General features: G+C 47.6%; 1 protein-coding gene across 1 annotated transcript; it reads right to left on the bottom strand.

Moving 5' to 3' along the window:
- Positions 1-14,172: 14,172 nt before the first annotated feature.
- On the bottom strand, positions 14,173-79,573 carry LOC140384563 (uncharacterized). The gene is made up of 8 exons (XM_072466369.1): positions 79,473-79,573; positions 74,964-75,146; positions 73,882-74,012; positions 62,953-63,016; positions 46,403-46,556; positions 43,058-43,203; positions 31,367-31,477; positions 14,173-14,452 (listed from the first exon to the last, which is right to left on the bottom strand). The coding sequence occupies exons 2-8, from the start codon at positions 75,114-75,116 to the stop codon at positions 14,270-14,272; spliced, it is 942 nt and encodes a 313-aa protein (XP_072322470.1). The 5' UTR covers positions 75,117-75,146; positions 79,473-79,573; the 3' UTR covers positions 14,173-14,269.
- Positions 79,574-121,896: the final 42,323 nt, after the last annotated feature.

The following is a 121,896-nucleotide window of genomic DNA, read 5'->3' as shown; positions in this document are numbered from 1 at the left end:
TTTGGAGGGCCTCTTAACAAAGGGAAATCCCGGAGTGCAGGAACGCGTCCACCAGGTAAGTATGGTGGACAAAAACACCCTATCAGGATAGTCACCTGGAATGTCAGTGGGCTTAACAGCCCAGTAAAAACATCCACAGTCTTCGTCACCTGAAAAGTATGAAAGCCAACATAGTCTTCCTCCAAGAGACGCACCTGTGGGAGAAGAACCGACTGCGGGTAAGGAAGGGCTGGATGGGATGGCGGGATAGCCCATACTGTTGAATAAGAGGACGATGTTTACCACAACGAGATGGTCATGGTCCCAGGGGGATGGTATTTCATGGTCAACGGTGTCCTGGATGGGGCACTGGTAGTCCTGGTTAATGTGTATGCGCCCAACGGGCGACACAGAGTTTATAAAAAAGACCATGGCGGAAATCCCCGACATAGATACCCACTGACTGATCATGCGAGGGGGACTTTCTTTGCATACAGGTCCCTCGGACAGATGGGTCGATCCCCAAAACAGGGAAGACCTCCAACATGGCGAAAGAACTCGGCATATTCATGTAGGAGAGGGAGCAGTAGACCCATTCATAGAATTCATAGAATTTACAGTGCAGAGGGAGGCCGCCATTTGGCCCATCGAGTCTGCACCAGCCCTTGGAAAGAGAATCCCACTCAAGCACACACCTCCTCCACCCCATCCCCTTAACCCAGTCACCCCAATTAACCTTTTTTTTGACACTAAGGGCAATTTAGCATGGCCAATCCACCTAACCCGCACATCTTTGAACTGTGGGAGGAAACCGAAGCGCCCGGGGGAAACCAAGCACACACGGGGAGAATGTGCAGACTCCGCACAGACAGTGACCCAAGTCGGGAATCGAACCCGGGACCCTGGAGCTGTGAAGCAACTGTGCTAACCACTATGCTACCGTGCTATGCATGGTTCTCCTTCTTCTCCCAAGTACACAATATGTTGATACACGGTCAATTACACTCAAGACGAAGTGATTTCATAACTGAAGGCTTTAATCGACTAGAACTTGTTCCCCAGCAGTTTCGGTACAGAAAGTGAAGGCTGCTGGGATGGCACCGGTTCTTATACTCCGCCTGTCAGGGCGGAGCTACATATCAACAGCCAATGGTAAACTCCTAGGTTTAACCAATGGTCATCAGCCTCTTAGGTACCGCAATACCTGATAATACCACACGTGTATATTCGGATCAACTTCTTTGTAATGGAGAAATCGGGGCTTCGACGTTAGTAAGAGCAGAATATTCCACGATTATAATCTCCAACCACCCTGCATATTACACGGATTTGAGGTTGGAGACAGCCTGTGCCCACCGCCCATCATGGAGGTTGGACACAGCCCTTCTGGCCGATTAGGCTTTCTGCGAGTATATATCACAGGCCAGAGACGAGTATACGATTAACAATCAGAATGAGGAGGTCTCACCCTCCACGTCTGAGAGGCACTGAAGGCTGTGATCAGGGGTGAAATTATTGCCGACAAGGCTCACAGAGATAGGGAAGAGAGGGTGGCTAGGCAACAGCTAGTTGACTTCATACTAAAAGTAGACCAACGATATTCCGAGGCCCCGACCATAGAACTCCTGGCGGAGAGGAAAGAGCTACAAATGGACTTTGATCTGCTCTTCACGAGGAAAGCAGTGCACCAACTTCACCATACATGGGGGACCCTGTACGGGCATGGAGACAAAGTCAGCTCACCAGCTGAGAAAACACGCAGTCACAAGGGAAATATTTCAGATTAGAGACAACAAAGACAAACTCGTAGCGGAGCCGGAAAAGATCAATGACCTTGTTCAAGACCTTCTGCTGCTGTACCTTATACCTCTGAGCACCCGGCAGGGGACCTGGGGATAAGACAGTTCCTTGATGGACTGGAGATACCAGTTGTGGGGGAAGATAGAAAACAGGGGCTGGAAGCACCACTAGAACTGGGAGAAGTCATGGAGAATATTAACTCCATGCAGGCGGGGAAGGTGCTGGGACCAGACGGATTCCCAGTGGACTTCTACAAAAAATTTGCAACAACACTGGCCCCGCACCTGCGGGACATGTTCACAGACTCGCTGGCAAGGGGCACCCTGCTGCCTACACTAGCCCAAGCCTCAATCCCGCTGGTACGCAAGAAAGACAAAGACCCAACAGAATGCAGGTCTACCAGACCCATTTCGCTGCTAAACGGGGACACAAAAATACTGGCCAAGATCCTAGCCAGGATACTGGAGGACTCCATATCAGAGGTGGTAGCAGCGAACCAAACGGGTAGACAACTAACATCAAACATCAGGCACCTGCTGAACATGATAACAAACCCCATCCAGGGAGAGAACACCTGATGTGATCATCTCCCTGGATGTAGAAACAGGCCTTCGACAATGTCAAATGGAAGTACCTCATAGAGGTGGAGCGGATCGGCTTTGGGCAGGGTTCACCACCTGGGTGAAACTCCTGTTCCACGCTCCCACGGCGAGCATATGGATGCATACCTTCAGCTCTAAATACTTCCAGCTGCATAAAGGCACAAGGCAGCGATGCCCGCCCTAGTGAATGAGCCATTAGCGATCGTGCTCAAGGCAACGAAGAATTGAAAGGTATTCGGAGAGGAGACAAGAGTGCACAGAGTCTCGCTCTGTGCGGATGACCTGCTCCTCCACATCTCGGACCCACAAAGGGAATCATGCAGCACCTGTAAGAGTTTGGAGCCTTCTCGGGCTACAAACATGACCTGAGCAAAAGTGAGATCTTCCCGGTGAACCCGCAAGGAGCAGGGAACCTTAGGATTCCCCAAAAGCTGCTGCAGAGAACGAGAACCATGGGGGGCCGAGCACTCCCAACCCTGCAATATTACCACTGGGCTACAACTGCAGAAAGGGTAAAGAGTTGGGTAAAGGAGTCACAAGCCTGGCCCTGGCCACGGCTGCGCTCCCATCCCCACTGAACAAATACGCAACCAGCCCAATGGTGATAGCAACACTCCGGTCGTGGAACCCTTTGCGACAGCATTTTGGATTAACCGAAATGTCCGCTAAAGCCCCCATCTGCAACAAACACAGGTTCATGCCAACCATAATGGATGCCACCTTAAAAAGGTGGAGACAGGATTGGGGGGACATTTCCATTTAGAGACTTCTACACAGTCAACAGGGTGACAACACTTGAGGAACTAACAGAGAAGTTCCAGCTGATGGGGGGAAACAAGCTAAGATATATGCAGGTCAAAAACGTCATGCGTAGGAGAAACAAAATGTACCCATAATCGCTGTTAGAGGACTTACTGGACGCAGACATCCTAGGGAGGGGAAACTGCGGAGACCTGTATGGGTGACTAATAGGAAGGACAGGTACACCCCTGGATGAGACAAGGGAAATGTGGGAAGAAGACCTAGGTTTGAAATAGGGTGAGGAGTTTGGAGCGAAGAACTGCACAGGGTCAACTACACCTCCAGATGCGCAAGGCTAAGCCTAATGCAGCTGAAAGTGGTACACTTAACCAGAACTCGAATGAGCAGGTTCTTCCTGGAGGTGGAGGCAAATGCAAACGGTGCCAAGGAAGCCTAGCCAACCATGCCCAAAAGTTCTGCACTTGCCCCAGACTTGACTGGTTCTGGACAGCCTTCGTCGAGGCAATGTCCATGGTGGTGGGGATGAGGGTGGAGCTATGCCTGAGAGTGGCAGTCACGGGGTATCAGAACAGCCAGATCTCTTCACGGGTAGGAGGGCTGACGCCCTTGCCTCCCTAATCACCCGCTGGAGAATCCTGATCGGTTGGCGATCAGCAGCACCATCCAAAGCTGCAGACTGGCTAGCCGACCTATCGGAATTTCTCCAGATGGAGAAAGTTAAATTCGCCATCCGGGCTTCGGAAGAGGGTTTCCACAAAGTATGGGATCCATTAACCCAGTTGTTCCAAGATCTGTTTTTGCCAACAGCCAATAAGCCAGAGGAAGGTAGATGGAAGCCACGGTACAACAATGAACGCAAACAAAAGGGAGACGGAGGGGGGAATAAAGAGACATGGAGGCAGATAATGCCCAACAAACAACATAATACACAGCGTCCCGCCAACCAAACAGGAACAGGAATTAAGAACTGATGAGGAAAGAGGGCAGGCCAGAAGACCAGAGGGGGAGGAGCGTCAGGAAGAAAAGGAGGAGAGGGGGGCAGGGCCCCAGCTAGAGATGGGAAAGTTAAACAAGAAGCTGTAACCGTTGTAAATAACGAAAAACAACTGATGCAAATAATCTGCGGAGAAACTAGGACATCTTCTTCGCAGCCTTCAACATGTCATCGATGAAGATGAACATCTTGCCAAGGTCATCCCCACACCTCCACTACTTGCCTTCAAACAACCGCGCAATCTCAAACAAACCATTGTTTGCAGCAAACTACCCAGCTTTCAGAACAGCGACCACGACACCACACAACCCATGGCAATCTCTGCAAGATGTGCCAGATTATCGACATGGGTACCATCATTACACGTGAGAACACCACCCACCAGGTATGTGGTACATACTCTTGTGACTTGGCCAATGATTTCTACCTCATACGCTACAGGAAAAGATGTCCCGAAGCGTGGTACATTGGCGAGACCATGCAGACGCTGCGTCAACGGATGGACGGACATCGTGCGACAATCGCCAGGCAGGAATGTTCCCTTCCTGTTGGGGAACACTTCAGCAGTCAAGGGCATTCAGCCTCTGATCTTCGGGTAAGCGTTCTGCAAGGCATCTCTGATCTTCAAGACACGGGACGACGCAGTATCGCCGAGCAGAAACTTATAGCCAAGTTCCGCACACATGAGTACGGCCTCAACCGGGACCTTGGATTCATGTCGCATTACATTCACCCCCCACCATCTGGCTTGGGCTTGCAAAATCCAACCAACTGTCCTGGTTGAGACAATTCATACCTCTTTAACCTGTTATTATCCCTCTCTCTGGATCTGTAAAGACATAATTACCTGCAAAGGCTCACATTCAAAGTATCGGCTTGCATCTTTGACTTTGTCTATATATATGTTTCTGGAACCTACCTCTTCATTCACCTGATGAAGGAGCAGTGCTACGAAAGCTAGTGATTTGAAACAAATCTGTTGGACTTTAACCTGGTGTTGTCAGACTTCTTACGATGTAAATAATAAAGGCAAACCATGTATATATATTTTTGTTTTCGATGTGTGTTCATGCTTATCTTTGTTCTGTACAATCTGAAAAATCGTAAAGAAACATTTGAAAAAACATGTCTCTCTCGTGTAAACCAACAAAAATATTAGGATGCGCTTGACCTAAGGGATCCCATGGGTACACAATCTATTTGAGGGTAGATTGTGTCATTAAATCTGCGCTCAACTGCGCAGGTTGCTACGTTTATTAATTTAATGAATACAGATTCGGAAAATGGTGTGCCTATTGTTATGGACCAGGGTTTAGAGAACCCCAAAGTATATCATTGAGTTCACCTGACCCAAAACGTTTAATGAATTGTGGTATGGGGAGCACACGGCCCACTCTACAGCATGCAATTCTGGTCGCCGCATTACAGGAAGGAGGTGGAAGCATTGGAAAGGGTGCAGAGGAGATTTACCAGAATGTTGCCTGATATGGAGGGAAGATCTTATGAGGAAAGGTTGAAGGACTTGAGGCTGTTTTCGTTAGAGAGAAGAAGGTTAAGAGGTGACTTAATTGAGGCATACAAGATGATCAGAGGATTGGATAGGGTGGACAGTGAGAACCTTCTTCCTCAGATGGTGATGTCTAGCACGAGGGGATATAGTTTTAAATTGAGGGGCGATAGATATAAGACAGATATCAGAGGTAGGTTCTTTACTCAGAGAGTAGTAAGGGCGTGGAATGCCCTGCCTGCAACAGTAGTGGACTCGCCAACACAAAGGGCATTCAAGTGGTCATTGGATAGACATATGGACGATAAGGGAATAGTGTAGATGGGCTTTAGAGTGGTTTCACAGGTCGGTGCAACATCGAGGGCCAAAGGGCCTGTACTGCGCTGTAATGTTCGATGTTCTATGTTCTAAATTTGTTTTAAGCGAAACAATGTTTATTCTGTGAACTCAAGTTAACCTTTTTAAAACATACAGGGAACATTTTAGCAACATTAATTCAAATACAACCCCCAAAGAATACAACACTAAGTAATCCTTACTTTCCTTTTAACATCCATATGATTTTAAAAAAGCTTTTAACAGAAGCACATCAGGTTTAAATTCACTACTGAGAAAAGTTATAACTCTGAATTTACCAAATGATCAAGAGATAGCCTTTACATTGCAGAGAGAACAACATTACACATTATGTGGCTGACTGCAGCTCCAACACTGAAACAAAACCAAAAAAACACAGATACACCCAAGCTTTTCTCAAAGTGAAACTAAAAGCTGACAGACACCCCAGCTCCACCCACACTCTGACATCACTGCAGTAATAAACACCCATTTCTTAAAGGTACACCCACTACAGTTATTCTATAAAAAAACACCCATTTCTTAAAGCTACTCTCACATGACACCTCCCCCCAAGAAAAAAAAAAACCCCATCAACTTCAAGATGGTTTCATTTTTCACCTTTTCACTATCCTTTAAGAAATGCACACAGTAAATATACTTTTTCATTTCAAAAAACAACACACGCAAACAGGTATAATAATATAGTCCATTTTGTTCTTTTTCCTCCAACCTGCTTCTGTTCACCACAGTCGCGACAAAGCATCGGCTATCACGATTTTCCATCCTGCCACATGTATTATTTTTAAATGAAATGGCTGTAACAATAAACTCCAGTGAAACAGCCTTGCATTGTTATTACGGAATTGCTCCAAAAACATCAACGGATTATGATCAGTATATATAATGGTGTCAGACGGATTGCTGGTCACATAAATGTGAAAATGTTGCAAAGCCAGTACCAAACTCAAAGTCTCCTTCTCAATCGTTGAATACTTTGTCTGGTGAGAATTCAATTTCTTTGAAAAATAACCACAGGCCGCTCTAGCCCTTCGTCGTCGTCTTGTAGAAGCACCTCACCCACGCCCACATCACTCGCATTAACAGCCACTTTGAATGGTTTGGTATAATTTGGGATGACTAACACAGGAGCAGTGGTTAACATAGCCTTCAGGCCGTCAAATGCCTGTTGACACTCTGCTGTCCACTGAAATTTGTTACGCTTCTTGAGCAAGTCCGTCAGTGGAGCGACCACACTGCTAAAATTCGGTACAAATTTCCAGTAAAATCCATTCATATCAAGAAATCGCTTTATTTCCCGTCGTGTCGAGGGTATCGGAAACTCCCCAATAACTTTTGTTTTCACATCCCGTGGGACCATTCGACCCTGTCCGATTGTATGGCCAAGGAAAGTGACTTGGGCCTTTCCAAATTCATTTTTATCACCCGCCTCCTGAAGTCGATCGAATAACTCCATCAGATGTTTTAAATGTTCTTTCCATGTCTGGCTGAAAATTCCCAGATCGTCGATGTATACTGCATTGGGTAATCCTGAAACAACTTTGTTAGTTAACTGTTGAAATGTGGCTGGGGCGTTTTTCATGCCAAATGGCATAACTTTGAATTGGTATATACCATCTGGAGTCACAAAAGCTGAAATCTCCTTCACCCTTTCGGATAAAGGTACCTACCGGTAACCTTTAAGTAAATCCAGTTTGGAAATAAAAGCTGATTGTCCCACTTTCTCAATGCAATCCTCCAAACGTGGATAGGATATGAGTCCGTAACTGCATTAACCTTTCTATAGTCCACACACAACCGTTGGGTATCATCTGGTTTAGGTACCTTCATTAAGGGTGAGCTCCATTGGCTGCAACCCACTTCAATAATGCCATTTTTAAGCATACTCTCAATCTCTTTGTAATTTTAAAGGGTTAAGTCTATATGGATGTTGTTTGATTGGAACAGCATTTCCCACATCTACATCATGTATAGCCATTTTAGTACTTCCCAATTTATCTCTACAAACTTGCCCATGTGATGTCAATACCTCTTTCAGGTCAGTCCGTTTTTCCTCTAGCAGGTAACTCAACAATTTATCCCAATTTTTAAGAACATCCTCATTTTCCAATTTAATTTGAGGTATGTCAAATTCACAGTCATCTGGATTTGGTTTGTCACTTTGAGTTAGAATCATTAAAACCTCCTCTTTTTTCTCTCCTTCCCTTTCAAAGTGCCTTTTAAGCATTTTCACATGACACACTCGGTGAGTCTTCCTTCTATCTGGTGTTTATACCACATAATTCACCTCACTTTCTGATAAGGTCCACAAAACCTTGCTTTTAAAGGCTCACCTACCACTGGTTTAGCTCACTGGGCTAAATCGCTGGCTTTTAAAGCAGACCAAGGCAGGCCAGCAGCACGGTTCAATTCCCGGACCAGCCTCCCCGAACAGGCGCTGGAATGTGGCGACTAGGGGCTTTTCACAGTAACCTCATTGAAGCCTACTCGTGACAATAAGCGATTTTCATTTCATTTCATTATCTCCACTGGTAAAATTACGAACTTTGGATTTCTTGTCCGCTACCCGTTTCATCATATTTTGTGCAACTTTTAAATGTTGTCCAGCCAATTCGCCTGCTCTATTTAATCGTTCCCTAATATTTGACACGTAATCCAATAATGTAATTTCCGATTTCTCACTCACCAATCTTTCCTGAATCAATTTAAGTGGTCCTCTTACCTCATGACCAAAAATTAGTTCAAAAGGACTGAATTTGGTTGACTCATTAGGTGCATCCCAAATTGCAAACAGTACAAATGGAATTCCTTTATCCCAATCCTCTGGATAATTGTGACAATAAGCCCCCAACATTGTCTTTAATGTCTGATGCCACCTTTCTACCGCTCCCTGCGATTATGGATGGTACGCAGTTGATTTAAATTGTTTTATTCCCAAGCTATCCATAACTTCTTTGAATAACCTTGAGATAAAATTTGATCCTTGATCCGATTGTACTTCTGTGGGTAGTCCATATCTAGTAAAGAATTTAAGTAACTCCTCCACAATCTTTTTAGTTCTAATGTTACGTACTGGAATGGCCTCTGGAAACCTAATAGACACATCCATTGTAATCAAAAGATATTGATTCCCATTTTTCGTTTTAGGAAGCGGTCCTATGCAACCAATTAGGACCCTTGTAAAAGGTTCCTCAAATGCTGGAATGGGTATTAAGGGCACTGGTTTTATCACTGCTTGAGGTTCCCCTATCAATTGACATGTGTGAAATGATTGACAATTTAATTACATCTTTATGTAGTCCAGGCCAAAAAAAGCGTTTTTGGATTTTAGCTTGAGTTTTCCTTATTCCCAAATGACCTCCCACTGGTACCTCATGTGCAACTCGCAACACCTCCTTTCTATACCCTACCAGCAATACTACTTGATGAACTTCTGCCCACTTTTCATCTGCCTGCATATGTAAAGGTCTCCATTTTCTCATCAAGACATCACTTTTACGGTAATAACACTCTGGTATACACTCAGATTCCTCTTCCGTATATGCTTTCTGATACATCAGTTTTATTTCTATATCTTTTTGTTGTAACTCTGCCAATTTTCCTGAACTAAAAATATCCGCCGCATCCTCCATCTGTTCGTGTTCTTTTTCAACCATCTGATCAAAAATTGTTTCTGATAATTGCACTTCAACTCCATCTTCACTCTTTGATTTCTCCTCTTGCCTTAACCCGTGACTTTGCAACCTTGTTACGACACAATCCGGAAAAATCCCAGGATATTCGTCCTTCAACACTTCAGTTGTCTGATTTTCCACTGGCTTATCAACCACAGTAGACATCATTCCCACCTTCGATCCAGCTATATCATTACCCAAGATAAACTGTATTCCTGGACAAGATAGTTTCTCTATTACTCCTACTTCTCTATTATTCCTACCACCACTGCACCACTCTTCACTGGACTTTCCAACCTTACCTTATATAATGGAACACTACTCCTCTCACCCTGAATTCCACATATTACCACCTTTTCTGGCAATATTCTTCCCAAACTACATAACTCCTCATCTCTTACCATTAATGATTGACTAGCTCCTGTGTCTCTTAAAATTGTGACTTCCTTACCTGCTCCTCCTGATACACATGAGTAAACTTTACCCACACAAGTAAATTCTTTAAAGGCATCTGGCACCTTCTTATCAATCACCTCTTGAACAGGCTGTACAATCTTTTGCAGCTCATTTGCTTCACTTGGGCTTTCCTTTACCACTTTAACAAACTCCACTGTCTTATCCTGTTTTACCACATCAGCCTTCCCAGTGCTTTTCTTCAACCACCAACACTGTGACTTTACATGGCCTAATTTATTACAGTAAAAACATTTGAAACTTTTCATGTTTCTTCCACCCTCCTGGATTTCTTTTTTAGTCTGAGGTACACTCCCCTTATTATCTCCCATCAGATCACCTTTACCTTTACCACTTGAGTATTTCTCAGGTCCCCAGTTTCTATCCCTCACAGGCTGAAACTGATGTCGGAAACCAAGCTTTGATTTATGAACTAATTCATAATCATCTGCCATTTCTACTGCTAATCTCGCAGTTTTAACCTTTTGCTCTTCCACATGAGTTCTCACTACATCAGGAATTGAACTTTTAACTCCTCCAAAAGCATAATTTCTCAGAGCTTCATACGTTTGGTCTATTTTCAAAGCCTTTATCCACCTATCAAAATTATTCTGTTTGAGCCTTTCAGACTCCATGTATGTTTGACCAAATTCTTTCCTTAAATTTCTAAACCTTTGTCTGTAGGCTTCAAGCACTAGTTCATATGCACCTAAGATGGATTTTTTCACCTCCTCATACGTCCCAGATACCTCCTCTGGTGGTGATGCAAACACTTCACCAGCCCTACCTACCAGCTTTGTTTGAATCAGTAATACCCACATGTCCTGTGGCCATTTCATTTGTTTAGCCAACTTCTTAAATGAAATTAAAAAGGCTTCTACGTCCTTCTCATCTAACCTTGGCAATGCTTGGACATATTTAAATCGATCCACACCAAGCCTTCGACTATGATGCTCTTTCTCACTATGCTCATCCAATTGTACGTTTCCCTTTACGTCTACCAATTTTATCTGACTGTCATGTTTCATGGCCGTTTTCTGAAGTTCAAACTCTCTCTCTTTAGCTTTTTCCCTGATCTGTATCTCCCTTTCTCTTTCTTTTTGTTCTGCTAGGGCTATTCTTTCTTTTCTCCCTTCTTCTCTCTCCTTTTCTTTTTCCTCTCTCTCTCTTTCTTTTTCCTCTCTGTCTCTTTCGTATTCAAGCTGCTTTAATTCTCTCTCATGTTCCATTTGTTTAATTTGTAACTGAATTTTTTGCCATTTCCAATGAGTCAAACTGTATCTCAAGCAACTTTAAATACTTAGCCACCGCCATAATTACCTCACCTTTTTCAGGTAATGTTAATTGCAATGTTTTTGCCAAATCTAACAGTCTGCTTTTAGTCTCTGAACGTAAGGTACTGCGTGTGACCGTCTCCACCCCCAAAAACTTCAGAGCCTCTGAAAGAGCCATTGTCCACAACACACTCCCCACTTAAACTGGAATGCCACACATGAAAAGCGACCACAATATGTTCAACCTTCACTGTATTTAAGTTCACTAAGCCAATCCAATAGATAGACTTTTATCCCCCTTGAACCCTAATTTGTTATGGACCAGGGTTTAGAAAACCCCAAAGTGTATCATGGAGTTCACCTGACCCACAACCTTTAATAGATATGGGGAGCACACAGCCCACTCTACAGGTGTGGTGCAGCAGAAATGGAAAAGTATTATTTTTAAGCAAAACAATGTTTATTCTATGAACTCAAGTTAACCTTTTTAAAACATACAGTGAACATCTTAGCACCCATTAATTCAAATACAACCCCGAAAGAATACAACACTAAGTAATCCTTACTTTCCTTTTAACATCCATAAGACTTTAAAAAAACTTTTAACAGAAGCACATCAGGTTTACATTCACTACTGAGTACAGTTATAACTTTGAATTCACCAAATGATCAAGAGATAGTCTTTACATGGCAGAGAGAACAACATTACACATTGTGGCTGACTGCAGCTCCAACACTGAAACAAAACCAAAAAAATACAACCACACCAATGCTTTTCTCAAAGTGAAACTAAAATCTGACAGACAGCCCAGCTCCACCCACACTCTGACATCACTGCAGTGATAAACACCCATTTCTTAAAGGTACAGGGACGGTGTGAGGGCCTATGGGGAAAAGGGTTCCATTTGGAAGTGTGCGGGGTAATGCAGAGGTGGAACAGGGCAGCAAAGCTTCCGATTGCCAGGTCTCTTCGTTGGAATATTGGGAGGTGATGAGGTCGCCCCATGTTCAGCTGCCCTGGGGCATACGTTCGGCAGCTTGCCCATCAAGCCTAGGTCCATGCCCAGTTCTTCCTGGACACCATTCTCATCCTTCTCGTCAGATGAAGCCTGGCCTCTACCTACTCCTCTAACATGTCCTCTCGCTGCTACACGATGTTTTGCAGGACGCAACAGGCCAGCAAGATGTTCGGGACCCTCTTGGGGCTATATTGGAGCACCCCAACAGAGCGGCCTAGGTATTGAAAGCGTAACTTGAGAATGCCGATGCACCATTCGATGGGCGGCATGGTGGCACAGTGATTAGCATTGCTGCCTCACAGCTCGAGGGTCCCGAGTTCAATTCCAGCCTTGGGTGACGGTCTGTGTGGAGTTTGCACTTTCTCTCTGTGTCTACGTGGGTTTCCTCTGGGTGCTCCGTTTCCTCCCAAAGTTCAAAGATATGCAGGTTAGGTGGATTGGCCATGATAAATTTCCCCTTAGTATCCAAAGGTTAGGTGGAGTTATGGGGATAGGGTGGAGGCATGAGCTTAAGTGGGGTGCTCTTTCCAAGGGCTGGTGCAGACTCGATGGGCCGAATGGCCTCCTTCTGCATTGTAAATTCTGTGATTCTATGATGCCCCAGGTTGCTGTACGAACGTCGTTATAATGGTTCTCCCCCATTAATCTGGCGCCTCTGGACAGGCGTCATTAGCCATGCGCTCAGCAGGTAACCCTTGTCGCCCACTAGTCAACCCCTCACCCGAGGGAGTGCCTCAAAGATGCCAGGAACCTCAGTGTGCCACGATGTATGCATTGTGCATGCTGCCTGGATATCAGGCACATACACGAATGATGTGCAGCTGTTGATCACATTTGCTTCTGGTGACGTAGAGTGGAGATTTCAGCCCTACAAACCACACTTGCCACTGTACACTGATTAGAAATGTTAGCTCTAACAGGGAAGAGTCACCTAGTAACAGCTTACCATTGCTGCTATTAGCACTTATAACAGTTCCCTGATAAATATTCATGTACTGAGAAGCCTCAGAGTAATTTCCTAGCATGATGTCCTCACTTCAACTGCCAGCAGGATGCTAACATGTTGACCAGATGCAGCAAATATTGGCAATTTTCCAGTGTCTATTTTAGGTGTGGGATGTGGCTGAATTTGACAAATTTGGAATTCCATCAGCATTTGTAACTCAGCTGCTGATTGGGTAAAATCACCAAACCATTGGAGAAACCCCAATGAAAGTCACTTTGATCATAAAAGGCAGAGATGTTCTTCTTACTGAAAATGTTAACAGGCAAAACAGACACAGGTGTGATAAAGAGAGGAAGTCATCTCAAGGAAGGTTAACAGTCATGTTTGACTTGAGTCCTGTAAGGTACATTCTAAAACAACTGAGCATTTAGTTTTTACTTACACATCTTAAATATGTAGGAACTGCAGTTTGCTGTTTTTTGGTTTCAATGGTCATCGCTTCCCAATTTATTCCTTATTCTTTTCTCCCCATTTATTGCTCCAAACATTTCCTGCAGCCAAGCTGTCAGTCTTCCTGTAGGCCTCAGACAACAACCGCAAAGGTGCAGTGACAAATGTCCTTCCCTTGTGGCAATACCCTATTGGCCCTTCCATTGTACCCCCTCACAGAAACATGGCTGAAACTGGGAATGTAGTGAAATAAGAGACCAAACTATCACTGACATCACACATATGTCCCCCAAAATGTTCCACCACCAGCTTTCAGACATTGTAGTTTAAATAATCACATTGTAACTTCCAGAAATCTGTTTAAATGTTCTTTATTTTTGTGACTTCTCTATTTAATCATGAAGCCTCTCCTCATAATTGCCGCTATATTCATTCATTGGATCAGAATAATGTTACATTTTGTATGTGGCATCGAAACGTTCCATTAAGTACTGCAGAGATTCGGTGGGAGGGTACTTCTCAGACCCATCGCAGCACGTGACAATTACATTATCATCCGGATAAACAAAGAAAGCCAATGACTGTCTAGATTGGCACATCTTGTCATCTGATTGTGGCATAAGCACACGGTGTACCTGTAAAAAAACACAGTAATTTACCTACGTTAATGTTATTTACTACAAGGCAGACTCACCCAGTTGTACTCTGACTTCCGGCTGACAAATAGCAACTCAAGCGTGTTGAACCAGTCAAGAAAACCGTGCAGTGCTGATCCGAGGCATCAGTGGACACTCTTCGCGACTGCTTGGAGTCTGTGGACTGGTCCACATCCAAGGCCGCAGCAGCTAACCTGGACGAGTAGGCAAACACCGTCACAGACTTCATCAGTAAGTGTGTCGAGGACTATGTACCAAAGAAGACAATACGGATGTTCCTCAATCGGAAACCCTGGCTCAACCAAAAAGGTCCACTCCCTGCTAAAGTCCCAGACGGAGGCGTCCAAGTCTGATGATCCTGACCTATATAAGAAATCCAGGTACAACGTACGGAAAGCCATCAGGGATGCCAAAAGTCAATACTGGATCAAACTAGAGTCCCAGGCCGAAGACACAAACCCTAGACGTCTATGGCAGGGCTTACATGAGATCACAGGCTGCAAAGCAAGGCCAGGTGGAATCTCTGGGTCTGGAGCATCCCTCCCCAATGAACTGAACAAGTTCTATGCCCACTTTGAACAGTCAGCCAATACATCAGTGCCACCCACCCCAACAGCCTTGGACACACCCATACCCACTATTACAGCCTCGGACGCAAGAACTGCCATCTTGAAAGTAAACCCGCAGAAAGCGACAAGCCTGGGCGAGCACTCAGAGCCTGCGCTGACCAGCTGGCGAGTGTATTCGCAGATATCTTGAACACCTCACTTCTTCGCTCCGAGATCCCTACCTGCTTCAAGAAGACCACCGATATACCAGTACCAAAGAAGAACAAGGTAGCGTGCCTCAACGATTACCAACCGGTAGCCCTGACGTCTCTTATCATGAAATGCTTCAAGCGGCTAGTCATGAGATGGATCAACACCAGCCTTCCAGATGGTCATGATCCATTGCAGTTCACCTACCGTGGCAGCCGATCCACAGCAGATGCTATCTCTTTGGCCCTACAATCAACTCTCGAACATCTCGACAGCAAGGACACCTACGTCAGACTGCTGTTCATAGACTACAGTTCCGCCTTCAACACCATTATCCCAACAAGACTAATAACCAAACTCTGGAACCTTAGACTTGACCCCTCCCTGTGCAGCTGGATCCTTGGCTTCCTCACCAACAGACTGCAATCTGTCAGGATAGGTAACAACACCTCCCCCACAAACGTCTTCAACACCGGGGCCCCACAAGCATGTGTGCTCAGTCCATTACTGTACTCCCTATACACACACATGACTGTGTGGCAAGATTCAACTCCAATTCAATCTATAAGGTTGCAGATGATACGACTGTGGTGGACGCATCTCAAACAATGACGAATCAGACTACAGAAAGGAGATAGATCACTCGGTTGCATGGTGTACCAAAAACACCCTCTCTCTAAATGTTCGAAAGACCAAGGAACTACCTCAGAATGGCAGAGAGCATTGTCAGAGACCCCTCACACCCAGGCTTTGCCCTCTTCCAGACCCTTCCATCAGGCAGAAGTCTGAAGACCTGCACATTCAGAGATAGGAACAGCTTCTTCCCCACAGCTACTAGACTCCTCAACGACTCTCCCTTGGACTGATCGTTTCCCTGTAAGAACACTATTCACGATGCCCTATGCTGCTTTTGTTTGGCCCTTGTTCCGCACTGTAGCCAATCATTATTTATTGATGTACCATTGTCAATGTACTCTGTCGATTATTCTTTTGTCTACTATGTATGTTCCTTGGCCGCAGAAAATACTTTTCACTGTACTTCGGTATATGTGACAAAATCAATCAATCAATCGTAGTCTTATCAGCAACTCTAATAAAACCAGGAATGGAAGATTTCAACTACAAACCATCCAAGGGATGATGTCAGGATGCTGGCGTAGTTTTTAGTATGTTTATATTGCTGAATATTAGAAAGGTATAGACCCAAGGCAGTTGGAGCTCAGCGTCTGAGTGAAAGCACCTCCCACAGCTCTGCAAGAAGCAGAAACAGATGTAGGAAAATGGATTAATGGCCAGAAAACAGTACCAGACACTATGGAACAGGTAATTCGAGAAACCAAGGACTGCAAAGAAAAGTCCCAGGTAGATTGAAGTCAAAGTGGCAAAAAGCAACTACAATTTGAACAAGGTATTGTTAACAGAAGTTAAAGAATGGGCAGAGAGAGAGGCTCCAAGTTAAATACAGCTGAAAAGTGCAAGCTATGTTCTGTGTTATGGCCGTGGTAATGATAGACACAGAACATCTAGTTCTTTGAATAGCAAGATGATTTACTGACAAACACATGGAAAGATAACTAACAAATTATAATACAAATTAACTGTCCGTGTGGAGTTTGCACATTCTCCCCGTGTTTGCGTAGGTTTCGCCCCCACAACCCAAAGATGTGCACGATAGGTGGATTGAACATGCTAAATTGCCCCTTAATTGGAAAAAATGAATTGGGTACTCTAAATTTTTTTTTTTTTAAATGGTAATTAACAAATTAATTCAGTGAATTCTCCTGGTGCTACTTCTAGTGAGACTGCCCTCGACCAACTTACTACCAACTGGTGAATCTCTCCAGTCACATGATGGAGCTCTATCGCCACCTGCTGGTCGGAGGTCGTACCGCTAACTAGAAAACATTGATGTGCACATGCAGATCACGACAGTGCAGGCCTGGCGAAGTTGGCTAACGAGGAGCCAAATATCTGATTTAATCTTAAAATTTGAGGTAGCTTATGACAGAAGCAGGAGTGATATATTAGCATAGCTGGGTACCTGACAAATTGCGTGGAAGCTTCAATGCATGTGGCAATTCAAGGCAGAGGAATATAGAATGTCACCTAGTACTGCCAAAGCAGTAGATGAGCAAGTTTAAAGTTGAATGCAGCGGCCTCCCGGTATTCCAGCTCGGTAATACCACAGGGTGGAGCCTGAAGGGGACGGGGCCTTTGGTGACCCTATAGCAGAGTGTCTCTCTCTTAACATAGAACATAGAAAAATACAGCACAGAACAGGCCCTTCGGCCCATGATGTTGTGCCGAACCTTTGTCCTAGATTAATCATAGATTATCATTGAATTTACAGTGCAGAAGGAGGCCATTCGGCCCATTGAGTCTGCACCGGCTCTTGGAAAGAGCACCATACCCATAGTCAACACCTCCACCCAACACTAAAGGCAATTTTGGACACTAAGGGCAATTTATCATGGCCAATCCACCTAACCTGCACATCTTTGGACTGTGGGAGGAAACCGGAGCACCCGGAGGAAACCCACGCAGACACGGGGCGGATGTGCAGACTCCACACAGATAGTGACCCAAGCCGGAATCGAACCTGGGACCCTGGAGCTGTGAAGCAATTGTGCTATCCACAATGCTACCGTGCTGCCCTTAAGAACAAATAAATCTACGCTATATCATTTTACCGTAATCCATGTACCTATCCAATAGCGGCTTGAAGGTCCCTAATGTTTCCGACTCAACTACTTCCACAGGCAGGTCAATCCATGCCCCCACTACTCTCTGGGTAAAGAACCTACCTCTGACATCCCCCCTATATCTTCCACCATTCACCTTAAATTTATGTCCCCTTGTAATGGTTTGTTCCACCCTGGGAAAAAGTCTCTGACTGTCTACTCTATCTATTCCCCTGATCATCATATAAACCTCTATCAAGTCGCCCCCCCATCCTTCTCCGTTCTAATGAGAAAAGGCCTTGCACCCTCAACCTTTCCTCGTAAGACCTACTCTCCATTCCAGGCAACATCCTGGTAAATCTCCTTTGCACCTTTTCCAAAGCTTCCACATCCTTCCTAAAATGAGGCGAACAGAACTGTACACAGTACTCCAAATGTGGCCTTACCAACGTTTTGTACAGCTGCATCATTATCTCACGGCTCTTAAATTGAATCCCTCTGTTAATGAACGCTAGCACACCATAGGCCTTCTTCACAGCTCTACCCACTTGAGTGGCAACTTTCAAAGATGTATGAACATAGACCCCAAGATCTCTCTGCTCCTCCACATTGCCAAGAACTCTACCGTTAACCCTGTATTCCGCATTCATATTTGTCCTTCCAAAATTGGCAACCTCACACTTTTCAGGGTTAAACTCCATCTGCCACTTCTCAGCCCAGCTCTGCATCCTATCCATGTCTCTTTGCAGCCGACAACAGCCCTCCTCACTATCCACAACTCCACCAATCTTTGTATCATCTGCAAATTTACTGACCCACCCTTCAACTCCCTCATCCAAGTCATTAATGAAAATCACAAACAGCAGAGTACCCAGAACTGATCCCTGCGGTACGCCACTGGTACCTGGGATCCAGGCTGAATATTTGCCATCTACCACCACTCACTGACTTCTATCGCTTAGCCAGTTTGTTATCCAACTGGCCAAATTTCTCACTATCCCATGCCTCCTTACTTTCTGCAGGAGCCTACCATGGGGAACCTTATCAAATGCCTTACTAAAATCCATGTACACTCCATCCACTGCTTTACCTTCATCCACATGCTTGGGCACCTCCTCAAAGAATTCAATAAGACTTGTAAGGCAAGACCTACCCCTCACAAATCCGTACTGACTATCCCTAATCAAGCAGTGTCTTTCCAGATGCTCAGAAATCCTATCCTTCAGTACCCTTTCCATGACTTTGCCTACCACCGAAGTAAGACTAGCTGGCCTGTAATTCCCAGGGTTATCCCTATTCCCTTTTTTGAACAGGGGCACGACATTCGCCACTCTCCAATCCCCTGGTACCACCCCTGTTGACAGTGAGGACGAAAAGATCATGCCAACGGCTCTGCAATTTCATCTCTTGCTTCCCCTAGAATCTTTGGATATATCCCGTCAGGCCCGGGGGACTTGTCTATCCTCAAGTTTTTCAAAATGCCCAACACATCTTCCTTCCTAACAAGTATTTCCTCGAGCTTACCAGTCTGTTTCACACTGTCCTCTCCAACAATATGGCCCCTCTCATTTGTAAATACAGAAGAAAAGTACTCGTTCAAGACCTCTCCTATCTCTTCAGACTCCATACACAATCTCCCGCTACTGTCCTTGATCGGACCTACCCTCGCTCTAGTCATTCTCATATTTCTCACATATGTGTAAAAGGCCTTGGGGTTTTCCTTGATCCTACCCGCCAAAGATTGTTCATGCCCTCTCTTAGCTCTCCTAATCCCTTTCGTCAGTTCCCTCCTGGCTATCTTGTATCCCTCCAACGCCCTGTCTGAACCTTGTTTCCTCAGCCTTACATAAGTCTCCTTTTTCCTATTAACAACACATTCAACCTCTCTTGTCAACCATGGTTCCCTCACTCGACCATCTCTTCCCTGCCTGACAGGGACATACATATCAAGGACACATAGTACCTGTTCCTTGAACAAGTTCCACATTTCACTTGTGTCCTTCCCTGACAGCCGATGTTCCCAACTTATGCACTTCAATTCTTGTCTGACAACATCGTATTTCCCCTTCCCCCAATTGTAAACCTTGCCCTGTTGCACGCACTTATCCCTCCCCATTACTAAAGTGAAAGTCACAGAATTGTGGTCACTATCTCCAAAATGCTCCCCCACTAACAAATCTTTCACTTGCCCTGGTTTATTACCAAATACTAAATCCAATATTGCCCCTCCTCTGGACGGACAATCTACATACTGTGTTAGAAAAGCTTCCTGGACACACTGCACAAACACCACCCCATCCAAACTATTTGATCTAAAGAGTTTACACTCAATGTTTGGGAAGTTAAAGTCACCCATGACTACTACCCTGTGACTTCTGCACCTTTTCAAAATCTGTTTCCCAATCTGTTCCTCCACATCTCTGCTACTATTGGGGGGCCTATAGAAAACTCCTAACAAGGTGACTGCTCCTTTCCTATTTCTGACTTCAACCCATACTACCTCAGTCGGCTGATACTCCTCGAACTGCCTTTCTGCAGCTGTTATACTATCTCTAATTAACAATGCCACCCCCCACCTCTTTTACCACCCTCCCTAATCTTATTGAAACATCTATAACCAGGGACCTCCAACAACCATTTCTGCCCCTCTTCTATCCAGGTTTCCGTGATGGCCACCACATCGTAGTCCCAAGTACCGATCCATGCCTTAAGTTCACCCAACCTATTCCCGATGCTTCTTGCGTTGAAGTATACACACTTCAACCCATCTCCGTGCCTGCAAGTACTCTCCTTTGTCAGTGTTCCCTTCCCCACTGCCTCATTACACGCTTTGGCGTCCTGAATATCGGCTACCTTAGTTGCTGGACTACAAATCCGGTTCCCATTCCCCTGCCAAATTAGTTTAAACCCTCCCGAAGAATACTAGAAAACCTCCCTCCCAGGATATTGGTGCCCCTCTGGTTCAGATGCAACCCGTCCTGCTTGTACAGGTCCCACCTTCCCCAGAATGCGCTCCAATTATCCAAATACCTGAAGCCCTCCCTCCTACACCATTCCTGCAGCCACGTGTTCAGCTCTCTCCCTATTCCTAGCCTCGCTATCACGTGGCACCGGCAACAAACCAGAGATGACAACTCTGTCTGTCCTGGCTATTAACTTCCAGCCTAACTCCCTAAACTAATTTATTACCTCCACACCCCTTTTCCTACCTACGTCGTTGGTACCAATGTGCACCACGACTTCTGGCTGCTCCCCCTCCCCTTCAGGATCCTGAAGACACGATCCGAGACATCCCTGGCCCTGGCACCCAGGAGGCAACATACCTTCCGGGAGTCTCGCTCGCGACCACAGAATCTCCTACCTATTCCCCTAACCATTGAATCTCCTACAACTATTGCTTTTCTATTCTCCCCCTTTCCCTTCTGAGCCCCAGAGCCATACTCAGTGCCAGAGACCTGGCCTCTAGGGCCTTCCCCCGGTAGGTCATCCCCCCCAACAGCATCCAAAACAAGGGATCCCTGCACTGTCTGCCTGTTTTTTTTCCCCTGACTGTAACCCAGCTATTCTTGTCCTGTACCATGGGTATGGTTACCTCCCTGTAACTCTTCTCTCTCACCCCCTCTGCCTCCCGGATGATCCAAAGTTCATCCAGCTTCAGCTCCAGTTCCCTAACACGGTCTTTGAGGAGCTGGGGTTGGGTGCACTTCCCACAGGTATAGTCAGCGGGGACATAGGTGATATCCCTCACCACCCACATCCTACAGGAGGAGCATGCAACTGGCCTAGCCTCCATCCCCTCTTACCTTACAGAATATAGCTGCCCTGTGGACCAACTGGATCTCCGCCCTCCGACTCTGCTCCCAGTCAGCTGCACTCTCTGTAAACTCCTGGCTCTCTTCTCACTCTTGGCGGAAATGTAGGAACCAAAATGAAAGGAGCACCTTACTCCCTCCTCACCTAACTCCCTCAGTCACCAAACTCTCACTATAGCTCTCAAATGCACCAAATTCAGCACTTCTGGGGGAAGGAATGATGCCTCTGTCTGGGTGGGGATGGGGGGGGACAATAATACTCTGACTGTGGCTGTGTTGAGCACTCATGCCTGTATAGTTTGGGGGGACGGGGGTGTCCCGATTATTTAGTGGTGGGGGTGGGGGGGGGGGGGGGGGGAGTTTGCCTTTCTGTGGTGAAATGTTGGGGGTGCCCCTGTTTTCTGTGGGAGAGGTGGTCACAATGTCCTTGCTGGGGAGAGTGGGGCCCTGTCACTTTACTCTGAGACTGATCTCTGAAGAACCGGACCTGCCAGTGTGTTTAGGCCCTGCCTCGCTCCGAGCCAGTGAAAAACTCACCCCCCTCCAAAAAGAAGACCAAGTGTTGGTGGACTATGATTGGGATCGTGCCCATCCACCCAGTGGGAATTGCACCAAGCCTCCTGCTGGAGAAGCCACTTAGTTATTTTTTGGGGAGACTTCAACCCGATATATTTGATGACATGTGTTCTTATCATCAGCGCACCTTATCGCCAAACTTTTAATGTTTAATACATTTTTTTCTGATGTTAAAAGTTAATTGGAAGTTCTGTGACTCTGTTTTCTTAAAAAAAAGTAAAAATTACTGGGCGGGATTCCCCATTCCAGAGTGTAAGGGCGCGATCTTCCGGAATAATTTCCAGTGTGCTAGTGAGCGGGATTTGACGCGTGTTTCCCAGTGCTTGGCCGAGCGAGAGCGGCAACATTAATTGGTCCACTTAACGAGGCCTCACGGGCTTCTTGTCGCGAATGCCGGCTCGCCTGCGGATTCACCAGGATCGCGCTTGCCAGCCCCTCCCTGACAAGGTAGAGCTGCACTTACTCAGCCAATCCCAGCCAGCTTGCAACAATGGCGCTCAGGAGACCGGTCCCAAGATTCGAGGATGCAGACCTGGGAAGCTCCTGGATGCATTGGAGGCCTGCTCCCCTAAGGGTCCTGGAGTGTGAGCCACAAGACAGTCAGTGCTGCCTGGGTTGAGGTGGTGGCAGCAATCAGCTCGGGCAGTGTGACCAGGAGGTCTGGCCTCCAGTGTCGGAAGTTCAACGACCTACACTGGGCAGCACGGGCGAGTAGACACCAACGACCCACTCCCCCACCCCCCCCAAGAGAGCATACCCCAGGTGACCCCCAGCCCTCTCACCATCCCCCTCCCCTTCAGCACTCCCTCCAGCCATCCCTTCAACCCTCCCTCCCTCCCTCCACCCCAACCCTCCCTTCACACCCCTCCCCCTACATAACTGTGAACCATGTGTGTGGCTAATGATGTTCTGTGTCCCCTCAGGAAAAGCTCTCCCATAATCGGTGGGAGAGGGCCCAGACTGGTGGTGGGGTGCTGGACTGGAGGATCCAGACTTCCTTCGAGGAACAGGCCTTGGAGGTGACTGGTGTGGCCAAGGACATGGCAGTCACCCATGCGGAGACTGGCGGACACCGCAGAGGTGAGGAATCACCGGCTCCACCCAGAGGACTTGTCAAACGTGAGTTGTTATTGCCTTACTGACTGACGCATCCCTCCCACTGACCACATGTCCATTCTCCTGCAGGTCCTCCAACCGACGGCGCCAGCTCATCCCGGGCAGCCACCTCCCGTACCGGCCTCCCCGAACAGACGCCGGAATGTGGTGACTCAGGGCTTTTCACAGTAACTTCATTTGAAGCCTACTTGTGACAATAAATGATTTTCATTTCATTTCATCTCATGACTCCGAAGAGAACACCTCAGAAGAGAGCTCTGATAGGGCAGCATGGCGGCGCAGTGGGTTAGCCCTGCTGCCTCAGGACTCCGAGGTCCCAGGTTCGATCCCGGCTCTGGGTCACTGTCCGTGTGGAATTTGCAAATTCTCCCTGTGTCTGCGTGGGTTTCGCCCCCACAACCGAAAGATGTGCAGGCTAGGTGGACTGGCCACACTAAATTGCCCCTTAATTGGAAAAAATGAATTGGGTACTCTCAAAAAAAAAAGAGAGCTCCGAGGATGCAACTGTTATAGTCACGGCAATGCTGTCATCCCCACCCTCCACCAGCACATGGCGGGAAATGTTAGTGGTCAGGCTTCTGGGGCACAATCTGGTGAGCACCACACTGTTGCTGATGTACATCTGGTGGAGGCAGGAACCCCCAGGCGAGACAGCAGTTAAAGGTCTGCTGGATCCCAGAACCCAGCTGGGTCTCAGCCTGATGCTGAGCCTCTAGAACCAAGTTACCCGGGTCTGATAGGGACCAACCTGGACGTTCAGAGCGAGGTGTAAGCGTCACTCCAGCAGATCCATAGCCGATTGGAGGAATCCCAGAGGCAATGGGCGCAGGAGATGGCACCAGCAATGAGTGGTACTGAAGCCAACACTGCTAGGGTGACAACCGCAGTGGGGAGCCTGGTGCACAACATCGGCACCATGAGTTAAGGTGTCCAAGGCGTCGCACAGTCGGTGACGGCCATGGCGGAGGGTCTCGGCAGTATGTCTGCCTCACTGGGGGATGTCACCAAGTACCAAGTCGACCTTGATGGGGTTCTGTGGGACATGTCCTGCTCTCAGATGGGAATGGCCGAGACGCTGCGGAACTTGTTTCAGTTGCAGGTGGGCATGGCTGAGGCACAGCAGAGCACGGTCCGGTCAGTGGGGGATGTGTTCCAGTCACTGAGGTGCATTGCCAAGGAGTCAACACGATGGTGCGGATGGGGAACCACCAGGGCTCGCAGAGCCAGATGATGCAGGGGCACTCGGGGCTCGGACCAGCTGCCCCCCATCCCAAGATGAACCCTAGGGCACTATGGGCACTGACAGGGAGGAGGAGGTGCTGCGTGCCTGGGTGTTTGGATGTTGGCTGGTTAGTGTGTAGTGCTGCCTCCCACACCGTGTCCGGGCATCAACGCACGATCGGAATGATAGGCAATGACTCCCACATGCTACATGGCCCGCCTACCCACGGAATCCACTTGGCATGCGTCAAGTGCTCACTTAATCACGATTGCCAATTCCCTATTAGCAATAGCCTTCAGGCGCGCAGTCAGAGGCCTCAGCAGTTGGTGGGGGTTATGGGTGATTGGTGGGGCAGATAGGCAAGAATACGGTTTGCCTCCAGAATGGGGTTGGGATCCAGGGGTTGGCATGGTGGTGCAGCGAGTGATTGCCCCCCCTCCCCTCGAGGCCCAACCCTGTGGAGGGTGCCCCACCCCCTGCAAAGCACAGGGGCGGAAATCCCAGAGCCTCCGGTCTCTTTGCTGGCGAGCAAAAATGGCTACTCCCCTCCTCGGCTCCCTACGGAAGCCCTTCCGCCAGGTTCATGTTTTTCAAAAGGAGTACTAATCGGCGCCAGCATGACCACTTGCCAGGGACACCGGTGAATGACAGGAGGCCATTGGTTGATGGGTGGCTCTTGTTAATTGTATAGAAATGGGGCTTGAGTGGTGATAATTGGTTTCGCACCATGTTACGGTGAAATTCTGATTCTGCCTATGGGAGCGGGACGGTTGGATCACAAACTGTTTGGGACCTGGCGCCATTCCCGTTTTTGGCCTCTCCCGCTATTCATCGACCTCTTTATGCTTGAGCTCGAGTGTAATGAGGCTGAAAGATCACACCCTAGATCTATGGTTGAGCTAAAAAAGCAAAGAAATTCAACAAGTAGTAAATAACACAAGTCTTTGCGCTGCTCTACTTGTCTACCTTTCTCGCTCATCCCCCAGTTGTCTTTCTCTTATCATTATTTTTTAACATTGTACCTGATGCCTTGTGGCATATTGCAGCCTTATTCTGTTGACCCACTTTTCAATTGTACAAATTTGTAATATTTTCAATTTTAGGACCATTCTTTATGGTTCTATTAAAAATAATGGGCGGGATTCTCCATTTGCCGACACCGAAATTGCGAGACTTGATTTGCCGGAGAATAGGTTCAGACGGCAAAATTGCGGCGGGCGCCAATTTGACGCCAAATCACAATTTTCCATCACCTCAGCGGCATCAATGAGTACCGGAACACATAAAAGGTAAACATCATTTGTATATCATTAGTGTGCCCGACCCGGTATTCTCCGGGGCCTCCACGATTCTCCTCCTCCGATGGGCCAAGTTCACAATGGCGCGGTTCACTTGTGCTTTCAAAAATCATGAAACCGACATTGTGGCTGATGACGGAGAGAAAGGAGATAGGACACAGGAGTGACTGCCGGGCTGGACACTGGCCGGGCTGGCTGGGGTCGGGGGCCTGCCAGGTGTGGGGGGAGCGGGTGGGAGGGCTGTGGAACAGGCCGAGTTGCCTGGGTGACTCCCCCACGGGACTGGGGCGGTGCACAGGCACTGACCGCTATTACTGTGGCTATCTTGCCACACAACCCAATGACCGGCCACCTTGGCCCCGGTTCTGCAGAGTGACACCTGCCATATGGTGTCCCCAACCCTCCATGCACCCACCCCCCACCATACCCCCTCCACCCACCATACATGGGAAGCCCACCCAGGGCAATACGCACAGTAGCCCCAACGGAGGTCACGGTGCATATACCCCTGGGGAGTGCTGTGCCAGTCGTCAGAACCCCTGGCATCAGGGATGGGCGGTAGCCAACGATGGGGCCAGGGGTGCAGAGTCCGTAGTGCCAACCAGGCTACCATGTAACTCGTTGGACCTGGATGGTCATTAGGGTACGCACCATGACAACATGTTGACCTTTCACCCCGTGCAGATAATAGATATTGGAATTCAACCAGCAATCTTGCTGCTAGTCGCCGCAGCCCTGGGGAATGCCCTGAACGGTACGAGCTGGAGCTGCTCAGGAGGAGGAGGAAGCTGCAATAGCGGAGTGGGCAGCAGCAGAGCGTGCTGCAGAGGAACATGTGGCAGCCATCTTGGATGGAAAGCGAGCCGCCCAACAGGCCGTGGAGGTGGTGTCAAGGAGGCGCCACATGAGGCCTTGCATGTACCGGCACCACCTGTCATTCGACGACATGCCTGACCGGGCATGCCATCGAAGACACCAGCTGAGCAGAGAGACAGTGGGACATATCTGCCGGATGATGGCACTGCAGAGGTATGGGGCGAACATCTGCTCCCAGCAGCCATGGAGTGGACCATCTCCATATGGGATAGTGCCACATCACTCATTGACTGTGCCACCACCTTCTTGGCATGTGTCACATCAGCGAGTGACTGAGTCATCGCCCTCCGTGACTGGGCCACCTCCCTTTGCACCACGTCGGCCAGCGCCTGGGCAATGCTGCCGACGTTCCCAGCCATGGCTTGCTGTGACTGGGCCACGCTCAAGAGCGCCGCTGTGATGTCCAGGTGGCTCTGGCACATAGTTGTCTGTAAGATGGCAACCTTCGTCCAATGCCTGAATGCCCCAGGGCTTGGACATGTTGATCCATAGCCACGGCCGTCGCCCTCAATGCCTCCACAAGGCACACCACCTGTGCCAAGTTGGCCTGGGTGGCATGCATGACCGGCACCACCTCCTGTGCGTGGTTGGACTCCTCCAACTGTGCCTGCAGGTGTTGGATGCTCACCAACACCCCCTCTTGTAGTCCATGGTTGTCTGACTGCATCTGCACTGTGGCTAGGATTGGATGTTCCAGGAGCGCGGTACCCGCCTGGAGAGCAGCTGGTTCCTGGGGGCAGGCCTGCCTTCCGACAGTCCAGCTGCTCCTACCTCCACCTGCTGTACCGGACCGACTGTGTGGTGCACACCAGAGAGTGTCCCAGGAGCCTCCTCCCTAGTGTGCCCAACCGAGGTGATAGTCTGAGATGATGGAGGGTGTAGGAGAGGGCTGTGACGGAAAGTCAGTGTCACCCTCTGACCCGAACCTTGGGGTGTCCTAAGTGTTCGGGCCGCTCTCCCCATCGGTGCTCTGCTGTCTGGGGGGGCACCGGCTCTGGCATTGGTTGGGGACGGGGTCTCCGGATGGACCAGCCCCATCTCCGGCAGGTCCTGTAAGACACAAGACGACATGTATGGTTAGAGAGCGTGATGAGCGGGGTGGTGGTGGTGGTGGTGGTGGTGGTGGGGGGGGGGGGGCGGCACTGCACTCCTTCCACCCATCTTGTTGGCTGGGAAGGTGTGTGTGGGCGAGGACCGTTTACCTGCGGCTACAGTGTGTGAGCCTCATGAGTGCCAATCACGGACCCGGCAAATCCGGCACCTTTTTCCATGGAATTGATTGCGTTCCACATGGTGATGGTGCTAGCCTATTTAAAATAGCTGAATCGGTTAAGTTGTTGCACCGTTTTTTGTGTCAGAAAATGCCATACGTCCTCCACTGGGTCAACACTTGACTTCAAAATCAGAGAATACAACCCTTGAATCTCAGAAACGGAGAATTCCACCAAATATATTTTCTTAAATACTGACAAGTTCTTGGAAATTCTAGGCTATTTGAGTTGGTGACCGTTAGCATATATACAGTAAAGCGGAAACAACATCTGTAGTGTCCAAATAGCATGAGTCAAACATAAGGAGACATCCCAATACTGTATTATTAAACCTCTTCTAGCAGAAAACACTGGGAAGCATTTTAATTAAAATAAAATGTATGAAACAATTCCTCTCCCTTTGCTGCACTCTCACCTCTGCCATTTTCTCAGTCTTTTGCTGACAAGTGTCTCAAAGATCCAATAGTATTAAAATTGGTTGAATCAAGAACAAGCCAAATGTAAGTCTAACAAAGGAACCCCACCGACAACTTACAGCCAGTAGGCCCAGCAATAAGATTGGGACCTCTGCTGAGTTCATGATCTTTCTGAAGTGCAATCAGGTGAGTTGAGGCTGGGTTCTGCTTACTTGGCTAATGTATATTGTTTGTGAAGCTCTAGGTAAACCAGCTTACTGTGGGATAGATTTCAATTAACAGAACTATCTGGATGTAAAACTATCAATTCAGATAGGACCGGTCAACCAGTCCACAACCAAAAGAGAAAATGCTGGAAAATCGCAGCAGGTCTGGCAGTGTCTGTAGGGAGTGAAAGGAGTCAACATTGAGTCCAGATGGCCCTTTGTCAAAGCTCCACAACAAGTCCACAATGCTGCTTTGATGTTTGCGGGATAGTTGAATATTTATCCATATGAATGTAAAACAAACCTATGAAAATAATTATTTCATCTCTGTGCTGAGGGAAATGGAGCTCAGTGGGCTAGACAGCTGGTTTGTGATACAGAACAAGGCCAGCAGAACGGGTTCAATTCCCACACCAGCTTACCCAAACAGGCGTCAGAATGTGGCGACTAGGGGCTTTTCACAGTAACTTCATACTTGTGACAATAAAATGTTATTACTATTAAATGTAACAATGGGTGGCACGGTAGCACAGTGGTTAGCACTGTTGCTTCACCGCGCCAGGGTCCCAGGTTCGATTCCTGACTTGGGTCACTGTCTGTACGGAGTCTGCACGATCCCCCTGTGTCTGTATGGGTTTACTCCGGATACCTCCCACAAGTCCCGAAAGACGTGCTGCTAGGTGAATTAGACATTCTGAATTTCCCTTCAGTGTACCTGAACAGGCACCTGTGTGGCGACGAGGGGATTTTCACAATAACTTCATTGCAGTGTTAATGTAAGCCTACTTGAGACAATAATAAGAATGATTATAATATACAAATCTAACTAAAGAGAACTTATTGATTTGAGGGGAGACAATCCCTCACTTCTCCATGATGATTTTGATTGTTTTCACATTTTTAAGATGCCAATGCAGTGCCGGTTTGCCATATTAGAACCGAAATAAAAATGATTTGACATGCAAAAGAATTGCCAGAAACAATTAAAGTTCACCACAATGGTTAGAAATCTGGGGCGTCATTCTCCGCCGGCGGGAGTCTCCGTTTTGCCGGCGCCCGGGGGTTTCCCGACGGCGTGGGGGTGCCCCACAATGGGAAACCCCATTGACCGGCCGGTGTTACGGAGACTCCCGCCGGCCGGTCGGGGCAGAAATGTGGCGGGGCGGGTAGGAGAATTTCGCCCCTGTCCTTCATACTTTCTGTACTAAATGACGAATATTGATTGATAACAGCTATTGCCTTTTGGGTTTTTGAATTGCTATGATTTATTCAGCCTTGGAGAACGAAGGGATTGCATAACAGTGAGGATTTTCATTAATTCCAAGTCCCCCTGCTATAGTGACACTCCCAAGATGCTGTCGTAAAATAGAACATTTTTAAATTGACTGTAAATTTTCATACTGTATCATTTTGGTTTCACAAACAGGTTAAGGTTAAATAAAATTAAGAACTATATTGCTAACGATTCTTGCATATGTTTATCTGCAATGAAATTACATATCATATAAACAAATTCAGTAATTAATTTTAGCCTCACTGGGTATCGGGTTCTGATTTTTGGGGAATATAAGGTCCACACTCCTTCACAACATTTGGTGTAAAATATCAGTAAAAAGGGGAATTGCTGCTATTGTGATGTATTATTTTAAATATTTATGTACAAATATGTTGGTCGGGAATACCTGTCTATGGAAAACACACTTGCTTTGAACATGCATAAAGAGAGTTGAGAGTGAACGGTTTTGGAACAATCCAATTGCTGGACCTTTAGTTGAAGTAAAATAAATGTATTTCACATGTGGGAATGTTGGTGACTTAATATAAGTATAACTGTACATTATGCATACTATTCAATGTCTTTTGTTAGTATTATTCATTGGGGCCTGTGAAATAATTCACTATCTAATCTAAAAGTTAGTAGGCGGGATTCTCTGGTCTCCGACATTGAAATCACGTTCGGCGATCAGCCGGAAAATCCCTTCTGGCACCGAAATCGGGGGGGCAACGCCACCTTTGTGATGCTCCGCCCCCTCCAAAACAGCAGGCAGGGGGGACGTGGTCCAGGGGTGGCAAGCCTGGCCCAAGGGGAGCATTATTTGACAGGCCGGGTCCACGCGCGACTGGTGCCATGTTGCTCGGCTCGGCCGCTGCGCGCATGCGCGACCACGGACCCGGCAATTCTCCGGCTATATCCGCAGCTGGAGCCGGGGGCTCTACACTGCGTGCCTGCTAGCCCCCCATCAGGCGGAGGATCAGTGCAGTTTTTGCTCCGTTTTGGAGGGCGTAAAATGCCACTGTTCCGGCGTCAGTACATAGTCTCCCAAACGGAGAATGAAGCCCAGTGTGTTCACATTGTTCTTTGCCATATTTGTAAAACATCACTGAATGGATTAAGTTAAATCTGCACAGTTTAGATTATTGAATGATTTCACTGAAATAATAAATGATAAATTTTTGCACACATGTATTATTTAAAGCATTATAAATACAGTGTGGAACAATTTTAATCAACCATTTGGAAAAACTGTGAATTTTCATGCAAACATGTTAATCAATGCGTCATAAATTATCTGTGGAAGAATTTCAGTTCTCAAGATTTCATCTGCATCTGCCTGCATAACAGTAAAAAAGTGATTATTTTAATATCTTACTACTTCTTACCGTAGATATCAATCTGTCAGATGTCCACCTCTGCAGCAGGTCGCCTATGTTGAGAAGAACAGCATTTGGGATGTGGGGAGCAGCAACAAACTGACCAGATTTGTGCATAACCTGAAGTAAAGATGTTGTAAAAAGTGTTGAAATACCCCCAGGTGCCACATTTACCATCTCTTCACCCCATCCCACCCATTACATTTTTTCCTCCATTTTTATAACTTTGATGGAAGATACCAATTCACTGGCAGCTCTCTGGTAAATTGCCCAATGTGGCCACTTTTTGTGCGCTTAAACTTAAGCGGTAAGAATGTTGGCACGAGTTGACTAATTTTGTGCTAGTCTAATTCTTGACCGAACATGCACATACTTGTATTTTCCTGCAGAAGTCACTGGATATGATCACGGAATTATGCTGCAATTTTTAATCCATGCTTTCTAGCTTATCAGTTCTACACGCACCTTTGGTGAGGTGAGAGTGACTGCCCTTGATATCAAGGCAGCATTTGACCGAGTATGGTTTCAAGCCCTAGCTAAACTGGAGTCAATGGGAATCAGGGGGAAAACTCCCCGCTGGTTGGAGTTATACCTGGTACAAAGTAAGATGGTTGAAGGTCAATCATCTCAGCTCCAGGACATCATTGCAGGAGTTCTACAGGGTAGTGACCTAGGCCTAACCATCTTCAGCTGCTTCCTTCCATCATAATGTCAGAAGTGGGGATGTTTGTGGATCACCAATGAACAGTGACAGCCATGTGTACCATGGTACACAACCACTACCAGCTAGAAGTACAAGAGCAGCAGATACCTGGGAATCCCAACACCTGGTAGGTCCCCTCCAGGTCATTCACCACCCTGACTTGGAAATATATTGTTGTTCCTTCACTGTCGGTGGTGCAAAATCATGGAGCTCCCTCCCTAACTGCACAGTGGATGTACCAACACCTCAGGTACTGCAGTGGTTCAAGAAGGCAGCTCACTACCACCTTCTGAAGGGCAACTAGGGATGGGCAATGAATGCTGGCCTAACCAGCGACGCCCACATCCTGTAAATGAATAATAAAAACCTATCACCCTCAATTAGTTAACTCAGCATAGACTTGAATCTGAGATCTTGCTCGTCCCTTCCTGAAAAACAAAAAGGTAAAACATCTACTCACTGGGAAGCAGCAATTTTGCTGCTAGTATAAATGGGTGCGATTTACCAGCCTTTTCGCACGTGACTTGGTGACACGACAAGGCTGTTGAGTCTCACGAGAGGCCTCTGGCAAGATTCCCAATGCTCAAAACGTCTTGCGTAATTCAATGTCGCGATCAGGATTTCGCCCTCGCTGGGCGAGATACAGATTAGCATATTCAAATAAGTCATTAGGCTCATTTAAATATGTCTGTGCTGGTTTCCCCTAGTGCCCGGGACATAACGGCCTCTCATGGGAGACCACGCCAGGGAGCCACGAAGCACTGGTCCACCAAAACGTGGACCAGGTGCAACGGCACCTGGGGAGGTGTCCCAGGCTGTTGGAGACCCTCGGGTGTTCGGCCTCTGTGCAGGATGGTATCCTGGCACTCCCAGGCACCTTGGCATTGCAGCCTGATGCTGCCATCCGGCACCATGGCAGTGCTACCATGGCACCACAGGGTGCCTGTGTGGCACTGTCAGTCTGGCAACTGAGCATTGCCAGAGTGCCAGGGTGGCAATGCCCAGTTTCCCGAGTGCAAGGTTTTCCATGTAACGGCTTTGGTGCAGAGGTGCTTTGCCTTTAAGAGGTGGGTGAGAGGGGGCTCGAGGCCACTGTAAGAGGTAGGTTGGGTGCAGTGTGGGGTCCAGAGGCTGAGGGGGGGGGGGGGGGGTCGGAAAATCCAGGCTGCCTTTAAATTGGTGCCCGATCCACGAGTACGCTTCCTGCACTGGTGAGCAGAGCTTGTCAGTACAGGAAATAATGCAGTGCGGCCTCGGCGGGGTGTTCCCCATCGAGGCCAAAATAAATGACAAGATGTTGTTGCATAGCCTGGTCTTTGCTGCGCCGATAAACATCCCACTCAACACGCCCTAAACAGGACTCTGGGCTGGATACTCCCGCTCCGCCTGCCACAAGAACGCCACTGGTGAGCCGCGTACAATGGACAACTCATTGACATTGGGCGGATTTTCCGGTTGCCAGGCGGACACGGCCAGAGAATCCCGCCCCGTGTTTTTGTCCAGTTGAATCTGCCCTACATGATACATCAAGGAACTGTCATGATATTCAAACACACAACACAACACACACATCATGATAGACAGACCAACAGACCAATTAGCACACATAACACGACAGCCACTCATAGACAAGACAAGAAACACGACACCTCCTGGCCAGTCCATCTGGAGACTGGACAAGGCCAGGACCTCATTAAGAAGACACTCACACAGTCACCACGTGCTGAGTACCAAGTCAGATGTGTAAATAACTAGTTGGAATAAAACTGCGTTGTACCAATCGCAACCGTGTTGGTTCATCTGTACCTCAGAGCACCCAACACCACAGGAACCACAAGATTTTGAGTCTTAGAACAAAGTACAATACAGCACAGGAACAGGCCCTTCAGCCCTCCAAGCATGTACCGGTCATGATACCAACTTTGGCCAAAACCCTCAGCACTTCCTTTTGTCGTATCCCTCTTACCCATCCTATCCATGTATTTGTCAAGATGACTTTTGAACGTCGTTAATGTGTCTCCTTCTACAACCTCCCCTGGCAACGCGTTCCAGGTACTCACCACCCTCTGCGTAAAAAACCTGCCTCACACATCTCCTCTAAACTTTGCCCCATGGATCTAAAACCTATGCCCCTGGTGACTGACCCCTCCACTCTGGGAAAGAGTGCCTGCCCATCCACTCTATCCAGGCCCCTCAATCTTGTAGACCTCTATCAGGTCACCCCTCAACCTCCGTCGTTCTAATGAAAACAGTCAGAGTCTATTCAACCTCTCCGCATTGCTACCACCCTCCAGATGAGACAACATCCTGGTAAACCTCTGCACCCACTCCAAAACGTCCACATCCTTCTGGTAGTGTGGCGACCAGAATTACGCGCAATATTCCAAGTGCGGCCTTACCAAGCTTCTGTACAACTGCAGCATGACTTGCTAGTTTAAAAAAAATAAATTTAGAGTGTCCAATTCATTTTTTCCCAATTAAGGGGCAATTTAGTGTGGCCATTCCACCTACACTGCACATCTTTGGGTTGTGGGGGCGAAACCCACGCAAACACAGGGAGAATGCGCAAACTCCACACGGACAGTGACCTAGAGCCTGGATCGAACCTGGGACCTCGGCGCTTTGCGGCAGCAGTGCTAACCACTGCACCATCGTGCAGCCTTGCCAGTTTTTATACTCGATGCTTCGTCCATTGAAGGCAAGCATTACTTATGCTTTCTTGTCTACCTTGTCCACTTGTGTTGCCACTTTCAAAGATTTGTGGACCTGCACGCCCAGATCTCCCTGACTTTCTACATTCCTAAGAGTTTTGCCATTTACAGTGTATTTCCCCTCTATGAGTAGCACGGTAGCATAGTGGTTAGCACAATTGCTTCAAAGCTCCAGGGTCTCAGGATCGATCCCAGGCTCGGGTCACTGTGCGGAGTCTGCAGGTTCTCTCCGTGTGGGTGTGGGTTTCCTCCGGTTTCCTCCCACAGTCCAAAGATATGCAGGTTAGGTGGATTAGCCTTGCTGAAATTACCCCTACTGTCCAAAAAAGATTGGGTGGGGTTATGGGGATAGGGTGTATGTGTGGGTTTTAGTAGGGTGCCCTTTCCAAGGGCTGGTGTAGACTTGATGGGCCGAATGGCCTCCTTCTGCAATGTATATTCTATGAAATTCTTTCCAAGGGCCGGTGCAGACTTGATGGGCCGAATGGCCTCCTTCTGCAATGTATATTCTATGAAGTTCTATGTTATACCTACCAAAATGCATTACCTCCCATTTGTCTGGATTAAACTCCATTTGCCATTTTTCTGCCCAAGTCTCCAACTTGTCCTGCTGTATCCTCTGACAATCCTCAACACTATCTGCCACTCCATCAACCTTGGTGTCATCTGCAAACTTACTAATCAGACCAGGTACATTTTCCTCCAAATCATTTATGTGTACCACAAACAACAGCGGGCCCACCACAGATCCCTGAGGAACACCACTAGTCACAACCTTCCATTCAGAAAAACACTCTTATACCGCTACCTTTTGCCTTCTGTGATCGAGCCAGTTCTGTATCCATCTTACCACCTTACCTCTGATCCTGTGTGACTTCACCTTTCGTACCAGTCTCCCATGAGGCACCTTGTCAAAGGTTTTACCATGCAAACAACACCCACCGCCCTCCCCTCATCAATCATCTTTGTCACCTCCTCAAAAAACTCGATCAAGTTAGTGATCACAAAACCATGCTGTCTATCGCTAATGCGTCCATTTGTTTCCAAATGGGTATAAATACTGTCCGAGAATTCTCTCCAATAATTTACCGACTACCAACGTGAGGCTCACCGACCTGTAGTTGCCAGGATTATCCCGGCTGCCTTTCTTAAGCAGCGGTACCACATTAGCTATTTTCCAGTCCTCTGGGATCTCACCTGTATCCAATGAGGATACAAAGATGTCAGTCAAGGCCCCAGCAATTTCTTCCCTTCCTTCCCTCAGTATTCTGGGGTAAATCCCATCCTGTAACATCTGAGACATCTGTAACCTCCAACGTTCAGCTGGCAAACTTGCCCTTCCTTTAACCACGTTTCTGTGATAGCCATAACATCATAATTCCAAGTACTACTAAGTGTTTTAAGTTCATCTGCCTTACCTGCTATATTTCTGTCATTGAAACAAACACACTTCAAACCACTGCAGACAGGGTGATGTTGTTCTTATTTTTGTTTTCTATTTCCCCTTCAGTTATTACACCTTCTAAGCTAATGCTCTGGTTCCTACCTCCCTGCCATACTAGTTTAAATCCTCCCGAGTGACTCGAGCAAACCTCCCAGCCAGGATATTGGTGCCCTTCCAGTTTAGATGCAACTCGTCCTTCTTGTACAAGTCACACCTGCCCCGGAAAAGATCCCGTGGTCCAGAAATCTGAAACCGTCCCTCCTCCCCCACCAGTTTAGCCATATATTTAGCGGCACTATACTCCTATTTCTAGCCTCACTGGCACGTGGCACAGGGAGTAATCCTGAGATTACAACCCTAGAGGTCCTGCTTTTTAGCTTACTGCCTAACTCCCTGAACTCCTTCTGCAGGACCTCATCACTCTTCCTGCACATGTCGTTAGTAGTATGTGTAGCACAACCTCTGGCTGTCTACGGGCGGCAGGATAGCACAAGTGGCTAGCACTGGCTTCACAGCGCCAGGGTCCCAGGTTCGATTCCCTGCTGGGTCACTGTCTGTGAGGAGTGATATGCCATCAAAGAACACACGACGAGTGGTGAATGTAACTGAGGCTTTAATACATTAAACAGAAAGCCTCCTGGCTGCTGATCCTGAACTGGATCAGAGGTGGAGACCAGCCACCTTTATACATGAGCCCGAGGGGAGGAGCCACAGGCGGAGCAAGCAGGGACAAGCCCAGGCATGTTACAATACAATACAGTGGTTTACCACATTCACCACAAAAAAAAAGAAGGTTCAGCGGGGGCGTAGTGGGCTGAAAGATCAAATCTGTTGGGGGCCTTGACCTTCCGCCATGATTGCCTCAGTCCCGGCTGTGGTGTGGGCACTGGTGTCGAGACCTGCGCGTTGTCCTCTTCTTCACCCAGTTGTGGAGTCGGTGGAGGGGGGTGCAGTGTATGGGCGGGGGTGGTGATCGCCGGTGGGCCTGCGGGTGCCAGTTCTTGAGGTAGGTGGGGGAAGACGATAGGGTCGGGGGTGGTGATGATGGTCGGTGGGGAACCTGCAGTGCCAAATCCCGAAGGGAGACTGTGTCCTGTCGCCAGTCCTGATGTGCCACGTAGGCGTATTGTGGATTGGCATGGAGGAGCAGGACCGTCGACAAGGGGATCTGATTTATGGCTCCTCGCATGCTTCCGCGGGAGGACGGGCCCTGGGACTGTCAGCCAGGATGGGAGCAAGACCCCGGAGGTGGACTTCCTGGGGAAGGCAAACATACGCTTGTGAGGAGTCTCGTTGGTGGCAGTACACAGGAGCGACCGGATGGAGTGGAGCGCACCGGAGAGGACTTCCTGCCAGCGGGAGACTTCAAGACCGTAGGGCCAGGAGGACAGCCTTCCAGACCGTCGTGTTCTCCCTCTCCACCTGTCCGTTGCCCCTGGGTTTGGTCGTCCTGCTGGAAGCGATGCCCTTGCTGAGCAGGAACTGACGCAACTTGTCGCTAATGACGGAGGAACCCCGATCGCTATGGATGTAGGTGGGGAACCCAAACAAGGCGAAAAGACTGTGCAGGGCCTTGGTGACGGTGGCAGAGGTCATGTCAGGGCATGGGATGGCAAAGGGGAATCTTGAGTACTCGACAACAATGTTCAGGAAATACACGTTACGATCAGTGGAGAGGAGGGGCCCTTTGAAATCGACACTGAGGCACTCAAAGGGGCGAGAGACCTTTACAAGGTGCGCTCTGTCTGGCCGATAGAAGTGCGGTTTGCACTCCGCGCAGACCTGGCAGTCCCTGGTCACGGTCCCACCTCCTCAATGGAGTAAGGCAGGTTGCGAGCCTTGATAAAGTGAAAATAACGGGTGACAGAGGTCATTGTGGAGTGGCCGGAGTTGGTCAACTTGTGCGCTGGCACATGTACTGTGGGATAGGGCATCTGGGGGCTCATTGAGCTTCCCAGGTCGATACAAGATATCGTAATTGTAGGTGGGGAGCTCAATCCTCCACCTCAGAATCTTGATCTTACCCCGCTGTGTTATTGAACATGAAGGCAACCGACCATTGGTCTGTGAGGAGAGTGAATCGCCTGCCGGCCAGGTAATGCCTCCAATGTTGCACAGATTCTACAATGGCTTGGGCTTCCTTTTCAATGGAGGAGTGTAGAATTTCGGAGGCATGGAGGGTACGGGAGAAGAAAGCCACGGGCTTGCCCGCCTGGTTGAGGGTAGCAGCCAGCGCAAAGTCCGACGCATCGCTCTCCACCTGGAACGGAATGGACTCGTCCACAGCGTGCATCGCAGCTTTGGCAATATCTGCCTTGATGCAGTTGAAGGCCAGGCGGGCCACAGCTGTCAGAGGAAAAACAGTGGATTTAATAAGCGGATGGACCTTGTCCGTATAATTGGGGACCCACTGGGCATAGTAGGAGAAGAACCCCAGGCATCTCTTCAGGGCCTTGGGGGAGGGAGAGTTCCAGGATGGAGCGTATGCAGTCGGGGTCGGGCCCTAGGACTCAGTTTTCCACAACGTAGCCAAGGATGGCTAGGCGGGCTGTGCGGAAAATGCATTTTTCCTTATTGTAAGTGAGGTTCAGGAGTTTGGCGGTGTGGAGGAAGTGCCGGAGATTTTCGTCATGGTCCTGCTGGTCATGGCCGCAGATGGTGACATTATCTAAATACGGGAACGTGGCCCACAGCCCGCACTGGTCAATCATTCGGTCCATTTCCCGTTGGAAGACAGAGACCCCATTGGTGACGAAGGGAATGCTGAGGAGGTGGTGGAGGTGGCAATCTGCCTTGAAGGCAGTGTATTGGCGGTCCTCCGGGCGGATAGGGAGCTGGTGGTACGCGGACGTCAAGTTAACTGTGGAGAAGACTCGACACTGCGCAATCTGATTGACCATGTCAGATATGCGGGGGAGGGGGTACGCATCGAGCTGCGTGTACCGGTTGATCGTCTGACTGTAGTCGATGACCATCCGGTGCTTCTCCCCAGTCTTGACGGCCACCACTTGGGCTCTCCAGGGGCTGTTACTAGCCTCAATGATCCCCTCTCGTAGAAGTCGCTGGACCTCCGATCTGCTAAAGGTCCTATCCCGGGCACTGTATCGCCTGCTCCTTGTAGCGATGGGCTTACAGTCTGGGTTGAGGTTAGCGAAGAGAGAGGGTGGGGCGACCTTAACGGTCGCGAGGCTGCAGACGGTGAGGGGAGTGCAGGGGTCCGCCGAACTTTAAAGTAAGGCTCTGGAGGTGGCACAGGAAGTTGAGCCCCAGTAATAGGGCAGCGCAGAGATGGGGAAGAACGTAAAGTTTGAAGTTAGTGTACTCTACATCTTGTACAGTAAGGGTCGTGACACAGTACCCCCGGATTTCTACTGCATGTGACCCAGAAGCCAGGGAGATTTTCTGGGTGGCCGGCAAGATTGGGAGGGAGCAGCGCCTTACCGTATCTGGGTGTATGAAGCGGTCTGTGCTCCTGGAGTCGAAAAGGAAGGCCATCTCACGCCCGTTAATCCGGACGGTCATCGGTGATGAGGCCAAGATTGGTCGAGCATGATGGAGGTGAGCTTCAGAAGGTGATGGGTAGGCCGGTCGGAGGTAACGGCGGCCAGCGTACGATCGGGTGAGCAGGGTTCCTGGGAGGCTGCGGAGTGGTCCCAAGATGGCGGCCCCCATGGGTCGTGCGTGGCATCGGAGATGGCGTCAAAGATGGCGGCCCCCGTGGGTCACGCGTGGCGGGTGAAGTACAAAATGGCGTCAAATATGGCGGCCCACATGGGTTGCACGTGGCGGCCGAAATCAATGATGGCGGCGTCCACGGATCGCACATGGCGGGTGGCGCGGCAGCCCCAACAGGCAAGCAGGCAGCACTGCTGGGCTTAGGGAGAAATCGGGCCTGGCAGGCTTTCGCAAAGTGGCACTTCCTCCCACACCCGTTGCAAGTCGCGTTCCGTGCAGGGCAGCGTTGTCGGGGATGATTACCCTGGCCGCAAAAGTAGCACTTGGGGCTTTTGAGGTTGGCGGGCTGCTGCTCGGCACAGGCTTCCGACGCACCCGGGTCGGATGATGGCGGCGCCCATGAGGTCCACGAGGGTGCCGCGTGGTCGGAGGTGTAGGCCTCCATGTTTTGGTAGGCCACCTCCAGCGAGTTTGAGAGCTGCACTAACTCTGGGAGGCTGAGTGTACCCTCTTCTAGCCATCGCTGGCGGATGTAGCTAGATTTCGAGCCCATGACATAAGCATCCCTGATCAGCAGCTCCACGTGTTGGGTAGCCGATACCACCTGGCAGTCACAGCTCTGGCAGAGTACCCGCAAGGCACGCAGGAATTCTGCTAGTGACTCCCCAGGGCATTGTCGTCTCATGGCAAGAAGGTGCCTAGCATACACCTCGTTCACAGACTTAGTGTCCCTTCAGCAGCATTATCGCCTCCGTATGCGAGGGGGTATCCATGATGAGAAGACAGACTTGCGGGCTCACCCTTGCGTGGAGGATCTGCTTCTTTTGGAGGTCGGTGAAGTCGTCAGTGAAGGATCTGAAGTATGCTTCGAAGCAGCTTAGCCAGTGCTCGAAAGTTGCAGTGGCTTCGGCTGCCTGTGGGTCCAGCTCCAGGTGATGAGGCTTGAGTGATGAATTCATATTAGATGTTTAGTGTATTAAATTGATATGTCATCAATGAACACAAGACGAGTGGTGAATGTAACTGAGGCTTTAATACACTAAACAGAAAGCCTCCTGGCCTCTGATTCCGAACTGGATCAGAGGTGGAGACCAGCCACCTTTATACACGAGACCGAGGGGAGGAGCCACAGGCGGAGCCAGCAGGGACAAGGCATGTAACAATAGAATACAATACAGTGGTTTACCACAAGGAGTCTGCACATTCTCCGTGTGTGCGTGGGCTTACTCCGGGTGCTCCAGTTTCCTCCCACAGTCCAAAGACGTGCAGGTTAGGTGGATTGGCCATGCTAAATTGCCCTTAGTGTCCAAAACAGTTAGGAGGGGTTATTGGGTTACGGGAATAGGTTGGAAGTGAGGGCTTAAGTGGGTCGGTGCAGTCTCGATGGGCCGAATGCGAAATGGCCGAATGGCCTCCTTCTGCACTGTATGTTCTATGTTCACACTTCAGGATGTCCTGTGTTCGTTCAGAGACATCCTTGACCCCGGCATGAGGGAGGCAACATACCATCCTGGAGTCCCTTTTTACATCCACAGAAGTGCCTATCTGTGCCCCTTACTAAAGATGTCCCCTATAACTATCACTCTCCTGCACTTTGTCCTCCCCTGCTGAGCAACAGAGTCATTAATGGTGCCACTGTTCTGGTTGCTGTTGGTTTCCCCTGATAGGCTATCCCCCTCAACAGTACCCAAGACGGTATTAGAGAAGAGAACAGCCACAGGGGATTCCTTCACTGACTGCCTGCCCCTTGTAGTGGCCACCCATCTGTCTACCTGCACCTTGGGTGTGACCACATCTCTATAATTCCTACCCATGATGCTTCCCGCCACCTGTATGCTCCTAAGTGCACCCAACTGCTGCTCCAACCAAAACATGGTCTGTCACAGATCTCCCACATCTCACAGTTAGAGCACTGCACAATGCTGAGTTGCATTTAAGCACTAGTTATTGAATTCAAAATGAATACTTAAATCATTAGTAGATTAAGTTACAATTAACTATATGGTTCCTGGTGCTAGATTTTTGATGTAAAATTAAACACTAATCTCTGTCCTCAGGTTTAGTTACTCCTCTACCTAGTTAAGTAATTAGTTTTAATTAACTTTTTCAATGGTTTTTTTCCTCAAATTTAAAACAGATTCCCCACCAGCCAATCAGGTCACAGTTTTACTGTTTCTTCCTTCCCACACTTCTCAGTTTCTTCCCCCCACAATTTGAAAACACAGAGACACAGACACAAATATCACACCTTCTCAGACTGCACTCTGCATTTCTGCTGCTCAGCTCCGCTCCCGATATGAAGGACTTACCTGCTACTCACTAACCAGGGGCGGGATTCTCCTTCAGCGGGATTCTTCATTTTGCCAGCACCCAGGGATTCCCCGATGGCATGGGGCAGCCGCACAATTGGAAACCCCATTGACCGGCCGGTGTAACAGAAAATCCCACCGGCGAGTCAAGGCAGAAAGGTAGCGTGGTGGGGCGGAGAATCCAGCCCCAGATTTCTCCCTTGCAGTCACCTGCAGAAGGACAAGGCCACTCAGTGGAAATTTGAGTGTGGCAAATCAAAGGATAAACCGCACCTCCTCCCATCCAGCCTCAAATTCCCACCTAGCTTCAAATTCCCAGCTCCCAAACTCAGTCTTCAATGTGTCTTCTCTGGCTCACTGGGAGTGTTCACTGGAGGTGAGTTTCAAGACCCTTTCTTAAATAGGACTGAGATGACTCGCAAACCTGGTGACTTTAGATCAAAACAATTGCAGTCAGTGCCTTCTAATTAGGCTTTAGGTAACTGACAGTTACTGCCACTCAGTTATGTGAGTGGGTGGGGCAGCCCCTTATTAACCTTTACTGGTGTCACATTAATATCTGTTTATTGTAAACAATTCAGTCCGAGCAGAAGATTATTACAACGTAAATGTCTGATGAAAGGGAAAATTAGCTCAAAGTACCATTTATAAAAAACAGAATTCAGGACCTTAGGAATGGGTGGGCAGTACTGTAAATATATATATGGTAGCGAAGATCAAAAATATAATACATAATAGTTCATATAAATGAACCAATTAAAATCAAAAAACGTAGTTTGATGGTTGAGGTTTAAGAGTTGATTTAATAATACCGTACAACAATATTAAAAAACAACTAAATCTGAAATGTACATTTACCTCTAACCCTCCACATTCATCTTGGAAAAGCAAAGTGATGGTTCCATAATCAGAATGCTCTCCACATCGTATCTGCTGACTCTTCACAGAGGATTTATGTATTGATGGATAATACAGAGATCGAAGCGTTGTTTGATTTTGATTACCTTTAACAGATTGCAAATAGTTTACAATGAATATAATGAACTGATGGTTTTATTTATTTAATATTTCTGTATATTAGTGGATCTGATGGACAATCTCCAAGTGGTTTTATGATATAATAATCTTTATTGTCACAAGTCAGCTTACATTGCAATGAAGTTACGGTGAAATGCCCCCAGTAACCACATTCCGGCGCCTGTTCGGGTACACAGAGGGAGAAATCAGAATGTCCAAATTACCTAACAGCACGTCTTCGGGACTAGTGGGAGGAAACCGGAGCACCCAAAGGAAACCCACGCAGATACGGGGAGAACATGCAGACTCCACACAGAGTGACCCAGCCGGGAATCGAACCTGGGACCATGGCACTGTGAACCCATAGTGCTAACCACTGTGATACCGTACTATTATTTATTTAAATACTGATATATTTTCTCTGGCATAACTTGAAGAGAAAACTAAATAAAAGGAAATAAGTTAATTTATATTGGGCGTGATCAAACAGAAACATTTCTAAGTTCATTTGTGGCGGGTTTTTCAGGGAGATTCGCGCTGGCTCTGCCGATGTGTTCCCCATTGCTATCAAACGACACTTACGGCGCAATCTTCCAGCCTGGTTATGCTCTCACTTAGCGAGACGAGGCCGGTGAATAGTGGGAGGCCAAAAACGAGATCGACGCCAGGCGCTAAACAGTTTGCGATGCAATCGATCTGTGAAATCAGGATCCCACAGTAGCGAGGCGAGAAATCAATTACTACTTAAGCCCCATTTCTATACAATTAATGAGAGCCACCCCTTATCCAACAGCCTCCCGTCATTCAATGGCCTCCCCAGCAAGTGCACACGCTGGTGCCGATTAGTACTCCTTTTGAAAAACGTCAACCTGTCAGAAGGGCTGCTGTGGGGAGCCGAGGCGGGAAGTAGCCATCTATGCTCACAAGGAAAGAGCCCGAGGTTGGTGGGCTTGCTGCCCCAGTGCCCGGTGGGGATGGGAGACTCTCAGCTGGGGGTGGGGGACCCTCGACTGGAGGTGGGGGACCCTCCACAAGGGTGGGCCGCCATAGGCGGGTGGGGGGCCACTGGTGGGCAACCGCCGTGACATCACCATGCCAACCCCTGGATCATTTACCCGTACTGGGGACAACCCTTGTCCCTGCCTGTCTGCCCCACCAACCATCCATAACCCCCATCAACTGCCAAGGCCTCTGGCCTTGCGGCTGAAGGCTATTGCTGATAAGGAATTGGCAATCGTGGTTAACTGAGCACTTCACACATCCCAAATGGATTCCTGTGGGTGTAGCATGTGGGAGTCATTGCCTAGAATCCCAATCACACCTTGATGCCTGTATACTGTACTTGAACACAACCCCCCGTGGGAGGCAACACCACACATGCAGCAGCCAACAGCCGAACACCCAAGGGATGGGACACAGCTCCAGGGACATGACCATAGCCGGAGGGTGGGTGGGTGCCACGGGGGAGGGGGGATGACTCGAGAGATGGGCCAAGGGTTTGGAGGTCAGTCCGCATTGTGGAAGAAAGTGAAAAATGCATCATAATGATTGTACACAAATGTGTTTAATGTGTTTTACAGTCCCCCACTTCCCGATGGTGCTGCCCGCCTCCCCCTCCATTTGTGTGGACCAGTACTGAACCGCGCCTGGCTGCGGCCTCTCTCGGGAAGCCAGTAGATCCAGTGAGGCTGTTAGATGCTGGGAAAGTAGGCCTCATCATTGGGGAGCTGAACTCAGATCGGGCTGCCATTTGAAAGGGTGCTCCGATCTCGAAGTGAGCTTGTGGGTCCCCCACCCATGTGCAATGTCACCCCTCACACACATGGACATTACGCCACACTCCCCCAAGTGAGAACACCCCGCTGTGGGATCCCTGGGAGCCCCTCTTTTCAGGCCCCTCCCTTCCATAACCCCCACCCTTCAAACCCCACCCTCCTTTCATGGAAATGGCCAGCCTCAGTCATTTTGGCAATGCCACCCTGGCACTACCAACCCAGCCCCCTCGGAGTGCTCCTGCCGGCTTTGTGGTGCCACCCAGGGTGGCAGTGCCAAGGTGCCAGGTGGGCAGTGCTGATGTGCCACCATTTTAGGGGGAGGGCCACTATCCCTGGTCACGCAGGAGCCTCCGATGACCTGGAAGACCCACCGGGTGCCATTCCACCTGGTAATGGCGCCCAACTAAGGCCTTCAGACCCCAGGAGGCTGGTAGATCACGGGTAAGAATGCTTCAGTCAGTTTTTAAGCATACACAGCCTGGTTCCGCCGCCTTGCGGGACTTGGGTAGATCCCATGAGGCGTTGTGGTGCCGGGAAGCCAGCGCGAGGCTTCACCCGGCATCTAACGGTCATGTCGCCCTCCCGGCTGGAGGTGACGTGGCCAGCAGATCGCGCCTATCATATTTAATATAAAAAGGCAGCACGGTGGCACAGTGGGTTAGCCCTGCTGCCTCACGGCGCTGAGGTCCCAGGTTCGATCCCGGTTCTGGGTCACTGTCCGTGTGGAATTTGCACATTCTCCCCGTGTTTGCGTGGGTTTCACCCCCACAACCCAAAAATGTGCAGGGTAGGTGAATTGGCCTCTCTAAATTGCCCCTTAATTGGAAAAAATGAATTGGGTACTCAAAATTTATAAACAAAAAAACAAAAAATTAATATAAAAAAGGAACAAATATATTATAATTCATTATCTAATCAACCCCAGCCCAGCTGTTTAAATAATTACACAAACTTGCATAATTTGAAGTTTACATTTAGGCATATTATTTTCGGCACCGTGCAACAACACAGCTGAAATGAACGGTCACCGATTGCCCTCAGGGTAAATTCACTGGAGATTCCTCTGGAACATCAACAGATTGCTTGGAGTTAGCCTGCCTTCTCTTAACATACACTGGATCTTTAATCCAGAGAGTTTTGTTTGGTTGCAGGAACCAGAACCAGATGTCAGTGTGATATGCCATCAATGAACACACGACAAGTGGTGAACATAACTGAGGCTTTAATACACTAAATAGAAAGCCTCCTGGCCTCTGATCCTGAACTGGATCAGAGGCGGAGACCAGCCACCTTTATACATGAGCCCAAGGGGAGGAGCCACAGGCAGAGCCAGCAGGGACAAGCCCAGGCATGTAACAATACAATACAATACAGTTGTTTACCACATAGTGTTTATGAAATTAGTACTTACAGCTCATATATTTGTGCTTGTTGATAAAAAAATCACCCTCAAGACCCAGGCCCAGTGCAAACGCTTTCAGAATTCGGACGGACAGCAGCTGGCAGGTTTTGAAGAATGATTCCACACATTCCCTAAACTCAGGCTGATGATTGACAGGCCAGTTCTAAAGAAATATGTGAGTAGAAATAGCAGGACTTTAATTATATTTTCTACACTGAAAAACAAAAATATTATTTTTTTCCTCGACTATGAAAATAATTTAGAATTTTCTTGCCATCTCTTTCCTGTCAGAGGCCCAGTTGCTTTATCAGTGACAATTAAAAAAAAAAATCTTTTTACTGTCATTTTCAATATTATATACATTGCCGTTCGTTTTTTTGTTTACTTACTGAGCAAAGGTTTTTCTTATTTCTATCTATTTACAGTTTGTCGCCGTTTGACCCAGCGTGCAGCCCTCCTTGCTCGTTCTGGGTGTGTACTCCCCCTCCTCCTCAGTTCCCCCCTCATCCCCCTTTTCTCCCTGTCAATTTTGGCCGTGCCCATCTTGTGTTTTGGGGGTGGGCTCCTCCCCCTCCCTCCGTGTTGTTTCTTTGACCCTCTCAGGCTCCCTCTTTTCTTCCTCCCCCCACCTACTCCATCGAGGAGGTCAGGACAGCCATCAGGGACTGCCAAATCTGCGCGGAGTGCAAACTCACCTTGGGGACATTGTACAGGAGTTTCACCCAGGCGGTGAATCCTGCTCCTAGCCCAAACCATTCCATTACCTCGAGGAGATACTTCCATTCGATTCTGTCGAAGGCCTTTTCTGCGTCCAGGGAGTCAGTCAGCTCTGGTGTTCTCTCCCCGGGGGGGTCGTTACTTTATTCATCAGCCACCTGTTGTTTGCAGGGAGCTGTCTACCCTTGACAAAGCCTGTCTGGTCCTCTGCGACCACCTCTGATACACAGCTCTCTAGCCTATTGGCCAGGACCTTTGCGCGTATTTTCGCACTCACATTTAGCAGCGAAATGCGTCTATATGATTACATTCCTTCGGGTCTTTGTTTTTTTTGGGTATCAATAGATTGTGGCCTGCGCTAGCATGGCAGGCAAGGTGCCCCTTGCCAGTGAGTCTGTGAATATGTCCCTTAGATGTGGAACCAGAGCCAGTGCAAATTTTCTATGGAAGTCCGCCGGGAACTTGCCAGGTCCCGACGCCTTCCCCGCCTGCATGGAGCTGACGCTCTCCATAATTTCTCCCAGATCATACAATATCTACCAATGGTGTTCCAGCATTACCAGGTACCGTAATACCTCTACACAGACTACCACATTCACCCCCTGTTAAAAAAGAGTCCGGTGGGGGTGGTGGCCTGATGGTGCTGTGGCAGAATTATAGTTATGGAGGTACCGTAATACCTCCATACAGCGTTTTGTAACTATTTACAATTCTATTAACTATTTACAATTTATGATTCATAATTAGCTATACACTTTAAAATGAAGCAATCAGTCGATCGGGGGCCCTGGTCGTCCTCTGTGATCGTCGAAGCTTCGGTGGTGACTCCGGTGGAGGCTCAGGCGTCTGTGACTCCGGGAGCGTGGCCTCGATCTCTGTGGCAGCTTCGACACCCCTAGACGCCGCTGGTAGGGAAAACGGTTGACCTGGGAAGGGAGCATCTGCGGGGTGCGTTGGTGGGTGGGGGGGCCTAGACGGGGCCAGCGGGAGGACCGATCCTCCTGTAAAGTGCACTGGTGGAAGGGAGGGTGGGATTGGTGGCTGAGGTGTGCATGGGGCTCCGGCGGGCGCCAGGTCTCGTAGGGAGCCCGTATCTTGTCGGCCGTTGGGGTACGCCATGTCGGAGTACTGGGGGTTAGCGTGTAGAAGATGGACCCTCTCGACCAACAGGTCCGACTTCTGCGCTCGCACGTGTTTTCGGAGCAGGATAGGTCCGGGAGCTGCCAGCCAGGTTGGGAGCGAGGACCCAGAGGACTTCCTGCGGAAGACAAGGAGACGTTCGTGAGGTGTCTGGTTGGTTGTGGTACAAAGCAGTGACCGGATGGAGTGGAGGGCATCTGGGAGGACTTCCTGCCAGCGGGAGACTGGGAGATTCCTGGACCGTAGGGCCAGTAGGACGGTCTTCCAGACTGTTCCGTTCACCGTCTCGACCTGTCCGTTACCCCGGGGGTTGTAACTGGTCGTCCTGCTCGAGGCGATGCCCTTGCTGAGCAGGAATTGACGCAGTTCGTCGTTCATAAAGGAGGACCCCCTATCACTATGTATGTAAACGAGGAACCCGAACAGTGCAAAGATGCTATGGAGGGCCTTGATGACGGTGGTTGCGGTCATGTCGGGGCTGGGGATGGCGAATGGGAACTGGGAGTACTCGTCAATCATGTTCAGGAAGTACGTGTTGTGGTCGGTGGAGGGGAGGGGGCCTTTGAAGTCCATGCTGAGGCGTTCAAAGGGACGGGTAGCCTTCATCAGGTGCACTTTCTCTGGCCGGTAGAAGTTCAGTTTGCACTCCGCGCAGATTTGGCAGTCCCTGGGGGCTGTCCTGACCTCCTCGATGGAGTAGGGCAGGTTGCGGGTCTTGATAAAGTGGAAAAAGTGAGTGACCCCCGGGTGGCAGAGGTCCTCGTGGAGGGCCCAGAGGCGGTCCACTTGTGTGGTGGCACATGTGCCACGGGACAGGGCATCAGGAGGCTCGTTTAGCTTCCCGGGACGATACAAGATCTCGTAGTTGTAGGTGGAGAGTTCGATTCTCCACCGCAAGATCTTATCGTTTTTTATCTTGCCCCGCTGTGCATTATCGAACATGAAAGCAACCGACCGTTGGTCAGTGAGGAGAGTGAATCTCCTGCCGGCCAGGTAATGCCTCCAATGTCGCACAGCTTCTACTATGGCCTGGGCCTCCTTTTCGACTGAGGAGTGGCGGATTTCAGAAGCATGGAGGGTACGTGAGAAGAAGGCCACGGGTCTGCCCGCTTGGTTGAGGGTGGCCGCCAGAGCTACGTCAGACGCGTTGCTCTCGACCTGGACTCGTCGATGGCATGCATCGTGGCCTTTGCAATGTCCGTTTTAGAACATAGAACATAGAACGATACAGCGCAGTACAGGCCCTTCGGCCCACGATGTTGCACCAAAACAAAAGCCATCTAACCTACACTATGCCATTATCATCCATATGTTTATCCAATAAACTTTTAAATGCCCTCAATGTTGGCGAGTTCACTACTGTAGCAGGTAGGGCTTTCCCCGGCCTCACATCTCTTTGCGTAAAGAACCTACCTCTGACCTCTGTCCTATATCTATTACCCCTCAGTTTAAAGCTATGTCCCCTCATGCCAGCCATTTCCATCCGCGGGAGAAGGCTCTCACTGTCCACCCTATCTAACCCCCTGATCATTTTGTATGCCTCTATTAAGTCTCCTCTTAACCTTCTTCTCTCCAACGAAAACAACCTCAAGTCCATCAGCCTTTCCTCATAAGATTTTCCCTCCATACCAGGCAACATCCTGGTAAATCTCCTCTGCACCCGCTCCAAAGCCTCCACGTCCTTCCTATAATGCGGTGACCAGAACTGTACGCAATACTCAAATGCGGCCGTACCAGAGTTCTGTACAGCTGCAACATGACCTCCTGACTCCGAAACTCAATTCCTCTACCAATAAAGGCCAACACTCCATAGGCCTTCTTCACAACCCTATCAACCTGGGTGGCAACTTTCAGGGATCTATGTACATGGACACCTAGATCCCTCTGCTCATCCACACTTCCAAGAACTTTACCATTAGCCAAATATTCCGCATTCCTGTTATTCCTTCCAAAGTGAATCACCTCACACTTCTCTACATTAAACTCCATTTGCCACCTCTCAGCCCAGCTCTGCAGCTTATCTATATCCCTCTGTATCCTGCTACATCCTTCCACACTATCGACAACACCACCAACTTTAGTATCGTCTGCAAATTTACTCACCCACCCTTCTGCGCCTTCCTCTAGGTCATTGATAAAAATGACAAACAGCAACGGCCCCAGAACAGATCCTTGTGGTACTCCACTTGTAACTGAACTCCATTCTGAACATTTCCCATCAACCACCACCCTCTGTCTTCTTTCAGCTAGCCAATTTCTGATCCACATCTCTAAATCACCCTCAATCCCCAGCCTCCGTATTTTCTGCAATAGCCTACCGTGGGGAACCTTATCAAACGCTTTGCTGAAATCCATATACACCACATCAACTGCTCTACCCTCGTCTACCTGTTCAGTCACCTTCTCAAAGAACTCGATAAGGTTTGTGAGGCATGACCTACTCTTCACAAAGCCATGCTGACTATCCCTGATCATATTATTCCTATCTAGATGATTATAAATCTTGTCTCTTATAATCCCCTGCAAGACTTTACCCACTACAGACGTGAGGCTCACCGGTCTATAGTTGCCGGGGTTGTCTCTGCTCCCCTTTTTGAACAAAGGGACCACATTTGCTATCCTCCAGTCCTCTGGCACTATTCCTGTAGCCAATGATGACATAAAAATCAAAGCCAAAGTTCCAGCAATCTCTTCCCTGGCCTCCCAGAGAATCCTAGGATAAATCCCATCAGGACCCGGGGACTTATCTATTTTCAGCCTGTCCAGAATTGCCAACACCTCTTCCCTACGTACCTCAATGCCATCTATTCTATTAGCCTGGTTCTCAGGATTCTCCTTCACAACATTATCTTTTTCCTGAGTGAATACTGACGAAAAATATTCATTTAGTATCTCGCCTACCTCTTCAGACTCCACACACAACTTCCCATCCCTGTCCTTGACTGGTCCTACTCTTTCCCTCGTCATTCGCTTATTCCTGACATACCTATAGAAAGCTTTTAGGTTTTCCTTGATCCTACCTGCCAAATACTTCTCATGTCCCCTCCTTGCTCGTCTTAGCTCTCTCTTTAGATCCTTCCTCGCTACCTTGTAACTATCCATCGCCCCAACTGAAACTTCACACCTCATCTTCATATAGGCCTCCTTCTTCCTCTTAACAAGAGATTCCACTTCTTTGGTAAACCATGGTTCCCTCGCTCGACGCCTTCCTCCCTGCCTGACCGGTACATACTTATCAAGAACACGCAGTAGCTGATCCTTGAACAGGCTCCACTTATCCAGTGTGCCCAACACTTGCAGCCTACTTCTCCACCTTATCCCCCCCAAGTCACGTCTAATGGCACATAATTGCCCTTCCCCCAGCTATAACTCTTGCCCTGCGGTGTATACTTATCCCTTTCCATCATTAGCGTAAACGTCACCGAATTGTGGTCACTGTCCCCAAAGTGCTCTCCTACCTCCAAATCCAACACCTGGCCTGGTTCATTACCCAAAACCAAATCCAACGTGGCCTCGCCTCTTGTTGGCCTGTCAACATATTGTGTCAGGAAACCCTCCTGCACACACTGTACAAAAAAACGACCCATCTAATGTACTCGAACTACATCTTTTCCAGTCAATATTTGGAAAGTTAAAGTTTCCCATAATAACTACCCTGTTACTTTCGCTCTTATCCAGGATCATCCTTGCCATCCTTTCCTCTACATCCCTAGAACTATTTGGAGGCCTATAGAAGACTCCCAACAGGGTGACCTCTCCTTTCATGTTTCTAACCTCAACCCATACTACCTCGGAAGATGAGTCCCCATCTAGCATCCTCTCCGCCACCGTAATACTGCTCTTGACTAGCAGTGCCACACCTCCCCCTCTTTTGCCTCCTTCTCTGAGCTTACTAAAACACCTAAACCCCGGAACCTGCAACATCCATTCCTGTCCCTGCTCTATCCATGTCTCCGAAATGGCCACAACATCGAAGTCCCAGGTACCAACCCATGCTGCCAGTTCCCCTACCTTATTTCGTATACTCCTGGCATTGAAGTAGACACACTTCAAACCACCTACCTGAACACTGGCCCCCTCCTGCGACATCAAATCTGTGCTCCTGACCTCTATACTCTCATTCTCCCTTACCCTAAAACTACAATCCAGGTTCCCATGGCCCTGCTGCATTAGTTTAAACTAAAACTTTAAAAAGTTTTGATGCGGATGAAGGCCTGGCGGGCCTCTATCGACAGGGGAAAAGCTGTGGATTGGATCAGGGGATGGGCCTTATCCGCATAGTTGGGGACCCACTGGGCATAGTAACTGAAAAACCCTAGGCAGCGCTTCAGGGTCTTGGAGCAGTGAGGGAGGGTACAGAATGAAGGCTGCTGGGGCGGCACGGGCTCTTATACCCCGCCTAGCAGGGCGTAGCTACCATACAGCTTGGCCAATTGGAAGCATACAATATCTACCAATGATGTTCCAACATTACCAGGTACCGTAATACCTCTACACAGACTACCACACCCCCCCGTGTACAAAACGGGGCTATGTACGGCCTCAACCACACATTCCCCGCTGAGGCCCCTTGTACAACGCAAGTCGTGTTGTATAGCCATGTGTTTCTCGGCACTGAGCGTGCTGAAAAACACGTGGCTAAACATGCTCGCTATGGGACTTTGTTCCCATTTAGTTGAATTGAACCCTATACGTGATAAAAACAGGTTTGTTCCATCAGGCTGAAGCCAGTTTAAAGCTTGGACTAGTATCTCTGAATGTACCAATGAAGGCTTACAATGTGTCACAGCACACACATCCACTGATGGCAGAGTAGGTCCTAGAGGAGGACAAAGCTATTTTTGCAGGGTTAGGATGATTGAAACAGGAATACCATCTAAAGTAAATCAGAGTGTAAGACCAATTCAGCATCTACCGAGAAGAGTTCCAGCTGCATACAAGTCGAGGCTAAAGAACAACATAGAAGAGCTGGAAAAGAGGGGAGTAACCAGATTGGATTAGCAGCATGATAGCAGCGTAACAATCTGGAAGGCTGTAAGTTTGCTTGGACCTGGAAGATCCAAATAAAATGCTGGAGATGTCACTACCCCATACCCACCATCAAAGGAGTTTTTGCCACAACATGCTGAGGCAAAGTTATTCACTATTCTAAATGCAAAGGAGTGTTACTGCCAAGTGAAACTGGATGAGAGCAACAGTTTTCTAACAACATTTGGGACAGAGTTTGGACGATACTGATGGTATCCAAGGTGGGGTATGATTTGTTATGTTGTAGGTGTAACATAAGCGGCTTCCTTGTGGTGCACTTGACAAAGGAAGGTTCAGACGTGGAGATAACTTCAACACGTTTATTAAACTATTTACACTTCTATTACTCGGGTTCAACACTACTGCTAATCCTACTATAGCTACCGAGACTGACTAACCAGTTGCTGCAATCCACATGGTGGGTGTAATATTGAATCAACCCTGTGTCTGTACTCACTGACTGTTTCCACTGGAAATAGGTAGATCATGTGTGTGGTGTCCTTTATATATGGGTTGGTGTAATGCCCTCCTGTGGTGGTGTCACCTCTGTGCGTATCGTGAATATCCATTGGTCGTATTCTATCTAACTGATCTATTGATTGAGTGTGTGTGTGATGTTTCTGGTGCTCCTTCTAGTGTCTAGCTAGCCTACATGCATTTACATTGATGCACATCACCACATCCCCCCTTTTTTATGTGTTACATATTTTCTGCACACTTTGAGAAAATTGAACAAAGAACAGGTAGATAAGGTAAGGTATATACAAGTCATGGGAACAGTGATTAAACAATAAGTCCAAATCATTCGTGTGAGTCCAAAAACCATCAATCATCATGGTCAAATGTCTCTCTTGGTTATGAACGCCATCAACGTCCCTGTGCCACAGGAACCAAGAAGTGGTCAAATCACTTCGCTGTCTGATTTGGAATCCTTTTCTTTTTTCGATGTTTGTCATGGTGCTGTCGAATGGCATCTTGTAGCTGATAAGGTGTTGACGTTGAAGAGGAACCATCAACAGTATCATTCGAGATCATGGATGTGCCATATGTTGAAGTTGGATAAGACTGTACATACTAGTTCTGGCCACATGCTGTGCTGGAAGGGTGATCCTGCTGAGAACCGTTGAAGCTTGTCGAATTGGAAACAGAATTGCTGCTCGCATTGCTGCCGCATAATTACCTGGTGATGGTGTGAAACTAGAACCTTGCATCTGTTAGGAATATGTCGTCTGGCCAGGCTGGGGTGTAGCAAATTCTGGGCTGTAACTAAGGCATCCAGTCTGTAGTGCAGATTGCGCTTGCGGTAGTCCTCCTTCGGTCTTGAATCCATTAGTGGGCAATCCGTAGTGCTGGCCTGTTTGAGAATATGCTGCATAGACTGCTGGCTGCTGCATGCCTGAATACTGGGTTTTGTAGCCACTTAAAATGGCCAACTCCCGATTCAAAATGGCGAACGGCAAAGGCTGATGGGAAAGTCAGCCAACAGGACAAAAATGAGCAGCTGCCGGTTGGCTGTGTATTTACCTCTGGAAAGGCCAGACAAGATCGATACCAGCAACCATCAGCATAACAAAACACCAGCCATCTGCATACTAATGAGCAATCCCCGGGAACAATAAGCAACATTTAGACACATAAAGCAAAACCAGACTCTTCGGCGCCAGCAGAAGCCTACACAAAAGGAGGTGAACGACCACCTCAAGACCGCCCATCGAACAGAGAACCGCTCCAGCATTGGAGAAAATCGAACCAAGTGATTTGGACAAAGTCCAATCACTTGGGACCAGGTACAAGGTCCACCCCGAAAGGCGGGAAGCCCCTGGGGAATATAAGAATTGAGCCCCAAGTTCAAGTCGCTCTCTTCTTCTTCGGCTCACTTCCAGCTCTCTTCCAGCTCTCTTCACTCTTCAGCAGCCGATCGAACCTGTAAGTCTTACTTCAACGCTCGCTACGAGATAGGCGCTCCTAGCTACCAACCTGTACCAACTTCGAATCCCACAGGCTCAGAACCCAAACGAAAGGCCATTTGTTTCCCTGACTTGGTGGGCCAGTTCCAAGTTAAGTATAGGCCTGTTAGTTGTAGAAGTAGCTCAGACGTAGAATTTGTGCATGAGTAGCGATTACTGTGTATAATAAATGTGCTTTGATTTAAATCTTACTAATCGGTGTATTGGACTATTGATCATTACTCGGACTTGAACCACGTGGCAGTATCATAAAGATCCCTGGCGACTCAAGAGCAAAGGTAATAAAACAGAGCAATTAAACTAAGGCAAAATCAGCAACAGTTTGTCCAGCATGAGCTGTCATTGGCTGCACTGCTGGTGTGGAAAAAATGTGCGGATATAGCTGTAGTGAATATTGGTGCATTCCTCTTGGAGTGTAGCCACTACTTGTTATTACTGACCCAGTGTAATTGTTAGGTGATCCATCTCCTGTCATTGTGGCATCTGCTGTCACCCTGAGCATGCCATCAGTGACGTTGTGGCACTCCCTGTCTGGAGTAAAGTCCGGCTTACGTGAATCAGAGTCGGCGTTTGGTTGCTCTCCATCTGGAGTCTGGTCTGTTTTAACTGAGTCAGTGTTGGTTTGTTGATGCTCCCCATACGGAGTCTTAGCAGGTTCACTGGAGTCAGCTGAGATTTCTTGAAGCTGCACGTCTGGAGTCGGAACATGCAGGAATGCATTGACTTGTGGAGAGGTTCGAGCGAATGAGGGTGGAAATATCATGGTGTCACCGGAGGCACCAGTGGTCTCACAGTGATCGTCGAGTGCCTCTGTACACACTAGCTGAGGTCTGTCACTTTGCACATCTTGCATGGGAAGTGGGATGCTGTCTTCACTCGTCTCACATACTGTGGGTAGAGCCTCAGTAGCTGCTTGTTGTTCACTTGGGTTGGGTAAATTGTCAGAGTCGTCATCTGGTGGTGCAAACAATGTGGGTGGACTGGCATTGTCTTGCTGTTGTCCTTCATTTGGGCTTGGACTATCATCGTCGCTTTGTTCTTCACTGTAGCATGATAGACCGTCATGGTCGTCCAGCTGTGCACTGGAGCGTGGTAGACTTTCATAGTCTTCTTGTTGTTTACTTGAACATGGCAGACTTGCATCATCTGCCGCTAGTTGGTCAGAGGAGGTTGCTAGACCCTCATGGTCTTGTTCCTGCAAGGACTGCGCGTCGGAGTCTTGCGTTGCTTCTATCGTGGAGGCTGAACACGAGCTCGCTATGGAGGCTTGTGACACTGGAGCCGCTTCTTGTTCCTGCAAGGACTGCGCTCTGGAGTCTTGCGTTTCTGCAATTGTGGAGTCTGTCCACGAGCTCGCTGTGGAGGCTTGTGACACTGGAGTCACTTCTTGTTCATGCAAGGACTGCGGTGTGGAGTCTTGCGTGTCTTCTTTCGTAGAGTCGGGAACCCTGAGCGGTGCGTGGACCACGCTCTGTGTGGCAGCAGGCCCTCTCTGTGGGCTTGTACCACTCTCTGTCTCTTGGTTTCAGGCCGCAGCATCATCCTGCACCCATGAGTTGGGATGTCGTATATGCTGGGCTGAAGATCCTCAAATCCGAAGAATGAATCCGCGTCTGCGACGGAGACAGTACGGGGGTCGCCAATGTGCAACACGACTAGTTGCGGTTCGGATTTAGTACTGGGGTAGCCTCCCAAGGTGAAAGGTTCGTCTGAGTCGTTGTCTTCTTTGACCATATCATCACAGTTTGCGTCGGAGCTGACATTGGGCTCGCGAGGTACAGAGAAAATGTAAAGGTCGGTTTCAAAGTATTCAAGGTCGGAATCATTGGTTTGGGCTTAGGTAACTGCTTGTTGCAGGGTTCTTCGGAGGTTAATTTCATTTCCTGGTTCAATTTGAGGCATTTTGCTGTCATTCAAGGTGAAGGAAGGTTGTTTTACTGCTTTAAAAGATTTTTTCTTTGATTTGGGACGTTTCCCCTTTAAATGGGCGTGGTCCGGGGCCTCTGACATCATGACACTCGTGACATAGCGCATAGCAAGCGATTGCGCATGCGCAGATCGCTGTTTCTTTACTTTGGGCCTTGTTCTCATTTGCGCATGCGCGGCTTCGTGCAACTGCGCAAGTGCAGTACCTTTAGAAAGATGGCTGCCGATCAAAACTGTTCTCTGCTCCGGGATCTCGGCTTCGTGGTGAGTACTGGTGCTTCTCTTACCTTTTCTTGCTGGTTGGAGTGTGTTTCCTCACAGTATTTGCCGAATTTGTCCAGGACTGCCTGGAAGTCGCTCCTGTTTTGCCCCTTGGAGAACTTGAATTTTAAAAAGATTTCTTCTGCTCTGGCACCGGCGATGGTGAGGAGAAGCTCTGTCCTTTCAGCATCGGCCAGATCTTCGAGTTCGGCTGCCACCAGGAAGATTTCAAACTTTTGCCGGAATGCTCGCCAGTTTTCGCCGAGATCGCTGTGGCACTGGAACTACTGCGGAACCCGAATCTCGAACATCTTTCCTGGGTATCGTTGCTGGTTGTCACTATATGCTGAGGTATGGCTATATGGATTGAAACAGTTCAGTCCTGGTACCATGATTTGTTATGTTGTATGTGTAACATAAGCGGCTTCCTTGTGGTGCACTTGACAAAGGAAGGTTCAGACGTGGAGATAACTTCAACACGTTTATTAAATTATTTACACTTCTATTACTCGGGTTCGACACTAGTGCTAATCCTAACCCAGACTGACTAACCAGTTGCTGCATTCCACGTGGTGGGTGTAATATTGAATCAACCCTGTGTTTCTACTCACTGACTGTCTCCACTGGAAAGAGGCAGATCACGTGTGTGGTGTCCTTTATATATGGGTTGGTGTAATGCCCCCCTGTTGTCGTGTCACCTCCTTGTGTATCGTGAATGTCCATTGGTCATGTCCTATCTACCTGATCTATTGGTTGAGTGAGTGTGTGTGTGATGTCTTTGGTGCTCCCTTTCATGTCTAGCTAGCCTACATGTATTTACATTAATGCACATCACCACAGGGTAGAGCTAATCATCTGAAGCTGTTGAATTCGATGTTGGGACCGGAAGGCCGTATCGTGCCTAACTGGAAGATGAGATGTTGTTCCTCCAGTTTGTGTTGAGCTTCACTGGAACATTGTTACAGGCCAAAGAAAGCCAAAGACAGACATGTGGGCATGGGAACAAGGTCTTGTGTTAAAATGGCAATCAACGAGAAGGTCAGGTCCTGAATGCGCACAGACCGAGAGTGCTCAAGAAAGTGATGACACAGTCTGCGTTTCGTCTCTCCGATATGTAGGAGACCACATTGCGAGCAGCGAATGCAATAGGTCAAATTGGTCTACATGCATTCGGCCTGTGCGCATTCAGGATCCTGACCTTCCTGTTGCTTGCCATTTTACACAAGACCCTGCTCCCATGTCCACATGTCTGTCTTTGACTTTCTTTTGGGGTGGCGTTTGGGTTAAGGTGGGGGGTTTCTCTATTTGTGTTTTCTACTGATATATGGGGGGTTATTGTATCTGGGAGAAATCCTATGTATAATTTCTGCTTGTTGTGTTTTTGTTTCTTTTTCTTGTTGGGGGGGGTTTTGTTGAAAATTTGTTGAAAATTTGAATAAATATATTTTCAAAAAAAAAAAAATGTCTGTCTTTGGCCTGCTACAATGTTCCAGTGAAGCTCAACGCAAACTGGAGGAACAACATCTCATCTTCCGATTAGGCACGCTACAGACTTCCGGTCTCAACATCAAAATTCAACAACTTCAGATGATTAGCTCTACTCCACTTTGACCCATTTGTTTACATCCCATTTCATTTTAACTGTTTATTACCATTTCTTTCTCTTTTGTCTTTATATATATTCACCCCCCCACCCCCCATCTTATCCACCTGTTGTTATCCTTTCTCCTCTTTGCTTCCCCTTCCCCTCCCCCCACATCTACATCTGTCACAGTTTACCCTCTGATGTTAGTTTCTCTACAGTTTGGCCTTTCACAGCTTGTGTTCTCTCTGGGGACTGCCATTAGCATTCTTTCCCCTTGGTTTCTGTGGCTAAAGCACCCGTTTCGCTGGGTTTCTGTGGCTATGACTCATCTTTCATTCTCACTCCACAGTATAAATATTTCCCACTTTCTCTGTCTTTAGCTTTGATAAAGGGTCATCTCTCCCTACAGATGCTGCCAGTCTTGCTGAGATTTTCCAGCATTTTCTTTTTGGTTTCAGGTCCCAGCATCCGCAGTACTTTGCTATTATCCAGTGAAGGACTGTGGTTACAGATTGGGAGAAAGAAAACTCCTCAACGAATAGTACTCTCAACCCCAGCCTGGCTTCTACTCGTCAGCAGATGTAAGGCTCATCTGTAGTCTTGACTACATAGGGTGGTCAATAGGACTTTAAACTAAAGATTGGGGGGGAAGGGAAAGTCAGGGAACCAAGAGGTGAAATAATCAGTGGGAAGCGTAGCTGCTTAGGAATACAAAAAAGCACGAAAAGACAAAACTCAGGAGAGGTTACGATAGTCCCCATCCCACAAGATATGACACAGTGTATGGAAAGGCTCAGTAAACCAAGGTCCACCACACTAAGAAAACAAAAAGGGACGGTCAATAGAGAATTAAAGGTGCTATATTTAAATGCGCGCAGTGTACGGAACAAGGTAGATGAGCTTGTGGCCCAGATTGTGACTGGCAGGTATGATGTGGTAGGCATCACAGAGACATGGTTGCAGGGGGTTCAGGACTGGCATTTAAACATCCAGGGATTCACAACCTATCGAAAAGACAGAGAGGTGGGCAGAGGGGGCGGGGTTGCCTTGTTAATTAGGAATGAAATTAAATCAATAGTACTAAACGACATAGGGTCAGATGATGTGGAGTCTGTGTGGGTAGAGTTGAGGAACCACAAAGGCAAAAAAAAACCATAATGGGAGTTATGTACAGGCCTCCTAACAGTGGTCAGGACCGGGGGCACAAAATGCACCACGAAATAGAAAGTGCATGTCAGAAAGGCAAGGTCACAGTGATCAAGGGGGACTTCAATATGCAGGTGGGCTGGGTAAATAATGCTGCCAGTGGACCCAAGGAAAGGGAATTCATTGAATGTTTACAGGAGGGCTTTTTGGAACAGCTTGTGATGGAGCCCACGAGGGAACAGGCTATTCTGGACTCAGCCAACAGCCAATGGTTATGTAATGAGCCAGACTTGATTAAAGATCTTAAAGTAAGGGAGCACTTAGGAGGCAGTGATCATAATATGGTAGAATTCAATCTCCAATTTGAAAGAAAGAAGGTAGAATCAGATGTAAAGGTGTTACAGTTAAATAAAGGTAACTACAGGGGCATGAGGGAGGAACTGACGGAAATCGACTGGGAGCAGAGCCTAATGGGAAAGACAGTAGAACAGCAATGGCAGGAGTTTCTGGGAGTAATTGAGGACACAGTACAGAGGTTCATCCCAAAGAAAAGAAAGGTTATCAGAGGGGGGATTAGGCAGCCATGGCTGACAAAGGAAGTTAGGGAATGCATCAAAGCAAAAGAGAAAGCCTATAATGTGGCAAAGAGTAGTGGGAAGTCAGAAGATTGGGAAGGCTACAAAAACAAACAGAGGATAACAAAGAGAGAAATAAGGAAAGAAAGGATCAAATATGAAGGTAGGCTAGCCAGTAACATTAGGAATGATAGTAAAAGTTTCTTTAAATACATTAAAAACAAACGGGAGGCAAAAGTTGACATTGGGCCGCTCCAAAATGACGCTGGTAATCTAGTGTTGGGAGACAAGGAAATAGCTGAGGAACTAAATAAGTACTTTGCGTCAGTCTTCACAGTAGAAGACATGAGTAATATCCCAACATTTCAGGAGAGTCAGGGGGCAGAGTTGAATATGATAGCCATCACAAAGGAGAGAGTGCTAGAGAAACTAAGAGGTCTAAAAATTGATAAATCTCCGGGCCCAGATGGGCTACATCCTAGAGTTCTAAAGGAGATAGCTGAAGAAATAGTGGAGGCGTTAGTTATGATCTTTCAAAAGTCACTGGAGTCAGGGAAAGTCCCAGAGGATTGGAAAATCGCTGTTGTAACCCCCCTGTTCAAGAAGGGAACAAGGAAAAAGATGGAAAATTATAGGCCAATTAGCCTAACCTCGGTTGTTGGCAAGATTCTAGAATCCATTGTTAAGGATGAGATTTCTAAATTCTTGGAAGTGCAGGGTCGGATTAGGACAAGTCAGCATGGATTTAGTAAGGGGAGATCGTGCCTGACAAACCTGTTAGAGTTCTTTGAAGAGATAACAAATAGGTTAGACCAAGGAGAGCCAATGGATGTTATCTATCTTGACTTCCAAAAGGCCTTTGATAAGGTGCCTCACGGGAGACTGCTGAGTAAAATAAGGGCCCATGGTATTCGAGGCAAGGTACTAACATGGATTGACGATTGGCTGTCAGGCAGAAGGCAGAGAGTTGGGATAAAAGGTTCTTTTTCGGAATGGCAACCGGTGACGAGTGGTGTCCTGCAGGGTTCAGTGTTGGGGCCACAGCTGTTCTCTTTATATACTAACGATCTAGATGACGGGACTGGGGGCATTCTGGCTAAGTTTGCCGATGATACAAAGATAGGTGGAGGGGAAGGTAGTATGGAGGAGGTGGGGAGGCTGCAGAAAGATTTAGACAGTTTAGGAGAGTGGTCCACGAAATGGCTGATGAAATTCAACGTGGGCAAGTGCGAGGTCTTGCACTTTGGAAAAAAGAATAGAGGCATGGACTATTTTCTAAACGGTGACAAAATTCATAATGCTGAAGTGCAAAGGGACTTGGGAGTCCTAGTCCAGGATTCTCTGAAGGTAAACTTGCAGGTTGAGTCCGTAATTAAGAAAGCAAATGCAATGTTGTCATTCATCTCAAGAGGTTTGGAATATAAAAGCAGGGATGTACTTCTGAAGCTTTATAAAGCATTAGTTAGGCCCCATTTAGAATACTGTGAGCAATTTTGGGCCCCACACCTCAGGAAGGACATACTGGCACTGGAGCGGGTCCAGCGGAGATTCACACGGATGATCCCAGGAATGGTAGGCCTAACATACGATGAACGTCTGAGGATCCTGGGATTATATTCATTGGAGTTTAGGAGGTTGAGGGGAGATCTAATAGAAACTTACAAGATAATGAATGGCTTAGATAGGGTGGATGTAGGGAAGTTGTTTCCATTAGCAGGGGAGACTAGGACCCGGGGGCACAGCCTTAGAATAAAAGGGAGTCACTTTAGAACAGAGATGAGGAGAAATTTCTTCAGCCAGAGAGTGGTGGGTCTGTGGAATTCATTGCCACAGAGGGCGGTGGAGGCCGGGACGTTGAGTGTCTTTAAGACAGAAGCTGATAAATTCTTGATTTCTCGAGGAATTAAGGGCTATGGAGAGAGAGCGGGTAAATGGAGTTGAAATCAGCCATGATTGAATGGTGGAGTGGACTCAATGGGCCGAATGGCCTTACTTCCGCTCCTATGTCTTATGGTCTTATGGTCTTATGACCCCAATCTGCTTTCCTGCCCAAGGGAGCAGGTGGAGCCTCAGCCAACAGCAAGCAGAAATTGGGACTGGTGCTTCTTCTGAGCTAGTCTAATGGATGACTGGCTAAACATCCCCTCAAGCCCACTATTTTATCAGATCCAATTTACAATATACAGTTCATAACTGGAAATTCTTCGATCTTACAAGTGAAGATAATGTTGATACATTAAATGCTTCCTTCAGGTCCCCAGGCCGTGTAGGATTTAATCTGTAAAGAACAAACATATTCACTTTTAGTTATATTGTACAAAGATAATACAAATTTTTACTCATAAATTCGCATCTGATTAATTTGTTTGACTAGAAGGCACTAGAAATTTGGAACAAGAATAAGTCATCTGTTCTGTTAAGCTTGTCTCTTCCACAATTCCTATATAATCCATCCTAGCATGGAATCAACTCCACCTAGGGAATTATCTGAATGAAAAAACTTTTTTTCTTCTTTTTTTTAATATAAATTTTGAATACCAAATTATTATTTTTCCAATTAAGGGGCAATTTAGCGTGTCCAATCCACCTACCCTGCACATCTTTGGGTTGTGGGGGTGAAACCCACGCAGACACGGGATGAAAAATCTTCTTTAACCTTTTCATAGAATTATAGAATCCCTACAATACAGAAGGAGGCCATTCAGCCCATCGGGTCTGCACCGACCCTCTGAAAGAGCACTCTACCTAGGCCCACTGCCCCGCTCTATCCTCGTAACCTGATGTAACCTTTTGATACTTAACCTGCACATCTTTGGACATTCCACTGTATTGATATTCCACTTCACATATCTGCCTAACTATCGTCCCCACTAATTGTTCGAAAGAGAACATTACCAGCTGTAGACTTACCTAAGTGATTGATAACATGACCAAATAATTATTAATGATCTTCAGCTTGTTACAATCCTGTCAGAGGCCTTTAATGTTCAAAGAAGAAATCTGAACACCCAGAAATTAACTGACAGAATTACAATGCAAAATGTCACTTTAAAGCAAAACAATGAACTGTCGAAAGACAAATTAAATCACCACTAAAATAACACTATGGTGGGATTCTCCGATCCCCCACCATGTTTCTCGTGCGGCACAGCATTTGTTGGCGGCGGGATTCTCTCTTCCCGCCACTTGTCAATGGGATTTCTTATAGAAGCCAACCCACAGCGTGGAGAAACCTCGGGCGCAGATGCGCTGCCAGTGGAAAAAGGGAATACCAATGACCAGAGAATTCTGGACTATAGCTTACAAAGGGCAACATTTTTCACCTCGCTTGGTGTAGTGGAGTTACTGATGAGGCAGAGAATTCAGCGTTGTGAAGAAAGCGGGATCGGCACCGGGCGGCTATCTATTTCCGATGATCTGGACCCTGGCTGGCGTTGGGATTGAGTTTTGTGCCCTGCCCCAGCGCCAGTCTGAATGACCCATTTGCATCCACATAGCAGGCACACATCATATTCTCTGGGCCCGCCTGATTCTCCGGTCTTCTGGGCCTCTTTAAGGGAGTTGTCCCCAAATAGGGCTATCCTCCCCTCCATAATGAAAGACCGAACCACCCCACCCCCACCACCGCCTTTTACCGCAAGCTCACGGATAACCTCATAATGCTCCACTTCTCCAGCTTTCACCCTAAAGACATTAAAGAAGCCATCCCCTGTGGACAAGCCCTCCGTATACACAGGATCTGCTCAGATAAGGAGGAATGTAACGTACATCTACAGACGCTGAAAGACGCCCACGTAAGAACGGGATATGACGCTCAACTCAGCAATCGTCAGTTCCAAAGCGCCACAACAAAAAAACGCACCCTCACCCTCAGAAGACAAACACGGGACACAACTGACAGAGTACCCTTCGTCGTCCAGTACTTCCCCGGAGCGGAGAAACTATGACATCTCCTTCAGAGAATTCAACACATCATTGATGAAGACGAACATTTTGCCAAGGCCATCCCCACGCCCCCACTACTTGACTTCAAACAACTGCGCAACCTCCAACAGACCATTGTTTGCAGCAAACTACCCAGCCTTCAGGAGAACAGCGAACACAACACCACAGAACCCTGCCCTGGCAAACTCTGCAAGGGATGCCAGATTATTGACATGGATACCACCATTACACGTGAGAACACCATCCACCAACTACATGGACATACTCGTGCGACTTGGCCAACATTGTCTACCTTATACGCTGCAGGAAAGGATGTCCCGAGGTGTGGTACATTGGCGAGACCATGCAGACGCTGCGACAACAGATGAACGAACATCGCGCAACAATCACCAGGCAGGAATGTTCCCCGTCCAATCGGGGAACATTTCAGCAGTCAAGGGCATTCAGCATCTGATCTTTGGGTAAGCGTTCTCCAAGGCGGCCTTCAGGACGCACTACAACGCAGAATCGCCGAGCAGAAATCGATAGCCAAGCTCTGCACACATGAGTACGGCTTCAACCTAGACCTTGGATTCATGTCTCACTTCATTTAATACCCCACCATCTGGCCTGGGCTTATGAAATCCTACCAACTGTCCTGGGTTGAGACAATTCACACCTCTTTAACCTGTGATTAGCCCTCTCCCCAGTCGCACCGTCTGGACTTGTAAAGACTTAATTACCTGCAAAGACTCTCATTCAAAGTATTACCTTGCATTATTGGCTTTCTCTTTAAATGCTGTGTTTGTGTAACCTACCTCTTCACTCATCTGATGAAGGAGCTGTGCTCCGAAAGCGAGTGATTCCAAATAAACCTATTGGACTTTAACAGAATTTAATGATTACATAAGTGTCCCCAGCTGCCCCACTCTCCCGATGGTGCAGCCCCACTCTCCCCCCCTCCCAGACCCTTCCCCCCCCCCCCCACTATTCCCTCCCAACACACCATCACCCCCGAACCCCCTACCACGCCTTATTCCCCCAGTGCCCCCTCAGTGATCCTCGACATGCTTAGCCCCCCATGCACTAGCATTGCATCCCCAGGATGCACATCAGAGGTGGAAGCAGCCTGCTGCTTACAGTGTCCCATCGCCTTTAATGTCCCTTTGCTGAGGGCTCTGGGGGCGAAGATCCCCAGCGCACTTGCCGACGGCACATGTCCCACCATACCGCATTGTACCGGGTACTGACTCCGAGAGGCAGCATTGTCAGGGGTGGTGGAACTAAGGGGAGTTGGTGGTCGCTGTCGCCGCTCCGTAGGATGGCTCAGGGTTGACACCCAGTGCCCCATCCTCCCTGTCGGTGCCCTTGGGGCCCTGGGAATCACCTCTGGATGGAAGGGCAGCTAGATCGAGTCCCGACTGACCCTGGCAATGTCTGCAACATGGTGTCGACGCCCTTGGCGATGCTCCTCAGTGACTGGGACTAGCTCTGCAGTGCCTCGGCTATGCCCATCTGGGACTGGGACATGCTCCGCAGAGCCTCATCCAGGTCCACTTGGTATTGGGTGACTGGGACATGCTGTCGAGGCACTCAGCCATGGCCGTCATTGACTGAGCCATGCTTTGAACACCTCCACTCATGCTGCCGACATTGTGCACAAAGCTCTCCACTGCGGCCGCTACCCTAACAGTATTGGCCTCGGTGCCACGCATTGCCAGCGCCATCTACTGCGCCCGTAGCCTCTGGGACTCCTCCAATTGGCTATGGATCTGCTGGAATGCCACTGCCGTCCCCCTCTAAATCTCATAGCCGTACCCTATCATTTTGCATCAGTTCGGGGTAAACCCGTTCTAGAGGCTCAGCACCCGACTGGTACCCGGCTGGGTCCTGAGATCTAGCAGACCTCCAACTACTATTTCGCCTGGGCATTCCTGCCTCCACCTGATGCGCAACTGTGTTGTGTTCACCAGAATGTGCCCCAGAAGCCTGCCCACTAATGTTGCTCACCGTGATGTGTGTCTCTGCGCCGATTAAGCTGTGCCGCGATATCGGTGACATCCTCGGAGATCTCCTACAAGGTATTCTAGGGTGCCCCCCCCCCCCCCCCCCCCACCTCCCAAGATAAGGATCCTGCGGGAGAATGGACATATGGGCAGTGGGAGGGATGGGTCAGTCTGTATGGCAATAATAACATGTTGGACAGGTCATCTGGGTGGGACCGGTGGATCCTGACTTCTACGATGGTCACTGCTCTCTTCTCAGCCACCCCCGTGACATCCAAGGCCCATTTCTAATAGGGGGTGAGGACTCTGGCATCCAGCACCCTGCTGCCCATCTGGGCCTTCTCCTCACGGTTCTAGGCCAACTTCTCCTGCAGGGACACAGAGGAGGCATGATTAGCCGCATGCATGGTTCATTGCGGGGGTGGGGTCTTGGGGAGATGGGCTGTCTGGATGGGGGGGGGGGGGGATGGGGCGGCATAGGTAGCATTGCTGGCCATGGGTTGGCAAGAACCCAGAACAGTGCTGGGCATATTCTCATGGGGAGGCAGAGGGTCGGAGGTCTGGTGCAAACTCGCCAGAGCAGCCTGATGGAGGTTGTTGATCTTCTTGCGGCACTGGATGCCGGTCCTCCTGGTCACGTTGCCTGAGCCAACTGCCGTGGCATTGGCTGGCCTGTGCCTGACACCGCCCCCCCCCCCCCCGAGATCTTTCTGGGGAACAGGGCATCCTGCCTGGCCTCGACCACTTTGAGTACTGTGCCCAGGTCAGCATCCCTGAATCGTGGGGCTGGTCTCCTCGGAAGCGTAGCCGCGAGCTGAGTGGGGTTGGCTGTGCAGGATCAGTTTAAGTGCTGCCCTCCTTGTTATCACGGAGCAGGCGAGCGCCGTCCCGGCAAATCAGCTGATTTGTGGCGATAAGCCTGTGGGGCTTATCGTGGCTCAATTAATGTTTTATCACGGTGACAGCCTCACCAGGCCGAGCGTCGAGAAGCTCGTGGCAGTTCCCGCTCGCTACCACACTTAGAAACATTTCCGTTAAATTGAGCCCAGACTCCTGTCAGGTGATCCTCAGGTTAAATCACCACCAGTCAGCTCTCCCCCTCAAAGGGGAAGGCAGGCTATCGTCATCTGGGACTATGGCGGCTTTACTGACCATAAATTTATGTGCACTAGTTATTAATGCCTCTACAAAGGGGAAATGTTTCTTCCTATCTATATCCTAATTTTGCACACCTTCGATCCATCCTCAGCCTTGTCTGCTCTCTGGAAAACAATCCCAGCATGTACATCCTCTATTCATAGCTGAAATGTTCCAGTGCAGGCAACCTCCTGGTGAATCGCCTCTGCACCTTTTCTAATGCAATCACATCCTTCCTTTGATGTGGTGGCCAGAACTAGACACAGTACTCTAGCTGTGGCCTAATGAGTGTTTTATACAGCCCCATCATATAATCAATGCCCCGGCTAATAAAGGCAAGTATCCCATATGCCTTCTTAACCACCTGATCTATCTTTCCTGCTGCCTTCAGGGACCTGTGGACATGCACCTTAAAGTCCCTCTGGTCCTTTGTACTTCCTAGCATCCTACTGTTCAATGTGTATTCCTGTGCCTTGTTCTTCAGCGAAATAAATCTTCCAGTTTACCCTTTCTATCTTTGTCTTGTCCTGAATACTGTAGCCACCGGGGTTGGCCACTTCCCGACTTTAAAATGGTGACCCGCAAAGACTACAGGGAAATTCAGTCAACACAGGCAAAACAAGCAGGTGCAAAGTTTCCTGTGTATCAGAACTTGCAGGAACCCAGACAGCACTGAAACTGACAACCATCTACAGATTAATGAGCGATCCCCGGGAACAATTGGAAACATTTAGTAATACAAGGTCAAGCCAGACTCCTCGGCGCCAGCAGGAGCCAAGACAAAGGAAGGCCAGCGGACACTTAGGGACCGCCCAGTGATCAGGGAACAGCTCCAGTATTGGAGAAATCGATCCAAGTGATCAGAACGTAGTCCAATCACTTGGAACCAGGTACGGGGTCCGCCCCGAAGGGCGTGAAGCCCCTGGGGACTATAAAATAGAGTCCCCAAGTTCAATTCATCCTTCTTGGCAGGGTCACTCAGCAGCTCGAAACAACCCTTGACAGTGACCTGCCTAGTTGCTACATCAACCAAGTAAGTCTCCAGTCAATGCTCACTACGAGATAGGCGCTCCTAGCTACCAGTCTATACCAGCTTTGAAGCCTGCAGACTCAGAACCTGAACGAAAGGCCATTTGTTCCCCTGACCTGGTGGGCCAGTTCCAAAGCTAAGTATAAGCCTTTTAGTGTTAGAGATAGTCTAGTAAGTAGAGTTTTATGCATGAGTAGTGATTGACTGTGTATAATAAATGTGTTTTGATTTGAAACTTACTAACTGGTGTATTGAGTTATTGATCAGCACTTGAACTTGAACCTCGTGGTGGTATCATAAAGATACCTGGCAACTCTAGACGAAAGGTTATAGAAACAGAAAATTAAGTAAAGACACAACGAGCAACATTTACTGCTGTGTCTGAGCCAAATTAAGAACCAACCAAAAGTTAGTAACAATACCGGCTCTCAATCACAGGCTGTGCCATGGACAATCAGTCCAGCATTTACTCTGCCTCAGGTGTGTGGTAGTCACCACTAGTTGTATTACATGTATTACGGCACTGCCCGTATAGTAGCGGTACATGGGTAAATCCCTGCCTGCTGGCTCCGCCCAGTAGGCGGTGTATAAATGTGTGTGCTCGCCGTGCTGCAGCCATTCTGGTTCCAGCTACAGGAGGCACAACATCTTTGCTCATTAAAGCCTCGATTATTTCACTACTCTCGTCTTTGTGGTAATTGATAGTGCATCAAGGTGTATAGTTGTCTTTATCTCTCGATTTCCTGAAACGTTAATCCTGCTTCTCTCTCCACAAATGCTGCCAGAATGTTGGGATTTTCCACTTTTCTCTGTTTTTATTTACCATAACGATTTCAGAGATGAGGGTTTTTAATAACATGGAAAAACTGAAGAAGTTGGAATTTTTCTCCTTACAGCATTGAAGGTTAAGGAGAGGTTTAACACAGAATCATTGCCATGTAGAAGGATGCCTTTTGGCCCATTATTTCTGCACTCGCTCTCCAACGAGCAAGATGACTTAGTGACATTTCCCTGTCCTTTTCCTGTACATTGTTTCAAATAATAATAAGTTTTATCATTGTCACAAGGAGGCTTACAGTAACACTGCAAAGAAGTTACTGTGAAAATCCCCTAGTCGTCACGCTCCGGCGCTTTTTCGGGTACACTGAGGGAGAATTTAAAATGTCCAAATTACCTAACAGCACATCTTTCGGGACATGTGGGAGGAAACTGGAGCACCCGGAGGAAACCCACACAGACACGTTGAGAACGTGCAGACTTCGCACCAACAGGGACCCAAGCCGGGAAACGAACCTGGGACCCAGGCGCTGTGAAGCAACAATGCAAACTACTATGTTACCGTGCCGGCCTCTTGAATACCTCACTTGAACCTCCCTCCACTGTACTTCCAAGCAGTGACTTCCAGACTGCAACCACTCGCGTTGTTTCTCACATCACATTTACTTCTGTTGCACATCACTTTGTGCCCTCTTTTTATTGATCCTATGAATGGGAATGGTTTCTCCCCATCTTCTCTGTCCAGCCTCCTCAATTTTGAATATGTCTATCAAACCTCCTCTTAGACTTCTTCTTTCCAAGGGGAACAGTCCCAACCTCTTCAGTCTATCTTCGTAACTGAAGTATCTCACCATTTGAACCACCCTTGTAAGCCCCTTGTGCACGCTCTCCAATGCAGTCACATCAAGCCGATAGTGTGGTGCCCAGAACTGTCCACAATATTCCATCTGAGGTCTAAATGGTGTCTATACTAGGTCATCAGAACCTCTTTGCTCTTGTACTCTATGCCCCGATTAATACAACACACGGTGCAATATGATTTATTATTTGGTTTCTCCACCTGTCTTGCTACCTTCAATGATCTATGCACATATATACCCAGGCCTTTCTGCTCCTGCACCCCTTAAGAATTTTGCCCCTTATTTTATATTGTCTCTCCATGTGCTTTGTACCAAATTGCTTCACCTCGCACTTCTCTGCATTGAACTTCACCTGCCGCCTATCTGCCCACTTCACCAATTGTCTATTCCTTTTCAATTTCTACACTGTCTTCTCAAAAATGAGAGGATCTTTACTTTAATGGTAAAATAAAAGCAAAATACTGTGGATGCTGCTAGACCTGCTAAATTTGTCTGGCATTTTTATTTCAGGTTTACAGCATCCACAGTATTTTGCTTTTATATTACCATTATAGTAAAAGCTCCTCTCATTGTTGTGACCTAACCAACGACTTATAAAATTAGCATCCTTGTTTTTGCACTCTACACTTCTATTTGTGCCCTTCAGGCACATCGAAATATAGGAAATAGGAGCAGGAGGAGGCCATGCAGCCCTTTGAGCCTGCTCCGCCATTCATTATGATCATGGCTGATCATCCAACTCAATAGCCTAATCCTGCCATCCCCCCATATCCTTTGATTCAGTTCACCCCAAATGCAATATCTAACTGCTTCTTGAAAACATACATTCTCTGGTCGTGCCCCCCTGCCGACTGGAAATTCCCGCCCGAGGTCAATGGACCTTGCATGATCCACGTCTTGCCCGTGGCGATCTTGCGGCGGACGCGGCGAAGAATGTAGTCCTATATTTTGGCCTCAACTAATTCCTGTGGTAATTAATTCCACAGTCTTACTACCCTCTGGGTGAAGAAAGTTCTCCTCATCCTAGGTCTAAATGATCTAGCCCGTATCCTCAGACTGTGATCCCTGGTTCTGGACACCCCCACCATCAGGGACACTCTTATTGCATCTATCCTGTCTAGTTAGACTTTTATAGGTTTCTATGAGATCCCCCCTCATTCTTCTGAACTCCAGTGAATACAATCCTACCTGACTCAATCTTTCCTCATATGATCATCCCGACCTCCCAGGAATCAGTTTGGTAAACCTTCGCTGCACTCCCTCCAGAGCAAGAACATCCTTCCTCAGATAAGGAGACCAAAACTGCTCACAGCATTCCAGGTGTGGCCTCACCAAGGTCCTGTGTAATTGAAACAAGACATCCCAACTCCTGTACTCAAATCCTCTCGCTATGAAGGCCAATCTACCATTTGCCTTCTTTACCGACCGCTGCACCTGCATGCTTACCTAGAGTGACAGGTGAATGAGAACAGTCAGGTCTCGTTGCACATTCCCCTCCTAATTTATGGTCATTCAGATAATAGTCTGCCTTCCTGTTTTTGCTACCAAAGTGGATGACCTCACATTTATCCAAATTATACTACATTTGCCATTCATTTGCCCACTCACTCAACTTGTCCAAATCACAATGAAGGATCTCCGCATCCTTCACACAATTGACCCTCCCACCCAACTTTGTGCAAATTTGGAGATATTACATTTTGTTCCCTCACCCAAATCATTAATATATATTGTGAATAGCTGGGGACCCAGCATTGATGCCTGCGGTATCCAACTACTCACTGCCTGCCATTTGGAAAAATAAGAACATAAGAACATAAGAACTAGAAGCAGGAGTAGGCCATCTGGCCCCTCGAGCCTGCTCCACCATTCAATGAGATCATGGCTGATCTTTTGTGGACTCAGCTCCACTTTCCGGCCCGAACACCATAACCCTTAATCCCTTTATTCTTCAAAAAACTCTCTATCTTTATCTTAAAAACATTTAATGAAGGAGCCTCTACTGCTTCACTGGGCAAGGGATTCCAAAGATTCACAACCCTTTGGGTGAAGAAGTTCCTCCTAAACTCAGTCCTAAATCTACTTCCCCTTATTTTGAGGCTATGCCCCCTAGTTCTGCTTTCACCCGCCAGTGGAAACAACCTGCCCGCATCTATCCTATCTATTCCCTTCATAATTTTATATGTTTCTATAAGATCCCCCCTCATCCTTCTAAATTCCAACGAGTACAGTCCCAGACTACTCAACCTCTCCTCGTAATCTAACCCCTTCACCTCTGGGATTAACCTAGTGAATCTCCTCTGCACACCCTCCAGTGCCAGTACGTCCTTTCTCAAGTAAGGAGACCAAAACTGAACACAATACTCCAGGTGTGGCCTCACTAACACCTTATACAATTGCGGCATAACCTCCCTAGTCTTAAACTCCATCCCTCTAGCAATGAAGGACAAAATTCCATTTGCCTTCTTAATCACCTGTTGCACCTGTAATCCAACTTTTTGCGACTCATGCACTAGCACACCCAGGTCTCTCTGCACAGCAGCATGTTTTAATATTTTATTATTTAAATAATAATCCCTTTTGCTGTTATTCCTACCAAAATGGATAACCTGTTTATTCCTACACTTTGTTTCTTGTCTGCCAACCAGTTTTCGATCCATCTCAATACAGAACCCCTAATCCCATGCGCTTTAATATTACATGCCAATCTCTTATGTGGGAATTTGTTGAACGCCTTCTGAAAGTCCAAATAAACCACATACACTGGCTCCCCCTCATCAACTCTACTAATTACATCCTCGAAGAATTCCAGTAAATTTGTCAAGTACGATTTTCATGCTCACTCTGTCGGATCCTGCCACTATTTTCAAAAGTGCTCTGCTATAAAATCTTTGACAATGGATTCTCGAATTTTCCCCACTACCGATGTCTGGCTGGCTGGACTATAATTCCCTGTTGTCTCTCTAACCCCCTTTTTAAATAGTGGGGTTACAATAGCTACCCTCAAATCTGTAGAAACTGTTCCAGATTCTATAGAATCTTGGAAGATGACCAGCGATGCACCTGCTATTTCTAGGGCCACTTCCTCAAATACACTAGGATGCAGAATATCAGGCCCTAGGGATAAATCAGCCTTCAATCCCATCATTTACCCAACAACATTTCTCTACGAATATTCATCTCCTTCAGCTCCTCCCTTTCACTAGACCCTGCATTCCCCAACATTTCTGTTGTCTGATTTGTGTCCTCATTTGTGAAGACAGAACCAAGGTATGTGTTTAGTTGCTCAGCCATTTCTTTGTCCCCATGACAAATTCCCCATTTTTGACTGTAAGGGACCAACATTTGCCTTTACCTACTCATCGTTACATAAAATAATTTTGCCAGAGTTATTCTTAGGCTTTTATACCTTTCTGTCTCTGCTGCAACCCAGCCATGATTTATATCCTCAGAGTCCATTGAACGGGCACGAGCATACTGGTCTTTAATGTCACTTGGAAGTGCGAAGAATTTTTTGCAGATATCCATCACTTCAGTTACCTAAGGAGCAATTATATTTTAAATACGATGAAATATGTTTTGCATCTTTGATCTGATAACATTAGCATCTCACTCTATTTTCATCATAAGTTTCTTTTTTTTCTTCTTTTTCTGTGTTGATGGAAAATGAAAAGGAGGGTGTTTGTCGGCATGTGCAATTGATTCTTTACGATGCTTCAAGCAGGATCTTTAGGAAAACAGAGAAACAGAAAGGTTTCAAACATATTGTACTGTGAGAATATTGGGTACCAATTAGAAACAGGACAATGATAATGTGCAAGCTGTTTACAGCAATATTTTATCTGAAGATATTTCGATGGGATGGGAACTTATGGAGTTCCCTCAGAAGATATTGGAAAGCGCCCTTGAAAGGAAATAATGACAGAGAGATCCTGGGATCGTCTTTGTGAGTATTTAAGTAAAAGAGAGACATTAAATTGATAATTGCAAGGGTCAACATAAGGGACAGCACAATGTCTTGTGAAATGTATGGTTACAGACTGAATAAGTTACAACGCCCAACGGGTTTATCTCCATATGAAGAATTTTAATGGAAAAAACAGAGAAATTATGGTCTGGATTCTTCTGCCTACCGCAAGAATGCCACGGGCGAGATGCTGACAATGGAAAAATCCATTGACCTTGGGCTGGATTCTCCTGGCGCCAGGCGAACGGAGAATCCAAATATTGGAAATGTGCTTGCAAGATTCAGATATTGCTTATAACTGCTCTCAAATTGTTTCTTCAGTTGATGATGTTATCAAACCTCGAAAGCATCATTGATCTTATAACATTGATATGGTTTATTATTGAGTAGCTGTAATGTCACCCTTTACATTGCCATTATGACACAAAAGAAAGAAAGCACATACACAAGTTCATTAAATGTGCATTCACATAGTTAATGAGCACTGTTAGTAAACATATTGAAACATTAAGATGATTACACACCTTTTGATCTTTGATCCCAGTGTTTGTGATGTACACAAACCCAATGTCACGGAAGGCTCTTATGACCTCTGTGCTTAAACGTTCCATTTCAATGGCTGAAGGCTCAGCTTTTCCTAGGCCAAATGAGCCAAAGTCAACCACGTCAATGTTCATCCTATTCCGAGGATTCTGGCTTCGTAAGAGCTTTTAGTACATAAAAGGTAGAACAAAATGATTGAAGGAGAAATGCCAAAAAGTCCCTGCTTGTCCCTTTCCCCTCCCTCTCTTTTCCCATTCTCTCCCAATCCGCTACCTCTTTGTTCACTTCTGTCCCTCTTTCGAAAGAAAAAGAAAAGCAACAGATAGACGTAATGTAGCTACAAATTTACAATTGGGAATGAAAAACACATTCACTAAAATTGGGTCTGCATTTTCCAGCAGGTAGAGGGTACTCGGGAGGATCCCAAACATGTGCACCCTAGCAGCGTGTCCACCAATGCACCTTTATGTGAGGCGGCCTCCTAATGGGTCATTTCTGCTTTTGTCACCCATTAAGGAAGGTGGGGGGAATAGGGAATTGGAGGCTCAATAAGACGGATTTGCCTTGGCTCGCTGTCCAGCAGCCCCACTGGGAGAGGTGGGTGCGACAGAGGCAGAGCTGAGGGTAGGGGCACCTCAAACTGCAAAGGTCGCAGAAGGATCCAGAACAAAGAAAGTCCAGAACTGTTGGATCCATTAGCCTGAAGGGGCAACCTTTGCATAAGAATAGCCATTTCAGCCTCATATTTCAGGGGCATGGAGAGCAGGATCTGATCTGCTGCCCTCCCTGTCAGATCCTTCCCAAATGACCGGAGTCTTACCCCATTCGCACGCTGCCCTCGAGCTAACTGTGGTGGTGAAGAGAACATTGTCTGTTATATATGTGGGTTTTTATAGTTGTGTGAAATGTCTCTTTAAGAAGGGAGTCACACGACATGTGTGACGTCATCAGCTACTTTGAGGGTATTTGCATGATAGCACATTGGCTAGCACTGTTGCTTCACGGCGCCACCGACCCAGGTTCGATTCCCGGCTTGGCTCACTATCTGTGCGGAGTCTGCATGTTTTCCCCGTATCAGCGTTGATTTCCTTTGGGTCTTCTGGTTTCCTCCCACAAGTCCTAAAAGATGTGCTTTTAGGTGAATTGGACATTCTGAATTCTCCCTTGGTGTATCTGAACAGGCGCCATAGTGTGGCGACGAGGGGATTTTCACAGTAACTTCACTGCAGTTTTAATGTAAGCCTACTTGTGACACTAAATAAAGATTATTATTATTTGAAATATTTACCATAGATTATTATTAGTAGTACTAACTCTTGTACAGTGAAGACTATCCAATAAACCTCTGTTAATGTTGCTTTCCACCCATATGCATCAGCAATCTATTTCTTTTGTACAGTTAATCCAAAGATACAACAGTTGTCCAACTCCTTGTGGAATGTGCCTTTGCAAAGACGGTCTGGTGAGATGAGGTGGTTTTTGTCGAAGTTCATTCTGAGCAGTTCCCGAAACGGACTCTCTGCTCTACGGGCTGTTCCCAAGGACGCACATTGGACAAACATCAGCTGTTGTTGGAGGATCATCAATTTAAAGACTTCTTCTTCTGCCAAAACCTGTTGGTTTCCCAGCAAAGGAGTTGTCCTTGACCGAGTGTTGCAGACTGGCTCCTTCCAAAGACCAGGACTACAAGCTGAGGGATGCACTACAGCTTGGGGCAGCTGCCACAGAGGAGCAATAGGGGAAGGTCGCTGTCTGAGATGTTTCAGCCATATTGAAATGAGGGGAGTGGAACTTGGGCTGTATGACTCACATTGAATGTATACAGTGAATATTATGGGTGGGATTCTTCGTCGGCAGGATCCTCCGCTTCACCGGCAGCGCACTCACGCCCGTGGATTTCCCAACAACGGAAAATCAAGGGATGGGAAATCCCAGTGGTCTGTGGCTGGGATGGAGGATCCTGATGCCGGTGGGGTCGTGCTGTGCCATGCCAGAAAACGAGTTTGGTGGAACGGAGGAACCCACAATTGTATGGATCATACCCAGAATGCAACATGATTTATGCAGCGAACCTGAATATTATTGCGCTTTCATTTCACATATATACACAAAATAATGATAATCGATATTATTGTCACAAGTAGGCTTACATTAACATTGCAATGAATCAGAAGAACAAAACAATTCAATTAACAGCCACGACCCGCCTGCTCCCTGACAGCAACACCCTGCCACTTCTCGCCATCCCATTTTAACCCCCATACCTCTCCCTAAAATCCCCTCCCCTTGCTGACCCCTCAAGCTTCCTTAAAGAACTTGACCTTCTCCAGCCTCGGGAATTCTGCCACCTCGGGACCCGGAACAACCCCCACACCCAACACCTCGGGCATCACATCTGAGAACCCCTGCCAAGTCCCCTCAATCTTGGACACGCCCATAACATGTGGACGTGATTGGCGGGCCCCTCCGCGCGCACTGCCACACCTATTCTCTAACCCCGCAAAGAACGTACTCATCCTCGCCACCATCATATGAGCCCTATGCACCACATCAAACTGGATTAGGTTAACATCACATCACGAGGACGCGTTCATCCTCTGCAAGGCCTCCACCCACGTCTCAGCCACCCTCCCCTCCCAGCTCCTCCTCCCATTTACACTTAATGTACCCCACTAGGGCCCCCTCCCACTCCATTGATTCCTTATAATTATCCAACACCTTCCCCTCCCCAATTTCATCCTTCGATAGCAACGTGTCCTGCAACCCCAGGGGCAACAGCCCAGGAAAGGACAGTACCTCATTCCTCACGATGTTCTGAACCTGCAGGTGCCTAGAGCCCTTCCCCTGGGCAACTCATACGCTTCCTCCAAGTCTTCCAGTCCCACAGATTTGTCATCTATAAACAAATCCCCAAAGTGCTCAATTCCCGCCTGTCACCTTCCCCAAAACCTCGCATGCAGCCCCGTCGGCTCAAACCTATAGTTATTGCAAACTGGTGCCCACACCGAGGCACCCTCCAGCCCCAAATGCTGCTTCCACTGCCCTCACACCCTGAGGGCTGACACCACCACTGGGCTCACGGAGTACCTGGCCGGCGAGAACGGTAAATGCGGCAACAAAAGCCCTCAAACCCATTCCCCTGCATGATGTTGCCTCCACGGTTACTTCCTCATCATTGCAATGTTTGCCACCCAGTAATAATTTATCATATTCGGCAATGCCAGCCACCCCCTCCGCCCGTTCCAAAAACGCCCACCGACCCGTGAGGTCTTCCCTGCCCATACAAACCTGGAGGTCAGCCCATTGACCTTCCTAAAGAATGACTTGGGGACAAAGATCGGGAGGTTCTGAAACACAACCAGAAATGTAGGAAGCACCGTCATTTTCACTGTCTTCACCAATCCTGCCAGTGACAGCAGCAACCACCTCTAAAGACCTTCCTTCATCTGCTCCACCAGTCGAGCCAAGCTCAGTTTATGTAGCTGCGCCAAGTTCCGTGCCACTTGGATACACAAATACCTGAAACGAGCCCCCACCACCCTAAACATCAACTCCCCCAGCTGCCTTTCCTGCCCTCTGGCATTAATCGGGAACACCTCACTCTTTCCAATGTTCCATTTATATCCCCAAATCTATCTGAATTCCCCCAAAATCTCCATAATACCTCAAATGCAAAACATACAACAACAGGTCGACCGCGTGCAGTGCAATCCCATTCTCGGCACCCTCCACCCCCGCTCAATCCTTCTCCAGCCCCCTCAACACCTATGCGCCATTGCCAACAGCTCTACTGCCAAGGCGAAAAGCAACAGGGAAATTGGGCACCCTGCCTCGTCCCCGGTTTAACTCCCTTCCAGGTACACTTCTTGTTCTGCCTCACCCATCATAGGATATTTTCTTTATCTAAAACGTGATGCAGCCACACCACCATCACCCTCGGCGGCTCCCCCACCAGCGGCCTCCTCCTCAGATCCCTGCACGTTTGGTTCACCTTGAGAGGCCGATCAAAGGCCCCCTCCCCCATCAACCTCTCCAGCATACTCGCCACATACACAGCAGCCTCCACACCATCGATGCCTTCAGGCATCCCAACAATCCTCACATTTTGCCTCCAGGAGCGGTTCTCCAGGGCCTCCACCTTCAGCCTCTTCTAGCTTTCCCTCATCACTCTCTACTCTGCCGCTAATGAGGCCAGCTGCTCCTCATGCTCCCCCCAGTTTCTGAATCACCCGATCCTGGAACTCCAGCCTCTGCTCAACTCGCTTAATCACTAATCTCAGCGGCTCCACCCCCTTGGTCAGGTCTTCCAGGGCCCCGTTCCTCTGCCGCTGAAAACTATTATTCAAGAACTGCACCAGCTGCTTGGTCGACCACTCAGTGGGCAGTGGGCCCCCCTTCTCTCTCCCTATTGCGCACCACAAAACTTCTCCATAATGTTATTAAATGTTGAAACTATTTAAAACTTATTTTTCAGATTTTAGTTCACTTACCTCTTTGTTCGACTGCTTCAAAAGGTTTGTCCTTCGATGTGTTCGTAAATGAACTGAAGAGACGTTAAATATTGCACTGCAGTTAAACAAACATTTGTGAGCATTACGCTGGATTGAATCAATAACTTGACTCAAGGACAATATTCATGTTACTCTTGCAAGGGAATCACTTCTCTGGTTGAGTTAACACAAGGGGCTGGATTCCCGGGCGTTTTACGATGCCAAAATCAGCGCCGAACCTTCACCGAGTCCGGGACCTGTGAGGGGCTTGCGTTGGGTAAAACTTCTGGCTCCTGTGCCAAAGCCAGCTGGAAAATGGCCAGGCCTGCAGTAGTTGTGCCGGACAACATGGTGCCAGCCGGGCGCGGACCCGACCTGCCAAATACAGCCCCAGAGGCCACCCCTGACCACCCCAACCAGTTCCTCCAGCACTCACGGAAGCTCCCATTCCCCGGCCAGCGGTACGGCTTCCGCCGACTGTGGTGGTGCTGGATATAGTCCGTGGCCGCCACACCCGGTTCCCGACCGCTCAGGCCACACGTCGGGATCTCGGCCCATCAGGGTCGGAGCATCGGGGGAGGACCTTTCAATGATGCCCAAATGCCATTCCAATGGCTTGCGGCGTGCAACGCGATGACGCCATTTCAGAGGGGGCGGAGACAGGCGCCAAACTGGCGTCGCCCCAAATTTGGGTGTCGGAAGGGATTCTCTGCCCGATCGCTGATTACGATATCGGGGTAGGACAATGGAGAATCCTGCCCAAGATATTTGGACTTGATATGTCTGCCTATATCAATCATCAGTATCAAGGGGCTTGGTTCACCTGGAATATTTCTTTAAAAAAAAAAAATTTAGAGTACCCAGTTCATTTTTACCGATTATGTGAAAGTGTACAAACTCAGCAATAGCATGATGGGAAAAATAGCCAACTTGTGTAACCAAATGTGAGAAAGCTATGTCAGCTAAGTGCCAAGATCAGACCCTGACAAACTAGACAAAGCTAAGAATCCACATAATTGTATCATACAAGGCCAGAAGAGGGAAGATAGTGCCTGACCTTATTAAAACCTGATAACAAAGCCACGATCTATGAATGTCCTAATAACACAACTTCCTCATGACCTAGGTCCATCTGCGTCAAGGCATCATGAGGGCAGAGGTGAAAAACAAAATAGGACCACGTCTTATTTCCTCTAAAGACAAACTACTGCAAATAAGCCGAGTCAGGGTCTTTTCCATGACAACATGTTTGATCAGAAGTTATGACTGTATTGACATTTTTGAACAAGGTCTGTTTTTGTAAAATGATGCAGCTTGTGTATAAATATTGAAGGTTTTCTCCATGTCTTTGCGAGCTTGAGAAAGAATGAGAAGGTTTACCTTAACAGCTCTCTCTCTCTCTAACCTGTAGCCATCTGCATGCAGACTTTGGTCAATAAAGACAAAGTTATTTATTTCGAAACAGAGTTGTAAAGTTGTTTTCTTCACAGTCTTGAAGTAGGAAAGATTTTAAAAGACGACAATTAAGGGGCAATTTAACGCGGCCAATCCACCTAGCCTGCACATCTTTGGGTTGGGGGGGGCGAAACCCACGGAAACACGGGGAGAATGTGCAAACTTCCCAGAGCCGGAATCGAACCTGGGAACTCAGCGCCGTGAGGCAGCAGGGTTAACCCACTGCGCCACCGTGCTGCCCTAGAACATTTCTAAGTGACTCAGTAGATCAACTCCCCATCAATGCTTAAACTTGTATCTTAGGCCTCATTCACCTGCTTCTTACAGTGTGCAGCTGTGGTGGTATGTATTAGGGGTCATGTGGGACTGTGAAGCTGTGATGCTATTGGCTGACAGATCCCGGGTCCTGGTTGGCTGTTGACGCCTGGCTCCGCCCTGAAGGCGGAGTATTAGAACCCGAGCTTCTCCCCGCCGCTTCCTTCTGTTGCTGAACTGCTGGGGACAAGTCTCGCTTAATAAAGCCTCATCGACTTCATCACTACTCGTCTCTCTCATAAGTCATTGTGCGCTACAATTTATTAAGCGAGTTTAAAGGACTATGGAGCTCCGGATCGCCCCGGAATGCCTGCGGATCAGCCCCCACGCAGCGAACTCGGCAGCAGTTTTTAAACACTGGCAAGCTTGTTTTGAAGGCTATCTCCGAACGGCCCCCGGCCGGATCACAGAAGACCAGAAATTGCAGGTCCTGCATTCGAGGGTAAGCCCGGAAATTTACCCTCTCATAGAAGACGCAGAGGATTTCCTGACGGCGCTCGCAGCACTGAAGAGCATCTACGTTCGCCCCGTGAACCAGGTCTACGCATGCTACCAACTCGCAACGAGACGGCAAAGTCCCGGATAATCGTTAGAAGAATTCTACACCGCGCTGCTAATTTTGGGACGGGGCTGCAGCTGCCCGCCGGTGAACGCGATCGAACACACGGACATGCTAATTCGCGATGCGTTTGTGGCAGGTATGAACTCTCCCCAAATCCACCAAAGACTTTTAGAAAGAGAGTCGCTAGGACTCTCAGAGGCACGGGCCATTGCAGCTTCCCTAGATGTGGCCTCGCAAAACGCCTGCGCCTACGGCCCCGACCGCGCGGCAGCCCCTTGGGCTCCGTGGACCCCCGTCGCGATAAACCCCCCCCTCCCTCACAGGCTTGCGCGGTTAAAGCGCCAGACCATCCCGGGGGGGGCCCGCTGCTATTTCTGCGGGCAAGCGAAACACCCCCGGCAGCGCTGCCCGGCCCGTGCAGCTATTTGCAAAAGCTGCGGCAAGAAGGGCCATTACGCGGCTGTGTGCCGGTCCCGGGGGGTCGCCGCAATCCCCAGAGAAGAACGAGCCCAGCGCATCCCAAACGCTCCCCAACCCCCCCAGCGCCCCATGTGCGACCCGCGGGCGCCGCCATTTTGGGTCCCGGGCACCACGAGGGGAGGATGGGCGCCGCCATCTTGTGACCCCCCAGCCACGTGCGATACATGGGGGTGGCCATTTTGTCCACCCCGACCACGTGCGATCCATGGGGGCGGCCATTTTGTCCACCCCCGGCTGCGTGCGATTCTTGGATGACAACAAAGGACCCCAGCATCGACGGCTCCACAGGGTCCGAAGAAGACGCCGAGACACTACGACCACGACTGGCTTTGGTGACGCTGGATCAATCACGGCCCCGGACGCTCCAGACGACGACAACAACGGTGCTGATCAATGGACACGAGACATCATGCCTGATCGACTCCGGGAGCACCGAAAGTTTCATTCACCCAGACACGGTAAGACGCTGTTTTCTGACCATCCATCCAAGTACGCAAAAGATTTCCCTAGCTGCAGGATCCCACTCCATAGAGATCAAAGGGTTCTGCATCGCGAACCTAACGGTGCAAGGGAGGGAGTTTAAAAACTACAGGCTCTACGTCCTTCCCCAACTCTGCGCGCCCACATTACTGGGATTAGATTTCCAGTGTAACCTTCAGAGCCTAACATTTCAATTCGGCAGCCCAATACCCCCACTCACTATCTGCGGCCTCGCAAATGAACACCCCTGGGTTCATTTTTAACAAGGGGTGAATGTGGTGGTATGTATTAGGGGTCATGTGGGACTGTGAAGCCGGGATGCTATTGGCTGACAGATCCCGGGTCCTGGTTGGCTGTTGACTCCTGGCTCCGCACTGAAGGCGGAGTATAAGAACCCGAGCTTCTCCCCGCCGCTTCCTTCTGTTGCTGAACTGCTGGGGACAAGTCTCGCTTAATAAAGCCTCATCGACTTCATCATTACTCGTCTCTCTCGTAAGTCATTGTGCGCTACAGCAGCACTTATATTTTGTTTTGTCCTCATCAGCAGTACATTTAAATGAATTATACAGTTCTAATGTTTGCGGTCAGCCAAATTTAATAGGAGTGCTATCTTTCTTAGATCAGAGGCATTCTTGAGCGTGGAGGCAGAAAAAAAAACTTCAAACTGCTGTTTAAAGAATGACCAGTTCTGGCACATTTTACCGTGTGTCCTGAAATGGTCAGGCTTCTTGGGTCCCTCCATCTTCCAATTCGTCTTCGATGTAGAGTTTCAGAGTTTTGTAGCATCTTGATTCTTTCTTCACTCTTCTTATGCTAATCTTTACTAATTTAACTGTTGCTTACTTACAGAAATAAACTCGTGGTTCCATGTGGTATTCTTTGTGTTGGTTAATTCAAGATGGTGTTCACAAAGACCACAAAATAGATTGAACTTAAACAAGCTATAAATTTACGAACACTACGAACTTGGATTCGACACTTACTTCGAAATGACACAGTTGATTGTTAACATATAAACTACACTCATCTCCAACAAATCTTAATACTGGTAAAAACTATGATCTGCTTTAACTCACTCTAATAATACTTCTGACTGCCTCTCAGGCAGAAACTAACTCCTGGACTACTCTCCACCCACAAGGCTTAGCATCAATGCCTTATATATGTGTATCATAGCTCCCTCTAGTGGCTACTCTAGACATTTCATTAACCCTTGCAGTTCTTACAGTTATGATAATACCACAAGAAGGTGAGTTATTTGCCGGAGGATTCCTAGCCTTTGACCTGCTTTGGTAGCCAAAGTATCAATGTGGCTAGTCCAGTTCAGTTTCTTATCAATGGGAACCCCCAGGACATCTTACATCAGCCAATGACATAAAAAGATTACAGGGGCTGTTTAGCACAGGGCTAAATCGCTGGCTTTGAAAACAGACCAAGGCAGGCCAGCAGCACGGTTCAATTCCTGTAACAGCCTCCCCGAACAGGTGCTGGAATGTAGCGACTAGGGGCTTTTCACAGTAACTTCATTTGAAGCCTACTTGTGACAATAAGTGATTTTCATTTCATTTTCATTTTTTCAAAAGGGAGCATGACCTATCTACCTATCTTTAGCGGAGCTGTCTTTGACTCTAGGCCACATGAATGGGCTGTGCTGCACAAATCTCACCTGGCCTGAGTGAGAAGGTTAGGTAAGATAGGAGCGGCTTTGTTCTAAGGTAAGACACAATGAGCAGAATGCCAATCAGACTCCATTGTCATTCAATCAGAATTTACGAGTTAAATTTATTTCTGAATTTTGGGTCATCTATAAACTTTGAAGAAAGCAAATAGCCAAATTCAAGTAACTAATATTTATCAAGTAGAGCAATGCAGATCCCGTCCCTGGGTAACATCACTTTATACTTTCTTCCAGATAGAAAAACAATTGTTCACCATCACTGTTGTCCACCCCTTAGTCAATGTTGTGTTAATGCTGGCAGTGTTGGTTTAATCCTTTAATTTTGCGAACAAGTCAATTACTGTATTCAATACTTTGTCAAATACTTGTTGAATGTCTGTGTAAACAACACCACTCTCATCACTACTTTATTAAATAACATTCTGCTTGTGCTCTGGAAACCAGTATTTTGTCAGGAGACAGAAGTGTGCTTAAGTGGTCTCTTTGTATTATTAAATATTTGAAAAAAGGTGTAGATTTAAGCGGGTTTAATTTAGTGCTTTACTGTAAGAAAGAGTACAACTCTAGTTAGATTCATGTTAGACAAAGGTGTTTGCATGTATGGGAATTTTTGGTTTCAGTTCAAACTGTGTTTCTATTGTGCTGAGAGAATTTATGACGTGCAGAGATGAGCTTGGGAAAGAATGAGACATGACACCCTCACCGAGGGACATGACCCAGTCTCAGTGCGCCATGGCTGACGACATTGATGACATAGTTCAGACGTGGGTGGGCCTCCAGGACCGACAGCACCAGGTGACCGGTGGCAACTCTGGAACACAGTCCAACCTCCCCTCCTGGGGGCCAGCGAACACCCTGAGGGAGGAGGAAGTGCTGGGGCCCATCCGGTGCCTCCCGCTGGGGAGGTGCTCTTCCGAATCCTCAGCTCTTCCGAATCCTCCTCACCTGACACTGCCGCATCTAATGGGCAGAACAGGCTGACACGTCATCACCTGTGACTCCAGAGGATATCCACCAAGGACATCACAGGGCAGAGAGTGAAACAAGCAGCGGTCCACTTCCGCTTCAGTTGTGCTGTTTGGGGTAACAACTGGATGGCGCGGTAAGCCATGAAAGATTAGAAAGACAGGTGACAGTGAAGTTGGAAAGGGTGCAGTAGAGATTAGATAGTAAGGGAGAAGGGCACACTTATCGTAAATACTCACCATTAAACACTTTTGTACCACCAGTCCAATCTGCCTCTAACCTCTGTCTCACGTGTGTGAAGGATGGGCTGCATTAGGTGTTGTGCGCTGGCTGGGTGGGTTGGGGGGGCTGGTAGGGGGCTGGGCATCCATGGCACATGAACATCCCACATGGTTACACTCTCACCGAGAAGTGGCAGGGCATAGGACAAACAGTGTGAGTCTGTCTTGTATTACAGCATCCCCAATGGGTGAGCCTTCACTTCTCACCATCTCCCGCAACACTCAACCCCCCACACCAAACATATTTGGGCCTGAGAGAAGGAATTGCCAGCACATACACATCATTTGGGCGGACGGTGGTATGTTATCGTAAAGGCAGTAGTCAGACTTTGTGAGAGAATGAGGAGCAGCAGAGCGCATCTCACAGCAAGTCGGCATCCTCCTGCTCTGTCCTGCAGACAAGACCCGCTGATACTGCCAACCCAGGGCCAACACCCTGTGGTGACAAAGGGTCATCTGGACTCGAAACGTTAGCTCTTTTCTCTCCCTCCAGATGCTGCCAGATCTGCTGAGATTTTCCAACATTTTCTTTTTGGCTTCAGATTCCACATGAAGCCTATGGTTCTGCCTCCTCTTCCAGCATGTTGCTCCGCTGCTGCACAATGTTATGAAGGATAAGCAAGCCATCACGATGCTCTGGGGGCTATATTGGAGCATTTCACCAGAGCGGTCCAGGCATTGGAAGAGCATATTGAGCACAGTGATGCACTGCTCGATGATGTTCCTCTTTGCTGTACGACCATTATTATAACTATGCCATGGTCTGGGACCTCCGCACAGGCATCATTAGCTATGACCACAATGGGTAACCATTGTCACCCAGTAGCCAATCCCTGACCGAGGGAGCACCTCAATGTGCCGGGAACCAATTAATGCACCAAGATGTATGTGTCATGCATGCTGTTTCGTTATCGGGCACAGATGTGTATGATGTGCATCTGGTGGTTGCACACCAATTGCATATTCATGGAGTCTAAGCCCTTCCTATTGATGAAGGGCATCTCATGTTGAACATGAAGGGCGAGGTGCATGCCATCGATTGGTTCCTGGACTTAGGGCAATCCGGTGATGGCGGAAAATTCTTCTGCCTGACCACGGTGGTGTGGGGTGGTTTCGATGGGAAATCCCATTGACAGCAGCAGGAAAAGAGAATCCCGCCGCCAGTGAATGGCGTACGATCAAGAAACAGGCCCTCCTGGGGGACAGGAGAATGCCGCCCTGGACTTCCGGTGGTGGCCGTGGTGTGAGTGGTCATGCACAGGGCAGTTCCTGCTTGAAGGCACAGAAAAGAGCTCTTTTTACCCAATATTGCGTGGAATTTTGATGAAGAGGTGTAGGTGAAAGTCGGAGGAGTAATTTTCCCCGGCAGTGGTATGTCTGCTAGTTACCAAACCCGGCAGAAGACGATGAGAGACCTGGCCAAAGAGTCGGAGGAAACTTGTGGTGCAGCAGCCAGTGTAAGGATGCCTGCGGGGGACGGGCTGCTGCAAGGTGCAAAGCGCCAGATGGAGCAGTTGATGGCTTTTATTAAGAAGGAATTCCACCAGCAGAGGAAGTAAATGCGGGAGGATCGCTCAATGGCCATCGAAGGAGTTGTGGCACCCCTGCAGAGTTCAATGGAACGGGTGGAGAAGTGTTTGTAGATCAAGGGGTGACCACAGCGATTGTGTAGTGGCTCTGGAGGTGGACAGGTTGACAACAGGTCAACTGCATCGGGCAAGAAGGGTGCAAGATGAGTAAGGGGTGAAAGCGAGCCGCATGCTGGCACACCAACTGCGGAGACAGGCTATGTCCAGGGAAATATTAAAGATCGGACTGGCTGGAAAGGTGCAGCGGGATTCTCCGGAATCAGCACGATGGCCCGACACCGGCGTCAAAAACGGCGTGAACCACTCCGGCGTCGGGCCAACTGGAAGTAGCGGAATCCTCCGCACTTCTGGGGGCTAGAAGGACGCCGGAGCAGTTGACGCTGCGCCAGCCGGCGCCGAAGGGACTGCGCGAGTCCACGCATGCGCCGGTGTGATCTCGCGCATGCGTGGAACCGCCGGTGTATTCTGGCGCATGCGCAGGGGGGTGTCTTCTCTGCGCCGGCCATGGCGGAGCCCTACAGAGGCTGACGCGGAAGGAAGAAGTGCCCCCATGGCACAGGCCCGCCCGCAGATCGGTGGGCCTCGATCGCAGACCAGGCCACCGAGGTGGCCCCCCATTGGGTTTGAACCCCTGCGCCCCCCCCCCCCCCGTGGACCACCCACACCGACTTACCTGCCAGGTCCCACCGTGTGGGCAGCAGAGGGCAGTAGAGTGGAGCTGCTGATTGGTGTTGCAAGGGGAATTTGCATACCTCCGTCGTGGTCACACATAACTTGAAGGTGTACCTGAGCTAAAGACCCTAGCTGTTTGAGTGAAGACAAGCATCCAGCAGAGGGTAGTAGAGCGGAGCTGCTGATTGGTGTTGCAAGGGAAATTTGCATACCTCCGTCGTGGTCACCCTAATTTGAAGGTAATTTGTGGAGGAGCTGTTGGCAAGTGACACTTAAAACCGAAACACTTCTTCAGTGATTCCCTCCCTACCCCCTCCTCTAACCCAAAAAAAAAACCTCTGAAAAGATCAAGAGGAAGGCTCGAGGTCAGGAAGAAGTTGAACCGTGACGCCACCACCTGCAGGTAGGGATTGGCTGGTGACTGGTAAGTAGTTTTTCTTTTATATTCCCTCAGGTGTTATCGTGCAGGGCGCAGAGGTTGCTGAGTGAGTGCTTGCTGAGAAGGGGAGTGAATAACAGGTAAGCTCTTTCTTTCTTTTTCTTTTTTTATTTAGGGGGATGGCAGGGAAGGTAGTGCAATGTTCCTCCTGCAGAATGTTTGAGGTGAGGGACGCTGACAGTGTCCCTGCTGATTTCATCTGTGGGAAGTGCACCCATCTCCAGCTCCTCAGAAACCGCGTTTGGGAACTGGAGCTGGAGCTGGATGAACTTCGGATCATTCGGGAGGCAGAGGTGGTCATAGAAAGAAGCTTCAGGGACGTAGTTACTCTGAAGAATAAAGATAGATGGGTGACGGTGAGAGGGGCTGGGAGGAAGCAGTCAGTACAGGGATTCCCTGTGGTCGTTCCCCTTAGTAACAAGTCTACCGCTTTGGATACTGTTGGGGGGGGGGACTTACCATGGGGTGCAGGTCTCTGGCACAGAGTCTGTCCCTGTTGCTCAGAAGGGAAGGGGGGAGAGGAGTAGAGCATTGGTCATTGGAGACTCCATAGTTAGGGGGATAGATAGGAGATTCTGTGGGAACGAGAGAGACTCGCGGTTGGTGTGTTGCCTCCCAGGTGCCAGGGTGCGTGATGTCTCGGATTGTGTTTTCGGGATCCTTAAGGGGGAGGGGGAGCAGCCCCAAGTCGTGGTCCACATAGGTACCAACGACATAGGTAGGAAAAAGGATAGGGATGTAAGGCAGGAATTCAGGGAGCTAGAGTGGAAACTTAGATCTAGGACAAACAGAGTTATTATCTCTGGGTTGTTACCCGTGCCACGTGATAGCGAGATGAGGAATAGGGAAAGAGAGGAGTTGAATGCATGGCTACAGGGATGGTGCAGGAGGGAGGGTTTCAGATTTCTGGATAACTGGGGCTCATTCTGGGGTCGGTGGGACCTCTACAAACGGGATGGTCTACACCTGGACCAGAGGGGTACCAATATCCTGGGGGGGGGGGAAATTTGCTAATGCTCTTCGGGAGTGTTTAAACTAGTTCAGCAGGGGCTTGGGAACCTGAATTGTAGCTCCAGTATACAGGCGGTTGAGAGTAGTGAGGTCATGAGTAAGGTTTTAAAGTTGCAGGAGTGTACCGGCAGGTAGGAAGGTGGTTTAAAGTGTGTCTTCTTCAATGCCAGGAGCATCCGGAATAAGGTGGGTGAACTTGCGGCATGGGTTGGTACCTGGGACTTCGATGTTGTGGCCATTTCGGAGACATGGATAGAGCAGGGGCAGGAATGGCTGTTGCAGGTGCCGGGGTTTAGATATTTCAGTCAGCTCAGGGAAAGTGGTAAAAGAGGGGGAGGGGTGGCATTGTTAGTCAAGGATAGTATTACGGTGGCAGAAAGGACGTTTGATGAGGACTCGTCAATTGAGGTAGTATGGGCTGAGGTTAGAAACGGGAAAGGAGAGGTCACCCTGTTAGGGGTTTTCTATAGGCCTCCGAAAAGTTCCAGAGATGTAGAGGAAAGGATTGCAAAGATGGTTCTGGATAGGAGCGAAAGCAACAGGGTAGTTGTTATGGGGGACTTTAACTTTCCAAATATTGACTGGAAACACTATAGTTCGAGTACTTTAGATGGGTCTGTTTTTGTCCAATGTGTGCAGGAGGGTTTCCTGACACAGTATGTAGATAGGCCAACGAGAGGCGAGGCCGTATTGGATTTGGTACTGGGTAATGAACCAGGACAGGTGTTAGATTTGGAGGTAGGTGAGCACTTTGTGATCGTGACCACAATTCGATTACGTTTACTTTAGTGATGGAAAAGGATAGGTATATACCGCAGGGCAAGAGTTATATCCGGGGGAAAGGCAATTATGATGCGATAAGGCAAGACTTAGGATGCATCGGATGGAGAGGAAAACTGCAGGGGATGGGCACAATGGAAATGTGGAGCTTGTTCAAGGAACAGCTACTGGGTGTCCTTGATAAGTATGTGCCTGTCAGGCAGGGAGGAAGTGGTCGAGCAAGGGAACCGTGGTTTAAAACACTTGTCAAGAGTAAGAAGGAGGCTTATGTAAAGATGAGACATGAAGGTTCAGTAAGGGCACTCAAGAGTTACAAGTTAGCTAGGAAGGACCTAAAGAGAGAGCTAAGAAGAGCCAGGAGGGGACATGAGAAGTCTTTGGCAGGTAGGATCAAGGATAATCCTAAAGCTTTCTATAGATATGTCAGGAATAAAAGAATGACTAGGGTAAGAGTAGGGCCAGTCAAGGACAGCAGTGGGAAGTTGTGCTTGAAGTCCGAGGAGATAGGAGAGGTGCTAAATGAATATTTTCCGTCAGTATTCACACAGGAAAAAGACAATGATGTCGAGGAGAATACTGAGATTCAGGCTACTAGATTAGAAGGGCTTGAGGTTCATAAGGAGGAGGTGTTAACAATTCTGGAAAGGGTGAGAATAGTTAAGTCCCCTGGGCCGGATGGGATTTATCCTAGGATTCTTTGGGAAGCTAGGGAGGAGATTGCTGAGCCTATGGCTTTGATCTTTAAGTCATCTTTGTCAACAGGAATAGTGCCAGAAGACTGGAGGATAGCAAATGTTGTCCCCTTGTTCAAGAAGGGGAGTAGAGACAACCCCGGTAACTATAGACCAGTGAGCCTTACTTCTGTTGTGGGCAAAATCTTGGAAAGGTTTATAAGAGACAGGGTGTATAACCATCTGGAAAGGAATAATTTGATTAGACATAGTCAACACGGTTTCGTGAAGGGTAGGTCGTGCCTCACACACCTTATTGAGTTCTTTGAGAAGGTGACCAAACAGGTGGATGAGGGTAAATCAGTTGATGTGGTGTATATGGATTTCAGTAAAGCGTTTGATAAGGTTCCCCACGGTAGGCTACTGCAGAAAATACGGAAGCATGGGATTCAGGGAGATTTATCAGTTTGGATCAGAAATTGGCTAGCTGGAAGAAGACAAAGGGTGGTGGTTGATGGGAAGTGTTCAGACTGGAGTCCAGTTACTAGTGGTGTACCACAAGGATCTGTTTTGGGGCCACTGCTGTTTGTCATTTTTATAATTGACCTGGAGGAGGGCGTAGAAGGATGGGTGAGTAAATTTGCAGATGACACTAAAGTCGGTGGAGTTGTGGACAGTGCGGAAGGATGTTACAAGTTACAGAGGGACATAGATAAGCTGCAGCGCTGGGCTGAGAGGTGGCAAATGGAGTTTAATGCAGAAAAGTGTGAGGTGATTCATTTTGGAAGGAATAACAGGAAGACAGAGTACTGGGCTAATGGTCAGATTCTTGGCAGTGTGGCTGAGCAGAGAGATCTCGGTGTCCATGTACATAGATCCCTGAAAGTTGCCACTCAGGTTGAGAGGGTTGTTAAGAAGGCGTACGGTGTGTTAGCTTTTATTCGTTGAGGGATTTAGTTTCGGAGCCATGAGGTCATGTTGCAGCTGTACAAAACTCTGGTGCGGCCGCATTTCGAGTATTGCGTGCAATTCTGGTCACCGCATTATAGGAAGGATGTGGAAGCATTGGAAAGGGTGCAGAGGAGATTTACCAGAATGTTGCCTGGTATGGAGGGAAGATCTTATGAGGAAAGGCTGAGGGACTTGAGGCTGTTTTCGTTAGAGAGAAGAAGGTTAAGAGGTGACTTAATTGAGGCATACAAGATGATCAGAGGATTGGATAGGGTGGACAGTGAGAGCCTTTTTCCTTGGATGGTGACGTCTAGCACGAGGGGACATAGCTTTAAATTGAGGGGAGATAGATATAAGACAGACGTCAGAGCTAGGTTCTTTATTCAGAGAGTAGTAAGGGTGTGGAATGCCCTGCCTGCAACAGTAGTGGACTCGCCAACACTAAGGGTATTCAAATGGTCATTGGATAGACATATGGATGAAAGGGAATAGTGTAAATGGGCTTTAGAGTGGTTTCACAGGTCGGCGCAACATCGAGGGCTGAAGGGCCTGTACTGCGCTGTAATGTTCTATGTTCTATGTTGTATGTCTAATCCACGTCGGCGGGACTGGCCAAAAACCGATGGCTGCTCGGCCCATTGGGGCACGGAGAATTGCCGGGTTGGCCGCTGCCAACGGCCCCCGACCGACGTGGCGTGAACCCCGCCCCCATCCGAAAACCGGCGACGGAGAATATGGCAGCCAGCATCGGGACGGCGAGGCGGGATTCACACCGCCCCCTCGGGGATTCTCCGACCCCTCCTGCCCGTGGTGTTGGAGCCGGGGAAGATAAACGAGGCATTTAGGGAGTACCACCAGGGACTGTACGAGGTGGACCCGGGGGGCGAGGAGGGAGACAAGTGGAGGAATTAAAGAGACAGGCGCTGGAGGAACCCCTGGGGCTGAGGGAGGTGCTGGATAGTATTAGGGGTATGAAGTCTGGGAAGGCCCCAGGGCTGGATGGGTGCCCGGTGGAATTTTATAAGAATTTGCGATGGATCACATCTGTTGGGGGCGCTTAATGAAGGGCTGGAGAAGGGCGAGCTGCTGGAGACGATGATGCAGGCAGTAATCACGTTAATCTCGAAAAAGGGGAAGGACCCTTCCTTGACCGACTCCCTTGGCGGATTGTATCCTGGGGGTGGTTGCAGAAGATCATACAAGCTTCGTGAAGAGCAGGCAGCTCACGAGTAATATAAGACAGCTGCTGAATATAGTGACAAATCTGTCGGGGGCTCAGGTACCGGAGGTGATGGTGTCCATGGTCACGGAGAAGGCATTTGATCGGGTGGAGTGGCGGTACTTGTTTGGGTTTTGGGAAGGTTTGGATTTGGCCGAGATTCGTGACATGCGTGCGGTTGTTGTATGTAGACCAAGGGCAAGTGTGAGGACGAATAATATGAGTTTGCGAAGCTTTGACTTATACAGGGGTACAAGGCAGGGGTGCCCTTTGTCGCCGTTGCTGCTGCGCTGGCCATAGAGCCATTGGCGATGGCTCTCAGGGGGTTGGCAAAGTGCCAGGGGATGATGAGGGGACAGAGGGAGCATGGGATTTTGCTGTATGCTGATGACCTGTTGCTGTATGCTTTGGATCCGCTGGAGAGTATGGGAAGGATTATGGGCCTGCTGGGAGGTTTGGAGGCTTCTCGGCGTACAAACTGAATGTAGAGAAATATAAGGTTTTCCCGGTGAATGAGCTGGTACAGTGGGTTAATTTAGGGAGGATGCCATTTACAGTAGCGAGGGATAGGTTTAGGTATTTGGGGATTCAGGTAGCGAGGGAATGGACAGTGCTCCATAAGTGGAACTTAACAAAGCTGGTGGAGGAAGCCAGGGGTATCTCAGGGAGTGGGATACACTGCGCTTAACGTTGGCGGGGAGGGTCCAAATGGTGAAAATTAATATTCTGCCGAGGTTCTTGTTTATTTTTCAGGCTCTCCCGATCTTTATACCAATGGCCTTCTTTTAAAAATTGGACACAATCATTTCAGACTTTGTATGGGTGGAGAAGGTGCCGAATCAGGAGGACCCTGCGGCAGAGGCAGTAGGGAGCGTGTCATTATCATAAATGTAAGAACTGCAAGGTTAATGAAATGTCTAACTCAACCACCAGAGGGAACTAGATGTACAAGTATATAAGACATTGATGGGTGAGAGGTTGAGGAGAAGGCTAGAGAATAGACTGAAGGAAAGCTAGTGTGAGTGAGAGCAGATCATAGTTAATGTTATACTGTAGAGATTAGTAGTAGATGTGTGTAGGTTATAAGTTTATTCTCAACTGTGTATTATCCAAGAGTAAGTGTTGAATCCAAATTAGTTGTGTTAATAAATTTATAGCTTTGTTCAATTTAAAGCTATTTTGTGGTCTTTGTGAGCACTACGCCAACCATCTTAAATTTAGCAACACAAAGAACACAACATGTTACCAGAAGTGGAAAATTTTAAATTGTAAGGTACCACGTTCCCACATGGTACCAGGAGTCTATTTCTACTGTAATAAGCAGTTAGATTAGGCATGTTAGCTTTAAGAAGATTGAAGAAAACAATCACACCATTATGACGAGCAGACAATCTACACAGAAGACAAATCGTTAGATGGAGAGTCTCAAGAAGCCAGACTACTTCTGGACAATTGGTAAACTATGTCAAAACTGGGTTTCCTTCAAACATCTGCTTGAAGTTTTCCTATCTGCCTCCGCGCTAAAAAATACTTCTGATCAGAGACAAACAGCACTTCTTCTAAATTTGGCTGGAATGCAAGCATTAGAGCTTTATGACTCCTTTGAATTTGCTGCAGACAAGGATAAAATGAAGTATAACATAGTGCTACAGAAATTTGATGCACACTGCAAGAAGCAGGTGAACGAGACCTATGAAGGCTACATGTTCAGAGAAAGGCAGCAAATGAAAGGAGAAACGGTAGATTCTTTCAATATTGCTTTAAAGTCAAGAGCACAGTCATGCAACGTTTCCTCCATTGCTGATTCAATGCTTCGTGCTCAAGTTGTATTTGGGATAAATGCCGAACATTTGCGAGAAAAAATGCTAAGATGACCGATTTTGCCGCTAGATGAAGTGATTAATATGTGCAAAGCCAGTGAACATGCATCCTCTGAATGTGCAAAGTTCATGGCAAAGTTAAAAGGCGCAAAGTCGGGAAACGTGGCTGACGCATTGATGCTGTGTTGCAGCACAGAAAACTGCGTACACTGGCTGGCAGCCATTTTGAGAGTGACATCACGAGCTTGATGATGTGCACACGCTGTGGCCATGCCCACAGTACAAAAAAGTGTCCGGCAAAAGACAAACAATGTTCCAATTGTTGCAAATTCAATCATTTTGAAGCGCAGTGTCATTTCTAAACAGCTTCTCCAGTAAACAATTTTGAAAAATCCTACCATGACTACAGAAAGATCCAAAGTGTTCAAAGTGAAGACAAAAGACAAAATATCTTAGCTGATAATGACGATTCCTCCTTATACACGTTAAAGGATATTTTCATGGTTGCTGCAGTTACTGGGATTAATGCACTGGATTGTAATAACAAACCAGTACAACAGCTCGCAAAGATATTTAAAAAGTGGACTGTGCTACTTGAAATAAATGGCTCAGAAATTCCATTTAAGATTGATACAGGAGCACACGCAAATTTAATATCCGAGAGGAACTTAAGACAAACATACCGGATACCTCAAATACAGAAATCTACCTGTAGGTTAACCGATTATAATGCTAATACCATTGCCAGAAGAGGTCCCTGCTGTCTCATTTTTAGAAATGGTGACATCCAAATACCAATTGAATTTGAGATAGTGGAGGATGGTAAATTATCGCTATTTGGGGTGGGTACTTGCGAGAAATTAAACCTAGTAAGGATATACACAACTAAGATTCCGAATGACCAGCATAAAGAACCAGGGAAAGACATAGTTGTTGCTGATACCTTATCCAGAGCCACAAATGATACTGAGACCACGGTTTCAGATATTGTATACAGTGTGAAAGCACAAGCTGCATTTGTTGCTGAGATGATACCAGCGTCTGACAGAAAACTACGAGTCATCAAAGAAGAAACAGAAATGGACCTGGCACTCCAAAAGGTAATCAAATACCTCAAAGAAGGTATCTGTGTACTGGCCGGGAATCAACAAGGATGTGGACAATCACATGCAGGAATGCAGCATTTGCCAAATGCATGAGTCTGTATAATGCAAAGAAAGTATGAAACAAAATGAACTTATCACCAATCCATGGATCAAAGTTGGTATGGATCTGTTCTACTTTAAAGGTCATCACTATCTAGTCATCATCAACTATTATTCTAACTATCCCGAGATGATTATGCTGAATGATTCAACAACGAGATCTGTAATAAGAGCAGCGAAATCCATTTTTGCTCGCCATGGAATACCATTATACATTGTCTCTGACAATGGTTCTTGCTTTACCAGCTGGGAATGGATACAATTGCAGAAAGGTACAATTTTAATCACATCGCATCCATTGTATTCTCAATCAAATGACAAAGCAGAGAAAGGAGTAAGAATAGTCAAAAAACTATTCAATAAGGCAAGCGGTGACAACAAAGACTTATCTTTGGCACTGTTGACATACAGAACAACCCCAGTGTCATCAAGCTTATCGCCAGTTCAGATGTTGATGGGAAGAAAGATTTGCATCACGTTACCAGAGATTACTGTTCAAAATATGGATTATCAAGAAATACTTAACCACCTAAGATCCCGAAGACAGAAACAAAAAAAGTAATATGACAAGCACGGGGAACCATGATCAAAATTAAAAGGCGACTACGTACGTATACAAAATCCTGAAGGTGGATGGCAACACATTGCTAAAGTTCTAAGACAAGTCACACCCAGATCGCACTTAGTTCAGTTAGAACAAGGTTCAATGTTCAGAAGAAATAGAAGAGCATTACAGCAAATACAAAATAATGTTCCATCACCAACTCAGAACATTATTGCTCAGGATGACATCTTCAAAGACATTAACTTTCCTAACCCTAGGCAACACAGTGGCGCAGTAGTTAGCATAGCTGCCTCACAGCGCTGAGGTCCCAGGTTCCATCCTAGCTCTAGGACAGTGTCCATGTGGAATTTGCACATTCTCCCCGTGTTTGTGTGGGTTTCGCCCCCACAATGCAAAGATGTTCAGGGTAGGTGGATTGGCCATGCTAAATTGCCCCTTAGTTGGAAAAAATGAATTGGGTACTCTAAATTTATTTTAAAAATCTTTCCTAATCCTTCTTTGTCACCAATGCGTCAAGACAATTTGGAAAATGAATTGCATACTTTAACTTGAAACCATTGAGAAGATCAGCGAGAACCAGAAGACCACCGAACAGATTAAATTTATAATGACTGTAATAGTTATTCATCTGTCATCAACAATGTGACTTAACATTTATATTTTTGCAAATTAATGTAAAAACACAAGTTTATGATTCATGCTCGCTACTGTAATGTTCAAAGAAAAAAAGTTACAAAGTTCATAACCTTTTTTCCCAAATAAAAAGGGGATGTGACATTATCATAAATGTAAGAACTGAAAGGGTTAATGAAAAGTCTAACTCAACCACTTGAGGGAGCTAGATGTACAAGTATACAATACATTGGCGCTAAGCCTTAATGGTGAGAGGTTGAGGAGAAGGCTAGAGAGCAGACTGAAGGAAAGATAGTGTGAGTGAGAGCAGATCATAGTTAATTTTAGTGTAGAGATTAGTAGTAGATGTGTGTAGATTATATGTTTATTATCAACTGCGTATTATCTAGGAGTAAGTGTTGAATCCAAATGAATAGTGTTAATACATTTATAGCTTTGTTCAATTTAAAGCTATTTTGTGGTCTTTGTGAACACTACACCAACCATCCTAAATTTAGCAACACAATGAACACCACGGGGGGGGGGTGTTGGCATTCCCAAATCTGCTTCATTATTATTCGGCGGCAAATGTGGATAAGGTGTGGCGATCGTGGGAAGGAGATAGGGTAGAGTGGGTTCAGATGGAGGAGGAATTTTGTAAGGGGTCCAGCGTGAGAGCTATGGTGATGGCAGCATTGTCAATGGCTCCGAGTAGGTATTCAGGGAGCCCTGTGGTACAGTCCACGGTGAAGATATGAATCAGTTGAGGAGGCATTTTGGGGTGGAAGAGATGTTGGTGTTAACGCCGCTGTGCGACAATCATGGGTTTGAGCCAGGGGGGATGGTTAGTGTATCCAGGAGCTGGAGATAAGGGGCTGGTCAAGGTGAGGGATCTGTAAAGAACTTTCCACGCCAGAAAGAAACGGAGGAAGAAAAAACTTATTTCCGACAGTCTAGAAGAGTTGGTACTTGCTCAAAGGCCAGAAATCAAACCGGTTTTTCGGGAAAAGAATACAAAAATCAACATCACAAGCACAGGAAAAAGACCACTTCAGGCAACCAAGGTGGTTCAACAGTGGAATCAGTTGAAAACCTGATCGATTGAACTGATGACTAGCTGGTTATGTACCACATTTCCACAGCGAACACTGAGGACAGACTCAATGAGCTGTAAAAAAGTTTTTAAATTGTTAACACTAACAATATTCATTTATATGTATAGAGCATATATTGTTTAGCATGTATATATGTTTGTACAGTCTCCAAACATCTTCAAAGGAAGGGGGATGTAACAATATGTATATTGCATTGGAGATAAAGAGTTAACAATTTCATGTACATACTTCTTACCACCAGAGGGTGATCAAGAGCAGTCACATATAAATATCATGTGACGTCCCTTTACGGGGAGAAGGTGTTTAGGCGTGAGAGAGATTAGTTGTATATTTGAGAGTTCTTTCGTTAGAGATATCGCATAGTTAGTTTAGTAACCATTTTACCTAGGTTAACTTGAGTTCATAGAATAAACATTGTTTGCTTTAAAAAATACTTTTCCATTTCTGCTGTACCACACCTGTAGAGTGGGCCGTGTGCTCCCCATACCACAATCTATTAAAAGTTGTGGGTCAGATGAACTCCATGATTCACTTTGGGGTTCTCTAAACCCTGGCCCATAACAAATTGGGGGCTCGAGGGGTATAAAAGTCTATCTATTGGATTGGCTTAGTGAACTTAACGACAGTAAGGGGTGAGCATATTGTGGTTGCTTTTCAGATGTGGTATTCTAGTTTAAGTAGGGAGTGTGTTGTAGACAACGGCTCTTTCAGATGCTCAGATGTTTTTGGGGGTGGAGGCGGTCACACGCAGTACCTTACGGACAGAGACTAAAAACAGACTGTTAGATTTGGCAAAAACATTGAAGTTAACATTACCTGGCAAAATGCGAAAAGATGAAGTAATTATGGTGCTGGTTAAGCATTTACAGTTGCCTGAGATACAGTTTCATTCATGGGAAATGGCAAAAATTCAGTTACAAATTAAACAAATGGAATATGAGAAAGAATTAAAGCAGCTTCAAAACGAAAGAGAGGAAAAAGAAAGAGAGAGAGCGGAGAAAGAAAGAGAGAGAAAAGAGAGAGAGGAAAAAGAAAAAGAGAGAGAAGAAAAGAAAACGAGAGAGAAGAAAGGAGAAAAGAAAGAATAGCCCTAGCAGAACAAAAAGAAAGAGAAAGGGAGATACAGATCAGGGAAAAAGATAAAGAGAGAGAGTTTGAACTTCAGAAAATGGCCATGAAACATGACAGTCAGTTAAAATTGGCAGACGTAAAGGGAAACGTACAGTTGGATGATAGTGATGAGGATAGTGAAAAAGAGCATCAAAGTCGAAGGCTTGGTGGGAATCTATTTAAATATGTACCAGCATTGCCAAGGTTTGACGTGAAGGAGGTAGAAGCTTTTTTCATTTTGTTTGAGAAGGTGGCTAAACAAATGAAATGGCCGCAGGACATGTGGGTATTACTGATTCAAACAAAGCTGATAGGCAGGGCTAGTGAAGTGTTTGCATCACTACCGGAGGAGGTATCTCGGACGTATAAGGAGGTGAAAAAATCCATCTCAGGTGCATAAGAACTGGTACCTGAAGGCTAAGACAAAGGTTTAGAAATTTAAGGAAAGAATTTGGTCAAACATATATGGAGTTTGAAAGGATCAAATAGAGTAATTTTGATAGGTGGATAAGGGCTTTGAAAATAGACCAAACGTATGAAGCTCTCAGAAAAATTATACTTTTGGAGGAGTTTAAAAATTCAATTCATGATGTTGTGAGAACTCATGTGGAAGAGCAGAGGGTTAAAACTGCGAGGTTAGCAGCAGAAATGGCAGATGACTATGAATTAGTTCATAAATCAAAGCGTGGTTTCCGACATCAGTTTCAGCCTGTGAGGGATAGAAACTGGGGACATGAGAAATACTCAAGTGGTAAAGGTAAAGGTGATCTGATGGGAGATAATAAGAAGAGTGTACCTCAGACTAATAAAGAAATCCAGGAGGGTGGAAAAGAAATGAAAAGTTTAAAATGTTTTCACTGTAATAAACTAGGCCATGTAAAGTCTCAGTGTTGGTGGTTGAAGAAAGCACTGGGAAGGCTGATGTGGTAAAACAGGATAAGACAGTGGGGTTTGTTAAAGTGGTAAAGGAAAGCCCAAGTGAAGCGAAGGTGGTGCAAAAGACTGTACAGCCCGATCAAGAGGTGATTGATAAGAACGTGCCAGGTGTCTTTAAAGAATTCACTTGTGTGGGTAACGTTTACTAATGTGTATCAGGAGGTGCAGGTAAAGAAGTCACAATTTTAAGAGATACGGGAGCTAGTCAATCTTTAAAGGTAAGAGATGAGTAGTTATGTAGTTTGGGAAGAATATTGCCAGAAAAGATGGTAATATGTGGAATTCAGGGTGAGAGGAGTAGTGTTCCATTATATAAGGTAAGGTTGGAACGTCCAGTGAAGAGTGGTGAAGTGGTAGTAGGAGTAATAGAGAAACTATCTTGTCCAGGAATACAGTTTATCTTGGGTAATGATATAGCTGGATCGCAGGTGGGAGTAATGCCTACTGTGGTGGATAGGCCAGTGGAAAATCAGACAACTGAAGTGTTGAAGGATGAATCTGGATGTTCCAGATTGTGTAGTAACAAGGTCGCAAAGTCACAGGTTAAGACAAGAGTACAAATCAAAGAGTGAAGATGAAGTTGAAGTGCAATTATCAGAAACTATTTTTGATCAGATGGTTAAAAAAGAACAAGACCAGGTAGAGGATGAGGCGGCTATTTTTAGTTCAGGAAAATTAGCGAAGTTACAACAGAAAGATATAGAAATAAAACGGATGTATCAGAAAGCATATACGGAAGAGGAATCTGAGTGTATACCAGAGTTATTACTGTAAAAGTGAGAGACCTTTACATATGCAGCGGATGAAAAGTGGGCAGAAGTTCATCAAGTAGTATTGCCGGTAGGGTATAGAAAGGAGTTGTGAGTTGCACATGAGGTACCAGTGGGAGGTTATTTGGGAAGAAGGAAAACTCAAGCTAAAATCCAAAAACATTTTTATTGGCCTGGAATACATAAAGATGCAGTTAAATTTTGTCAATCATGTAACGCATGTCAAGTGATAGGGAAACTTCAAGCAGTGATAAAACCAGCGGCCTTAATACCCTTTCCAGCATTTGAGGAATCTTTTACAAAGGTCTAATCAATTGCGTAGGACCGCTTCCTAAAACGAAAAGTGGGAATCAATATCTTTTGACTATAATGGATGTGTCTACTAGGTTTCCAGAGGCCATTCCAGTACATAATATTACAGCTAAAAAGATTGTGGAAGAGTTACTTAAATTCTTTACTAGAAATGGACTACCCACAGAAATACAATCGGATCAAGGATCAAATTTTACCTCAAGGTTATTCAAAGAAGTTATGGATAGCTTAGGAATAAATCAATTTAAATCAACTGCGTACCATCCAGAATCAAAGGGAGAGTTACAAAGGTGGCATCAGACATTAAAGACACTGTTGAGGGCTTATTGTCACGATTATCCAGAAGATTAGGATAAAGGAATTCCATTCATACTGTTTGCAATTAGGGATGCACCTAATGAATCAACCAAATTTAGTCCTTTTGAACTAATTTTTGGTCATGAGGTAAGAGGACCACATAAATTGATTCAGGAAAAATTGGTGAGTGAGAAATCGGAACTTACATTGGATTACGTGTCAAAGTTTAGGGATTGATTAAATAGAGCAGGTGAATTGGCTGGACAACATTTAAAAGTTGCACAAAATGTGATGAAACGGGTACCGGACAAGAAATCCAAAGTTCGTAGTTTTGCCAGTGGAAATAAAGTTTTAGTGTTGTCACCAGTGGTAGGTGAGCCTTTAAAAGCTAGGTTTTGTGGACCTTATCAGATTGAAAGGAAGTTAAGTGAGGTGAATTATGTGGTAAAAACACCAGATAGAAGGAAGACTCACCAAATGTAGCATGTGAATATGCTTAAAAGGTACTTTGAAAGGGAAGGAGAGAAAAAGGAGGAGGTTGTAATGATTCAAACTCAAAGTGACAAACCAAATCCAGATGACTGTGAATTTGACATACCACAAATGAAATTGGAAAACGCGTATGTTCTTAAAAATTGGGATAAGTTGTTGAGGAAAAACGAACTGACCTGAAAGAGTTATTCATATCACATAGGCAAGTTTGTAGAGATAAATTGGGAAGTACTAAAATGGCTATACATGACATAGATGTGGGAAATGCTGTCCCAATCAAATAACATCCATATAGACTTAACCCTTTATAATTGGCACAGGTTAACAAAAAGATTGAGAGTATGCTTAAAAGTGGCAAATTGAAGTGGGTTGCAGCCAATGGAGCTCACCCATAGTGATGGTGCCTAAACCAGATGGTAGCCAACGGTTGTGTGTGGACTATAGAAAGGTTAATGCAGTCATAAGAACGGACTCTTATCCTATCCCATGTTTGGAGGATTGCATTGAGAAAGTGGGACAATCAGCTTTTATTTCCAAACTGGATTTACTTAAAGGTTACTGGCAGGTATCTTTATCCGAAAGGGCAAAGGAGATGTCAGCTTTTGTGATTCCAGGTGGTATAAATCAATTCAACGTTATGCCATTTGGCATGAAAAACGCCCCAGCCACATTTCAACGGTGAACTAATAAAGTCGTTTCAGGATTACCCACTTGTGTGGTATACATCGACGATCTGGTAATTTTCAGCCAGACATGGAAAGAACATTTAAAACATCTGATGGAGTTATTCGATCGACTACAGGAGGTGGGTTCGGTGTTAAACCGAGCCAAAAGTGAATTTGGAAAAGCCCAAGTCACTTTCCTTGGCTATACAATCGGACAGGGTCGAATGGTCGCACGGGCTGTGAAAACAAAAGCTATTGGGGTGTTTCTGATACCCTCGACACAACGGGAAATAATGCAATTTCTTGGTATGAGTGGATTTTACCGGAAATTTGTACCGAATTTCAGCAGTGTGGTCGCTCCACTGACGGACTTGCTCAGAAGCGGAACAAATTTCAGTGGACAGCGGAGTGTCAACAGGCATTTGACAGCCTGAAGGCTGTGTTAACCACTGCTCCTGTGTTAGCCATCCCAAATTATACGAAACCATTCAAAGTGGAGGTTGTTGCGAGTGATGTGGGTGTAGGTGTGGTGCTTCTACAAGACGACGACGAAGGGCTAGAGCGGCCTATTGGTTATTTCTCAAAGAAATTGAATTTTCACCAGAAAAAGTATTCGACGATTGAGAAGGAGACTTTGAGTTTGGTGCTGGCTTTGCAACATTTTCACATTTATGTGACCAGCAATCCATCTGACACCATTATATATACTGATCATAATCCGTTGATATTTTTGGAGCGATTCCAGAATAACATTGCAAGGCTGTTTCACTGGAATTTATTGTTACAGCCATTTCATTTAAAAATAGTACATGTGGCAGGATGAGAAAACGTGATAGCCGATGCTTTGTCACAAATGTGATGAACACAAGCAGTTTCAGTTGGAGGAAGAACGCAAAAAAAATGGACTATATTATTATACCTGTTTGTGTGTGTTGTTTTTTGAAACGAAAATGTATATTTACTGTGTGCATTTCTTAAAGGATAGTGAAAAGGTGAAAAATGAAACCATCTTGAAGTTGATGGTTTTTTTTTTCTTGGGGGGAGGTGTCATGTGAGAGTACCTTTAAGAAATGGGTGTTTAAGAAATGTACCTTTAAGAAATGGGTGCTTATCAGTGATGGCAGAATGTGGGTGGAGCTGGACTGTCTGTCAGCTTTTTACTTTTGTTTTAGACTGTTTGCTGCAGGGTGTGTTTTAGTTTTGTTTTCAGAGCTAGATAGCTGCAGCCACAGCCAGAAGGGGTATGATTCTTTCTCCCTGTAATCTAAAAACTGTAAATCGATCCTTTGGTAATTTAAAACTAATAACTGCTCTCAGTACTGACTTTAACCTGATGTGCTTCTGTTAAATGTTCTTTTTTAAATCTTATGGATGTTAAAAGGACAGCTTAAGGATTACTTAATGTTGTATTCTTTGGGGGTTGTATTTGCATTAATGGTTGCTAAGATGTTCACTGTCTGTTTTAAAAAGGTTAACTTGAGTTCATAGAATAAACATTGTTTTGCTTTAAAAAATGCTTTTCCATTTCTGCTGTACCACACCTGTAAAGTGGGCCGTGTGCTCCCCATACCACAATCTATTAAAAGTTGTGGGTCAGGTGAACTCCATGATACACTTTGGGGTTCTCTAAACCCTGGCCCATAACACTTCGTCTACATGGATTTTAGCAAGACTTTTAACAAGGTCCCACATGGGAGGCTGATGAAAACGCAAGAGCCCATCGGATCCACGGAAATTTGGCAAACTGATTCCAAAATTAGATCAGTGGTAAGGGTGATGGTTGAATGTTGTTTTTGTGACTGGAAGCCTGTGTCTAGTGCTGTTCCTCAGGGATCGGTACTGGGTCCCTTGTTGTTTGTAGTATACATTAGTGATCTGGATGTGAATGTAGGAGGTGATAAAAGTAAGTTTGGGGCAGCACTGTGCTCAAGGAGGAGGACCATGCAGCAGCACAGCCTACCCAGAGGAACAGGAGGCAGCTGGTAAGAATGGAGAGCCGGATGCCCCAACAGGTCACAGAGGAGGTGGGAAGGAGGCACCAAATGAGGCCTCGTGTGTATCAGCAGCGCTTGCCATTCAAGAACCTGCTGGATCGGGAATGCCGTCAAAGACTTCGGCTTAGCAGGGGGACAGTGTGACACATCTGCCAGATCATGTCGTGTTCTGTAACCTTGTCTTTGCAATGATTCACACACAACTTCTGGTGACTTAACTAGAATGATGATTTATTGATTAACACATGGAAAGGTAACAAACAAAATACCATACAGACTAAGTTATTATTTGAGTTTTGTGAACTCTCCTGGAACTACCCTATGTGCGACTGTCCTGTTGCATGCCACACTATCAACTACTGAGAGTCAGATGTCACATGACCAATGTCTGATGCCACCAAGCCGTTGGAGGTCGCATTGCTGAGTGTATACAACATTATTCACAGGCATATCACCACATCTCCCTTCCTTTGTGGCTGTTAACATTTATACACACAGCATGGTTGGTATCATTATTTAACACGTATGGCTTATGGATATACAGATTTAACGATACGTCCATTGACATGATATACCTCCTAAGTGTGTCACTTATGCACAGCTCATTGTGCATCTCCAACAGGATCAATCCGCTCATCGTCTGGGTTCTTGTCAGCTTTCTGGAAGACTGGTTTCCATGACGGTCTTTTGTGCCTTATCCTTTTGACCCGATACTTTTTAAAGGCCGGTCTCCGTTTTGGCCACGCCTGTGTCACCAGCTTTTTTTGTATCCTTACTCAATGTTTTTTGCTGCTACGGTGTGTACTCTCTGGCATCACAAGCTTTTTTCGTGTCTTTACGCAATGTTTTTTGTTGCTTCGTTGTGTATTCTCTGGCCTGTCGGCCACATTGTTGATATTTTCTCGCTTGGTGTCATCAGTGGGACTCACGGTATCTCCCATTCTCCTTTTCTTCCTTTTTCTTTGAGAACAATTTTGTGGCTGACCCTCTTTTTTCGCTTGGGTTTGGTAACCCTCCCACCTTGCCACTGACCTGCGCTATTCGATCAACAGTGTGTGGATCGTCTGACTCATGTTGGCGTGCTTCCGAGGGACTGCAATCGTGGTCAAGTCGATAGCTGGCTGCAGAGCCTCGCACTCTGGTGTTTGGGCAATGTTGGGCACTGTGCTTGCATTCTGTGTTTGAGCCCCATGCGGTGGCTCCTCGTCACTCAAAATTACTAAGCATAACTGACCTGTTCCTGGAGAACCAAGTGATGGCTCATCCTCGTCTTGTACTGTGTCTCCAAAGTGTCTGCTACTGCAATCTCACTTTCCATCTCTGCATGCGCCATCTGAGAGCTGCCCAGACTGGGCGTCCCTTGTGACTACCTCGTCATTCCTGCCAAACCACCTTACTAGCATTTCATAGTCATCTTCATCTGGCTCACCCTCCGCGTCTTTACTTTCTTCATTGTATTCATGGTCTTCGTAAATATCATCGGAGTACTCATCATTGGAGTCAGTATCATCTGCAAAGACTTCTGTCAAATATAACATTGCACATGGTGTTTGCGCAGGAGGTTACCAATTTCAAAGTCGGCAGTGAGTTTTGCTGCAGAACCTTTATTTAGCATTCCATGCTGTGGAACTTCAGGAGGACTGAAGAAATTGAGGAATGAGTCATTTGGTACAGTTTTTGCAACTGTTTTACGAGCACTCCCACCCTTAAGCTTGGGCTTCACGGAAGGCCCCCCCGGTCAGCGCACGGATCCCTGCCTGGGGTGGCGGCACTAGACCCAGTCCGCAGCTGCCATGCTGGGTTCCCAACCACTCAGACCACACGTCAACCACGTGGTCTGGAACTCGGCCCATCGGGGTCGGAGCATCGTGGGAGGGTCTGCCGCTGACACGCTAACGCAGTTTCAACAGCATACGCGCGCAACACAATGATGTCATTTTGGAGGGGGCAGAAACTCGAAAACCGGCATCAAACTGGCGCCGTCCCCAATTTGGCCGTCGGAAGGGATTCTCCGCCCGATCGCTGATGACGACATTGGCTCGGGGAACGGAGAATCCTGCCCCTCAGTTGAGGTCTTCACGCATTTACTCTTTCTCACTCCACTGTTCCACATACAGCAAAGGCTAAAACATCTGCCCCTGCACCTGTCTGCATCTTCGGCAAGTCCAACACCCCGAATATGGCCCCCATATACAGGATCACCGACATGGTGCTGAAGAATGACCCCCCAAAACATCTGCAACTTTGGGCAGGACCAGAACATGTGTACGAGATTGGCTGGACCCCTCCCACACTGCTCACAAGTATCCCCCCCCCCACCCCTCAAACAACCGGCTCATCATCGCCTTTGTCAGGTGCGCTCTATGTACTACCTTTAGCTGAATCAACCTCAGGGTCTTTTTGACATAGAGGAGTAGGTTTTAAACTCGCAGGATGGAGTAAAACTCACATTCTAGGATCCGGGAACCTTTATGGAAATTGTCAGATTGTAATTTCCATTGATTTCAGCAGGCACTCGCTGGGCAGCACATGTGAGTACTGAGTAGATGTAGTATATCAAAGCAGACACTAAGTGGCAGTAGATACCTATTTAGATAAAAAACGGTGTAAATGCATTAAAAATAGAAAGGGAACAGATAATTAACAAGCCAATCAAAGTTCGAGAGACTAAATCCTCTGGTCCAGATAAATTTCACCCACAATGTAAGGACCCTTCCTGTTGATTCCCTTATTTCCCATTTCTTTATTTTTGCCGCTATAATTTTGATCAATTGATGCTTAATGGACATATATCTTTCGGTCGAGCAGGGGAAGTGGGGAACTCAAAAGTAACAAAAGAGAACACTGTGCTAGCCTTCGGACAGCAGAACTCAGACTTTGAAAATGAAATGAAAATCGCTTATTGTCACAAATAGGCTTCAAATGAAGTTACTGTGAAAAGCCCCTAGTCGCCACATTCCGGCGCCTGTTTGGGGAGGCTGGTACGGGAATTGAACCCTCATTACTGGCCTTGTTCTGCTTTACAAGCCAGCAGTTTTAGCCCACTTGCGCTAAACCAGACAATTTGGCACCTGAGAGATTTGTGGGGCTCGGTTTGATTGGTTGGCAGGTGGCCAATGAATTGGCCAAAAGACAGTATTCTGCCCGGCAACTGGCAGTGATTGGATCCTCCCCGAGTGGGATGATTTTTTAGAGAACCAAGGAAAGGAGAATTGGGGTCTTGGATGCTCAGAGGAAAGGACCTGCTCTTTCTCTTTCTCCAGAAAACTGCATAGCTGAATGAATCTACAGTGAAAACCATTCCAGATTGAAAGAAGAAACGTTAACCTGAAAGCCTAAATTGAAGGAAGGTGTGCTAGAAGACAACTATCTGAAACACAGACTCTTATCCTTTTTACTTTTAGCATTACTTTACACCCCTCTTATCCTCTCTGTGTTTGTCTGTCTTGTGTGCATGTAGAGGTGGGCGATATTAAGTGGGGGAGGTTAAGAGTTAGATAATGGTAACATGTTGTATTTGCTGCACATTTAATTATAATTATTGATATTAATAAAATTAACTGTGTATAAAATGTACAAACCTAGTTATTGGGCAACCAAGGGCCGAAGACTTTGGGTGTTTTTCTCAGAATTATTTATTAATTTCACTTGTGTTGCGACTCCAGGTCAAGTGGGACTGGAATTGACCGTGCACTAGCCCAGGGGGTCGTAATGTAATATATTACAAGAAGCTACGGAAGAGATAGCAGAGGCATTATTATATATTTCGAAAATAAATACATGAAAAGAGAATAGAGCCAGAGGATGAACAGCAGCTAAAGTGATTCTCTTAATTAAAGCAAGTCCAGAGAATGATAGACCTTAATGTTAATGGTCGGAAAGATAATAAAACCTTTATTTTCTGGAAGCTGAAAATCTGACAAATTTGAATGGGAGGATTATGTTTGACAATATTATTAAGTTCAGATTTTGCAGTCAGTGGTGAACGAGGGATAATCCGCAGTGACTTTGCAGAAAGCTGCCCATAAGGATCCAACGATCTCTGTAGTGTGGTATTCCCCTTCCTGACAGCTGTTTGAATCAAATCAAAGAGACCTGTTGTGTGCAGAGGCAGTGAGGTCAGCAAGCAGGGTAAGCAGCGAAGTATTAAAGTGTCGCTGTGAGACCCAGATTTACCTACTTGTGGAAAGTCCCAACAAGCCTCGGGAGTTTCATGCATGCGAGGGCCAGGAGCGGGTGGTGTGTGTGCAATCTTCCATCTGAAGAGCTTTGGGCTGAGGACATGGACACAAAAGGAAACAGCATGAAACCAGGATCATGGAATTGGGAGCAGAGTAGCGTGACCAGGAAGAGTCCCAGGCAGGGGACAGGGAAAGGAAACAGGGAGAGGCCCAAAAGTTAAGAAGAAAGAGGAGCAGAGAAAGAGGCTTCAAGCAGAAAAAAAGGCAGGGGTTAGCAGACCGTAGGTGGAGAGGGCTCAGGCGAAGCCTGGCAGTACAAGAGGCAGCAGACGTTTGGGCAGCAGGTTAGATGGATTGGCCATGACAAATTGTCCCTGAATGTGTAAAGGTTAGGTGGGGATTGCAGGGGGGTTGGCCTGGGTAGAGTGCTCATTCAGAGGGTCTGTGCAGACTCAATGGGCCGAATAGCCTCTTTCTGCAATGTAGGGATTCGATGATTCTATGACTCTGAGGTTGGAAGTTGGGCCTCCTCGTTGACACTGAAGATGGAAATTCCTGCACCCACTGCCGTGGTGTTATAGGGTCCAGTGTCACTGGCAGCCCCCATCCTGACCTCCTGAGGTAGCCCCAGGCAGTCCCAACTACTGAAGGCCATGTTGTTCTCGTCACATTCTGGATTGACGTGTTTTCCTGCTGGGGTCACGGAGAATCGGACGTGGGATGAGGACGTTGGGCCTTCATCTGCATCCCATTATTAGGATGCAAATCAGTTTTACGCCACAGGGATTCCTGATCCACCATGATGGGCACCAGCAGAAGATCCCACAGGAAAATCACGCCAGAGTGAAACTGATTTTTAGACTCCCACCAAATTCAACCCACTCCCACGGGAGAGAGAGGAGGTAGGACACGGAGAGCTGCTACCGTGGACTGCCGGCTCTGACACTGGACGGGCTGGCTGGGGATGGGCCTGCCAGGGTGGGGGGGCTGAAGAGCCCTGGGGCCTGGATGATACCCCCATGAGCCTGGGGCGGTGCCCAGGGACGGATCACCACTGCTGCAGCCTGCAAGACCGCCATCTTACTGCGCACCCCACTGACCACCCACCCCAGTCCCTAGTGCTGCAGACTGCCAGCGGCCCTATGGGTGTCGCCACCCCACCAGCCCTGCACTCCACCCATCACCATACTACTCCCCCACCTAAGTGGCCGGCACCCACGAGTGGGGAAATCACATGGCACACCCAGGGCAACGCTAAGAGTGATCCCTACAGGGGGGGTGCAGATGGGGGCCGCAAAGCGTACTGCTGGCAAGGGGAGAAGCAGCCTACGGTACCCCTGGAAGCAGTGATGGGCATCAGGGCCAAAGGCCCACACGGTGCCAGGCCCCGAAGGGCCAGGGGTGCAGAGAGGAGGGGGAGGAGGGGGACTTGTGAGGGCCAAGTCCACAGTGCCAACCTGAGGCACCATTTGGCCATTGGACCTGATTGGGCACGAGGATACGCACCATGCTAACGTCGGCCTTTCACTCCCTGCAGACAATGGATATTGGAATTCACTCAGCAATGGTGGCCTTCCTGCTAGTCGCCGCAGCCCTGGGGAACGTCCTGCAGCTGTACGAGCTGGAGCTGCAGCAGTGGAGAGTGCCCCAGAGGAACAGGAGGCAGACGCTGAGGATGGATAGCCGGCCGCCCAATAGACCAAGGAGGAGGAGGTGCAATGGAGGCGCCGCATGAGGCCTCGCGTATACCGGCAGCACCTGTCATTCAGGGACCTGCCGGACCGGCCATGCCGTCGAAGACTCCAGCTGAGCAGCGGGACAGTGCAACATTTCTTACAGATCATGGCGCACCTGGCACCACAGGGAAATGGGGAAGGACACCCGCTCCCATGGCTGTCAAGGTGATGGTCGCCCTGAACCTTTACACCACGGGGTCCTTCCAGGCGTCGAGTGGGGACATGTCCAGGACCTCACAGATCCTGATGTCAGGTGCATCCGTGCCATCATGAAGGCCTTACACGCCCAGTTGGCACAATATATGGACAGAGCCCCCAGGATGCCCGGGCAGCAAGGTTTGCCGCCATCGCCAAAATGCCCTGGGTCTAGGGGCGTGATCGAGCGGTGCTCGGCATCCTGAAGATGCGGTTCAGGTGCCTGGACTGCTCTAGATGGGTCTCCAATATGGCGTGGCGGCCTGCTGCGTCCTCCACAACATCGCGTGGCAGAGGGGTGACATGCTGGAGGAGGAGGATGAACAAAAATCCTCCTCTGATGAGGAGGATGCGGGAGAGGATGACGATGGGCAAGACATGGGGCCTAGGTTGGCACAGGATGCCGCATGACGTGTGCGCCAGGACCAATGCACATGGGATGTTCTGATCGCCTCCATGACTGGGGGGGGGGGAACTAGTCAGGGGCACGGACACCGACCCCCCCCCCCCGCCCCCCCGTGCCAACCCCGCCTGAAACCCCCTCTATAATACATACCTGTAGCACCACAGGGTGCCGCCCCTGGGTTGGCAGTAACAGTGGGTCTGGTCCATGGGATGGAGGATGATGACAACCCGCTCTGCGATGAGCTCTGATACTCTGCATCATTTGGCAACATCTGACTCCTGCCCATGGTAGCACCTTGCACTGTCCACCGGGGTAATCCCTGCATGCAAGCTGGCCATTCCATCATGATCTTAACGAATCCCTGGGGTGGCATAGGTGGAGAGGGTGGGGGTGGGACACCAGAGCGGTGAACGCTGGTTGAACTGCGGTCCCTGAACCAAGCCCACCTCCAACGTCCGCCAATTTCCCCCTGTGACCAGCCCAGACCAGCCCAGCCCACCCCTCACACCCTTCTGACAGAGCGGCGAGGCAGGTTGTAACATTGTGAACAGGTAGTTAATGAGACAACTTATGTACAGATACATGCCCTAGCCCCTGTCGCTAAATTGCATTCCGTGCAACTTAACTGGTGTCTAACATTCTGACATTATGGGCCCTAACGCTACATCTAGATGGATACCCAGTCGGTACATCAGGAGTGGAGGTGGCCTGCTGCGATCGCTACCCCCCCGGGGCGGGGGGTGTGCCCTGTGCGAGTTCTGGGGTGGGGTGGGGGGGGGGTTGGCTCCAGGGACCCTTCCATAGTGCATTTGGGCTGAGAGGGGGTCGGGGATTGATTCAGGGGCCTCAGAGATTGGCGTCCTGAACTCTCGCTACACTGAGGAGTTCCAATGAGTGGAGCTCCCCAGTGTACAAAACGGGGTTATGTGCGCCATCCGCTGAGGCCTTTATACAACACGAGTCACTCCCATTCGATTGGTGCTGGTAAAGGCGGATGAAACGGTAAAGGCACATGGTGCAGTGTTACAGGGTATGGAGGGGGCTCTCTCGAAGCAGAGCGATCAGATTGTCTCGTTGGAAGTTGTGATGGCAATGTTGGCCGGTGATAATACGGCACTGCGTGCCAAGGTGGATGATCTGGGGAATCGCTCCAGGAGACCGAACCTTAGAATCGTGGGGCAGCCAGAGAGAGTGGAGGACCCAAATCTGACTACATATTGAAGATGTTTGGGAAGATGATGGGGGAAGGTGGATTGACTGAGCTGGGTTGAACCCACCAGTCACTTAGGCAGAAGCCACGTTCCAGGGAGCCACCATGGGCAATCGTCATGAGGTTCCATAGCTATCAGAAGGAACAAGTTTTGAAGTTGGTGAAGGATCAATCCCTATGATGGCCTTCATTAACAAGTTACTGGGCTGGATTCTCCCAAAATGGGGCTATGTCCCCACGCCGGTGTAAAAATGCTGGCCTTTCACTCCGAAGATTCCTGAAGAAAGTTTGAGCTCATTCAATGCCCTGCAGAGGGCTTGCAGGGACCCAGGGTGATTCACGCAGCTTTAGCTGCAGATACGGGCACCCCCCCCACTTCCGGTTTCGAGTCCGCACATGTGCACGGTGATGGTCTCCAGCGGCCACGCCGAGCGCCTTGGTGCACTCGGACTGCGGAGGCAGCTCTGAAATGTAGGGCCCCCGATCGGCCACGCGCCCTTGCATCATACCGGCCAAATCTGTCCCCCGGCCGCCCATAAGGCCCCGCCCGGTGCCCGATCCCCCTGCCCCCTCCACCAGGACGGCCGCGGGCTGAGTCCGCAGCCGCCACCCGAGGTTCCCGAACGGCAGTCGGTGGTTAGAACCACGCCGTCCGGAACTCGGCCAGCTGAGAGCGGAGGATCGCTGGGCAGGTCTCTGGCAATGGCCCGCCCAGCCGCGCGGAGTAGTTCACCGGGCCCGATTTCGGCGCGAAAGTTGATTCTCCGCCCCCGCGCCAAACATGTGATTTCAGCGCAGCGCTGCGGAGAATCCAGCCCACTTTCCTCTCATCCTGACTTGGATTCACACCAGCTGACTTTGGGGTGGGGGACTTAAATTGTGTTTTAGACCCTGGATTGCACCGATCTAGGCTGAAGTCTCTGATTCCATCAGGGGTGGCAAAAGCATTATTGGCTTTAGGAGCATATGGTGGAGGGGGAGGGTGGGTTGGGGGGCGGGGGGGGGGGGGGGGGGGGGGGGCGGGGGAGAGATCTGTGGCGGTTTTGTATCCAAGTCATAAGGGTTTATTTTTTCTCCCATGTCCACCAGGTTTACTCCGGGATTGACTATTTTCTGGTGGGTATGTCTCTCCTTCCTGGGGTGAAGAGAGTGGGGTGCCCGGCAATTGTTATCTCAGATCATGCCCCACATTTTGTGGATTTCGTGATGCCCCATCGCAGCAGTGAGTGTTTGAATCTTTTTATCATAATCTGTACAGATCGGGGCCCCCGGAGGAGAAGTTGCTCAAGATGCAGTTTTTGGAAGGGTTGTCTTTCCCGGAGATGGAGAGGAAGAGAAGGGAGGAGTTTGAATCCCCGTTGGGCCCCGAGGAGATTATGAAAGGTATTGGCTTACTGCATTCGGGTAAAGCTCCAGGCCCGGATGGATTTCCCATCAAGTTGTATAAGAAATTTGCGGGGCAGTTGATCCACTGTTATTGGACATGTTTAATGATTCCTTGTTGTCCTGGGGGGTATTGCCGGTTACATTGGCGCAGGCCTCTATTTCCCCAATTTTGAATAAAAATAAGGAACCTACACAATGTGGGTCATATCGACCTATCTCATTGTTACATACTGGTGCTAAATTGTTGGCTAAAGCGTTGGCAATGCAGTTGGAGCCCTGCCTTCCAGGGGTGCTTTCGGAAGATCAGACGGGTTTTGCCAAGGGTTGGGAGCTGTCGGCCAATATACGTTGATTATTAAATATCGTCCTCTCCCCCTCTCCAGCGCCCAAACCAAAGGTTATTGTTTCAATGGACGCCGAAAAAATGTTTGATAGGGTCAAGTAGGGGTAGCTAAGAGATTCTCGGGAGGCCTGATTTTAGGCCAAAGTTTACATCTTGGATTTGTTGTATCGCGCTCCCAATGCCTGTGTTCGCACAAATGACTTGAACTTGTATTACTTTCAGTTGAATAGGAGTTGTCCATTGTCTCAGCTGTCGGTTGCTTTGGCAATCGAACCACTGGTCATAGCATTAAGATCTTCCACTGAGTGGAGGGGGACAAAGCGAGGAGGGAGCATAGGGTGCCCTTGTATGCAGCGGATCTACTTCTTTATATCATGGACCCAGTTTCTGCCATTAATAAGATAATGACGCTACTTAGGAGCTTCAGCTCCTTCTTGGGGTAATTTGAACTTGGATAAGAGCGAATACTTTCCGGTGAATCCCCCAGGGAGGGGAGACGATTTGGGATGTTGCCTTTTGACGTTGACAGATCTCGCTTATGAGATCTGGGAATCCAGGTGGCCTATGATTGGGCCTCGCTTCATAAATTCTGTTAGTCTGGTAGAACTGATTTGCAGAGGTGGGATAACTTGCCCCTGTACTTGGCGAGCAGGGTTCACACGGTTAAAATGAATGTTCCTTCTGAGGTTTTTATTTATTTTTCAGTGTCTCCCCATTTTTCTAATATTGAAAAAGTACTGGAGTGGCTCAAGGATCCGAATTCCATATGGGATAGATGGAGGTGAGCTCTTGTAGTGGTTCTAGCTTGGGGGCTTTGCTTCCATTTTCCCCTGCAAAATTTGTCTCACGTCCGGTAGTGGTGGTGATGCTGAGGAATTGGAGGCAGTTTGGATAGCATTTTAAGCTCAGCTCCAAGTCGTTGTCAGCCCCTATTTGTAGGAATTATCTCTTTGCGCCAGCGGGTTAGACTCATAGTTCAGGTCATGGGGGAAGGAGGGGCTGGAGAGGTTTGAGAACCTGCTTGTGGAGGGTAGGTTTGTCGGATTTCAGAAGCTATTGGATAAATTCCAACTCCTAAGGTCTAATTTATTCAGGGATTTCCAGGCTGCGTGATTTATTGCGTAAGGAGATCTCTTCATTTTCCTTGGCACATTCTCCCTCCCTCCTGAATAGGATCTTACCTCTGGCCGAGGTGGGTGAGGGAAAGATTTTGGAGATTTATGCCAGTCGCTGACGGCGGAGCAGGCTCCATTGGATGAGGTGAAGAAGTGTCAGGGTGAACTGGGTCTGATTTTTGATGGGAGTTGGGGGTGTGTGGAGTGAGGCTCTTCACAGGGTCAACACAACCTCCTCCTGTGCTAGGGTCAGCTTGATTCAGATGAAGGTGGTGCACAGGGCACATCTGACCAGGGCGAGGAGCTTGGAGGTGGAGAATAAGTGCAAACGTGTCCTGGCCGGGGGGGGGGGGGGGGGGGGGGGGGTGCAAATCATACCCATATGTTCTGGTCTTGACCTAAACTTGTAAGCTTCTGGGTTTCCTTCTTTAGCAGAGCATGTCAGGGATTCTTGATATCGAAATGGAGCCTTTCCGCTTGTGTCTATTTTCAGGGTTTTGGATATGCCGGTTCTGCAGACGGGAATAAAGGCAGATGTCCTCACCTTGATAGTCCGGAGGAGAGCTCTGCTAGGGTGGAGATCTCCTATTCCGCCCAGCGCCTCAGCCTGGTTGGGTGATCTAATGGAGTTCCTATATCTAGAGACGGTCAAGGAACACCATTCGAGGGTCTGTTGACGGGTTTTACTCGAGGTGGCAGCCATTCGTTTCCTTTTTCAGAGATTTAGTCACAATCAGCTGTTAGTGGAGATTATTAATCATTTTTAGTTATATGCTGAAGGGTTGGGTTTAGTGGGATTGATAATTCTTGATTGTGTTATTCATGTATTGTCCTTTTATGTATTTGTTGTTTAATGGGGATTTATTCTGTAATAATGAAAATATTTTGTAATAAAATTATGTTTAAGAACGTGGAGTGGCTGGAGAAGAAGCTGCAGTCCCCAGCTTGCCTCCAGTTCATAGAATTTACAGTGCATAAGGAGGCCATTCGGCCCATCGTGTCTGCACTGGCTCTTGGAAAGAGCACGCTACCCATGCCCACACCTCCACCCTATTCCCATAACCCAGAAACCCCACCCAACACTAAGGGCAATTTTGGTCATTAAGGGCAATTTAGCATGGCCAATCCACCTAAACTGCACATCTTTGGACTGTGGGAGGAAACCGGAGCACCCGGAGGAAACCCATGCTCACACGGGGAGAACATGCAGACTCCGCACAGGCAGTGACCCAAGTCGGGACTCGAACCTGAGACCTGGAGCTGTGAAGCAGATGCGCTAACCACTATGCTACCGTGCTGCCCTCACATGGTTGGCTTCAGAGTCTTTGTCTGTTGTCAAAATTTGGGCCGATTCTTATCCGGCTTTGCCTCTCCTGAGCATCACAGAAATGGGGGACTCTATCCAGGTAATTTCAGGATATCTTTCAGAAAGGTAAAGACCCGTGATGCCGGGAAAAGGGGTAGAAAGGTCAGGTTTCTAGCAGAAGCCAACGCATGTGTGTCTTCCCCTCACATGGCACCACCAGACGGCCCCTCAAAGGACAAACATAATGGATGGAAAGCTGGTTAGCATTCCAGCAAAGGTGAGAACGGATCTTAGGGGTAAAAATGTGTTTGAGGAAAGGAAAGGGAGGTTGGAGACAGGGTAGCAGTTACATAAGAACTAGGGGCAGGAGGGGCAGCACGGTGGCGCAGTAGGTTAGCCCTGCTGCCTCACGGCGCTGAGGTCCCAGGTTCGATCGCAGCTCTGGGTCACTGTCCGCGTGGAGTTTGCACATTCTCCCCGTGTTTGCGTGGGTTTCGCCCCCACAACCCAAAAATTTGCAGGCTAGGTGGATTGGCCACGCTAAATTGCCCCTTAATTGGAAAAAATTAATTGGGTACTCTAAATTTATTTTTTAAAAAGAATTAGGAGCAGGAGTAGGCCATCTGGCCCTTCGAGCCTGCTCTGCCATTCAATGAGATCTTGGCTGATCTTTTGTGGCGTCAGCTCCACTTACCCGCCCGAACACCAATACTCCAGGTGTGGCCTCACTAACACCTTATACAGTTGTAGCATAACCTCACGAGTCTTAAATTCCTTCCCTCTAGCAATAAAGGTCAAAACACCATTCGCCTTCTTAATCACCTGTTGTACATAATGGATGGAAAGCTGATTAGCATTCCAGCAAAGGTGGGAACGGATCTTAGGGGTGAAAATACATTTGAGGTGGGGAAAGGGAGGTTGGAGACAGGGTAGCAGTTACATAAAAACATAAGAGCTAGGAGCAGGAGGTCACTTGGCCTTTCAAACCTGCTCTGTCATTCAATGAGATCATGGCTGATCTTTTGTGGACTCAGCTCCACTTTCCCGCCTGAACACCATAACCCTTTATTCCTTTATTCTTCAAAAACCTATCTATCGTTATCTTAAAAACATTTAATGAAGGAGCCTCTACTGCTTCACTGGGCAAGGAATTCCATAGATTCACAACCTTTTGGGTGAAGAAGTTCCTCCTAAACTCAGTCCTAAATCTACTTCCCCTTATTTTGAGGCTATGCCTCCTAATTCTGCTTTCACCCGCTAGTGGAAACAACCTCCCCACATCTATCCTATCTCATCTATTCCCTTCATAATTTTATGTTTCTATAAGATACCCCCGCATCCTTCTAAATTCCAACAAGTACAGTCCCAGTCTACTCAACGTCTCCTCGTAATCCAGCCCCCTCACCTCTGGGATTAACTTAGTGAATCTCCTCTGCATACCTTCCAGCGTCAGTATGTCCTTTCTCAGGTAAGGAGACCAAAACTGAACACAATACTCCAGGTGTGGCCTCACTAACACCGTATACAGTTGCAGCATAACCTCCCTAGTCTTAAACTCCATCCCTCTAGCAATGAAGGACAATACTCCATTCGCCTTCTTAATCACCTGCTGTACCTGTAAACCAACTTTTTGCGACTCATGCACTAGGACACCCAGGTCCCTCTAGACTGCAGCATGTTTTAATATTTTATCATTTAAATAATAATCCCTTTTGCTGTTATTCCAACCAAAATGGTAACCTTACATTTGTCACCATTGTAATCCATCTGCCAGACCCTAGCCCATTCACTTAAACTACACAAATCCCTCTGCAGACTTCCAGTATCCTTTGCACTTTTTGCTTTACCACTCATCTTAGTGTTGTCTGCAAACTTGGAGACATTGCACTTGGTCCCCAACTCCAAATCATCTATGTAAATTGTGAACAATTGTGAGCCCAACACTGATCCCTGTTGGCCACCATTAGCTACTGATTGCCAACCAGAGAAACAGCCATTAATCCCCACTCTTTGCTTTCTATTAATTAACCAATCCTCGATCCATGCAACTACTTTACCCTTAACGCCATGCAGCTTTATCTTATGCAGCAACCTTTTATGTGGCACCTTGTCAAAAGCTTTCTGGAAATCTAATTTGATACTCTCTCTTATTTCCTTAGATATATACAGTAGATTTTCTCTTTACCATCCTTCCTTTTTGTTGGTATAAACTTTTGCTGAGCACTGTGAAAAATCGCTTGGAAGGTTCTCCACTGTTCCTCAACTGTTTCACTATAAAGTCTTTGCTCCCAGTCTACCATAGCCAGCTCTTCTCTCATCCCATTGTAATCTCCTTTGTTTAAGCACAAAGCACTGGTGTTTGATTTTACCTTCTCACTCTCCATCTGTATTTTAAGTTCCACCATATTGTGATCACTCCTTCCGAGAGGATCCCCAACTATGAGATCATTAATCAATCCTGTCTCATTGTGCAGGACCAGATCTAGGATCGCTTGTTCCCTCGTAGGTTCCATTACATACTGTCCTAGGAAACTATCGCAGATACATTCTATAAACTCCTCCTCCAGGCAGCCTTGACCGACCTGGTTAAACCAATTGACATGTAGATTAAAATCCCTCATGATAACTGCTGTACCATTTCTACTTGCATCAGTTATTTATTTGTTTTGCCCGCCGCACCGTAATGTTACTATTTGGTGGCCTATAGACTACTCCTATCAGTGACTTTTTCGCTTTACTATTCCTGATTTCCACCCAAATGGATTCAACCTTATCCTCCATAGCACCGATGTCATCCCTCACTACTGCCCGGATGTCATCCTTAAATAACCGAGCTACACCACCTCCCTTACGATCCTTCCGAATAGTTTGATACCCTTGGATATTTAACTCCCAGTCGTGACCATCCTTTAACCAAGTTTCAGTAATGGCCATTCACGATGATTTGCGCCATCAACTCATTTCATAGATTATCATAGAATTTACAGTGCAGAAGGAGGCCATTCGGCCCATCGAGTCTGCACCGGCTCTTGGAAAGAGCACCCTACCCAAGGTCAACACCTCCACCCTATCCCCATAACCCAGTAACCCCACCCAACACTAAGGGCAATTTTGGACACTCAGGGCAATTTATCATGGCCAATCCACCTAACCTGCACATCTTTGGACTGTGGGAGGAAACCGGAGCACCCGGAGGAAACCCACGCACACACGGGGAGGACGTGCAGACTCCGCACAGACAGTGACCCAAGCCGGAATCGAACCTGGGACCCTGGAGCTGTGAATCAATTGTGCTATCCACAATGCTACCATGCTGCCCTTATTCCGAATACTACGAGCATTCAGGTAAAGTACCCTTATGTTGGCTTTTATACCTCCGTTTTGAATCTTAACACCTCGATCAGAAACCTCTCCCAAGTTATTTTTCCTTTTAATTTTTTTCCTAATTTTTCTTATCGTACAACCCATATCTTCATGTAATAACCTGCTTCGCTTTCCATTTGATTTTACTTCCCGTTTTATTCCTTTTAGTATTTCTGGGCCTATTCACTGAGCTCTCCGCAGTCACTGTACCCTGTACTGTGGCCCTTTTTGATTATGGCTTCTCTGCCTTACACTTTCCCCCTTACTGCCTTTTGTTTCTGTCCCCATTTTACTTCCCTCCGACTTCCTGCCTCGGATCCCATCCCCCTGCCACATTAGTTTAAATCCTCCCCAACAGCACTAGCCCTCCCTAGGACATTGGTTCCAATCCTGCCCAGGTGCAGACCATCTGGTTCGTATTGGTCCCCCCCCCCCCCCCAACACCCCCAGAACCGGTTCCAATGTCCCAGGAATTTGAATCTGTCCCTTGTGCGCTATCTCTCGAGCCATGCATTTATCCTGTCTATCCTGACATTCCTACTCTGACTAGCTTGTGGCATTGGTAGCAATCCTGAGATTACTACCTTTGAGGTCCTACTTTTTAGTTTAACTCCTAACTGCCTGAATGCAGCTTGTAGGACCTCATGCCATTTCAATGATCGTTGGTACCTATATGCACAACAGCTGGCTGTTCACCCTCCCCCCACCCCCTAGAATGTCCTGCAGCTACTCCGAAACATCCTTGACCCTTGCACCAGGGAGGCAACATACCATCCTGGAGTCTCGATTGTGTCCACACAACTGGCTGTCTATTCCCCTTACGATTGAGTCCCCTATCACTATAGCCTTGCCATTCTTCTTCCTGCCCTTCTGCGTAGCAGAGCCAGCCACGGTGCCATGTTAGCAAGGATGGTGGAGTCAAGGGTCCGCATTTTGAAAGCGGTCATGCCGCAGATTTAAAAGAGTCAACATCTAAAGAGATAGAACCATTTACTGTATTGGCTAACATGAGAGTTAGAATGGGAAGTTGGGGGATCAGTTTATTGGGAATAGGGTCTGCGAGCAGGAGATGGGTCTCATGGTGAAGATGAGCTCATGGAGGACGAGCAGACATAGGAGAGAAACAGAAAAAGGTGAGTTCAGGACTAGGGCAGAGGGGAAAATTAAAGGAAATTTGACCTCGTGGGCTAGTGAAGGGCGAGAGGCAGAGGTGGTCTCAATCATAGTGACAAAGTCCACGAGTCCCTCACATGTATTTTTGGGAGTGAGGTTAGAGGGGATGGAGAGAAGGAATTAAGAAGATAGTTTTCAGGAGAGAATAGAAAGTGGGGGTTCTCTTTGCATTCAAAGAAGATTCTGGAATAATGAGCAGTTTTAGCAGACAAAAGCAGGACCTGACAATATTTCAAGTGGTTCAGTGCGATCTAGCAAAGTGGCTAAACCAGTTACGCGTATCCTTCCAAATCTACAATCCATGGACTTAAGTGAGCAGAGTTGAAGATTGTACTGGGGGAAATAATCAGGGTGAGAGAGAGAATTATTTTTTAGGGTACTATGGTGTCTAAGGTTGGGGGTGGTGGTGAGGGTGCAGTTGAGCCAATCAGTAGCTGCAGAAACATTGTGGTGATTGAATGGTCAAAGGTTAGGCAGTTGGGATTTTGAAGATGCGGTTTAAGTGAATTAGGGAATAGTATTTTTTTCCCCCCAGGGAGTGTAGAGAAGGAGATAGGGTGGGGAGTGG

This window comes from Scyliorhinus torazame, chromosome 10 (genome assembly GCF_047496885.1).
Source record: "Scyliorhinus torazame isolate Kashiwa2021f chromosome 10, sScyTor2.1, whole genome shotgun sequence".
Lineage (NCBI taxonomy): Eukaryota > Metazoa > Chordata > Chondrichthyes > Carcharhiniformes > Scyliorhinidae > Scyliorhinus > Scyliorhinus torazame.
Note: the sequence above shows the minus strand (reverse complement) of the source record. Positions and strands in the feature narration are given on the sequence as shown.

What these genes read in the sequence shown, in the direction of transcription:
- LOC140384563 (XM_072466369.1), bottom strand. Translation starts at nt 75,116, where the DNA reads ATGAACATTGACGTGGTTGACTTTGGCTCATTTGGCCTAGGAAAAGCT. An exon ending in TATCAACATTATCTTCACTT is followed by an intron (nt 46,557 to 62,952) that starts GTAAGATCGAAG and finishes ATATTTCTTTAG; the next exon opens with AACTGGCCTGTCAATCATCA. An exon ending in ATGAATGTGGAGGGTTAGAG is followed by an intron (nt 31,478 to 43,057) that starts GTAAATGTACAT and finishes TCTTTACTTCAG; the next exon opens with GTTATGCACAAATCTGGTCA.